General features: G+C 40.4%; 10 protein-coding genes and 1 long non-coding RNA gene across 16 annotated transcripts; 2 read left to right on the top strand and 9 right to left on the bottom strand.

The window, feature by feature from the left end:
* Window positions 1–964: 964 nt before the first annotated feature.
* LOC106931903 (uncharacterized) lies at window positions 965–21763 on the bottom strand. Of its 2 annotated transcripts, none has more exons than XM_088013069.1 (8): window positions 21055–21763; window positions 13252–14057; window positions 7565–7726; window positions 6467–6620; window positions 4834–4961; window positions 4047–4168; window positions 2157–2252; window positions 965–1501 (listed from the first exon to the last, which is right to left on the bottom strand). In XM_088013069.1, coding segments are annotated over exons 1-8 (1548 nt in total). In that variant the 5' UTR covers window positions 21134–21763; the 3' UTR covers window positions 965–1500. The 2 variants fall into 2 exon arrangements, with proteins under 2 accessions (XP_087869195.1, XP_014865767.2); XM_015010281.2 differs by having other exon boundaries at window positions 2145–2252; window positions 21055–21760.
* A 5036-nt stretch (window positions 21764–26799) lies between these two features.
* Window positions 26800–43870, bottom strand: ncapd3 (non-SMC condensin II complex, subunit D3). Of its 2 annotated transcripts, none has more exons than XM_015010278.2 (35): window positions 43766–43870; window positions 42217–42389; window positions 41911–42079; window positions 40253–40419; window positions 39834–39995; window positions 39677–39738; window positions 39502–39589; window positions 38763–38896; window positions 38480–38552; window positions 38247–38372; window positions 36820–37072; window positions 36681–36719; window positions 36132–36215; window positions 35965–36038; window positions 35730–35864; window positions 35415–35635; window positions 34765–34956; window positions 34268–34365; window positions 34076–34185; window positions 32750–32857; window positions 32263–32377; window positions 31478–31573; window positions 31159–31397; window positions 31003–31082; window positions 30756–30893; window positions 29664–29797; window positions 29347–29555; window positions 29139–29249; window positions 28835–29002; window positions 28571–28680; window positions 28373–28437; window positions 28228–28275; window positions 28032–28094; window positions 27845–27893; window positions 26800–27000 (listed from the first exon to the last, which is right to left on the bottom strand). In XM_015010278.2, exons 1-35 carry the CDS (start codon window positions 43815–43817, stop codon window positions 26931–26933), a joined length of 4215 nt encoding a protein of 1404 aa, XP_014865764.2. In that variant the 5' UTR covers window positions 43818–43870; the 3' UTR covers window positions 26800–26930. The 2 variants fall into 2 exon arrangements, with proteins under 2 accessions (XP_014865764.2, XP_014865765.2); XM_015010279.2 differs by having other exon boundaries at window positions 41911–42073.
* Window positions 43871–45227: 1357 nt separating this feature from the next.
* calhm3 (calcium homeostasis modulator 3) lies at window positions 45228–50391 on the bottom strand. The gene is made up of 5 exons (XM_088013199.1): window positions 50290–50391; window positions 49893–50202; window positions 47951–48078; window positions 47740–47867; window positions 45228–46516 (listed from the first exon to the last, which is right to left on the bottom strand). Exons 2-5 carry the CDS (start codon window positions 50177–50179, stop codon window positions 46070–46072), a joined length of 990 nt encoding a protein of 329 aa, XP_087869325.1. The 5' UTR covers window positions 50180–50202; window positions 50290–50391; the 3' UTR covers window positions 45228–46069.
* Window positions 50392–58330: 7939 nt separating this feature from the next.
* Window positions 58331–63489, bottom strand: LOC148155278 (E3 ubiquitin-protein ligase TRIM21-like). 2 transcript variants are annotated; one of them, XM_088013165.1, is made up of 2 exons: window positions 62867–63489; window positions 58331–60649 (listed from the first exon to the last, which is right to left on the bottom strand). In XM_088013165.1, exons 1-2 carry the CDS (start codon window positions 62874–62876, stop codon window positions 59016–59018), a joined length of 1644 nt encoding a protein of 547 aa, XP_087869291.1. In that variant the 5' UTR covers window positions 62877–63489; the 3' UTR covers window positions 58331–59015. The 2 variants fall into 2 exon arrangements, with proteins under 2 accessions (XP_087869291.1, XP_087869292.1); XM_088013166.1 differs by lacking the exon at window positions 62867–63489 and adding an exon at window positions 61905–61965.
* A 3564-nt stretch (window positions 63490–67053) lies between these two features.
* On the top strand, window positions 67054–68187 carry LOC148155277 (uncharacterized). The gene has a single exon (XM_088013432.1). It carries the CDS (start codon window positions 67054–67056, stop codon window positions 68185–68187), a length of 1134 nt encoding a protein of 377 aa, XP_087869558.1.
* A 5301-nt stretch (window positions 68188–73488) lies between these two features.
* LOC148155276 (uncharacterized) lies at window positions 73489–77060 on the top strand. The gene is made up of 2 exons (XR_015765526.1): window positions 73489–75789; window positions 76674–77060. It is a non-coding gene; the product is annotated as an uncharacterized LOC148155276 (long non-coding RNA).
* An 8178-nt stretch (window positions 77061–85238) lies between these two features.
* Window positions 85239–93698, bottom strand: hells (helicase, lymphoid specific). 2 transcript variants are annotated; one of them, XM_014984894.2, is made up of 23 exons: window positions 93307–93698; window positions 92189–92289; window positions 91965–92080; window positions 91735–91857; window positions 91603–91644; window positions 91495–91522; window positions 91347–91411; window positions 91211–91252; window positions 90414–90644; window positions 90133–90315; window positions 89899–90042; window positions 89617–89813; window positions 89438–89531; window positions 89199–89360; window positions 88977–89119; window positions 88080–88227; window positions 87909–87992; window positions 87633–87752; window positions 86685–86801; window positions 86387–86546; window positions 86213–86309; window positions 85593–85669; window positions 85239–85485 (listed from the first exon to the last, which is right to left on the bottom strand). In XM_014984894.2, exons 1-23 carry the CDS (start codon window positions 93312–93314, stop codon window positions 85403–85405), a joined length of 2565 nt encoding a protein of 854 aa, XP_014840380.2. In that variant the 5' UTR covers window positions 93315–93698; the 3' UTR covers window positions 85239–85402. The 2 variants fall into 2 exon arrangements, with proteins under 2 accessions (XP_014840380.2, XP_014840381.2); XM_014984895.2 differs by having other exon boundaries at window positions 90414–90641.
* A 2882-nt stretch (window positions 93699–96580) lies between these two features.
* Window positions 96581–107705, bottom strand: LOC106916538 (ras-related protein ORAB-1). Its single transcript, XM_014984896.2, has 6 exons — window positions 107188–107705; window positions 103663–103735; window positions 103469–103564; window positions 100370–100465; window positions 99065–99196; window positions 96581–97523 (listed from the first exon to the last, which is right to left on the bottom strand). The coding sequence occupies exons 1-6, from the start codon at window positions 107199–107201 to the stop codon at window positions 97323–97325; spliced, it is 612 nt and encodes a 203-aa protein (XP_014840382.1). The 5' UTR covers window positions 107202–107705; the 3' UTR covers window positions 96581–97322.
* A 1259-nt stretch (window positions 107706–108964) lies between these two features.
* On the bottom strand, window positions 108965–116066 carry cep68 (centrosomal protein 68). Of its 2 annotated transcripts, none has more exons than XM_014984890.2 (8): window positions 115737–116066; window positions 113557–113817; window positions 112318–113307; window positions 111114–111285; window positions 110888–111033; window positions 110669–110791; window positions 110236–110332; window positions 108965–110137 (listed from the first exon to the last, which is right to left on the bottom strand). In XM_014984890.2, exons 2-8 carry the CDS (start codon window positions 113767–113769, stop codon window positions 109974–109976), a joined length of 1905 nt encoding a protein of 634 aa, XP_014840376.2. In that variant the 5' UTR covers window positions 113770–113817; window positions 115737–116066; the 3' UTR covers window positions 108965–109973. The 2 variants fall into 2 exon arrangements, with proteins under 2 accessions (XP_014840376.2, XP_014840378.2); XM_014984892.2 differs by having other exon boundaries at window positions 110888–111030; window positions 115737–116065.
* Window positions 116067–116701: 635 nt separating this feature from the next.
* Window positions 116702–118264, bottom strand: sdhaf4 (succinate dehydrogenase complex assembly factor 4). The gene is made up of 3 exons (XM_014984893.2): window positions 118096–118264; window positions 117861–117971; window positions 116702–117004 (listed from the first exon to the last, which is right to left on the bottom strand). Exons 1-3 carry the CDS (start codon window positions 118172–118174, stop codon window positions 116895–116897), a joined length of 300 nt encoding a protein of 99 aa, XP_014840379.1. The 5' UTR covers window positions 118175–118264; the 3' UTR covers window positions 116702–116894.
* A 5580-nt stretch (window positions 118265–123844) lies between these two features.
* On the bottom strand, window positions 123845–129652 carry tlx1 (T cell leukemia homeobox 1). The gene is made up of 3 exons (XM_088012975.1): window positions 129071–129652; window positions 127394–127631; window positions 123845–125735 (listed from the first exon to the last, which is right to left on the bottom strand). The coding sequence occupies exons 1-3, from the start codon at window positions 129531–129533 to the stop codon at window positions 125525–125527; spliced, it is 912 nt and encodes a 303-aa protein (XP_087869101.1). The 5' UTR covers window positions 129534–129652; the 3' UTR covers window positions 123845–125524.
* Window positions 129653–137855: the final 8203 nt, after the last annotated feature.

Below are 137855 nucleotides of genomic sequence, written 5' to 3'. Positions count from 1 at the left end.
GACCAACAACTTGCTGGTTGGTCAAACAATGCTTTCAGGCTAGATGCCTTCATACCAGATGAATGGAAGGCCACATGAATGCCTTCCATTCATCGAGTCTGATGAATGGAAGGCTAGAGATTGACCTGTAACTTTGCAATGATGATTTATCCAGATTGTTCGTTTTTAGTAATGATTTGATAGCGGCTGTTTTCAAAGCTTGGGGAGAAACACCTAAAATGAGAGATTAGTTCTTATTTGTAGTAGATCAGATACTGCGGGTGAGATATCAGACAATGCCACATTTCCAAAATTGTGTGAACAATGTCCGGTGGCTTTAAGCACAGGACATTTTTTCTATTTTCAATCTAAAAACAGCTTACCTCCCAAACACACTTGTACGTGAGCTGACTGACTTTACGGAGGCATTTAAAATGCGATTCCCCACTTTGACCACTAGAGGGTACTGTGTTGTTTTTGTTGTTTGATTTTTGTTTTTTTTTATCTTGGAAAGCGTTTCAATTTCATTCTGCAGATTAAGGCAATAAACCATTTACTCTCCACATTCTCATCATTGCTTTCTTTCATATTTCATTCTGTAATGTCACTGAAAGTTTTTCTCGTTTATCCCTAAAATTTTATGACATCATTACCATTTTTATGTCACCTTTTACACCATGGTGTGAAATTCATTTTTAATCAGTTTCCCTTTGTCATATTTGAAGACCAAAAAAAAAAAAAAGCAGCATAAATTTTAATTGTACAGTGTCTGTGTCGTAAAACGCTATAAGACCTGACTGTCATAAAAGTTCCTTGAGCTATGAAAGAGTTCATGTTATTATTATAACAAGAATAATAACATGTCACTATTCTTATTAAAATCTTAGGATTATTTGACCAACTCTTGGCATGTGAGTCTGGAATAAAATCAGGTGTGGCTCTTCTTCACTGAATCCAGGTTATGAAAAGAATACTGAAGCAGGTGCATCGTGGAATAAGCTTTAAAAATGTATTTGCTGACATTTTGAAAATGTTACATAAGGAAAAAAAATAGCAGCTGGTTGTTTTCTGACACGTTTTTGAACTCTTCCCGACCTGTTTGAGAACAGAAAACCCGATTCCCACATCCTTTAATAATGCTTCACTTGCACGCGCTGTATACAAAAACAGCTGCCATTTGTCTGTAATGCATTTACCATATACCAAATGTAAAGATTATAAAGATATTTAAGCTTAGATTTGATAATAGAGTGTAAAAACTGTACATTCTGCAGAAAATATATTATGACACAATGCAGTGGTACCGTCCGACTCTTCTTTGGACAGAGTAAAACACATAGAAAGTAAACCCCCTCACTCTGATGTCATTGTTACACACTGTCCCAGAGTCATCTCTTTCAACATTCTCCTCTGTCTTCTGTTTTCACACTCCTCTTCTCTTTTTTTCCTGTTTCCTTTAAGGTCTCAGAGTTTCTTGGTAGAACCTCCTGATATCTTCTTCTCAGCGTGAGCCCATTTGGATCTGATGTTAACAGAAGACAAAGAAGAAGAATAACAACATACATTTATGTCAAACTGAAATGTAATTCGATTGTTAGTTGTGCGTGCGCGCGTGTGTGTGTGTGAGGGGGAGGGCGTATAGGATACAGGTTGTACAAGATCGATGAAAACATCTCATCATGTGTCACGGTGTCTGTTTGAACAATGGGTTTGACAAAGAACCCATGACTGGAAATCTTTCCACATTGTTTTATTTCAACTATTCTGTCACCAAAGTGGTAAATATGTAAATATGTAAATACATATTCAATAGGGCTGAGGTCGAGGCGGTTCTCAGAACATAATCTTGTCATGCTTGTCTGTTTCAAAAGTTCTGATGTGTGCTTGGGAAGTCACACCTCCAGTCACAGAATTAAGGTTGACTGACAGGTTTGACTGTGTGCCTTGTTAAAATGAATATTGTGTTCCTTTGCATAAGATCTAGGTGAATAAAATATGTTCTAAAAAGAATAGGAACAAGGCCCAATCCTAAGGGAACACCACTGGTAATTATGGATGTCTATTCTGAATAGATTCTCCAACACACAGCCAGTGACTATGGCTTATTGCTGTTTTCTTCAGACATGACAAGAAATGGAAAAGTCAAAAAATAAATGTGTAACTACCTGGATGCTTACTAAAGCCAAGAGATGTCTTCTTGTTTGTTCTGGCAGCCCAAGGCAATCATGGAGTTCCTGTTTCTGGTAAGACATTTCGCTTGTTCTTCATCAGGCCTGCAAGGAAAATGTTCGGGGTTAACAGCAAAATCATAACAAAAGCTATCTGTTGCTGTTCATCCTCATATCACCAACCTTTAAAAAACAAATTTCACTTGAACTCTTATCATCTGCACAAGAACTCGGCTGAAAGCTGCTAATGAATTTGTTGTATAAATGCCCAACTAAAATGTAGTGAACTGCTCTTTGATTTGGCATCCCTCCTGCTGTGATGCATGACTTAGCAGGCGGATGCTGCCCTTTCTAATGAATCCTGCACTGCAGCTATGTCTCACCAGGCTGAAATACTCCTCTGAGCATACCTAAAGTCTGACTCGCTGACCCCGTCCTTTGGTTCTCTGAGTTTGGACTGAATTCCAGGCAGGAGAGAGAGTGGCAGCAGCCCTCCCACCCTCTATGAGACTTCTTTGCTGTACAAGCTTTAAAGTAAAGTTCACATTTACTGCAACTTCTGGCCTCGCAAGGAAAAATTAAGCTAATAGCTTCTTTTATCTCCACCTGCCAGGAAGTTGTCAATCTCTGTTCGCAGCCCACAAGTAGCTGAATGCCTTTCGTCCTCCCATGCCTTCTTCCATTAACTGCGGTCAAATGACACACATTCCTCCTGCTTTTTTTTAAACTGTTTTTCTTTTAGCAAACAAAGGAAATAAGCACATTTTTTAAGGGGATTTCAGCAGCTGCTAGTCATGTCGGAGAAATATTGAATTCAAAATAAAAAAATACTAAGGCAAAATTATGTGGACTTTTGTTGTGGGAAAAAAAAACACACAGTTGTAGCTGCATTATCACTTTCTTTTAGAATGTTTGAAGGTACAGCAGTTAGCATTTCAGTGTCCGATGGTAAAATGAACAGCAGGACAGCCATCTTCACAGGTTACTCAGAACAGAATGCAGAAAGTCGTCATATTCTGCACAATAAACACATTTATTTCAAAGCAATAGCTAATTTATCTGGTGCTTATGGTATAGTTATTTCTAATTCAGTTTGAAAAATACTTGATGATCCCAAAGAGAAATGATCGGTTTCTGTAATGCAAAGAGTTGTTGTAGATGTTAGTGGTTGTGGGCAGGAAGGGCGTCCTGTAGCAGTCAGTATACAGTCAAAAGTCTCTGACTGAAGACGTTTGAATGAAGAAAGTGGTCAAAGTCGTCTGTAATGTTCTTCGTTTCATCAAGAATTCTTCTTTGCATCATAATCTCTAGAGTTTCTAGAGCAGTCTCCCAGAACCAGAATCGGTGTTTGTTGAGCGTTTTTTAGTACCTGGCTCTGGTGCTGCTGTCCCAACAGATGATGGTAGAACAGATTACACTCTCCACAACCATTTCATAGAGGATACAATCACTGAGGGACTGAAGTTTTGGTAACACCTTATTTGACGGGGTGTGCATAAGACTGTCATGACACTGTCATAAACATGAAGGAGTCTTTATGAATGTTTATGACTGTTGTCATGAAGTGTCATTCAGTAAATAATGACACTTTTAATGCAAAGTTGCTTTAAAAGTTGCATTGAAAGTCCATTAAAAGTGCCAACTCTGCATTAAAGTGTCATTATTTTTAAAAATCATGCAAAGTGCTACTTGTGTTTTAATGTCTCCATCCATCCATTATCTTACACGCTTATCCTTTGTAGGGTAGGGAGGGCTATTACTTCACAGTTTGGACAGAACAATGTGTTGTTTTAATGTCTCATATACAGTTACAATCAGAGGACAAATCAGAGTTTTAGGTACATATAAGCAGGTCACAGAGACACAACAGCCATAAAGAGTGCAGTAAATATTCCTCACCTGAAGAGCTGAGGACAAGACAACTTTAGTGAAGCAGATGTCAGTCCCAGCCCGCTATGGTTCTTCCCTTTACTTTTTCTCACAAGGTCCTTGACTCGGCCCCACATGTAGTTTTCACTGAGCTGTACATTAAGACACACAACAGAAGGACAGCTGACTTTAAATGTGCTTTAGCTAACCACTGGCCATACAGCTGCAGCTTGTTTCTAGTCCTAATTCTTCATTAAAATAGACTTTTTCAGCTTTATATCATGCTATAATGTTATTCCTTCATCAACAACAAGAAGCAGGAATGTTGCCTTGATTCTTTCATACATGTTTTAGAAATCCTTTAATTTCCAAAGGCAACCATTCATCTGATTTCCACCTTTGATAATGAAGCTCCTACTCAGAGCTGAGGTTACTAAGTGTCCAAGCTTCCTCACAGAGCAACCCTCCCCCGCGACTCCCCCACTCAGCTCCTTCAGACTAGCCAGCAGCAATTAGCAAACACCTGGTGGAACTGTGTGCCTGCTGACTAAGCACGTTATACAAGCTACTTCTCAGTTAAACATAGGTAAAAACGTTGTTAAAGGGTCAATAGAGGCATCATGTTATGATGACTTCCTGAAGGCGGAGTTTGAGAAGGAGCAGGTGGTTTTAAAGAGACAGAGGCCCCATTTTATTTTGAAGTCATATGTCTTAAGTCATAACTGACAATACACCCTGTGTATATATATATATATATATCAAACATCAAAAACAACATCAAGAGTTGCGTCTGTGATCTGTTTACATGCACACTCACGCGGCCCGTCGGAGGACTCCTCCTTTCTGTGCTGTCTCCATGGAGATGGGGCTCCCTCTCGGCGTAGCTCCTTCGGTTTTGGCTTCTCCTCCATTCTGGGGTGGCTGGCAAATCGTCACTACTCATGCCTGAAGTATTAATCACAGATAAGACACTTCTGTTACTGACTCTTCTAATTGTCATCCCACGCCATCAGGGAAACACTGCAACAAAAAAAAATTAACAGTCTAACAAATAATAATAACAATAGCAATAATAATACTTTATTTGTACAGCACTTTTAAAGTTTTAGACAAATGTTCAAATATTAAAGCCTTTTGATAAAAGTAAGTAACCTGAGTCAAGTTCCAGAGGTCATTAAGGTCAACCAGCCCCCCCCCACCACCACCTTCTTCAAATCAAATAAAACTGATGTCAATCAACTTGTCTATGTTTTTGCTGCTTTGGCTTTGAAAATATTAATGAAATTTTAAAGGTAATTTTGATTTTGTAAAAGTGTGTGTGTGGAGGGAGCTGGGGGGGCTGGTTGATCTTTTGACCTTCAAACTTTCATTAATATTTTCAAAGCTAAAGCAGCACAACAAACATAATTGCTGCACAAACGTAGTCGAGTTGATTGACATCAATTTTGTCTGATTTGAAGAAGGTGGGGGCTGGGCCTGGTTGACCTTTAATGACCTCTGGAACCATTTCTTAATATCTTTCAAATGAAACAAACAAAAACTTTTGCTGCACAAACGTTTGACACCATTTTTATCTGATTTGAAAAAGGTGGGGGAGGCGACTTCACTCAGTCAGGTAAGTAAGTGTTAACTAATGATTTTAACAGAAGACAATGAAGAGGCCTGTGTAATATTTAGAGGAACAGCATTCCTTCCTCCGCCTGTCACACATCGAGCTCTGGGAGAGCAAAGTGGTAGCTAGAGTCATGAATTATGAGCTCTTTTTTTATGTGATACCTGGCCATGCATCCTCTGAGCGGCTTCGCCCTCAGATGACTCCACTCTGAGATAATCAGGGTGGACTGCAGAAACAGCTGTCTGGGTTTTGTTAGAAGCTGCTTTGTGTGAGTTGAGAAGGAAGGGATCAGTGTGAAGGATAGAGGCTAAAGGATACCTGCAGACATATTCTCCCCCACATCCATGTAGACACAGCTACTCCTAAATCAGTTTCAGTCAAACATGGCATTGGCTGAGATAAAGTAATGGAATCATTGTGCAACAACAGCTTGCAGCGCTCTGCTTATGGCTTTTCATAAGGAGACTCGTAACATAACTGGAATCTAGCCAAGAAAAAAATAAAATAAAATTACACCTTCACTTAAGAATCTCAAAAAGATTCATTATAAAGCAAGCAGGTAAAATTCAGTCCAGTCTGCTACATTTGGACTCAGTAGATTATAAAATTTGTAATTAATTAGCAAAAAAAAAGAGTTTAACTGAACTGCTTTATAATTTGAAATTGTACTGTAATTATTATTTATTTTTTATTTTATTTTATTTTATTTGCATGTTGCCTTGAGATGATATTTGTTGTGAATTGGCGCTATTAAATTATTTGGTGTAAGGTTTATTCCACTAATTCGCTGTTTTTACTGACATCAGTTCCTGACCAGGATGTGTTCTCAGGTTACCTTTCCTGGCTGACAGCAGCGGGTGCCGGCTGACCTCCGGGATGGTGGACAGATCAGAGGAAGTACCACTCGGAGACAGAAAGTCACTTTTCGACTGCCAATTCTGGAAGGCCAACATGGCAGAGCCACAGCTGCAATACCGCTGGAAACACTCCTGTATAAACACAACACACACACACACACACACACACACACACACACACACACACACACACACACACACACACACACACACACACACACACACACACACACACACAAACATACACATAGTGAGATAGGAAGAATAACTTAGAATAACTGAGCTTCTCTTCCCTCAGAGCTTGGTAGGTCTCATATGCAAAATAGAACTACTTTGTCCATTTAAGTTTAAAAACTAGAGGAGCACCGATTTATCAAAAGATCGGTCAGTACTTACATGTGAAGCTAATCTTATCCACTGATCTTATCTACCTCAACAAAGGTCTAAATATCAACCACTGTCCTGAGAGGTTTGACCGGTAGACTGGCCCACCAGGTCATGTCTGCAGGTTTGTAGTTAACAATAGTCACCCAACTCAACAACTTTCCTTGCTGTATATCAGGATGACGACATTTCAGAGGAAAAAGAAATTGGTATCAGCTAAGGTCGGAATCGATTAGGCTTTTTAAATATCGGTAAAAGGCGATAGGCCAGAAAACTGCAATCAGTACACCTCTAATCAAAGCTATATGCATATTTTCATTTACATGTGATTTAGCATATAGGGAGTGTTGAAAAAACTGTTTAAAGCTCAACATATTTAGATTTAAATTTTTATAAAAACATGGGACTAAAAGAAAAATTTTGTCCAAATCAAAACACTTTGATTGCCCAAAACAATCAAAGTAGGCTCAGTAGTTTTCTTTCCAAACACCATGAAAAACTTAGACGTTATTGAAGTTTATCTTTTATTGAGAATCACTGAAACAAATTAATACTGTTTTTCTTTTTCTTCTACTAAAGGCTAAGTACCGTAAAATTCATCCATTCATTATTCAACATGCAAACTTCATGCATGGAGACCCTGGACCGGGATTCAAACCCAGCCTGAGAGGAATCAGAGAACATTCACACACCTCCTTGGTCTTTGTCATCCTGCTGTCCCTCTGCAGGCTGCAGACCTGCCTTCGCAGACGAAGGTTTACCTCCTGCAGACGAGCGATTTTTTCGAGCAGCTGGCAGATGTGCTCCAGGTAAACCAAACCCGAGCCCAGAGGACTGGGTCTCTGTTGTTGGGCCTGCAGAAACAGAATGTGTGCACATCAGACGAGATCACAGACAACCACAAGAAGACATGAAAGGAGGGGATTGGAAATGGATCGACTGCTCCCAGCCACAGAGAAGTAAACATAGAAGAAGACAGAGCATTTATGGTTTTACAGCACACAGGACCATTTCGCTCCATCCATCTTCACATCAAATGTAAAAGGAAAGAAAGGAGTTTTAAGTCTTGTCTTATCAGCTCTTTTTTTATGGCCCGGGCCCGGAAGGGAAAGTAACATTTTTCACACCACCAGTTACAGTGCAGCGGAGTGCAGAAAGTTACAAATTGTTTATATCACTATAAATCTGGTTCCACAAGTTTTCAAAATTGTTTTTAGGTGAGAAATTAGACCTTTGTTTACCTTCCTTAAGCCTTGTCGTTCTGTTTATGTAACTTGTTGTACATATTATTGCAAAAATAGATAAATAAATAATAAAACAAAAAATAAACCAAATTCATGATTCCCGGTTAATTGGTTTTGTGAGTCCGCCATTTTTTTTCTCGTTGTAGTTTTGTTTCGTTATGCCAAAGTTGGAAGTTGACAAGTCAGAGTGTTCGATTCTAGAGTGTATTAACGCCCTTGATTCGTCACATCGCCCCCTGGTGTCAGAGCCTCTTAGAAGTGTCTGGTTAAATGTTGTTTTTCTCTGGAAGGCGCCCACAAAGTCCAGTTAAGGACGAGTGTGCTTCAGCAACCTCCGCCAGTAATTAAACAAAGCATTTTGACATTTTGTATTCCAGTGCAAAATGTCTAAATCTGCATAGAAATATGAAGAGAGAACACTAAACAACCTGTTTAGACAGTTTATCAGCAAAATCGCTGCTCTGGGAGTGAGTTTCACTTTAAATTAAAAAGTAAATTCCTTTTCTCTCAACTTTAAAAAATCTTCTCTTCATGGTGGTCGCACCAGCTGAACACAGGCACTCCAGGCGATAAGAGGAAATCATGAGCAAATATTTATCCAATTATCAACATTCCTAAATTTGACCCAACAAAAGCAGGATATGAGTTCAGGCTTCCTATGCTGATGGTGCTGAAGCTGGAGTTGTGTTGGGGTGACGTCACTCTTTTCTTTTGACCTACAAATACTTCCTGGATCACAAAGTTCTTAAACAAGAACATCTGCACATGTTGTGTTTTACAACGATGGGGCGCCTTCAAAAACATTTAAATGTTTGCAAAGGAAGCAGCCCTTCTGTTAAAAGCACTTTATCACACAGGATCTCATGTCTGATGACAGCCCAGAACCTCTTCTCTGTTCACAGACAAGTCTGTTTCTCAAGTGAATTTTCCCTAATAAACACAAGGTTGAAATAATACATTAGATTCAGATATATGAATCCATCCATCCATCCATCCATCCATCCATCCATCCATCCATCCATCCATCCATCCATCCATCCATCCATCCATCCATCCATCCATCCATCCATCCATCCATCCATCCATCCATCCATCCATCCATCCATCCATCCATCCATCTTCTTTCGCTTATCTGAGGTCGAGTCACGGGGGTATGAGCCTAAGTAAGGAGGCCCAGACTTCCTTCTTCTCAGCCACTTGTTCCAGCTCCTCCGAGAGAATCCCATGACGTTCCCAGGCCAGCAAAGAGACTTAGTCCCTCCAACATGTCCCGGGTCTTCCCCGGGGCCTTCTCCCAGTGGGACGTGCCTGGAACACCTCACCAGGGAGGCATCCAGGAGGCATCCTAACCAGATGCCCGAGCCACCTCAACTGGCTCCTCTCGACATGAAGGAGCAGCAGCTCTACTCTGAGTCCCTCCTGGATGACCGAGCTTCTCACCCTGTCTCTAAGAGAGAGCCCAGCCACCCTACGGAGAAAACTCATTTCAGCCGCTTGGATCTGTGACCTCTTTCTTTCAATCATGACCCAAAGCTCATGACCGTAAAGGAGGGTCGGAACGTAGATCGACCGGTAAATAAAGAGCTTCTCTTCACCACGACAGATTGGTGCATGGATATGAACACATTCTGCTGGTATCAAAGTTGTAGAGAAGATACAAACCTCTTGTGGTTATTGACAAACAAGCTCTGGCTTAATTCTGACTGGACACTGACTAGAATTAGTCCAGTTCACTTACATTGCTAGGGATTCTGTCATGGACCAGGTTTTATGATATTTTAAAACCATTCAGAAGGGTTTAGAAGTTTAGTAACACTAAGAATGAACATGATGAGTGTATAGTAACTTCTGACAAGGACTGTTTTTCCTGCCAGAAGATAAGGCAAAGTGAATGCGTGTGGGTCCGTAATTTGAGGAGTGTTGGGTCTCCCACCGGTCCTACTCATACTTCCTCAGAGACCACTGAGGGACCCACTGCTTGGAAGGAGAAATGGCATTAAGGAGGAGCGCCTTTTCTGTGCAAAATTAGCAATCCCACTGCAAACAAACAGACACACCCTGCTCTGCTTCCTCAAGCCTCCAGTTAATTGCGTTGAGTCATGGGGTAGTCGTTGACAGAACCTCTGAGGGGACCACCAGACCCAAAGCTGCAGCTCAGAGATTAGACAGGAAACAACCAGGATGAAGTAGGACACTTCACAATAAGTGCTTATCTTAATAAGTAAGATGTTATTCAAAATGACGAAAACACGCGTAGCACTGGGATTGCTGAAGATCACAGTACAGACACGCTGTATGCTGAAGCGCCAGTTAGACAACAACGAGGTAATACTATTACAATATTTTCTCACACTTTGTACCGTAAAGGAAATGCAGTCACAACACAGCTACTTGGTCAAGGTTTTAAACGTAAGCAACATGTGCAAAAGTTCAGTGGTAGTGCAGTCGTTTTCAACACATCTGAGGGATTATTTGCTTTTACTTACAGGCAGAAGTTTTGAAACTAGGAATGTTAAATTCTCACATTATATCAGCAACGTTATCTTTGGTAGACACACCAGTAACTCCTGTTTAATAACTATTCCAAATAATCTGAGTGAATTTATTTTTTGGTCCTTCTTCTTCTCTGAAGGCATTTTTTCTTAAAATATCTGCTTTAATCAGAAACATTGGTGTCCAAACTTTTGCAACTCGGGCCAGAATGCCAAAGTTGAAAATAATCAGGGGGCCATGTTGCTTTTCTGACTTGAAACGCAAAACAATTCCTTTTTTAAATACTCGTTAATTGATTAAACATGCAATATTTTAATGAAGCAAAGTGACAAATGTTTTGTCTTAATAAAAGGCAGACAGTGTCCAAACTTTATGGGTAATGTTTTTTAGTTTGTATGGTCTAGAAAATCTCTTATTTTGTTCCCAGCCACAAAAAGGAAAACTTTCTTAAAATAAAAATTATTAATAGAATAAATGTAGTCTTGTTTTAAGTAAAAAGTTGCTGGTTATAATGAAAATATTTGAACATAATTAAAATACTTTGTGCCTTCTGCTTCCCATTAAAGAAGAAATTAAATTGGTAAAGAATGAAATTCTTGTGCTAAAAATGTTAAAAAGTTCCTGGAGGGTGAAATTTGGAGCATTCTCATTTCTGATTTTTAAGAAATCCAAAGCAGTCGTTAAACATTAATTATGCTGCGAAACAAAACAGGCAGAATTTTTTACACACATGGATTCATTTAAATCTGTGGGACTCCTAAATTAATTACTAAATTATTTATACTTTATATGCGAACTGTTCTGTAAACAGTTCTTTATTATGCTTTTCCAATCTGTTCATAGGGCATAACTGTGTTTCAAAAATACAGACATGGAGAGAGAAGCCCTATTTTAAGCTTCATGTGTCAGCTAATTGAACCAAACCACATCTGGGCTTTATGTAGGCTCAGTTTGGGGAAGCTAGCAGAATCACTGACAGTATTGCTGCAAGTCAGAACGGAGCCCCGCTTGCTCAGGGCCCCCATTTCACAGCTTCTAACCCACTGTGTGATCTGCAGATCAGAGACGAAATAGTTAACGCCAACACCCTCAATCTATTTCAGTTGTTCCAAAACACACTCAGGAGTATAAAGAACATCTGTGGATCCCAGCTGGAAAGTGTCTTCTTAATTTGTTAAGCCTGGGAGGTCAATAAGTCAATAAAAGAAACAAACAAAAAAAACAGCCCTTAAACTAAGTTCAAACTAACCACATTGAAAATGAATGCCAAGACTGAGATAAACAAGTCCATATGACCACTGTTGCTGCCTGGCAGTGAGAAAAATATGCACTCAGTAATGCATCCAGATTTTGAGTTATGAAGCTTTCTGTGGTTTTATAATCTATTTATTCCCATTCTAAGAAATTCTATATGACTGAACACACAGTGGAAAGTGCAGTAACACTTTATTTGAAGGGGTGTTCATAAGACTGACATGACACTGTCATAAACATGACACCCGTTATGAGTCTTCATTCGATAAATAATGACACTTTTATTGCAAAGTTGCTTTACAGGTTGGATTAAAAGTCCATTAAAAGTGCTAACTTTGCATTATTTCATAAATTTATACACTTTAATGCAAAGTTGGCACTTTTAATGGACTTTTAATCCAACATGTAAAGCAACTTTGCATTAAAAGTGTCATTATTTACTGAATGACACTTCATGACAACAGTCATAGACATTCATAAAGGCTCCTTCATGTTCGTGACAGCGTCATGTCTTATGCACACCCCATCACATAAAGCGTTACCAAAAGTGCTTGAGTTTCTATTTTACTTTTAATTATCTGATGATGGGGGCCACTAAACATTCTGTACTAATCATTTTTTTCATAAGCCCCTCACCCCAACAGCAGCTGTCCCAGGGAGTTGCCTCTCTGGTGCCTCCTGGAAGCTATCAAAGAATTCTTATCTCTGTAAATATGTGAGTAATTTGAGATATTCAACACCTACTGGATACACCAGGATTGGCTGCCAACCTCAGGGCTCGGAAAATAAGGAGGGTTGAGAGAGGGAAAGGCCTACCGGTCATCAACAGTATCACTTGTCAAATCTCCAGTACCTCAACAAACTCAGTAAAGTGCTGCATCATACTCAGCTAACTGGCTCTGTCCGAGGGACCGATAGGTTCTCGTGTTTCACTTCGATCGATGTGAAGAAAGGCCTTCAAACTCGGCATTGTTTCAACTGCCTTCGCGACTCAGATGTTCTGTACCTTCTGTTAATAATCCTTCTCCAATCTGTCCCTCTCTGTGAAACAACAACGGGGATTCATGCGGAACGTTTGCTCACATTCTTCCCTGTAATAGCTGCTGGTAATGAAAGACGTCCTCACAGCCTTGCTGGGATGTTTTCAGGAACATCAAACAGTTGAACGTGACTGTGCAACTTCGACAGCTGCCAGGTGCTCTCCCACAGACCCATCCAGAGAGAGCCAGAGAACAGGCATCCCACAGAAAAACATGACATGATGACTCTGAGACCTCTGAATAAGAAGAGTTGGGCTGTTGTCACATAAGCAGTTCATCCACTTTAGAATATGAAGAGTTCCCATGACCTGGATAGATGGATGGATAAACAAATGAGGGTTTTCTTACCTCACTGAGCTTACAGCATGCGTCCATGTAGTCCTCCAGACTGTCCCTGGTGTCACTTCTCCTTAGAGACTCAACTTTTATATCCTCGTCTGTCTCATCCTTACATTGTGCTGATAAGAATTCGTCTGCAAGTTGTACGCTCTCTGAGCTGTTTTTATCATCTGACGAGATTTTATCATCACGTTGTTCTGATTTTTCACGAACATCTTCAGAGGTAAGTCCTGTAGCATCACTTTGGTCCATTTCCTCACATATGTACAGTTTCACTCTCACAACTGAAGGGTCAAAGTCCTCTCTGTCGGTGAACACGTCGTCTTGGGTGTCCACTGTTGAATTCGTGCTAGTCTTTAAGCAGTTTGCCTTCTTGGAGTTTTGGTACTTTGCAACTAGTGCATCGGGGGAGGAGGTAGAGTCGGAGTCCAGGTTACAGGAGTGACAGGAGGACTCTCGGCTGTGGACCGCAAAGCTCTTTTCTGAGCCTGTGGGGGTAGACGGAGAGTTGGCTCCGCTGGGCAGTTCCACTCCAGAGTCCTCGGATTCAAACTTGTACAGCCTGGAGAGATGAGAGTCCGAGAAAATGCCCGGTAGGTATCCGGTGCCAGAATCTGTCCGAGGCTTGTCTTCAGGATGGGAGTTTACTTCCGAGGCCTCGCCTGGGTCTGGAGTGTTGTGTTCAGAAACTGATGCTGCAGAGAGAGTGGAGACAGAGTCTTCTGCCGTCCGGAACTTTTCATTGAAGTTGTTTAAGAGCTTCATTTTAGTCAGCACAACGTCACTGTCCAGAACTGTGTTCCTGTCTCCTTTCCCTGGTAGGCAGAGACAGCAAAAAACATTATTTCTGCTACAGCTGAACAAAACCTCTTCAAATGTGTTCTCTGTTCTTATTTGTTCATTGAAATAACTAAAAAACACACACACAAAAATCACAGCAACCAAACATTTATTTGGAGAGCGACATGACTGTGTTCCAGTTTGAAAAACTATTGGAATTATTTAACTCTCATCAAGTAATTTAACTACTTCTACAAACTGATACTATGGCATTTCTCTGCACTTTATGAAATAACCACTACAAAAACATATCTACCACAAGTCTTAAGTCATATCAAGACATTTAAGTCCCTCGTCGAGTCCCAATCATCCCAGTCATTTGACTAAATATGTAATTTAATTTAATAATCATTTTAAATGTGTTTTTGTTGCCAGAACAAGCAGCAGAGATAAGGAACATGAAAAACATCAGGAAATGGTGCGCCGGTTTTGCTTTTTTACTGTAAATATTAACAAATCATTCATTGTGAACAGAGAAAATACTGGGAATGTTACCATGAGTCATTTTGGAAAGAAAATAAGAACCTCCGATGTGATTTTAGAGAAGACGTTTCATTGTTGGAATCTCTCTCGATATGTTTGTTATAAAAAGAGCCACTTCTGAGTAGTCGCGTTCATAGCAGTTGTTGGGCATTTGGGTTTTTCTTGCTCAAATCTTGTTCTGCTCACAGGAACCTACTCTGACTTTAACAACTACAAGCTATTTATACAAGATGCAGCAAAAACATCGAGATTTCTGCTTTTCACTAAAGCAGAAATACTCACAAATCCACTCCAGCCTGAAACTAAAACTTTCTTTACTGTTGTTGTCATTTATTCAGCAACCATCAATGGACGTCCGTGGATACCCGAGGGCACACCGAGGCGAATTATCAGTAAAAGTGACGTATGAACGCGTAGAAAATACATCCCACAATCCACAGAATTCAAGAGTGTTTATATTAAGACAGACATAGTGAACAGAAACTGCCTCCAAGTTTTGGCCTGCAGTGTACGGCAGCATGCAGGGATGGTATGGGGATAGTTTGGACTGTGGAAATAAGAGAATGACAATCTAATTCACTTTCATTCCCAGGATGTTTCCAGCAGAATTAATAAAATTAAGCACTAAAAAAAAAACAAAAACTCTAATCTTGTCTTCTGTTCTCTCCCGTCACACTTCCAATCACTGTTAGCCAATCAGCCCAGGTGCATTGTTCCACATTCCTTCTCCCAAACCCTTCTGCTGCTCTCACTATTTGCTGGTTCCTCCTGTTATTGTTGCTTCCCCGAAGATCCCCTGCTGTTCTTTTACCACAAATTCCCATTTTCATTTGGCCCTGGCTCCTTGTGTTTCCCGTGTTTTTGTAACTTTGTTTTTTCATCCATTTTTAATTATTTTTTTTTATTAAATACCAACAGTTACTCGATGCCTCTGCCTGCCACACATCATGACATTCCTGCCCAAAGCCATCACTTCACCCTCAATAATGATTCAATAAAGTGAGCAACAACATTTCATTTCCCTTTTGGGTTCAATGAATCATTCTCAATTTTAAGTGAGGTGATGAAAAACAGAAAACAATGATGGAATCTTCCCTGTTTTTGCAACGTGCGTGTTCGTACAGGACAAGAGTGTGGCGTTGACCGGACAGAACGTCTGAGCCAAGACGAATGACCGCCATGCAGAGAAAATATAGCTTTGAGCTCACCATCAGACGCAGAGCCATCTATTATCTGTTTTTATAATAGACGGCTCTGCCTCTTGTACTCGATGCTGAATTCAAAACTATATTTTCTTTGGATCCTCATAACATAAACTCATAACATAATCTCATTCAGACACTAGAAAAGGTGCAGTCTGAACTAAGTTTTTTTTCTTTCTCTCTCTCTTGCTTTGTCTGCCACATGTTGCTCCACAAAACTCCTGTTTCCTGTTTTTGCCCGATGATAGGAACAAAAACAAAAAAACAGCTGAATGATTGTATGTTTTTTAGGTTGGTACTTTAGCAGCTGGATTGTTGTTTTTCTTTTTCTTTTTCCAATGACCTCACTGGTCACATTGTGTGAAGTATCCAACATGTGTTTGTCTGTACTGTGGCAGAAATTAGTGTTTACCATCTGCTGATGGCCAAGCCGTAATGTACAGAGATTAACACGCAACAAAGATAGCTGCAGATACAAGACTCCAGCGTTAGAGAGACGTTGCCGTAAAGCTTTCTTTACTCTGGAACAAAAATTGATGTCAGTGCCTTGAAAAAAGGATTCACACTCGTTAAAATTGTCGGATATAAGAATGAGTTACTCTTGAAGCCAGACAAAGACTTTTGGAGCTTTTTCTGTCTTTCTGACATGAGATATCAAGACATGTCTGTTCTTGTGAAACCCCAGCAGACTGAGAAGGGGAGCAGGTTGCCTTTAATTACACGTTGAAGTCATCCGACCAGCCGGTCTGTGTAATCTGACTTCTCGTTATTGTGACACAATCCTCGTGTGTCCCTTCAATCCTTTTCGTGCGATCATCACCTGCTGCGCAGGTGTTCCCCTGATCTGGTCATGCTCATCCCTCACAAACGGCACACCAGGAGATATTCTGTCCTGTAATCGTGAGCACATGCTGACTCAGCTGAGTTCCAGTCATGCGTGTTTGACTGAGCTCCACACAACGTATATCATCAGAGACGGTCCGCCTGTCCCCCCTCCCAACCTGTCACCCCGACCCATCCTAAAGCCTGGCTTCTGCCTGAGAACATCAGTCTGCCGTTTCCCCCCTCAGATTCATTTCACATTCCAGACCGAAACTGGTGGATTCGGCACGGTTTAAGGAGCGGGTGGATTGACCTGTTGTCTTCTGCTGATGCCTCAGGTTCATACTTCATGAGAAAAACACTTCAATGATGCCTCCAGGGCTGGAGGTAAAACACACCCTTCGTAAAGGGGCTAAAAGGGGTCAGGAGGAGCTGGGAAAGAACCTGGCACTCAGGCTGGGAAAGTTAACTAAGCTCTAAGATAAATACCACAAGTCAAAACAGCATTAAATTAAACTAGTTAATATATATATATATATATATATATATATATATATATATATATATATATATATATATATATATATATATATATATATATATATATATATATATATATATATATATATATATATATATATATATATATTCAGTAGCAAAGTTAATGTACAATCATTCAAATACCCCAAAGTTAAAGGAATAAAGGTAAGAGGCAAAATAACCAATGTTTCTGGATGATTAATCGTCCCAGAAGTTATCGGGATTACCGATAATATTGTTGTTTTGAGACAATTTGCCACTAATATAATGACATAAATAAGTAATTCCACTAATTATACCTTTTAACAATATTCTCATACATGTCTGACAAACATGTATAAGAATACGTGTTTGTATTCCTCTGAGATTTAATGGAGATGACGATAAAAGTTATGGTTAATAAAAAGTGTCGGTCACTAATCAACAGCTGGTTGCTACAACACATCTGTTCAGCTAGGCTATTAAACTGAACCCAAGAATGTATTAGAATCATGTTCTAATACATCACAGCGGCACTCAGCATTAAATCAGCAGTAGTGGAGGTAGCAGTCTAAACCACGCTGTCAGCCACAGCTGCACCCCGACATGAGGTGTAGCTGGGATCATGAGAGTAATGTCATCAGCACTGAGGATGATAGCCAGACTCCCTCCCACTTATCAAAGTAAATGCACGACCCCAGCACTGCTCTGTCCTGCCAGACACCACTATGATAAGACAGGAATGTGCAGGAGCATTGTAGCTTCAGTCAAACACTCCTTGGGAATAATTCCCTCTAACAGCTCAAGAGGGAAGTAGCTCATCCCTCAAAGTAAAGGCCGAGACAATGCTGCCGCTGTTCTGCCAGCCACTAAATGTTTTTGGAGGACGCTCTTAGAGAAATTCTTGAAAACTAAACTTGTCATAGAACAGAAGCGCCGTCACAGGCGATTGTGTCAGGTTACAGTTTGGAAAAGGCCTCGACCGGCTTCTTCCTGTGTCCTGTTTGATTAGTGGTGGTTGATGGTGGGTCCAAATGCAGAACAGCAGAGGCACTGAGTAGATCGAGATATTTAATGAAAATCTTTTTAAAAAAACAAGACATACGGAAACCACAGGGAGCCAGGGCAGAACAAAAACCATAAATCCAAGAGAGAAAGCCAGCAAGGAGACAAGGAGAGAAATAGGAGCTACCAGCCAGGAGTGAATGAAGGAGGTGTGATTAAATACTGGGAGAGTAAATGATGGAACAATGGATCTGGGCTGATGAGTTAACGGGCTGCAGAAGGAAGGCTGACCAGAGGGAGAGAGGGAAAGAGGAAGAGGAAGTGACACAGGCGGTGAGGGAAAGAATAATGGGGACTAGGAAATGAATCTAACAAAAATAATGACAGAAAAACATTTAATAAAACTAAAGAACCTAAGAAAGGACGAGACACAAGAAACAAACAGAACTAGAATCACTAGCAAGAAACTGAAGTAACAAGGCAGAACTAATAGAGACAAGAAGCTAAGGAGCATAAATGATCACAAAACCAAATAAACCTGAGATCCTAACACCCTGAATGTGATCTGCGATGAAAACAACGATGGAGACACAGGAGTTGTCCTCACAGCTGCACCGTACGCAGCCGTCCGCACAATAGCCCTTTCTTCTTGCTCTAAGAAACACGGCAAACAATGTGTCTGCTGTGGAGCAGAGCAAAGGGGCTCCCGATCGGCGGAAACAATGAGCAGATTTACTACGCCTCCCACTGCAAGGCATCTGTGGGATTTGCTCTGCAGCAGGTGTGGGGGGGCTCCTACTGTAAATAAGCTGACAGTGATATCTGAGTGGGGCTCAGCTGCGGAATGCAGAGCAACCTGACGCCGTGATAAGAAACCTCGGTGTGCTGCTGCTCACTTTTCACACAAACCACGGCTGCTTTGATTTTGTTGGATCTTTAGTTGCCCAGGTGAGACGATGAAGAGCTACCTCTAAGTTACAGCACCGACCCAGGCAACAGGCAGCAGTAAAAATAAGTCAGTACAAATCTCATAAATTACTAGGTCACAGAAGGAAACAGGTGCACTGATCAGAATCTGTCGTTTGCAATGAATTGTTGGAAGTAAACATTGGGATGAAAATATGAAGATTTCAAGATTTCAAGCTCAAACTGCTTCTAGCAATGGAAAACCATGAAAGGTTCTGTTTTATGAATGCAACCTGGTTTTATAACACGCCCCACAAATTCGCCTTCGACATAAAACTGAAACTGAACTAAAGTTTTGCAAATGAAGCCTCAAGTCTGAGCTGCAGCCTTGTGTGTGTGTGTGTGTGTGTGTGTGGGTGTGTGTGTGTGTGTGTGTGAGAAAGAAGTTAGCGGTTTGTCGGTACTCTACAGCCTCGAAGCAGCAAAAGTCTACGCTGCCTTTCAATGGTTAAAGCATGAAATGCTAAATCAGCTTATCAGTAGAATTTCATCTGGAAGAACTTGAGTGCAGACTAATTGGTTTTCGACTTCCTTACACTTAACACTTCAAACTGGGACTTGGTCGTTCTCTGGCCTCTCTGTGTGATTTCTGAAAGGACACAAATTCAACCCACTGCTGCTCCTGTTTGGAGCTGCTAAGTGAGGTCGATATGAACGGGGGGAAAATTGATACGCCTTAATATCAGGCGTATCAATTTTCTGAATTTTGGGAGATCGGTGATCGGCCGATACTTACACGTGAAGCCAAACTTATCTACCGTGGCAAAAGTCTAAACATCGACTGCAGAAAACTGCGATCAGTGCATCCCTTCTGGATACCATCCTGTAAACAACCATTTCTATGCATAGAGGACAATATTGGCCCAGCTTGAGTTCTAACCCTCCTCATGTCCCGCTTCACTCCACATCCAGGTGGCTTAATTTCTTAAAGCTCAAACCAGTTCAGAACAGGATTTTCAGTCATTCTGTTGAGTATCTGCTGCTGTTGGTCACTGATGACTCAGTTTGGACCAAAACCTCAGCTGTTGGACTCACAGTTGGAGGGAATTCACGGTCTAATTAAAGCCTTGGAAGGTGTCAAACCAGCCCAGATCATCTCCCTCCACCGCCGTACTTGATATGTGTTTGTGCTGACATGCTATATTTGGTTTTTGTTAACTGAACATGTTTACCAAAGACTGTAGAGTCTAAGTTGGGTCCCTTTACTGGGACATCTGCTTACTGGGATGATTTCCAGCTGTGTTAAATATGAGTAATCTTCAACTTATGTGTGTGGGGTAACCTGTACGCAGCAACAAACTCCTACTGTCATCCAGGAGTTAACATGTACCAATGAGTCAATAGTGGCTGCTACCTGCCCCCTGATAAATCAGACAGTATGACAGAAAACATCTGGCTGCAGGTTGTTAAAGCTCTGACAGACTCGGGTGAATCTCTGTCTTCCCTGCATACTTTTTGTCTGTGACGTTTGATGCCGTCGTCCTCCAGATCGTCCGTCCCTTCCTGTCCCACTAAGGAGGAGGAATCCACATCTGTTTTTCTTTTTTGTTATATTGTGGCAACCACCTCACAAACTGTGCTTGCAGCTCACAGTTTTCATGGGAGTAGGAATAAAAAAAGAGGAGGCAAGAGAAGTTTTTATGACCGCCAATCTGCTTTTAAAGGATTTCCGTGGAAACAATAGGAGCGAAAATCCCGAGACTCTCTTCAGACTGCGTCTTATGAATAAAAGAAAAGCTGCTGATCTCAGTCGACTACATCACTGAGTCCACATAAGTTCTTAGTCATCTTTAAAAACAAGAGCAACAAAGGCACCGCAGGGTGCTAATCGTGTTTACTGAGACATTACAGAGCTCAGAGAGGATGAGTCTGCAGGTAGTTTAGGATCATGACGAAAGAAATAAAATGAACTCCCTTTAAGGAATTATGACTGTAAAGACATATCTCTGAGGAAGGAATCGAAAGATTATTTTACCTTTTCTCCAAGGAGCCAGAATTGAGAAAGATCTCTGCCAGCTGATGACCAGCCCAGCCTTTTTCCTTTTCATACTCATGTTGCTAAAGGACTTGCTTTTGTAAAAAAAAAAAAAAAAAAAAAAGAAATACAATAAATAAATAAATAATCAAATTTTAGATGGAAAAAAAAAAAAGAAAAAAAGATGAAATTTTCTCAGATATTCCTCATTGGGCTTCAGCTGTGGAAGAAAGGCGTCTCCTTCAGTGAGGAGGCTGGTTGCTGGAATGCCAGGAGCGGCTCGGTGATCTGTGGCTGGGAGTGGGAGCAGCCCTTCAGCTGAGCTGCACAGAGGGGGGCAGGACTCCGGCAGCCGGCAGGAGGAGGGAACATCTCTGAACAGCACCGACTTCTCTTCAGCCCAAAAGAGGAACGGAAGAAATCAAAAATAAATCTTTTCACTTGAGTTGCTGTTGTGAGGGCATCCAGGCACCTCTGGCACATTTTTGGAGGCTTTCTAGCTCCGTAAACACGTAGAAGATAATAGAGCACAACAGGAAACATGTCTAACCCACTAAATAGGTTTATTACTTTAGCTGTCAGAGGAATTTCATCCTTTTATTACTCTTGGAAGGATTCTACCACAAGCCCTTCCTCTTCTCCTCTACCTCCTCTCTCAGCCTCCATAGCGCCCTCCTCTGTCACGTCAATCCTCTTCACCATGGCCCTGTCCCGATAGTTCTCATGTCACACTTCCGTCAACTTTGTAACTGGCAGCCATCTTGGTAGGCAGTTGATATGGAGTTGCTGTGACAACAACAAAGCCACAAGCTTAGAACTAGCTCTTGCCTCCCTCATTCCTAATCTACAAACAGCGTACGTATTCTTCGTGTTCTCTAGGTAGTTAACTACATTGTAGTGGGAGATCGGCAGCAGTTTGTCCACATCGTCTGACGTGTTTTTCGTTGCCGTCTGATACGAATCAATCCTGACAGTTTTGTTCATGCATCTTTATCTTTCACAACGGTGAAGAGTGTCTTTCTGCTCTCGCCTTCTAAAGGTGCCGCAGATCACTTCTGCTTCAGACTTGTGGGAACTATATGTTCTAAGTTCTGGTCTTTTGCCCCGCCCCCTTTGCGTCCTCGTCCCCACTTCAGCTGAAGTCCGCTTCAGCTTCAGCAAAGTGTTTTACCCACAATTCATCGATTCATTTGATATTTTGAATTAAAAGCATCAGAATATATCAATATTCACAGAGCTAGCTGTATCTGTTGCAACAAAAAAAAATCAGCTTTCAAATGTAAAGTATTGAAATTATTTTTGTTTTAATACTGTGCGTGTGAATATCAGATGTTGCTTTCCTCTAAATGAATTCCTTGTAACATTTATTACTGTTGTTTCACATACAGACACTTGCTGACTAAACCAACATAGCAATGTGACCTTTTCAACATTTTGTTGCAATACAATCTCTCACAGCAGTGTGTGTATTTTACTTATCAGTTTTCCAACACAAAGTAGAATGGAAGATAATACGCAGGTCTCATTGTTATTTTAGCTATAAAACTCTGACAAGAGTGACGTCCATTTTCTTTTCTTTTCTTCTCTTTTTTCTACGTGACAAACCGCCTGTATGGCACTACAAGACAACACTGGAAATCTGCTTAGAGACATGTGACGTCTGAATGCTATTGGCTAAGCTGAATTTTATTGAGAAGTAATAAAAGGGTCTGAATGCATATGCTCAGATTTTCACTTTTGTATTTGATTTTTTTTTTCTAAAAATCACAATTTTCCTTTGTAGTTACTACTTTTGCTGGCCTGTCGCATGAATAAATAAAATGTTCTAAAGTTTGTGGTGAAAACAACAAGTTTAAGGGGTGCAAATACTTTTGCGAGGCTCTGTATTGTCAGCTGCATCCTTCAGGCCTAATTTTGTATTTTTGTAGCTCAGTTGGGATAAATCCTGATGTTACCTACAGGTTAAGCCATGTGCTTTTCTTTCTGTCCACACCCAGTTAGTGTGTCTCTGAGCAACTGATGTGAAATATTTGAACAGCAGCGGGGGGAGAGCGAGCAGCAGTGCTGTCTTTAATTACCAGCCATGGGGCAACACTGAACTATACAGCTCAGATATTGTGATAAAGACTTCATCACAATAGTATTTCTTTCAGTTCCACTTTCAGTTCCACACACACACAGGTTGCACTTTTTTTCACCCCTGCATTGTTATAATACTTGGCTTGATGTTATCTAAATATCAGATTTCTTCAAAAATATTAACTCTATAATGGAGGTCAAACCTTTTGGTAACTTTTTTTCCCTACACAGCGTTCATCTTCTTCCTGGAACACGAACACTAAACGGAGTAATGAATTTGAGACACTTCCACATTCTCCGTCCAACATCACTCTGATACGGCCTCCTGAATCCACGTCCTTCAACCCTTTTACTTTTCACAACTATTTTCTGAAGAACCTTCTAGGTTCTGAGACCAAAACTTTCCAACGAAGGCCGCGGGCGGTAGGTACAGGTAACCACCTGTTACTGTTTGCATGCACTTCTGACTTGATTGTATGAAAAAATATATTATTCCTTATAAAAATATAGACTAAATAGTTAGTAAAAATCTCATACAACTTAACTGAAAACAAAAGTTAACTTAAACTGATGTTTCAAGTTCAAAAAGTGGTAAAAAGTTTTTTTTTTTTTTTTACAAAAAAGAAGGTGCTCTGCTCAGCTGAAACCAGAACTAAACAGACCCATAAACCTACGTATAAATTACCTATGACCTATAAATTAAGTGGCTCAAAACCAACACTGCACATCACCCTGAACGCATCATTCCCATCTTGTTTGGATCCTTTGGTTGTTTTGAGGCTCATTTGTTATTCTGTGTTCTTGCTCAGGGATGGTCTAGGGAAATGAATGACAATCTCATTCACTTTCAGTCACAGGATGTTTTCAACAGAATTAATGAAATTAGGCTCTACCAGTTGTAAAAAAAAAAAAATCTAATTTTGTCTTCTACTCTCTCCCCTCACACCTGCAATCAGTCAGCCAATCAGCCCAAGTCCATTGTTTCACATTTCCTCTCCCATGACTTAAGCACTTCTGCTTCTGTCACTCTTTGCTGGATCCTCCTGTTAAATCCCATTATCTCCCCATCGTTATTTTTGGATTTCTGTATTTTTTTTCTTACTAAAATATTCTTCACTTGCAAGCTGCCTCTTGGCATTTGGGTCCACACTGACACATCTTCAAACATAGTGGAGGCAGCACCATGCTGTAGGGATGGGGTTTTTTATTCATTATGGGCAGGGATACTGGTCAGAGTTGATGGAAGAAAACCTACTGGAGGTGGTTCGCCCTCCAGCAGGACCACCACACCATGAACATTAAGCAAGAGACACAACTGGGTGGTTTGGATCAAAGTCCAGACAAAATTCCAACTGGAAATCAGTGGAAACACTGAAGTTTGCAGCTGTTCCTCATCCAGTCTGACTGAACTTAAGGCTACTTTAGGAAGAAGAATGAGAAGAAATGCATCTGGAGTCTTCAGTCAGGAATGAGTGCTAGAGGCATTACCTCTAAAGGCATTTATTACCTCTAATGCCGCCAAAACAATTTTGGAGAAATTTTGTTGAATTTAAATTTGTGGATTTTTATGATGCTGATTTTATCCTTAATTTAGTTGCACTGTGTAGCACTTTGAGATTTTTGCTAATGAAAAGTGCGGTACAATTTAAATTGATCATAATTTTTTTCTTCTTTCTTTGCTGGCATCCACTGAGTCCATGGAGAACTGGCTTGGAGAAAATTCACAATAACTTTATCCCGACCTTTGTTTCCAATAATCACTCAGGTTTTATGCAGTGCAATCATTCCATCTTGGAAATAGAAATCTTCAAAATAATAGTTAACAGTTAAGTTCTGACCGTAGTGTAATGATGGGCTGCTCATCTTGGTAATCCTTCCACTCAAAACTGTTTCTTGTACACAATTTGGCTTAGATGATCCTCTTTACATGTTGTAGCACAACACAAACCGTTTCTCACATGAAGGTTTAGAGCATAAACTAAAACCTGTGAGAGTTCACTGTGGAGATATTGTGAGAGCAACAATAAAAACCACCGAAAATATGAAACAAACCTGACTTCACTGCTTGAGCACACAGTCTGTTGTTAATGTCAGGTAAACATGTGGTGACTGTTCCAGTCACCACATGTTAAAAAACAGTCTTTTAAAATCCTAAAAGACATTATGGAACATTTCAGGATTCATCCAGGTAGCTGATAACGAGGGTTTTCTGAGAAATAGAATTATGAGAGTTTGTTTCAGTAGAGCCGGTTAAAGCAACAAAAACCCCTGATGTGAAATCTGCCAAAGTTCAAACAGCAGAGGCTTCAGTTTCTAGACTAATAAACCCGAGACAGGAGAAATGTTTTACTAAGATTCATTTCATCACCGTTATGTAAGGAATGAGGCAGACTGCAATCTCTTGGAACACCACAGCAGGTTCTAGTTTTCTAAAGTCTTCTTGACTGACGGAAAGGCAGAATTCACCTCTTTTTCTGCCATATTTGAGCAATTAACAAGGAATTTGACTTTGGTTCCACTCTGATCTGCATGAAGATATCTAACTATACAGACATTTGAAGAGGAGCAGCAAAAGCAAATAAGGGGGATTTGCACTGATGCATACCCTGTCTAAGACATGCTACTGTGGAACTGTTAGCATGTCATGAAAGTCTTCAGTCAGAGATGCCGTCAGATTCTTTGCAAGACTGACTTCTAGTGGAGACCCTTTTTGCCCACAGTGTTACCATCCATGACTGAAGAAACTTGGGTGATGAGTTACGACAGCGACTGATTTCCCTTTGCCATAAAGTATTTTTGAATTAAAATAAATGTCTTCAACATGTAGTCTGCCTCCCGTCAGGAATTTTTACAAAGAGTAAGACACACACAGGAATTGTCTTGAGGGAAAGCTTCCAGTTTCTAAGAGAAAACAACCTTCTCCACAGCACTACAGTCAAACTTCTGGAAGAAGCTCCAAATTAAAGACAAAAATAAAGACGGTGGACTGTCAGATTCAAATATTTAAGCAAGCTCCTCTCTTCAGTTCCATTTGGCTAAATTGCTCCAGATGGATGTATGTTCTCAAGCCATTCGTCTCTCGGATCCTTTTAAGTCCATGAAGTAATTGCGAGCACTCCAGAGGAAATCCCTGTTATTCTAAGCAGATAGGATCACGGATGTTGCATCTTTCCTTTTGCTCTCAAAAACCATGAGAAGGAAAAGCGTTTCGGTGACGCTGACCGAGACAAAACCTTACAGTGCGAGTGGGAGGTACCAGTATGAAGGCCAACTGTAGGCCCTCAGGGTATGGTAGACTAAAACTACTCAGAAAGAGTTTTTATTTGTGCAGCACATAAACTGAGGATTCAAAAACATGAGAAGTTTATAATCATGAGTTTAGTTAGGCTTTGAAACACCCCTGATCCTAAATGTTTCCCGATATATTAAGCCCTGTTTTAATATTTGGTACAGACATCCAGAGGTTATATTTCTTGTAGGTCTTTAAACACTGTAGCAGAGATTTTGGCCCCCTCCTCCATTCAGATCCTCTCCAGGGGCTTCACGTATAGTGTGTGTACGCACAAAAAAAATTGTGCGGCACCATCTTTTAACACACAAGTAAATCTACGCAAACTTTTTACTTGCCGTGAAAACGTGATACGGAGAGAAAGTACATTAAACACCTTGTTTTAGACCTCCTTTATTAGCAAACATATAAAATAAAACAGTGACAGAAACATCAAAGCTTGGATAGACTGGAAACAGGAAGAGATTAAGTATTAAAGACAGGATGTAATATGGAGAAGCTGGAACATCTAAACTCTAGATGATGTTTTCCTCTGCTGGAGAGGGGACTGCACGTTCCACCGCCTCGGCCCCGGAGCCCTGAAAGACAACGAACGGCAACTCTTCACAGGAATCACACTGGAGCATTAAAAACGGTGATTCATTCACCTTTAATAAATGAAATAAATCATTAAAGTCGTTTTATAGACTGAATGAAGAGAGATGACAACAGTATACTTGTGTCTGAGAAAACCACCTTCGTCATCAACATATTTTAAAAAAAATTAAATAAAGGATCTGAAAAACAGCGTTCATAGAAAAAAAGAAGTATTTGCATTATAGTATATTGGTCTGAAAGTGAGTGTTGTGTACCTTCATGCTCCTCTGAGTACAGTTTTATCATCAGCTTCAGTGCTCAACCTTTTGAACTTTTGCGTTGTTCAAACACGTTTTTCCCACAATACGATTATAGTACCAACAACTGAGAAGAATTCTTTTCTTCAGCCCCAAGGCTTGATGGAAAATAAGTCATGCTTGACCACAACTGTTTTTTGTTTTTTGCCAGAAAAAGTTTGATCCCATGTGAGCAGCTGTGAGCCTCAACTGTGTTTGGAGACTTGATTTTGAAGCAGGAGCATCTTTCTTTCTCAACACCATGCTGCAAATCGCTGAATTAAAACAATTCTGCTAAGCCAAGTGTGTCAAAATGACTTCTAGTGGATCACTTTGTCATAGAATGAGCTTGGATCTTTTTTTTTTTCTTTAACATTGTATCCATTCAAATTTTTGTCTTAACAGTTTGAGATCTGAAACATTCAAGTACGAGGAAAAAGGCATGAACAGAAGAAATCTGTGAGGGGGCAAATATTTTTGTTCGGGGTACCTGAGAGAAACCCTGGGAAAATCTCTGTGTACGGGGTTTAGAGGGTAAAGTTAGACTTACGTCTGTTCATTTGGTCTCACATGCAGAATGCTGGACTCTTCACTAGAACCTGGAAAGACAGAACAAACAGCTTACTACCACAAACTGGGACATGTGGAACCCTGGGGGGGACAGAGTGCCCTTCTAAAACATAGAAAGTCTTATTTACAGAGGCACATTAAAAAAAAAAAAACGGGGAAAATCTTACTTGTTCCTTGGTCACTGAAGATTGCACTGAGTCCTTCGTTAAAAGTGAGGCTGGCGCTGAAACCTGTGGGAGACGCAAATATTCAGCTCCCATGTTTCCACAAAGAACAGTACTAAAAGGTTAACCCTTCAATGTAAAAGTTGAACATTTGAACAGACGCACAAACGACTGAGGTGAAAGGAGGAAGGACTCTTACTTTTTGGGGTGCTGAAGGCTCTGTTGCCGACACCTCCTTTAATTATCGCTGTAGGAAAACATCAAGCAAAAAAAAAAAAAAAAAAAAAGTAATGTTTCCCCAATTGTAGAAAGAAGCCGATGTGATCGTGAAGGACGGTTCTCACCTGTTCTTCTCAGAGTCAGAGACTTGGACTGACTCTGCTCCTCCTGCCTGGATGATCCTGCTCGCCTGATAGAGAACGACAAACACAGTCGCATACTGTTCCCTTAAAATTTCCTGCCTGCGTGCGGACCTACGGGTGGATTCTGTTGGCCGTATATCTGTGCTGCCTCAGGGTGAGATCTAGAACAGTAGAAGCTACCTGTCAGTCAGGGTCAGTCTGGACGAGGCGGTGCTTGGACGAGGCGGCTGTGGTGTGGCGAAGTTAAAGGGCAGGAGGGCTCTCTTGGCGGGAGACCTTGGATCCGAACTCTGAGGAGTAGAGGAGAGAGCGATGACGCCTTCAGCGTCAGTCAGAAACTCACAGCGTTTTGGAACTTGGTAAGACATTCTATGGCGATCATCTGGATGTTAAACTAGGGTAAATGAAAGAGTTTGCTGTGACGTTTGTTCTCTGCTCGATAACCTTTGCAGTGGCCGTCTGGGCGCCAGGCGTCAAGCTGCAGTTTTCCATCTGCTCCTCCATCTCTCTTTCCTTTTCGGCCGTCTTCAGAGCAAACTCCACTTCCGCTGCCAGCTGCTCGTCTCCAGCGAAAAACTCCTTCACCTCGTTACGGTAGTCCTGCATCGTCACCTGATGGAGAACGTGGAACGCAATTGATGAATAAAACTGCACTTAGATTTTTTTTTTTTTTTTTGTGGAGCTTAGTTTGAAATTCTTCTTTAGATGAGTGACAAAAAAAAATATGAAACGAGTACAAAACCTGTACCTTAAGGTAGCCCATGAGGTCTTTGAGGACAGGAGATCGTTTCTGCTCCAGAAGGTTCTTTAAGCTGATGATCAGAGGAACTGTGTTTTCTATGAAGGCCTTCTTCTGAACCTGTGGACAACAGCAGCGGAGCGACGCTTTCAGTCTCTGCACAGCTGGAATTTGTAGCAGCAGAAAGTTGCAAAGTTCTGATGGGAAGGGCTCCTACCTGCGACACCACCTTCTTCTGCACCACCTGCAGGACGGCTTTCGTCATGGTGGCCATGTTCTCCTCCTCCGGCTCCTCACTCCCAGCACCCCCTGCTGGCGCTGAAAATGACTGCAGCTTCAATTCTTTGAGACTCAACACGTTGAAGGTCTCTGACAAAATCTCAGCACCGTCTGCATCCAGAGGCAGCTCCTCGTCCGCAAAGCATGCTGGGACAGAAACAAAAGAGGAAAGCTATTACAAAAAGGTCCAATTCTCACGTCTGATCCAAACTCCAGGCTATAATTTGTGAGGTCGGTGAGTGGCCGTGTGGCTACCTAAGACGGTCTGGTTGATCTTGATGGTGGTGTTAAAGCGCTGGGCGTCTGTGAAGTGTTCCAACAGGAAGCGATAGATGCGAAAGCGCTTCTCACGGTGCTGAGCGCCCTTCAGGGAGAACAAGACCTTTTCTCTTCACAAAAGAAAAAAAAAAAAAAAAACTATTAAACGCATCAAATAAAGATGGGCTTTCAGTGTGTGAGCAGAGATAAAGCAGGTCAGGTCAGCAATGATTACTATAAGAGAAGTCTGCTGGTGACCAGAAGGTTTTCAGACTGAAACCAATTTGCACCAAACCTAGTAGGAGTCACACATGTCGGATGACCGACGATGCCATGTGGTCAACAGTTACTTATTTTTGGAAAGCTGCATCTCAGACTCTCTTGGCCTAATCAACCTGATCTAATGTCAGTTGACAGATAAGTTTGTGCCACCAGGAACATTAATCAGAATTAACTTTTATATGTGCGACATTCACTGAAACACGTCCCATTTCAACTGAACTCAAAAAACGTTTGACGAGTTCATATAAAAGGTTCTCGCCGGTTTGTATGAAAGGGCTTCAATATGGAAGCTATTCATTAGCTTATATGAAAGCTTCTCACTAGTGTACAAGCCTCGCCAGTCAAATCTGTTTTTCTGTGTATTGCATATTCAGACAACATTATGATGCAAATGGTTAAAACAAGATTCATTTTGTGTTAATGACTAAATTGGCTTTAGATTTAATTGACTAAAATTTTACTGTAGTCAACTAAGACTAGACTAAAACAATTCTGATGAATAAATTATGACTAAAATTAAATTACATTTAAGTCAGAAGGCTAAAACTAACTAATTTTTTTTTTTCAGAAATGCAAGTAAAACCCTTATTTTCCATCTCTAACACACACAGTGTGACATCACCTCTGCTACAACAATAAATTAATGACAAAGCACAACCAAACGTCAAGGGCAAAAAAAAATAAAAATTGTTGTCAGTGCTCTCCCTACACATTCTTATTGAAGGGACAGCAATATCAGCTAAAATTGGTATTTTTAAACTTTACCAAAAGCTGCAGATTTATGATGTTGCATCTTTAATCAGGTACCTTTCACTCTGAGGGAACTTGTTGTACGACGTGTGTTTGTTGTACGAGTTAAACTGGAAGATGCACTCGATGAAGTGCTGGCTGAACATCTCAGGGTTCTTCTTGAGCAGCCGATGAAGCAGGCAGTATTCACACAGACTGCAACAGGGGAGAAGCAGACATGACGTCGGCTGCGTTTTTTTACATACAACACTCCTTTGCTTTGTTGTCAAAGACAAACTCCAGTGGACTTCCTTTGGTAATTTACCTGGCAATGGCAGGAACTGGATCAACCAGGGCCATCATAAAGCGGAAGAAGAGAGAGCCTTTCCATTTCACAAACTCCTCCTGGGAACAGAGAGTCAGGACGGAGGGTCAGACCCACAGCTGGAAGGCCGTGGCAGCGGCAGTAGCTCATACTTACCTGGAGCAGGTTGGTCAGCATGATGAGCGTCTGCTCCCTGATGACGGCTTCGTCGTCTCGGAGACAGGCCGAGATGTTGGGGATGTAGTGATCCACGATGTTGGTGTAGCGAACACACAGGTCGCACATTATCACCACAATGTTGTTGCGCACCGCGACCTCTGTGCCGACCTCCAGCTCTCTGGCAAACACCGGCAGGTATTTCTGGACCAGTTCTTCGTGTTGCAGACACAGCTTCCCTGATGCCACAGAGAGAGGACGGAGTGATTAAAACAGGCTTGACAGAACGTGTGAGAGATCGAGCAGTAGCAGAGCTCACCTAATGTGATCACGCCGTGGGCTTTGATCCTGGTGGGCAGAGAGTTTTCTCTGAACTGAGACAGAGGCAGTGATGCTGGCAGCTCCTCCTGACAGGCTGTTGGTCACCAGCAGCAGAAAACAGAATGGGTCAGTCAGGAGCAGATGTTTTTCTTACAACACTGTTCTCAGACCATAAAATAAAGGCAAAAACAAACAAAAGATTTTGTTTGGATATCTACAAAGAAGTTAGCTAAATAAATAATGGTTATATTTAGTGGTGCACCGATTGCAGTTTTCTGGCTGATCGCCGATTACCGATATTTTTAAAAGCTTAACCTGCTGATTCCGATTTTAGCTGATACCAATCTTTTTGGTCTGAAATGTTGCTCATTATAGCAATAAAGTTTTTGAGTTGGCAACAGTGGGGTCACTATTGTAAATTGTAAACGTGCAGACAGAACTTAGTGGGCTGGTCTGTCAGTCAAACCTTTCTCACCAGAGAGCAAGAGAGGACAGAAGTTGGTTCTTAGACCTTTGCCAAGCTAGATAAGACCAGTGGATAAGATCGGCTTCACATGTAAAAACCGGCCGATCACTGATCTCCCAAAATTAAGGAAATCTGCACCAATAAATCGACTGGCCGATAAATCTGTGCACCCCTAGTGATATTGCCCAGCTTTGTCGTTTTTCGGCTGCAAACAGCTGCCTCTCTTTTGAGGAGTGTAGGCAAAATTGGCTCATGGAGTCAACAGGTCAGCCGTGATCCGCGCTGACGTCTCAGTGGGATACAGAATGCTTTCGTACCCGCCAGCTTCTCGGAATGTGACGTCAGGACAGATTCCACCAGCAGCACCGTCCTCTTGCCAACCTTTGCTGGACAGTGAAGCGAAGCCACGCCCAGAGTGTGGAGGTGCTTTATCTGGAACACAGAACATCTGCAATCAGAGGAGCAACGTCCCAACGAGGCACATAGACCACTGAAGAACAGCTGTTCTTTCTTCTAAAGAGTTAAATTACTATTAAGAAATGTACTTAAATAATTTGTGCCTCAGAGCCATGGGACCTGAAATCTTTCATTTATGTCGGCACTCTTCAAAATAGAGATTTCTGTCACAATTACAGCAGTGATGATTTTCTCCTGATTATGTAGATAACTTCTAATGTCACATTATGGATTTTACTATAAACAACGATGAAGTGTGTATTCTCGCTGACTGTAACAGCTTTGGTCCTGACAGGTAATTGTTAACTTCCGCTCTGAGGGGGGTGGTGAGGACTGAAGGGGTCTCACCATCAGATCCTCGTTGAGGTTCTGGGTTCCGTTCTCACTGAGGAGGACGCTGGCTAAATGAGTCTCACAGATGGACACCAGCTCACCACAGTGTTGGTTCAGGAAAGCCTGGTGAAAAAGAAGGAAATCAACCATCAATCACATTCTTCATTTTTCCTGAATTAATGAAAGATAATAAAATAAATTATTTTTTTATTATTTTCTTAATGCCACAGTGTACAACCTTTACAAAAAAGCCATGATCTTTTTTTTAAACACATATTTGTTAATATCCTTAAGTCATGACAGTGTAAGACGTTTAATCTGAAAAGAAGAAAAAAAAAATCGTCACGCTCCTCTTGATTCTCCCAGTGCTAACCGCAGAAATACACCACTTAATCAGAAACAACCAATCAGAGCCAGGAGGAGGGTTTTAACGCTGCCAATCACTCTAGTGCTACCCCCGCTTTCTTCTATGCTAACTGCTAGTGCTAGTTATTATATTTGGTTAACATAGCCACTGATGACAGCAGATAAATAAAAAGTTCTTTGTCCGCCATTAGCACATTCAGCAAAAGACCCTCCCCCTCGCTCTGATTGGTTGATTTGGACTGTGAGGGGTGCCTCTCTTTGGATGGCAACAGCAGTCAGTGATGGAGCTCGATTTTTTCACAGATCATATTATTATGTCTGTGACAACATGGCGACAGGTTGAACAAATATTAAAACACATTTTTGTGAAAGGTACATACTGCAGCTTTAAGCTGTCAGAGTTTAGGAATCAAGGGAGTGAAATTCAGTGTTCTGCTGCGTCACTTGTAAATGGTCTGGATTTTTATAGCACTGTATCAAGTCCAGAGGACCCCAAAGAGTTTCACACTACATTCAGACCATCAATCAATCAATCAATCAATCATTCACTCATTCACATGCTAATGGTGGCAAGTTACTGGATTGTAGCCACAGCTGATTGAAGTACCACCGGGACGTCTGATCATCACGGGTGAAGCGTCTTACCCAAAAACACAACAATGGAGAAGCCTTCTTGTTATTTACTATTGCTTAAATATATTTAAGGAATTGGAATTTTATTTATTGCTCTATGAATGAGGCAGTCAGATAATTAGGAGCAAATCATCAATTTCGCTAAACTATAAACTAAAAGTTTTAGTTTATAAACTATGTATATAAATGTAGCTTTGAGTTCTGAGCATGTTTAAATTAAAAGTAAAATAAGCCAGTTCCTAATCACGCAATTCTGAAGCGCTGTAGTGATTTACAAAGACAGAAATTAAGAGTCTAAACATTTTTATACGAAAGAGCAGTAAATGTTTCTGATTTTCCAACCTGTGTGAGTTTGATGTCTTCACTACAGCCAAGTTGGTAAAGCGTCTGCATGGCTGCACTGATCACCTCCAGAGACAGACTGAAAGTCTTGAGCCACGACATCAGATCAGCTAGTCGGAGAGGACAGAGCGAAGGAGAGACATTAGGACGGCTGATGGGTCCTCCAGGACAGATTCACGTCCAGCTCCTCACCAGCTATCCTGGCCTTGGTGTCCTCGTTTAAATGAGCAGCAATGTCTCCGACAACAGAAAGGATGTGACAGCAGTTAGTCACGTCCACATCATGTGATCTATGAAAAAAGAACAAAGTCAACATTAAAATATAAAATGCAGGGTTTCCCCAGTGTATTATAAGCCTGGCGGGTCACCAGGCTTTACCTGTGCCCCCACCAGGCTAAGCATTGGTTATTTATTTCAGACTTTTTAAAATGTCTGCATTTTTATTTTTTACAGACTTTATAGTTGGTGTTCAGGTATTATTATTCCAAACCTTCCAATAACACATAATTACAAGTGATATTTTAACATTTTCTGTCAACTTTAAAAAAATATTTTAACCCAAAAATCCAACAAGCCGCTGGATGAATGACTGCTCTAGCGCCACCAGGCTTAGCGAGTTTTCTGGGGGAAACCTTATGAATGTACAGGGATTTCATGTTCACACTGTAAATAAAAGCCGATGTCCTCACCTGACCATGCTGTCCCAGGCCTCCAGGATCTTGCTGCATGGTATTGTGGACACTGAGGGGACGACCTTGGAGAGCAGCAGCCAGGCCCCTGCAGCGTGCTCCGTTTCCGTGTGGGAGATCAGGTTAGAGATGAATGTTGGGGTGAACTTGTTCTGTTTGGACCAGATGGTGAAGGCCCTGCTGAAGTACCGGCTGTGGAGGGAAAATGTCGTCTGTGACTTCAACAACCAAACGCCTTTATCTCATTATTGTAAATGACTTACTCTTCTACTTCTGGGCATTAAAACACAAACAACTACACATGTAACGCACATTCAAACATTCACGTTTAACATTTCTCCCAGCTTTTATAGAGGCGGCCCATGTTTGCTAACCATTGACGAGTCAAGTATGTGGAAAACATTAATAAGCCATATATTGTTTATCTGAGGCCTGTTAGGAAGCAGTTCATTTTTAATAATTTTAGGAATCTGATTAATCTAAACTCTGAATGCACCAAACATTTGTCTGATATAATAAAAATCTACCAAATTCAAATTTCTCTCCAAACTGGCAGACTGCTCAGCTGACTGACTATGAGCTCAATTTGCTCGTCTCTGCAGGAGTTCAGAAAAGAGATAAATAAGGTTTGTGAGGAACAACATGCTGACCTGAGGTTCCGACACTCGTTACACAGCAGGTCAAGCAGGTCCCAGGTCAGCCTCTCGCTGTTGTCCAGGTGGCGCCTCTCAGAGTGGGGCTTCACCTGACTGAGCAGAACCTGGTCCAGAACCTCCAAAGCCTTATCCTGGACAGAGTTCTCAGAGTCCACCACAGCTGGGACCACACCCAGCAGCCACGCCTTCTGGACTTCCATGCAACCTGGTTTAGCCTGGCGGCGACATCAAGCAGTCGTTTGGTGATTCCTAATCGTCACATTTTTAGCTCACCTCTGAAGACAAAGACAGTGAAGAATCCAGTCTCACGGTGAGCAGTTCTCCCAGGCATTGTAAGGCCTTCTTCTTCACAGACACAGCCGGGTCTCTGCTGCGCTCCGCCAGGGTTTCTAGGTTCTCCCGGGTTGTGGGAATTACGCCGTGTTTCAGGAGACCCACCAAAGCCTGAGCAACGGACATCAGAACAGATGGATGAAGCAGAACGAGGTGAAACACAAACAGCTGGAAAACGTGAAGCCGTGCCACGACGGTTTGATCGGAGTACCTGCAGAGCCGCTTTCCTCACGTTGGTTTTAGAGTCTCTGACGCGGCGCAGGAGAAGGGCCAGGTTCTCTTTAGCTGGAGCGAAAATACAACATGACATTTGACGTTCACTTTGTCAGCGTGTAAATACGCTGACTAAACCGGGACATATGTGGAACAAAAGCTCACCATCGCAGCTGGAGCTGTCAGCACTGCTGAGCTCCACCGTCCTGAAGGGAAGAGTTTGGTAGGTTTTCTGGGAACTAGAAGATCCTACAACACAGAGGCATCTATCAACATGCAATACTTTGGTCCACTTTTAAAAAAAATAAAAACTAGTGGATCTATCTGCTCTGTATACCCGCAGGACAAATCTGCTGAAAAATGTCAACCATCACCCAGGCCAACTTCCTCACACCCATCTATCATCTAAACCCGCTTATTTGGACATAAAAACAAAAAAATTAAGACAATAACATTCTTCTTGAAGATTTTAGAGTTTAAAAGCCAGCTTAGGTTTGGAGTGGAATGCTTCACATAAATCCTCCACATGTCGTCTGCTGTGGAACTTTAAGCAATAAGCACACGGATGTAATCGCTGTCTGATCTGGTCAGTGATGCGTCTTCACAAATACAGACTTCCAGCTAACACCTTTATTAACAGTGAGCACGTTTCCTGCTGCGAGTTATCTTTCCAGCACAACAACAAGCTCTCAGCCAGGGACGGTCAGGCTGTACCTGCGGTGAGCTCCTCTTCCAGCACCGTCTGTGTCCCAGCTAAAACAGAAAATGTAGGTATATTAATGTTGCTGTTTGCTGTAGAGATTATTATTATTTGTCCATATCGCCCAGCCCTGGAGTCTAGGTGCTTTCTCACTGGCAGAGAAGAGTGTGTGGACGGCCCGGGTGACGTTGAGCGATGGCAGCTCCAGACACTGAGCCAGGCAGGAAAGGGCGTGGCCCTGGACGGTGGGAGACTCGTCCATTCGTCGAGCGAACAACAGGTCCTGGATCAGGAACTTGTGTGACATGAACCTGGTGAGGTCCGGATCCTGACATTCCTCAGAGCTTCTCTCCGGCTGAGTCAACAAAACCATAACCACGTCCACGGAGAACAGGCGGTGCACCATCTGCAGAGAAAGCAGCACCTTGTGCAGTCAGACTGGAAAGACTCCAGTTTTAGCAACACCAGTTACAAGAAAGTTAGCCTCCAGTTCTTTCCTTCAGCATGACAGAAGACTGAAACATTTTAACATCTCGGATATTTTTGGATTGAGGTTTTCCCCAAGCCAGCAGGCTCAGCTGCCTGATCTAGGTTTTCACCTAACAGTGGTAATTCCTTATTCTGGGATGCTGCCATACAATGTTTGACCAACTAACTCACTCAACACTGGAACCAGGAAGAAGCCGAGGAGAAATCCTTCAACTAAATATCTAAGCACAGTCTGTAGCAACTCCAGACGAGACACAATACTGAGATTTTAACATTACTTTAAGGAAAACTTCAAATATCACAATTATGCTCCATAAAAATTCTTTATTCTCCATCTTAATGTGGTTTTTCTGTCTTATGTAAAGCACAGGAACAATGGCATTGTCACACTATGAGAAGCAGGGATGTCAATAACAATGCTTTTTTTATTGATCCATTGTCTAATTCTTCAATTAATCAGTTATTCTAAACAATTATCATACATTTTTTTATTTTTACATAAACATTTTCTTTAATGCATCCAACAAAATAAAATGTAATCACTTTCAAAGTATGAATTACATGTATGAAGTGTCACCTACAGCCTGCTTGATGTCAAACATGCAGAAAAAAAATATTAAAACATGACAGACAGATAATGAACTGCTTTTAAAGACAAAGGAATTCCTGTAGATTTTTCACACTCAGTCGCTGCAGCTTCTCCTCTGTTTCAAAACAAGTGTCCTTGTTTATCATCTTTTAAATCCAAGTACTTCCACACTTCAGACAAATTGAGCCATTGAAAACTTTCTTTTACTGTGGTTCATTAGAGATTAGTCACTCTCCGTTCACCATATTTGTTTGGAAATCGTAACAAATACAGAAGCAGCCAATCGCACGTTTCAGATCGTCCTTCTTTGCTGTGATCTACGCATGTTTATCACGCCGTGGCTCACCTCAAATGTCCCGAGTCCGACACAAGATAAGGTTTATATGGAGCCACTAACATTACACCACACCGTGAGAACAGGTAAGAACTTTTTTTTACACTTTTACAAACTTACTCAAGTCTACGCGTCATGAGGAAGCACACAAAAAAAGTCTTTTGTTACCTTTGAATGACCAGAGAAGATGAAAAGCCACTTTATGAAGCGGGCGTAGTCCATACCAGCCATCTGAGATGTTAGCATACCCACAGCCTGGGCTCCATGGTTACGATACTCGCTTTTCTCCACCATCTACACAGCAGCACAACAGAACCGTGACTGAGTGATCAGGCAGTGATGGAAATATTTGCTGCCACTGCTAGACCTTTCTCCCATCACCATGGAAGAAATAGATTCACCTGGAAGCAGATGTGCTGCAGGAGGATTTGAAGGAAAGGTGAAGCCAGCTCTTTCAGCTCATCCACCAGATGACTGGAGTCACAAAAACAGAACAAGCATGAACAATGTAGCATGTCAAAAGACCTGGAAGCTCTATAAAGACGCCCGCTCAACAATATGTTGATGGTGTAATCTAAAAAAAAAAAAAAACACTCAATGTCACCATAAAATGTGACGTTAAGTTCATTAGGTTCAGTCATGTTTACCACTTACAAAAACTTAATCTTAAGCGTAGCTGCTTACCAAACAAAGTGGATGGCCTGGTCGCGGGTGGTGAGGACGGCCTGGTTCGGGACAAGGAGGGACGGCTTCCCACTGTGGCCTTTACTCATCATCAGGATGACGTAGAGCAGACGATGGAAAACCCTCCGCAGGGACTGAAGGATGCAGAGTTGACAATCACTACACGTATGGGGAACCAGCCATGTTTATCAGTGGAGGAAGTGAACCAAACCGTTTAGTCCACGTTGGTGACAATTCCAAATATTGAACTAAACTGAACACGCCACCTTTTCTCCCTTTGCAGTGGAGGACTGTTGTTTACGGCTCAGGCAATTTCAGGTCAAATTGGCGCATTAAATACATCACAAGCAAATGTTAGCAACGGAGTAAAATTTAAAAAAAAAAAAAAAAAAAAAAGAGTCCACGCCTCCGGAAGCAATCGTTTCTCAAACGCCAAAAGTCCAGTTCTGGTTTTTAAACCAGTCTAGATTGACCCCTGGACACAAAAACACTGTGGCTTTGTCAAAGGATGAGAACGGGTCTGTCTGGTGGGAAGCTAACTGTCCAGTCCAATTCTTTAAAAAAAAAAACACTGCTGATCAAAACCTATAGCACAGAGACAAAGTTTCAAGTATTTGCATGTTTGGTTCTGTTGGATCAGAACCAGGTGGTTTCCGTTTTAAAGTTCTATTATTTACACCCTGGTTCTGATCCAGTCGTGTGTAACATGTGTTCATCTGTAAAATAACTTGGATCCTACCTCTTTCTGTTCTCCGTGTCTCGGTGAGCAGAGCAGCTTCAGGCCGTGGAAGGCCATCTCCGGGACACTCTGCAGCTCACACAGATCCCTGTGAAGAAATGATAACCGGTTTCGCTTTCATCTCCAGGATCGATGGACCTTTCTTCAATGTGGCAGCGGCAGAAAGAAAACTCACCGTGGAACAGCAAAGGTTAGCTCCCTCAACACAGGTTCCAAGTAAAGCAACTTGGTGAGGATCTGTGGAGAAGAAAAGAATGTTCTACATGCTCACAGGCTGACAGGGTGCAGCGTGGCACAGGGCGTGTATGTGTGTGTGTGGGGAGGGGGCTTACCTGCGTGCAGTTGCTGGCCATCTGTGGTCTGTCTTTAAGTGAGAACGTTTGCAGGAGACGGAGGAGACTTTGAACCAAGACAGCAATAGCATCTCTGATCTTCGTCAGCTCCTGGCCAGAAAAATGCAGCTCATCTTCCTCTTCTTCCTCCTCCATTTCCATCTGAAAGCAGAAAAAAAAAAGAAAAAAGAATGCAATGTGGTGCCTTGTATCTCTGGGAGTCTGCGCTATTAAATCTGAATCTGAAAGCTTGAGAGAAGGACAGTAAAGCATGTCTTTGTAAAACCATCTCCCAAAGGTTTAACAGATGCTCCACTGAACCTGCGTGTGTTTGGAGCGACATGCTGCAATAATCCAGTGGACTGAGCAGATCTAGATGATCTGTTGGGCTGCGACTGATTTATGATTTGGTGCTGCACCTCTGGAGCGTCTCTCCGCTGCGGTTTGGAGCGTTTGCTGTCAGCCTGGGAGCTTTTCAGGCCGTCCTTCTTGCGCTTCCTCCCAGAGTCCTGGGGCCAGCAGTGGAAGGTCAGGTCAAGACACGTGTCCAATAAAACCTCGTGGAAAACCTTGTTGGCGATGCTTCCTGGAAGAAACGGATATTTATAAAGTAAAGAAAATGTAGATTTTAGCTAAGAGTAGAGTTGGAGGTCAGTGTACCCTAACCCCTAAACATGGTGGGTGAGAGCAGCAACCATAGTCAAATATTTGCTAGGGGCCAGAATAGGAACCTGAAACTGCTGGCTAAGGATAAGTGTAAATACAGTAAAGATTGTTATTCACCCTGGCAGTAATGACACCCGGTTATGCCAATCCGAGGTCATTAAAGTTAGTGTTGCTTCTATGTGGAACTTTGACAAAACAAAGTCGGACTCAGTAGTTTTCTCTGGTTCCGCAGCCTGATTGGACAGGTGGCGACATGTTTAACTGCAGAGTCGCAGTCCGACATGCATCTCTGCAGCTTCCGTACAGTTACCAACCCATTACCCTGTTAAGACAGTTTCTTGCCCACAGCCAATATCTAATGGGTTAATGATTAACCCAGGGTTTCCCCCAGAATATTATAAGCCTGGCAGGCCACCAGGCTTTACTTGTGCCTCCACCAGGCTAAGCCCTGCTTATTTATTTAAGTCTGTTTAAAATGTTTGCATTTTTTAAGACTTTATAGTTGGTGTTCAGATATTAATCTTCCAATCTTTCAATAATAGATAATTATCAAGTGATGTTTTAAAATTTCTTGTCAATTTTAAATATTTTCTAACTCAAAAACACAGGCTGCTGGATGAATGACTGCTTCACGTACCAACCACCAGGCTTAGTAAGTTTTTTGGGATAAACCTTGATTAACCTTGAAAAAAATAAAAGCAAACCAGGAAAATCTAATAAAGATAACTAACTGAAGAGGAAAATAAAACAATCAAATGTGGTTTATTGAAGCTCTGATCTGTCTTCTTCAAAGACTTTCTAAGTTAGTGGCTTCATTTTAACTCTGTTCAGTTTATTTATGTAGGGGGGTATATGTGATTTTTTTTTTTCTTAGCAACATGTCAAGCAAAACTAATTTTTAGTCCACCACTGCAACCCAGCTCTGTTACGATGGTGGACTAATACGTAAATCATTGTTTCCACAGTGATGGGATAATAAGTGTCTCAATTCTGTATCTTCAGTTCAGTGGACATTTTAGGAAGAAAAACTGAAGACATTCCCTCAGTGATCGATGTCTGGCTGACAGGTGTGCCTCCCTGTAGTGAGTTCAATCTGTACCAGAACCCAATAGAACCCACAGGACAGAGATTCACATCCAGTGTCACCATAACTTCCTCTATGGAGTGCAGTTTGTACAGATTTACTAAAACAGTAGCTACAAAACCATTGCAGTTGATTTTTATTTATATCAAAACCATTCGTTCTTTTTCTGTGACTCTATCGCAGCTAAAGAGTTGTTGTATCAGACTGATTTTCTAAAAATAAATCATACAGCTTACACATTTTGAGATCAAAGACAAAACAAGCAGGTTGCAAATTCAAATTCTGGCATTTCAGAAGCTCTAACAAATAGTTTCCAGATACACTCACCTGGGATTCCCAGCAGCAGCAGGTAGACAGAAGCTGCATACAGTCCGCAAAACCTCTGCTGAACGTTGGCCCCTTTGGTCTTTGCTGCCAGGACGAAGGAGGACAGAACAGCCACCAGAGTCTTCACCGACACCTTGTTTTCTCCGAAGATCACCCAGACACCCTGCAGCTTTGGAAACAAGCAGGGCTGGAGGATCAGCATACTGATTTTTGCAGGAAGCAAAAACAAGCTCCAGAGCATTCCCCAGATATACATTACACTCAGTAATCAGAGTGAACTGTTAGGAAAGTGGTATGAGAGCTGACCTGTGATGCTCCGTCCCTGCCTGCAGGCTGCTGCTGATCTGCAGCATGTTCCAGCAGACAATGGATTAGGCTTCTGAAGGACTTCTCTCCACCGGCGCACACTTCGTCCTCTATGATGTGATCCAGCGGTTTCCTCTCCATGAACTCCAAGTCCCACACGGCATCCACCCAGTCTAGAAATCACAATGCAAGTCAGACACTTGCTATGTATTAATTACTGCTAGAGAAACTAAGTTTGGGAACCATCTCAAACTTTCCTGTAAAAATGTAAACAGGCACCAGTCCCACTCCCAGGAGCCATCTTGAACCGGTCCAATGTTTAGAAAAATTTATACGAGAAGCGAATCAATGTAGCAACCAAGTCGGTTCAAGGTTTCCCCCAGCTAAGCCCGGTGTTTGGGTGCTAGGTCAGTCATTCATGCAGCGGCCCATCGTGTTTTTGAGTTCAAAAAAATGTTTAAAGTTGACAGGAAATTTGTAAATATCACTTGATAATTATGTCTTATTATGTATTATTAATTGCATTCTGAACCACACTCTGTTTATTGATCTGAAATGGTTGAAGTCTACAGAAGATGAATGTGATCAGAATTTTAAAAAAATATCAACATTGAAAAATTCTGCTGAGTAATAAGAAATAATAAGGATCATCTTCTACTGAAGCACTTGTCTCCTAAACAGGGAATAAATGCTACATTCTAAGATTAGACTTTTTTTGCTCCATCACATTTATTGTAAATGACAAGAGAAAATAATTAGACAAAACCAAGAAAACATTCTTGGATTCAGGTAACAGTGTAGGTGAAAATTTGATTCAAATGGACTACAGTAACACGATGATAATGCTCATTTATTACTCTCCACAAAACAGAAGAGGAAGATACTTAGGTAACTGTTTGTTCAAGGATAACTTTTTGTTAAGTGTGTATATTTACGAATAAGTTCGACACGTATTTAAAAGTTTAAAACTATAGTCTGTTTTACCGGAAGACCTGAAAATGACTGAGCGGATTGGAACGTTTTAAACTGAAGACATGTTTTTGTTTAGCACGTTTACGTCATTTTATGGTAATAATTCGGCACTTGTTGCGCTAAAGTCATTAATAAGCCTTCTTTTGTCGTCTTTAAAACTAGCTTTAATTTGGAGTTTAAGAATATTGGACTATTTTCCATTATTTCTACATAAACGACACAAGTAGTCTTTTATGTAGACTATTTACATTGCTTTTATTTCCTTCCACAAATCTGTATTTTTACACATTTTATTCACATGCATGTTTTTGTGCTACATCGTTTTATATATTTGCGCTAAAATAAAACTGCCTCGCAGCCCCCTGAGAAACAGAAAATGCATTTGTTGGCTTTTTCGTTTGTTTTTTAATAAATCTGATCTCGTCGACCCCGGTGTCAGAATCTGACAGTTTTGCCATCCTGACCGAACCCGGGAAACTGCGACAAGAGCCGCAGCCAAATGAACCGGTAAGAAGCCAAATATCCCGACATTCTCCTAAGCTCTCGTAATGAATACAATAAAATAATTTAGTGTTACCTTGTGGAACTTGGTTCAGGTTCAGAAATTGCAGCGTAGCGATCAAATCCATCTTGTTTATTTTAAAATCATCCCGCCCGGAAGCGCGAGCGCTGCGTTTCTTCCTTTATCCGGTTCATTCTTTAAAGTCACAGCGCCATCTGTTGCTCAGGAGCGCCTTGCCTTGGACGAGTAGCTCAAACCATTTTCAGAAGGCTGGGCCGCCTCTGCATGGTAAAGTTTTCCAAGTACCACCGAATTGACAAACATTTAAAAGAACTTGTTTCTACCAAACTCAGAAATAGTGACAGAAATCCAAGAAATCGACTGAAATCAAGTATTTCTGCTGCTCTGTGCAAATTGAGATCAGCTTCTTTAATATTGACTGATAGAGAAAACAAAAAGGTTTCTCATTATCAAAGTATTGCATGTATGATTAAGCAAAGAGACCTTTATCCTATTGTTACAAAACTGCTGACGATGGATATTGCAGTTTTAAATTTCTGTTTCAAGTATCACACCGCTGGAGCCATAATCTGGAAGTGAAAGAACATAATTGCATCGTTGTAACATTTCAGACAGAGTAGCCAAAAGTTTATGAATAGCATCAAAAACTTCAATATTATTTCACCAAAAAACCTCAAAAAACATAAAGAACTTTTTTTTTATTAACAACTGAATGTGCTAAAACACTTAAAAAGCGAGTGAGAGACAAGCACAATTACAAACATTCATTCTGTAAAAACAATTACATGACTACTTTGAAAAACAAACCTATGGTCTCTGTTTAAAAGCAGAAAATGAAATAAAGTTTCAATATGTTGTTTAGAAGTAGAGTCAGAGTTGATGACTGTCATAGTTACAATCAGAAAGACACTGAGTAATCACGAAAAACCAACTCAACAAAAAACAAACAACAAATCAGTGCAAGTATGTGAAGTCAGTTTGGTCCAGAGTTCGTTTGCATACACTCATCATTCTGTGTTTGTGAGAAAACCTCCATGCAAAGCTCGTCTGTCCACACCCACAAACATATTCAAATGACAATTGTTGACATGGTTCAAGCTCAGAACAGAACAGGTTGAGGACATTGGTTTGTTGAGTGTAAGAACTGTATGTTGCAGACCTTATGGTTGCTGTTTCCATTGAATTATTCGTTTACTTCCATTTCAATATGTGATTGGAAGATATTGGGGTTAGACCAGCTCTGTGGGATTCTATGACATCTCTTCAAAGTTAGCTTGACCGAGAGACAGAGGAGGGACACAGAATCATGATATCCATAACAGCGATCAAATACAGTCATTTAACCACCATTATTTGGCATATCAGACTCCTATTATATGTTTCTCTCATTTGTGAGTTGAGGTCCTCAGGCTGCTTTCTTGGGGAGCTGTTCCAGGCCCAGTTCCCCAGCAGCAGACTCAGAGCACAAAGAACGAGGTCTTACAAACACAACGTAGTGAAAAGAATCAGGAAAAGGTTCTAAAATTGAAGACTTTTTTTATTATTCTATCACTGATGAAGCCTGTTCAGAAACAGATTACGTACAAAGTGCTATAGATTTATTCAGACACAAACGATCAGCAGTGCAATTAAATATATTATCGGCATGTTGTGACAGACATATTGGATTTCTAAGTCAGGATTGATGACAATTAATTGATTTAAATGTCCTACATAGAAGTCAGGGTTTCTCCAGTTGATGTTTCCAACCTGGTCCATTATAAGTAGGGCTGTAGCAATACACTAATCTCACGATACGATGCGATACAATATTCTGCTCACAACACGATATATATCATGATATTCAGTAAATGGTACGATTCAATACATTTTTGCAATTTTCTGAAAGATTTTAGAGGGCCAGGGTGATTTTGCTGACATTTTGTGATTGTTCCATAGTCTTGGATTGAATTAATTGAACTGATCGTGTAATACTGGTGAAATAAATGTTGTTTTTGTTATACATTTGTTTTGTTTAAATGTTAATTGGTTGGCTTTGTGTATTTGCCACCCAAATACAGAAAAGGAACATATTTTGTCTTATTCACTTATACTAGATAATGCAATTTAATTGTAACAGGTTGTTTGGTTACATGTCATTTTTAATGTACATGTGCAAGTGGGAACACAAGGGATTTGAGTAGGATTTAACGTATTGATACTCACAGATGGAAAATCAATACTTTACGAGGAAAAAAAGAATATTGATAAATATCGCAGAATCGATAAAATCACCCAGCCCTAATTGTAAGGTCGTACTTCCATGGACAAAATGCAACAAAGCAATAAACAGCAGCCACCAAAACACAGCAGTACGTCTTAAACATCCGAGTATAAAGTCCTCCCTCCTGGGTCCTGCCAGGTCACACACGGCCTGGGTCTGTGAGCAATCCTGGTTACATCCAGTTCAGGTTTACCATAGTACCACTTGTTGAGCAGCTGGTCCATCTGCTCCTGCCTCGTCACCCCATGAAGTCTCTCCTCTTCTTCCTCCCACCTCTCGCTGACATTCGATATGAAGGGCGGATGTGGGAGATGAAGTATCGAGTCCTCCGTCATGTCCTCGAAGAACTGCACCACACATTTCCGGGCGAAGTCACGCGCGTGCAGAACACAGGTTTCGTCAAAAAGCTTCTGCTCCACGTCCAGGTAGTTGCTCCAGTACCGTGTCTGTAAGAAGGCGGCGTGGTCTTCAAAACAGGGTTTGATAAGGCGTCCCATCGCTCCCAGTATGATCAGGAACAGGAGGATGGACCAGCCAACTGCCTACAGATGTTGTGGAAAGCAAGCGACACAAAACCATCGTCAACGTGGATGTAGATGGACAAACCTGCTCCACTCTCAGTTTCTCTAAAGGCTTTGGAAGCTCTTGCGAATCATTATCTCTGCCGTATTCTCGTTAATGACAGGATTGATACCAGATTTTACTTCACTGAATCACCTGACCTACAGAGTTGTGAAAGAGTACCTTCCAGATTTATTCTGTTTGCTTGTTTTGTCCCGTTAAAATGTTTCAGATCATCAAACAAATACAAAATCCTTTCACTGCCACACAAGCTCATATGGATGTTGGTGTCATCATGTCAGTTAAGGGGTTAGATGATCATTTTATCTATTTTATTTATTAAATACAGACTTTGGAAGAACTATTTCCAAAGTTGAGATCAGTTTCTCAACTGATCTTGAATTTCTTCACATATGGGAATCATATATTGGTTTTTTTCCAGATCTGTCAACCTACTTCATGCCATCAGAAATGTTCAGTTAAGGGAATTTCTTGATTGTACAAGTTGGGCAGTACTTGTGGAATCAAGAAAAACTCAAGTAGCTAGGCATGAGCTTCCAAAATATGTGGTTAATCAAAGCTGTGACATAGGTCAGGTGAGGTTGGACAGAATTTTTTTTTTTCCTTAGCTGAAATCATCTCTTAAAACCATATACCCATCCATTGTCTATACCCAGCTGTCCTTGAAGGAACGTGGGAGGACTGATCACTGTCCACCCTAGACAGGTCACCAGTCCATCACACGGCAACACAGACACAGGACAAACAACTGTGCACACACTCACATGAGGTGACAACTCAGAGAGAGATCAATTAATCTAACAATCATATTTTTGGACTGTCGGTGGGAGGAAACCAGAGTGAACCTGAATATGTGCTGGGAGAACATGCAACCTGTATGCAGAAAGAGCCGAGGCTGGGATTCAAACCCAGAACCTTCTGCAAGGCAACAGTGCAACCCACAGTGAAGCTAATCATTTACAACCAGCGTTTTGCTTTCACCCAGGTTATCTCTGCCTGATATTAACATTTGTTTGATGAACTGAAGCATTTAAATGGGACAACAATAAAAGAATATAACAAAATGTCAGGGGTAGCATACTTTTTCACAGCCCCGAATGCTAAATAACAAATATGTTTACAACCCGCCCAAGGCAACATCTAAATGTTGAAATAATGTGTTCAGTTTTTTAACAGAGCTCACTTGAGAATAACAGCGGACATATCGGGAGACCGCTTTACGGAACGAGCTGTTCTGGAAAATAACGTCCTCTTTGCAGGGCACCTTGGCCATGATCCTAATCACATCCAGACCTGTGTTGTTGGGCACACCTAAAGAGACATCATATAATCAGCAAAGCATCCAAATGATTGCGCAACTTGTTGGAAAAAGAGTCATTCTGCTTCATGTTTACCTGAGAAAAGGCCCGGATCGACACTCACGCTGAAAGCACAGATGAAGATCTTGCCATCCAACAAAGTGACCAGGATCCAGACCATGGGAGCCAGCAGGGCCCTCTGGAGCATGGCAGAGAACAGGTATCTGACAGAAGACATAGGACGGACATCAGGTACAGATGAACTATTCTGGAAGTTAATTCATTTGAAACCCCAACATTCAGTTTATCTAAAATGAGAGTGTTCCATTCAGACTGGACCTCCAGCAGCTTTGGACTCTGGTACTCTGGTCTCTCTTAACGCCAAACTCTGTAAACCCTGATTTCCAAATGAAATGGAAACTTTACTTCCATCTTGGAATAAATTGGACCAGGTTAAGAAGATGCAGGTCTGTAGCAGTGGTGGAGAAAGTACTCAAAAAATGTACTTAAGTAAAAGTACAAATACACAGACAAAAATGTACTCAAGTAAAAGTAAAAGTACCACATTAAAATTTTACTTAAGTAAAAGTAAAAAAGTACTGGCTTTTAAACATACTTAAGTATTAAAAGTAAAAGTACTTGCTGAACGCATTACCTAATCCCTAATACAATATCATTAAGTGAACCGATCTTATCCAATTTTAATACATCATAAATGTGCCATTTTAATGAACAATACCACAGATAAAGCATGTTTTTATTGTGTTTACTCTCTGTAACATAGTTTAGACTTACTGATTCTATGCATCATAATTTCAGGGATGGAAACATCTTGTCTCCTGTCCTAACACAGCATAAACTTCACTTTTTTGCCACTAGTGGCTTTTATTTCTAAAGAAATCTAACAGAAAGGGGATGGAAAGAAAGTGGGTGGGGAAGAACATGCAACCAAGGAGCCAGTAGCAGAGTTGTAGTCAAGACCACCTACCCAAGACCAAGTCAAGACCAGTACCCGGCGCTACGTGACACAAAAACATTAAGTTTTACCTATCAAAATTGCTTCTCAAATTGATCTAGATCCACATTTCCATAAAACACCTAGACATTAAATACTTAGAGCTGAAATAAATTTAATCAGTAAAGGTCCGTCCAGAAGAATCGGATCGTTCCTGAATGTCATATCAATGCAGACTTTGGTCACAACGCTGTCCCATATTTGCACACCTCAGTCAACACCTCCACACAATAATTCAGCGCATGAGTGACAACTTTTTTTTCATCGCAGATGCAACATGTCTCTGTACAGCTAGCTTTGCTAGCATCACGTCCACAGATCTTACCTTTCTTTGAGCTTTCCTTCGAAGTGACGCTAAAAGTTGGACTATGTCCCCACCGTCTGTGAAAGCAAAGTGCTGCTTATTTTACATGTCGCCATATCTTATGCTTTATGCAGCGCTATTATATTACTGACGATTAGAGGAAACCACTGCGCATGTCTGGAGCTCCGCGTGCGAGTAAAGGGGGAGGCGATGGGTGACAACAGACACTAAGTCACGTTATTGCTTGGATTTTACGGCGCGACTTTAAGAACCTGAACTACACATTTTAACGGGAAAAAAGAGCAACGCGACTTGGATGTAACGAGTAACGCGACAGTTTTGTAGAAATGTAGTGAAGTAGAAAGTACAGATACTTACTGTAAAATGTAGTGGAGTAAAAGTAGAAAGTACCCATTATTAAATCTACTTAAGTAAAGTACAGATACACGATAGTTGTACTTAAGTACAGTAACGAAGTATTTGTACTTCGTTACTTCCCACCACAGGTCTGTAGTAGTTGTAGTCAATTACCATGGATCCGTCTGTGCGGTAGACTTCTAACGTCAGTTGTTGTCCACTTTGTGAATCTGCCCCAACTTCTTGAAGAGCTCTGCTTCATCACTTCAAGGCTGCAGTTATTTCTGCTACTGTTCTCCCCTTTTTTTTTTTTTTTTTGTCTTTTCTACAAAACCTTTGCAGTTAGGAAATCTTTTACTTACTTCACCACCGCAGGATTTTTGGAACGATTCCCAACCGGCCTCATCCACTCGTCCATCATAACACCCGTATGCCGATTGACTAGGACCCCCAGGAAGAAAAAGATGATGGGCGGGACCGTCATCACTCCCAGAGAGTAGAGCTTGTTGTACTGAGGCAGGCACGGGCAGTTAAAGTCAAAGCTGGTGTAGAGCTTGACGCTGACCAGAGCCAGGACGATGCAGATCCCGTTAGAGATGGACTCAGAGTTGGACTGGAAATACTGCAGGACTAACTTAAGACGCTCCATGAGTCAAACGAACTTGCCTGAAGCTTTGGGTTGGAAACAAAAATGATTTTCAGTTACAAAGCAACAAATTCACTTAGACTTTATTTGAGAAAAAAAGGCAGATTCCCTACCTGATGTAACTTTTGTGATTCAAGTAAAAAAAAAATCCACAGATGATCCGCTCCTACAAACAACCTCGGTGTTTGTGTTGAGGTAATACACAGGGTGTGTCTTTTCAGGATGAATACACCTCAGCAGGTGACATGGACACACCCTATCCTGCTCTTAAAGCACCAAGCCATATTTTCAAATAGCCTGAAACTGGAAAACAATACATCAAGGTATCTTACAGAATGGGACTGTAATGAACTGGAGTAGGAACATTTAAACAATTATTTATTTTTTCTTTTGCCTCTTGGCAATAAAATGTCACACTGCTGAAGAGTCAATTTATCTCAATTCATTATTCAAATCCATTTTAAAAGTTGACTTGCAGCATTCACTCCTCTCAGTTGACCATGTAGCAACAGTAGACAATCATTGGGTTGTGTTATTGACTTTACTGCAACCCCCACCCCCCAAATACTGGGAATGCATGGGGCGACACTGGAGAGGAAAAACTAAATTTTAACAGAACGAAACCTCAATCAGAACCAGAACTTAGATCGGTAAAAGCAGCCGTCTGCCACGACTGACTGGGGTTTGAGAAGACGGACGCACAAAAGAAGCAGAGCTGCTGTAGGATTACTTTCTGTGTTAACAAAGATGTTAATAGTAGGAGAGTGAGAATGTTTAGTTGATGGGACCCAATTTCAAGGCTTCAAGTTCTGAAGTCAAATTTCTTTTAAATTATGTTTGATATTTACAGGATTTTTATAGCAACTGAAGGCGGCATAATTGCTTGATTGTGCTAGAATATGATACGGAGTCTGGAACACATAACACTTCCCCTTTAAGATGCTTTACTTTTAAATTAAAAAAAGATGCAGCAGCTTTATGGATCAGTTCATACTTATACATACTTCCCTTATACATATTATGGTAACACTTTGTTTGAAGGGGTGTGCATAAGACTGACATGACACTGTCATAAACATGACATAACACCTGTCATGACCATAAAGAAGTCTTTATGAATGTCTATGACTGAAGTGTCATTCGGTAAATAATGACACTTTAAATGCAAAGAGGCTCTAAAAGTTGCATTGAAAGTCCATTAAAAATGCCAACGTTGCATTAAATTGTCATTATTTACAAAATCATACAAAGTTGGCACTTTTAATGCCAACTTTACATGATATGTATATATATATATATATATATATATATATATATATATATATATATATATATAAAAAATTCCCCTCTCACCCTCCGTGGGTGGTCTCTTTCATCCTCTGAGCTCGGGTCCTCTACCAGAGGTTCTGCGCAGTATCTTGGCTGTGCCTAGAACTGCACATTTCTGGACTGAGATGTCTGATGTTGTTCCTGGGATCTGTTTGAGCCACTGCTCCAGTTTGGGGGTGACTGCCCCGAGGGCCCCGATGACCACAGGCACCACTGTGGTCTTCACCTTCCAGGCCTTCTCCAGTTCCTCTCTGAGGCCCTGGTATTTCTCATGCTCCTTTTTCCTGATGTTGTGGTCACTTGGTATTGCTACATCCACCACAACGGCTTTCCTCTGTTCTTTATCCACCACCACAATGTCCGGTTGGTTCGACATTACCATCTTGTCTGTCTGGATCTGGAAGTCCCACAGGATCTTAGCTCGGTCATTCTCCACCACCTTTGGGGGTGTCCCCCATTTTGACCTCGGGGCTTCCAGTCCATATTCTGCACAGATGTTCCTGTACACTATGCCCGCCACTTGGTTATGTCGTTCCATGTACGCTTTCCCTGCCAGCATCTTGCACCCTGCTGTTATGTGCTGGACTGTCTCAGAGGCCTCCTTGCACAACCTACACCTTGGGTCTTGTCTGGTGTGGTAGATCTGAGCTTCTATTGCTCTGGTGTTTAGGGCCTGTTCCTGGGCGGCCAGGATGAGGGCCTCCGTGCTGTCCTTGAGTCCAGCTTTCTCCAGCCATTGGTAGGATTTCCTGATATCAGCCACTTCAGTTATTTGTCGGTGGTACATCCCATGTAGGGGCTTGTCTTCCCATGATGGTTCCTCCAGCACCTCGTCCTCTGTTCCCCATTGCCTGAGACATTCGCTGAGCACATCGTCCGTTGAGGCTTTGTCCTTGATGTATTTATGGATCTTAGATGTTTCATCCTGGACAGTGGCTCTCACACTCACTAGTCCTCTGCCTCCTTCCTTACGGCTCGTGTACAGTCTCAGGGTGCTGGATTTGGGGTGGAACCCTCCATGCATGGTTAGTAGCTTCCGAGTCTTAACATCCGTGGCCTTCATCTCTTCCATTGGCCAGCTAATTATTCCGGCAGGGTATCTGATTACTGGTAAGGCATAGCTGTTTATTGCACGGATCTTGTTCTTGCCATTGAGCTGGCTTCTCAGGACTTGCCTTATTCGTTGGAGGTATTTGGCTGTGGCTCCTTTCCTTGTGACCTCATCGAGGTTGCCATTTGCTTGTGGTATTCCCAGGTACTTGTAGCTGTGCTCTATGTCTGCTATCGTTCCCTCTGGGAGTGAGACCCCTTCTGTGCGGACGACCTTCCCTCTCTTTGTAACCATCCGGCCACACTTCTCTAGTCCGAATGACATCCCAATGTCAGTGCTGTAGATCCTGGTGGTGTGGATCAGTGAGTCGATGTCTCGCTCGCTCTTGGCGTACAGCTTGATGTCATCCATGTAGAGGAGGTGACTGATTGTGGCCCCATTCTTAAGTCGGTATCCGTAGCCAGTCTTGTTGATGATTTGGCTGAGGGGGTTCAGGCCTATGCAGAACAGCAGTGGGGACAGAGCATCTCCTTGGTATATGCCACATTTGATGGACACTTGTGCAAGCGGTTTGCAGTTGGCTTCAAGGGTGGTTTTCCACAGCCCCATCGAGTTTGCAATGAAGGCTCTTAGAGTCCTATTGATGTTGTACATCTCTAAGCATTCAATGATCCAGGTGTGTGGCATTGAGTTATAGGCTTTCTTGTAATCAATCCAAGCGGTGCACAGGTTGCATGGCTATGATGCCTGACATGAGCTTCCATGTTGTAGAGAGACAGGTTATTGGCCGATAGTTGGATGGGACTGAACCCTTTGAGGGATCCTTCTGGATCAGGATTGTGCGCCCTTCAGTTAACCATTCAGGGTGAGTCCCATTCTGTAGCAGCTGGTTCAGTTGAGCTGCCAGTCGCTCATGGAGGGCAGTGAGTTTCTTTAGCCAGTAGGCATGGATCATGCCAGTTTTTCATACCCGAGACTCTTTCTTGGACATCTGCCACAGTGATGGTTACCGGGGCTTGTTCAGGGAGGTTGCTGTGGTCCTCTCGTAGAGAGGTTAGCCACTGTGCCTTGCTGTTGTGGGACGCCTCCCTTTCCCATATGCCTTTCCAGTATTGTTCAGTCTCCAGCCTTGGTGGGTCTGCTCTGTTGTTAGTACCCTGCCATTGAGAGTACACTTTAGCTGGTTGGGTGGAGAAGAGCCGGTTGATCCTCCTGGCTTCATTCTCTCTTGTGTATCTCTTTAGGCGGCTGGCCAAGGCTTGGAGCCTTTGTTTGGCAGTTTCGAGTGCTTCAGGTATGGGCATCTGGCTGTATTTCTTGGGTACTGATCTTTTCATTGCACCCCTTAGGAGCTCTGACAGCTGGCTCACTTCCCTCCTTGTTATCTTGATCTTAGCCTCTAACCGTCTTTTCCATGATGGATATTGGGTCTCATGGTTGCTCTTATAGCCGAGCATTTCAAAGATCACTGATGCTGAGTTGTATATCAGCTCATTGGTTTCTGTTATGGTGTTGGTAGGGATTGTTCTCAATGCTGCATTCACATCTTCAATGAGACTTTCTGATGGTACTTCACTCAGCCGTTGTAATTGGCGTCGGGGTTGCCTGGTGTTCATTCGGGCCACGATTCTCTCAGGTCAGTTGCTGTCTCGTTCAGCTTTGATAGTTCGTTCATTACTGGGGCTGCATACCCAGTCTCGGGGTGGGGAGTAGTTAACTCCCCCCTGACCTTACCTTTGGGCTCCTCCCTTATGCCGTAGCATTTGTGTTGTACCTCGTCAATCTCAAGTTGTGATAGCAGTTGCCGTTTGCGGATGTTGGAGCACTGAGCTACTAGTTGTTTGGCAGTCATTGTAGACTGTGGGTGTCGAAGTAACCATTCCACCCTCAGTCTTTGCATGTAACCCCTCTGACTAGGGTTACTTGAGTAGTAGCATTCCAACAGATCCATGTTTTCGTCTCTCGCCCATTTCCGTCTTGTTCCAGTAGCCCATTTTTCATCAAGGTGCTCTGGTTCCCCAGCACCTGACGCAGACCTTGTTTGGCCGGGCGACGTCTGAGCCGGCATGTCATGCTTATCAGTGTCTCTCATTGTATGAGGTAGGCTATATAGCTCCAAGGGTCTTGCCTAGGGACCCACACTGCATAGCTCAATTGCACTGTTGTAACTTGCCCCAACCTGGATTCGAACCCCGGTCTCCCAGGTGGTAGACTGGTGTCTTACCCACTGAGCTATACAGTCAGCTATGACATCTCTAAAAAAAATAATCGATCTCCTCCCTGATCTGCATAATTACTCCGCTCAGTCAGAAACAGCCAATCAGAGCTAGCAGTAACCAGCTAGCCGCCATGCTATCAGGAAGCTTTCATTCAGTAACTCTGGATTGTTTATTGTAATGGATCCTGTTTTTGCATTTGAATGTCAGGTTTTATACTTGAACTTCTTGGCAATGTTGAGAGGTTTTATTTTGGCTCTTTGTATTATTTAGCCTCTTCAGAGCCTTCATATGTTATCAGTCTGTTAAAGGTAGTATTATCAATAGCAGTACAATTTGCACAATGCCTGTTTTGTTTTGTTCTTGGAAAAAGTTATTAAAAACCAGTTTTTGTCTAAATTAAGGTGAATTCATGGTTCCTTTTTCCACATAATGTAACCAGTAGTGTTTATGATAATAATAATTATGTGATCGGTATCGGTGATCGGTATCGGTGTATCGGCCCTCATGGGTGATCGGTATCGGTATCGGGAGGAAAAAACCTGATCGGCACATCCCTAATATATACATACATACATATATACTGTATATAGTGACGTGCAGTCAGGGGAGGCAGGTGAGGCAGAGCCTCACCTGTCATCATGGAAAAATAATATATAATAATAAAACCATTTATATTGCTATTTTCACCCTGTGGTTTGTACTATAAAGTATCTATTTTTTACTTAGCTTAACCAATTCTGATTATTTTTGTCTTCAAAATCGCTGGATTTTCGCATTTTCCCATTCAAATGCTCAGAAGCGAAGCCGGTGAGGCAGCAGCGAGCTGAGCCTCACCTTGGATTGCGCAACCTCTGGCTAACTCTGCTGTCTGCAATTCTATGGGAGCATGTTCCTCCTGTCTGTACACCAGCAATAAGATGGCTAAAAAACATTTAATATATGGACTGATTTTCCATAATTTCGCTTATATTGTACAGTGGTTTTTTTTTTTTTTGTCACCAACTGTGTTTGTATCGTGTTTTGTGTGCGGAGGAGCGATCAGAAAAGGCAGAGAACAGACTCGAGGCAGGCAGTTCTCTTGCCTCATGTCAGGGGGCGCTCATGATCCCAGATATTGTGACTGCACAACTGTAGAGTAAGACACAGTGAGCTAGCCATGGAGCTAGCCACACAGTAAATAAGTAAAGTACAGCGATATATTTGTTTTCTCCTCTTTTCCGCAGTAAACATGAAAGACTACATTTCTACACTTAAACAGTTTTCTAAAGTGGATTTTCAATTGAAGCAGGAGATAATAACTAAAGGAAGACCAACACCAGAGCTGAAAGTTTTGCTTCGAGACAGTTTGATGATTCTCAGACGGAGTAGAAAAGACATGCCGAGGATAGACTTGGCTTTGGATGAACGGATATTTTTGTGCAGAATTAGCGGATACATAAAGGTAAGACAGCATTAAGATGTTTTTTTAATGAAATGTGCGTTTTGTGGGCAGTTTGTATGTCTAAATAATTCAGTTAAGTAGAAGCGGTAGCTAATCTACCACAGCAATTATTTATTAATTAAACATTAAGCCTAAAACCTACTACAACAACAGACTAAATGTTCTGTTCTGTGTGCAAAATAAATTCTTGAATGTTTTTTGGTGTTAAATCCTAAAGCATGAAGTGGTATTGTTGTCAGTTGCTATGGCAACGAGTCTGCGTAGCTTGCCGAATACAAATCACTTTGCTGTGTAGATCATAGTACGAAATTAATACCTACATTTCTAAGTTTCACTGAGTTGACGCGGCTATGGATGACATGTAAAAGGTTAGTCTTTTTGCCCTCTAGCGTTGTATGCATGCGCGAAATTTCCGTAGGTCCATTAGAACCCCTCATTTTTTCATGTCCTATGTTCCATTACCACATCAACACAGTGGTTTCTGGAACATAAGTAGTAATATAATTAACCTTCAAGATGTTTCAAAAAATATGACACATTCAAATGTATATTCAAATATAATAACACTAAAACATTTGAAAAACCATGTGATAGAATCTCTGACCATCTATATTTTGAAAGTTAGACTAAGATAATTTCACTGCATGTAAAAATCACAAAATGAAACCAATAGGATGTATGATGACTGATGATCAATGTATCGATTCAGAACATGAGAGCATCGGACAGTTCAACAGCACATTACTGCTACACTAAAGTTCAGTGTTATATTTATTATTCTGTTTATCTTCACAGCTATTGTGGGAGAGTTCTCATCATTCATCGTACCAGGATCCTCTGATATGTTTATGATATTCTGTCTGATGAACACATTTACTAAGAGTAAGAATTTACACAAACTAAAGATGAAGATGGTGGAGCTCGGTGACTTTACAACCAGGAAGAGGTCACTGGTACACTGTAAAAACTGACAACCCCCTTAGGATAAATCCCATTATTTTTACCTCATGGCTTATGAAACCTATTTATGGTTCTTTAATAGAACTTTGACGGCATTCATGATCTTGATGAATCCCAAAATGAAAATGAGTGTGATACCACTGTAGCAGTTTGTGCAAAAAGAGGCCCGACCAGGTATTGAGTGCATAGAAATAAAGTGACATTTGTGTTTAAAAGATCAATTAATGAAAAATGTTCACTTTTATTGACCCTATCTCATAGTATAACTTTTGGAGACACTGAATTGAGGTTTTATTTATTTGTAACCCATAATCATTAAAATTGCACAAAAAAAGATTTAAAATATTTACTCTGTGTGGAATGAATCTACGTAATATATGAGTTTTACTTTCAGAAATGAGTGACAAAAAGTCTATTTTTTCCACAATATTCCAATTTTTTCACATGCATTAAAATGTAACTTATATTTAACTTACTAACATTTTACCTGTAACGTTAGTAAGATCAAGGCCCTCTGGTGACACCTAGTGTTTAGAGTTTGAAATTGTAATTACCTTTAAACCACATTTAGAAATCTCTCATAGCAGTATCATTTTGTTGTTATAAAATTATCCTCATAATAACATATATTTCTTTGTCAAAACCATTACAACCATGCAATACAAACCAGAGTTAAGTCATCCTACACTCTTAATATTTTAGTCTTTGTTAACAGTTTTTCTTTATTTTTTTAAAGATTTTGATGACTTATTTTATTCATATGTTAATTTTGAACTATAATTACATCCTTTCAGATCTTTTGTGTGGAATCTGCTGTGGAGGAACAAAGGGAAGTAGGAAACCCCATCCATCCGAGAAAAAAACTGGAAATTCATGTGAACATAGGAGACAAATAACTGATGACAAACAAGTATTGTCGTCTGCTAGCTAGACTGCACTGAAGTAGTAAGTAAAGCAAAATATTATTGGCTAACTAAGTTGTCCATTTGAAGCAATGCTATCAATGAGATCAAGGCATTCTGGGCAGATAAAATCCAACCAGTTACAGTAAGCAAGATTATCTGACTGGCAGGTATTTTTTGTAACTAAAGTAAAGAGGCGTAAAGGAAATCAGACAGATGCACATCTACAAGTGTTACATAGAGACACATCAATCCTGAATATTTTCCTTTATTAAAAGAAATCAAACTCTTTCCTTTTGTCATACACGGGTTTTGAATGTGTCATAAAGATCTATAAATAATTTTCCTCTTTTACAAAGATTTAAAAAAATTATAACAGGTTAGACTGTATCTAATACAAGCAACTCAACAGAAAGGACACTCAAGGTCAGTTTATGGAAGACAGGAAAATAAATCGCCGTGGTCAAACACAATGGTCAAAATATTACAGAAACAACTACAGAGTACAACATAGAGGTCTTTTCAAACCCAAGGCTGAGATGAATATGCCTGTTCAAAGCTGAAGGAACTAGATCCAATGATACAGACTGGCAATGCTATATGCATAATGATATATGATATAAATCATACATAACTTACAAATAGATTTCCTACGGGACAGGGATAAGATGATGGAGAGGGTTCTGGAAATAATGTGGGCAGCAGAGTTTTAGGACCAGTTGCAATCTGTGGGAGGATTTGTCAGGTAAACCAAAACAAAGGGAGGGTTGTGACTAAAGAATGGATCAGAATGCCAGTAGAGAGGCAGGTATGGATGTATGATACATAAATCATGAGGATGACACCCAGACTTTCAACCTGGAAGAAAGGTGAAATAAGGATCTGTCACCAGAAATGGAGAACATACACTGAAGCTATTCAGAAATAGTTTCATTATTCATGGAACATTATCTCCAAAATCTAAAAAATCAACAGTTGTAGGATTGACAGGACAGATGACCAGAGGTCCAGAATTTTTACCACCGTCATTCTTACAGGGACTGAAGAAAGGATAGAGTTTCTCTGTAAAGCAACATCCAGTAAAGGAGTAGATGAGGACTCTAGGCTCTACATTATAAAAGGAGACCAGACCCTGATCGTAATCCACAAACACCGCAACCCTCTCTGGACCAGGCTGAGGACAGAGACGGACAGAAGGTACACTACCAGCTGTATACTCATTTCCATTTCTCAAACTTATTGTGTAGTAGCCATGTTGAGGACAAGCTATTAGATCTCCCTTCCTGTTGACCGACTCCCGGGCCACTCCAAAGTCCCAGTCAGTTTTTCCTTTAACCCGAACCTCAAAGTAAAATCTACCTGAAGAGAAACTCTGCTTTCCTAAAATGCAAACACAGTAAGAGAATCTATCTGGGTTGTCCGGAAGATTCTTCTTCAAATAACCGTGACTCTCTCGTTTTCCATCATTTGACAGGGTGAGTCTAGGATGTGCTGTGTCCGGATCAAGAGTCACGTCCACAGCGTACTGTTGGACCCACTTCAACTGAAACGTAATCATCTTCGTCCTAAGAGTGCCCTGTGCCACCGCGTTCACAACAGTCCTGTCATATGATAGCGGTTTGACGTCGGCATGCTCCCACTCTCTAGTGGGTGGTGCAAAGTTTAGGGAGGAGAACCTTTGAATAAACTGGAGGTGGTCCTCATAGCACAAGAGCTGCTTTACCTCAGAGCTCCTCTGCATCAGATCAGAGATTTGCCGTTTCAGATCCTTGATCACAACTTCAGCCAGCTTCTCTGCAGAGTTCTGTTTGTCTTCAATTTCCGTTACGAGCTTTTCAAGGCCTTTTTCAACAGACCTCTTGAGGGCAGTGAAAATCCGAACACCTTCTGCTTTCTCTCTGTCTGCTGCCTCCTTACTTATCCTCACAGACTTTTCAATTTCCTGAATCTTCTCTTGCTTAGTCTGGATCAAATGCTGAATTTCAGCTTCCGTCTTCCCCAGCTCCGCTTTCTTTTTGTCACATTCCTCACCTAGAGGAATGAACTCATGAGACTTGTGGTCTAAAATTGAGCAGAGAGAACAGATGCATGTGTTGTCCATCAGACAGAAGAGCTCCAGCAGTTTACTGTGCTGTGCGCATATCCTTTCTTCCAAGTCCTCCACAGGTTCCATGAGCTGATGCCTTTTCAGACGTGATGCCGTCAAATAGGGCTCCCAATGAGTCTCACAGTAAGAAGCCAAGCACACAAGGCAGGACTTCGCCGCCTTTAGCTTGGTTTCAGTGCAGACATCGCAGGGAACGTCTCCTGGCTGTATAGCTTGTTGCTCAGATCTGCTGATCTGAGCAATCAGATTCTGGATAAAGGTGTTGATGCTCAGTCGAGGTCTGGTGGGAAAATGCTCCTTGCACACCGGGCAGTTGAACAGAATGCTACTGTCCCAATGTCTGTCGATACATTGTTTGCAAAAGTTGTGTCCACATGGTGTGCTGACTGGATGGATGAACACATCCAGACAGATGGAGCACTGAAACTGATCCATAAGTTGAGAGGTTTGGCCAGCGAACATGTCTGCAGTGTGTAAAAAAAAAAAAAAAAATTAAAGATTAGTAAAGATCTACTGTATATAGCCTGAAATTCAGTTTTATTACACTTAAACAGTTGATTTGGTTTTATTGATTTAAGGTTCTGTGGAGGGTGATTATTTTATTAAATGTGGTAGAAAGAAGTCATACCGCCTTCAGTTTGTTCGACAATCAGATACATCCATCCGTCAAGGTGTTGAATGCTAAACAAGCTAACTAGATGTACACTAAAATTACACCTGTCAGCTAATATGGAGTTTGCGTGACTAATTGTCAAACACCTTTAAGACTTTGAACATTTACAACTAACATAAAATCCAAATATTTTCTCACTCTACATGGAGCTGAAGGGTACTGATGAGTCACAGTAGACATGGAGGGTTGATACAAACAGGCTCAATCCACATGACTTTACGTAGAAACACAGACACTGTCCAGCTAAACAAAGCAGCACTAAATACAACAGCATCCATTATGAAATTGTAGATTTTTTATTTCTACTAAGAGAGATTAATCCCACTCATATAAATGTTTTTAGCTTGAGTTATCTGAAAGTCAGCTAAAAGAAACACATATTTTAAGACTTAGCCATTAAATACTCAGATTAATCATTTAACTTCCTATTAGCTAATGATGTGACATCTGTCTACTACAGGTAAGGGAAATATTAATGGAAGTAACTTCATGATCACAGTATTTTGAAACAATAGGTGTCAGGAGACCCTGATGAAACTAAACTCCTGTTAGCAGGTGTTGGCCTAGGAATTTCAGACTTACTGTCAAAGAGATGCAAAACATGTTTTGAACTATTAGTTTAGATGAATCTGTATCATAGTTTGTGAGCCATAAGTTTGTTGATAGCAGCTAAAACATTCATCAGTTAAATCTTACATTGTTAGAGCAGTTTCTGCTTCTGGAGAAAAAAATGCAATAGCCAATATGCTAAAGTTAGCATAACTGCTGAGCATCAAAACAAAAGAGCAGAGTTTATTAAAGACTGTATGTACGGTGTAATGATAAAGCTTTACATGTTTCAGGTGAGACATTGACAGAATATCACAGTTGCTTTCTTAACTGATTTAATGCATGTAGAAGAAGCCTACTGACAGTCAAATTAGTCAGATGAATTTAAAGTACAATCCTGATTGGAAGACCTCTAGTTTTAGTCTAAAAGTAAGACAACAAACCTTTGTGTTGATGCTGGTTGTTCCAAAACAGTGAATAATGTTAGTTGTACTTACCAGTTTTAAAGTGAGTTTTTAACAAAGAAGAGATTAACTTGAAACTTATTCTTCTTGACGACTAAAATGACAGAGTGACTGTTTTGTCGTCACTCAGTCATTTCAGAAAGGTTACTCTTAAACTTGCCCTTCAACTTTTGCTCCTCCTGTACTTTAATGGTTTATTTTTAGCTCTCATGGTTATTGCATTACATTAAAAACATGATCCGACAGAATATTATCTTCAACTTAATGGAGATCGATATTCTTAGTTGGTGTTAATGATTTTGATGATGGCATTCGACAAAATGTAATGTCTATTACTAGTTTCTAAGATGGTAAGTGTTGTTTTTATGAGGTTTTATGTTTGTGTTTCATCAGGTATAGCACTTTGAACTGCTTTGTTGCTGAAATGTGCTATACAAATAAATCAAGATTTAAGAGATTACCACAAGCAATTCACAAAAAAGTTCAAGTTAATGCATAACCTAATATAACCACAGAACCCTTCAGATATATATTTTTTAATTCAGGATTTTTAAGAATGCATGTTCTGTTCTCATGTCATCTTTACAGCATAACTTCATTTTGAATAAATCACAGCAATGTCTTGTCCAAATAATTTAAGTCTGCTGCTGGACACAGGTACAAACTCAACAGAAATGTCCTGCATAATGTACCTGGTTTGTCAGTCTTTTTCCTCTATTTGTTCAATTTATAAAAAATTTTTACGTTGATTTGTATTGTAAGAGCCATAAAATATTCGGTGTGTTATGGTGTGGCCACTGGGCGTCGCTGTGGTTCAACAAATATATAGAAGAACCGTAGATCTTTCCTCACAAAATCCTCTGGTTTGTCCAGCAGATGGCAGCAAGAGACCACAAATAAACCACATATCATAATCTTAAGTCTTTAAATTGTCATATATATGCATTTAAGTTGCACATATATACAAATCCTGTTTAAATACTAACAAAACTTACATTTATTCATTTGCACGCCCCCAGTCTCTTGAACAAAGAGCTCTGAACGGTCTCCAACGATTACTTCGTCAACTTTCTGTTCATCTAACACTGAACATGTGCTCTTACAGCAACGACGGCTATTGGCAGCTTGAAATTAGATTGAACCAATCACAGCAAACATTACTCAGACGACTTCCTGAGCTCTTAAAGTGATACACGGTTATAGTCCATTTTCAATAATAATAAAACAAAAGATTTTTGTTGAAAAGTTAACAAAACAATTTCCTTGATAGATGAATCCTGCACCTAAACTACAGCAAGAGAACTGAAAAAAAAAAAAAAAGCCAGGGTAAAGACAGAAAAGGTACAAAAAACATAGTGAAATAAAATTACGCATTTTCTTATAAACTGTTGATAGTTTTCTTTTCGACAACAGTGAACTCAGCTTTGAAAAAGAAACAAAAACCCAAAAGTTATTTTAGTGCACTTCTCTCTAAGTTATACATAAACGTTCTTCAAATTAAAACGTTAAAACAACTAGACCCAAGGAAGTGCAGCATGTCACAATGCACACGTATAACAATATACCATTCTTCAAAATAAGAGCATAAAATTCTAACCACCATACAACTCTTAGCCATTTACAGGTGCTGGTCATAAAATTAGAATATTGTGATAAAGTTCATTATTTTCCATAATGTCATGATAAAAATTAAATTGTCATATATTTTAGATTCATTGCACACCAACTGAAATATTTCAGGTCTTTTATTGTTTTAATTTTGATGATTTTGGCAAACAGCTCATGAAAACCCAAAATCCCTGTCTCAAAAAATTAGAATATTATGAAAAGGTTCTCTGAACGAGCAATAAAAATAATCATCTGAATCAACAAAGTAACTCTAAACACCTGAAAAAGATTCCTGAGGCCTTTAAAAACTCCCAGCCTGGTTCATTACTCAAAACCGCAATCATGGGTCAGACTGCTGACCTGACTGCTGTCCAGAAGGCCATCACTGACATCCTCAAGCAAGAGGGTGAGAAACAGAAAGAAATTTCTGAACGAATCGGCTGTTTGCAGAGTGTTATATCAAGGCACCTCAGTGGGAAGTCAGTAGGAAGGAAAAAGTGTGGCAGAAAACGCTGCACAACGAGAAGAGGTGACCGGACCCTGAGGAAGATTGTGGAGAAGGGCCGATTCCAGACCAAATTAAATTTTCATCTCCATAAAACTTTTCAGCAGATGGAAGCATGAAGTGCTCCAAAATCTTCTGATAGCTGCTGCATTGATCCTGCCCTTGATAAAACCCAGTGGACCAACACCAGCAGCTGACATGGCACCCAGACCATCACTGACTGTGGGTACTTGACACTGGACTTCTGGCATTTTGGCATTTCCTTCTCCCCAGTCTTCCTCCAGAGTCTGGCACTTTGATTTCCGAATGACATGCAAAGTTTGCTTTCATCCGAAAAAAGTACTTTGGACCACTGAACAACAGTGGTCCAAAGTGCTGCTTCTCTGTAGCCCAGGTCAGGCGCTTCTGCCGCTGTTTCTGGTTCAAAAGTGGCTTGACCTTTGACCTGGGGAATGCGGCACCTGTAGCCCATTTCCTGCACACGCCTGTGCACAGTGGCTCTGGATGTTTCTACTCCAGACTCAGTCCACTGCTTCCCCCAAGGTCTGGAATCGGCCCTTCTCCACAATCTTCCTCAGGGTCCGGTCACCTCTTCTCGTTGTGCAGCGTTTTCTGCCACACTTTTTCCTTCCTACTGACTTCCCACTGAGGTGCCTTGATATAACACTCTGCAAACAGCTGATTCGTTCAGAAATTTCTTTCCGTTTCTCACCCTCTTGCTTGAGGATGTCAGTGATGGCCTTCTGGACAGCAGTCAGGTCAGCAGTCTGACCCATGATTGCGGTTTTGAGTAATGAACCAGGCTGGGAGTTTTTAAAGGCCTCAGGAATCTTTTTCAGGTGTTTAGAGTTACTTTGTTGATTCAGATGATTATTTTTATTGCTCGTTCAGAGAACCTTTTCATAATATTCTAATTTTTTGAGACAGGGATTTTGGGTTTTCATGAGCTGTTTGCCAAAATCATCAAAATTAAAACAATAAAAGACCTGAAATATTTCAGTTGGTGTGCAATGAATCTAAAATATATGACAATTTAATTTTTATCATGACATTATGGAAAATAATGAACTTTATCACAATATTCTAATTTTATGACCAGGACCTGTATAGTATCCCGTTCATTAATGTCAAATTGGTAGTGGTCTTATTTTATCACTCAATTTTAAACAGTCATAGTAGCCCAGGCTAGCTACGCTTACAACATGCTAGCCAACGTCAAAACAACAAGGTAATGGTTTGTAACTATGGAAACCAGTGACAGTTTAAAAGCTCGCTGGCTCTTTCTACAGTCAGGTTGCGCGCGCATCCGTTGTGTTAGTAAAACATCCATAAGACATGCCCGCTCTGAATTTCAAATGAAACTGTGACATCACAATATAACTTCAAAGGCAGAATTCTGACATCACCAGCGATTATAAAAGCTCCGCACAGTGATCTACTTTCATCACAACCTGTTAGCAGCTGTTGTTGATAGTTTCTATTGAGAATTTGCTTAGCAGTTTAAAGTTAGATTTTCAACTTGTTTGGTGCACATTTCTTTTGAAACTTAACGTGACATCTTTACCGAGTTTCTAGACAAGTGATTTATTGTAGAACCGGAAACAAGCAAAAGCCACAATGCAGTCTGATCAGCCTGGAGTAGAAGAGGTTACATTCGAGGACATTGAAAGGGAATTACAGATTCCCCAGCAACCCAAGCACAAGAAGAAGATCCCATTTGCAGTCTGGTTGGAGTTGCAAGCTCCTAAGGACCTAAAGATACCTGATGAAAATATCGAACAGCAGGACTCTTCACTGACCACCACTAGAGTGCAGGAGACAAGCAATACAGCAGAGAAGGAACAGCTCTCTAAGTCTGACGAACAGCCACCAAAGACAAGGCGCAACAAAAAGAAAAAGATACCGTTTCAAGTCTGGATGGAGAAACATGCCCCTGCTGATCTAAGGACTTCAGCTGAAGGAGGTACTGGAACGGAAGACGATTCACCAGTTACCGAAAAAGTACCGATCTCTGGACTGCAGGAAACTATCAATATAGCACAGAAGTCCTTTAAGTCTTGTGGTGAAAACGTTAATAAGCAAGACATTTCTCTGCCTCAAGAAGAAGGTAATCTGGAAGATTCCTTAAAGGAGATTTGCAAAGAGGAACCTGTAATTTCCACAAAACAGCTGGTCACTGAAAAGAAATCCATCTCCAAACCACAACAGAGAGAGGATCAAAAAGTGGAGAAACAGATTTCAAAAACTAAGCGCATCAAGAAGCCATTGCTTTGGAAATCTTTCCCAGAGTCAGACGCTTCTATAGATCTTACATTTTTCACTGAAAATAGTCATCAGGCAGCTTTGCCCAGCAGAAAAAAGTCATTTTGGAAAGTGCTCCCCAAATCTGAACCTCACATGGATATAAGTTTTATTGCTGAGAATATTGAAACTCAAAAAGTGTCAAAGCCAGCACAAGAACAAAATCAAACATCAGAAAATGTTAAAGGAGAGTGTTTAAGAGAAATTCAAAATTTGCCCCACTCCTCTGAAAAGACAAGTCAAGGAAAATGTACATGTGAAGCCAAATTTAAAGCCTCTGAATTGGAATATATAAAAGTACAGAAATATTTAATGAGACAACTTGATGAGCTGTTCGATATAAACCGTAAACTGAGTGCTAAACTCAGACAGCAGAAAGAGCTGACGAGGAAAGGACTCTCAGAGAGAAGCCAAAGCAAGACTTCTGTTCAAATTCAGGAAGATTCCCAAGACCGCTCATGGCAGAAAACCGTCCATTATGGATCTGGTTCAGTACAAATAGCGAGGGATATACGGGAAACGAGCTACCAGTTAAAACCAGTCAGTCGGACGACTTCAACTCAAACAGAAATGGATGTGCTGGAAACCAAATGTCAAGTGAAACCAGTCAGTCGGACGACTTCAACTCAAACAGAAATGGATGTGCTGGAAACCAAATGTCAAGTGAAACCAGTCAGTCGGACGACTTCAACTCAAACAGAAATGGATGTGCTGGAAACCAAATGTCAAGTGAAACCAATCAGTCGGACGACTTCAACTCAAACAGAAATGGATGTGCTGGAAACCGGCTATCGGTTTCCAGTCCATCGAATGATTGAATTAGAAACCATCAGTAAAGAAAAGCTTTCTGAATCAAACGGTGAAGAACAAAACATTTCAGCAGCAGAAACGGTTGGGGATCAGACAGGCACCATCGAAAATGAGATTCATGCAAAAGGAACGGTGATCGTTAAAGAACAGCAGATCACTGAGGAGGAAAAAACCATCTCTGAAAACCAACCAAATGGGGACGAGCAAAATAACAAAAAGCCATCAAGGAAAGCTAAATGGAGGATCAAGAGAAAGGCTGCAATGAAAGCTGCATCTGATTTGGAAAACCCCAACAAGGACAACGTTTCTGGAAAAAACTGTGAAAAAGAAGCTTCTGTACCAGAAACAGGTGGGGATCAGACAGCCACAGTCAAAAACACTCATATGATTGAAACAACAATCTACAGTCCCCAGCAAATCTCGGAAGAGGACATGATCTATGAAAGACAACAAAATGGAGTTAATGAAATGAAGAAACAATCAAAAAATTCTAAGAAGAAGAAGAAGAGAAAGGCAGCATTGAAAGCTGCCTCTGAACGGGAAACAACCAATAATGATCAAGTTTTTGGAGAAAACATGGAAGAAGAAGTTTCAATACCGGAAATAGTCAAGGATCAGAGAGCCACCATCATAATTGAGATTTGTGAAAACAAAACAGTGATTGACAAACCACAGCAGCCGACTGAAGACGAAATGGGAATACAACAAAATGGGGACCAGCAGGATGAGACAAACATTGAGACACCAAAAACTGATTTTGAGATCCCTCAGACAGTTTGTGAAAAAATAGTCACAAACCTTTGCACAACTTCAGAAGATGTAACAAGTGAAGTTCATGCAGTGTCCACAGAAGGGGAGAATGGCCTAACGGAGGAACAAAGAACATCTCCTCCACAGATGAAGGTCACGTTAAAGGAAGACATAATCCAAACAACACCTGAGGAATCAGAACTTCAAGGAGCTGAAGAGTCAGCTGAACAGAAGAATGTGTCTAAACAAGAAGAGCGCCCCAGGAAGAATATCTCGCTGTGGAGGAGAATCAAAAAGGCTTTGACTCCAACATGTCTGCGCCAATTCAAAGACAGACGTTAAGTCAAAACAGCACAGATCAACTTACGTCTCAGTACAATAGATTTAAAAGGGGGGTGGGGCCACGTGTGTTTTCGGTAATTGGCGGGAATTGAAAAAAGAGCTGCTGTTGTTGTAAATTGGATATTTAATATTAAAAAGACAGGACTGCACGGTGGGAATGTCTCCCCGTGTAGGTGTGGGTTCACTCCGGGTGCTCCGGCTTCCCCCACGTTCAACAGCATCAGAACTCAAGTTCATCCACTGTAAGATTTTTCAATGGATGGAAAATCCATTGAAAACCCTGAAGATGTAACAGGTCAGCAACTCTTTTTCCAGTTCCTGTAGTTTCCAATTCTGTAGAAACTACAGGAACTGGAAAAAGAGCTGCTGCTGTTATTAATTGGACATTTTAATATTAAAAAGACAGGACTGCACGGTGGGAATGTCTCCCCGTGTAGGTGTGGGTTCACTCCGGGTGCTCCAGCTTCCCCCACGTTCAATAACATGTTCATCCACTGTAAGATTTGTATTTCTAATTCTAAACAGAAAATAAGACAACCACATTTATTGATTAAAGGCAGATTTAGGGAAAAAATGTAAACAAAGTGGAACAAAAAGAGCATTTTAGAAGTCTAACCAATAAAAATTGGAAAAAATGTGGAAAACTATCTTTCTTGGCAAGATATTTATATCCATATCTAAATTGTTCTATATATCTATAAACATATCTCTATAGATATACAGGTGCTGGTCATAAAATTAGAATATTGTGATAAAGTTCATTATTTTCCATAATGTCATGATAAAAATTAAATTGTCATATATTTTAGATTCATTGCACACCAACTGAAATATTTCAGGTCTTTTATTGTTTTAATTTTGATGATTTTGGCAAACAGCTCATGAAAACCCAAAATCCCTGTCTCAAAAAATTAGAATATTATGAAAAGGTTCTCTGAACGAGCAATAAAAATAATCATCTGAATCAACAAAGTAACTCTAAACACCTGAAAAAGATTCCTGAGGCCTTTAAAAACTCCCAGCCTGGTTCATTACTCAAAACCGCAGTCATGGGTCAGACTGCTGACCTGACTGCTGTCCAGAAGGCCATCACTGATATCCTCAAGCAAGAGGGTGAGAAACGGAAAGAAATTTCTGAACGAATCGGCTGTTTGCAGAGTGTTATATCAAGGCACCTCAGTAGGAAGTCAGTAGGAAGGAAAAAGTGTGGCAGAAAACGCTGCACAACGAGAAGAGGTGACCGGACCCTGAGGAAGATTGTGGAGAAGGGCCGATTCCAGACCTTGGGGGAAGCAGTGGACTGAGTCTGGAGTAGAAACATCCAGAGCCACTGTGCACAGGCGTGTGCAGGAAATGGGCTACAGGTGCCGCATTCCCCAGGTCAAAGGTCAAGCCACTTTTGAACCAGAAACAGCGGCAGAAGCGCCTGACCTGGGCTACAGAGAAGCAGCACTTTGGACCACTGTTGTTCAGTGGTCCAAAGTACTTTTTTCGGATGAAAGCAAACTTTGCATGTCATTCGGAAATCAAAGTGCCAGACTCTGGAGGAAGACTGGGGAGAAGGAAATGCCAAAATGCCAGAAGTCCAGTGTCAAGTACCCACAGTCAGTGATGGTCTGGGTGCCATGTCAGCTGCTGGTGTTGGTCCACTGGGTTTTATCAAGGGCAGGATCAATGCAGCAGCTATCAGAAGATTTTGGAGCACTTCATGCTTCCATCTGCTGAAAAGTTTTATGGAGATGAAAATTTAATTTGGTCTGGAATCGGCCCTTCTCCACAATCTTCCTCAGGGTCCGGTCACCTCTTCTCGTTGTGTAGCGTTTTCTGCCACACTTTTTCCTTCCTACTGACTTCCCACTGAGGTGCCTTGATATAACACTCTGCAAACAGCCGATTCGTTCAGAAATTTCTTTCTGTTTCTCACCCTCTTGCTTGAGGATGTCAGTGATGGCCTTCTGGACAGCAGTCAGGTCAGCAGTCTGACCCATGATTCCGGTTTTGAGTAATGAACCAGGCTGGGAGTTTTTAAAGGCCTCAGGAATCTTTTTCAGGTGTTTAGAGTTACTTTGTTGATTCAGATGATTATTTTTATTGCTCGTTCAGAGAACCTTTTCATAATATTCTAATTTTTTGAGACAGGGATTTTGGGTTTTCATGAGCTGTTTGCCAAAATCATCAAAATTAAAACAATAAAAGACCTGAAATATTTCAGTTGGTGTGCAATGAATCTAAAATATATGACAGTTTAATTTTTATCATGACATTATGGAAAATAATGAACTTTATCACAATATTCTAATTTTATGACCAGCACCTGTAGATATCTATATCTAAATCTATCAATCTGTCTCTCTATAAATACATATAAATCTATATATATATATCTACATATCAATATCAATCTATCTATACATCTACCTCTCTATACATATATAGAGAGAAGTAGATATATAGATATATAGATGTAGAAATGTAGACATGCATATAGATATCTATCTATATATATAAATATATTGATATATATTCATATATCTATATCTCTATCTATCTATCCATCTATCCATCCATTCATCCATCTATCCATCCATATATATATATATATATATATATATATATATATATATATATATATATATATATATATATATATATATATATATATATATATATATATATATATATATATATATATATATATAAGCCCCTCTGTCATTTGACAGGTTATAATTAACACCCTTGACTGGAGCACATGGCGACATTATAGACTTTACGCAAAGAGTTCATCGCAGAGGCAACTAAAATCAATCAATTAAAAAATCCTTTCTGAATATCATCTCATGGACGCTGAACTAAATACGTCTTTCTGACCGGGAGCTGACAGCGTTATGGACCAGACACCTTGGAGCGTCTGGTTAGGAAGCTCATTGCAAACCTTTAGTTGAAATGGCGCCTTTAACTCCAGTCTCCAGTACAGAACAGAGAAAACTAAAGAGAATGCAACATTGTTTTAATCCATTTATAGTCTAAACAGAGGAGCCACCAGTTTATTTTGAGGAAATAAATAAAAGTGCAAAAGTTAATTAGATCCATGCGCAGTGTGCTGCGCAACCATTGCGGTCGCGGCTCCGCCGCTGCGAAGAATTAAGCTTAACTCGCCCTGCAGTTTTAACAAATGGAGGTGACGACGTTACCTCAGAAGTAGAGCGATGCTCAGAAGGAACGCGGCAGACATAACATCTGTCCGTTTTGGAGAAGCGAAACCATGCAAAAAATAAAAATAAAAAATCCTGGCAAAAACGCACGCCCGAACTGCGCACAGGGTTAAAAAAAAAAGAAAAAGAAAAAAAAATCTCGCAGAGTTCAATTGTTCGGTTTGGTTCAGACAGATCCAACTGTAGATGAACCAGCGCAGATTTCTCTGCAGATGCGACCAGGAAGAATTTGTGAAGCTGTGCGTTCAGACGCAGCGGGTGAATTAATGGTAATTTAAGTGGAGTCGCTTAATTTAATAAGTTATAAATATTGGAGCCACAGTCAGTGGTTTGTGTCACTACGGAGAAAAAGTTAGATGCATTTATCTGCTTTATGTGTGATGGGATCTGGATTCAATTAGGCGAATATTAACTAAACCGCATAAAAATGCGGCTAAATAGTCTGTTAATATGTTTTGATAGGTAATTTGACAGGTAAAAATAGTTCGGGTCGGACCAGAATTATTTGCCTGATGGTGCTCAGGTGCATCAGATGATAGGGGGGGCACTGCCCCCCCCCAACCCCCCTCTGGCTCCGCCACTGGTCGCTCTGTATCCACCAAGTTACACGCAGACTCGTTGTCATAGCAACTGACAATTGACAAAGAATTGGTTAAGCTAAGTAAAAAAATAATTGCTTTATAGTACAAACCAGAGTGAAAATAGCAATAGAAATGATTTTATTATTCTATATTATTTTCCCCTTACCGCACGTCACTGGTTTTGACAATAATAATAGTTCAGAAACCAATAAAAATATTGGACGTATTCATCATAATACAATGTTACAAAAAAATATAATTATCCCTAATTAACTTACCTTTACCAATAATAATCCTTATTTTTTACACATTCAATTTTTTGATAGTTGGACTTATCTGATATCCTCATTCAGATTTTTCCATAGCCTAACACCGGAAATAGACAGATTTTCAAAGTTGCTAGTATGTTTAAGATTTTGAATTTATATTCCCTTCTTTCCATTTTCAGACAATGGAACAGAGTTTTTTTGGGGCACTCAAAGCTTGTTTTTGCAGCTTCTTTTGCACCACACACTGGAATGTTTTCTGTCAGCATAGCTCAAATATCATAATGGATATATATATTGTGTGTGTTTTGTGTCTATGAGAACAATGCTGTAATCACCTTACTCCCTTGTTTTTCCAGTGTGGATGCCTTTCTCATCATCAATGCCTCCAGCGTCAACTGTCAAACTCACAGTCAGTCGGTGTGTGATGACCTCCTCAGTTAAGTGAACAGTTTATGAAACGAAATGCGAGTCTGGATAATCAGTAAAGTAAGGATTTTGACCAGCAGAGGGCAGCAGGCTACCAACCAAACCACATAAATCATCCCGGAAGTCTCCAGTGAGTAGCAAACGTCCCAATAATTTGGCCTAAATTCAGTGTATGGGATATACACTGATATACATTTGAAACGAGAACAGTACCAAAATATCTGCGTGACCATTTTAAAACTAAAATTTTCAAAAAAGAAAATTTTGTTTTCCTTTTTGGAATCTTTGGGTAAATGAATGCAGTGACAGCACCAAACGTCATTGTAACTTAAAACGCTTTATGATGGAGCAACTCTCACTATCTAAATTTTATTAGAGTCATTATAAAAGGTTATAATGTGTGGGAATAAAGGATCTTGGCGTTTTTAATTTATTTGCTGCATTTGTTGTGTTCAGATTTAGTACATTTTAACCTATACAGCACTGTCTGAGTTTTTTTCTAAGACACGTGCCGTATAAATACACTTTAGCTTTTCACTTTATCACCTTGTCTTTTTTTAACTAACATGCTCTGATATTGCAACCTCATCAGAGAGCTGCAGATGAAGTTGAACTCTCCTCTATGTGACCCCCACAAAGTGTGGTCACATTTGTTGGATTAAATTGTGATTTTAGTTGTTTTGAAGTTTTGGAGCAATGTCACGCAGTAACACGGGTGCGCCGCTAGATGGCAGAAGCGGGCTCTTGTGGGACTGACGGTGCATCATTGCGGGTTCGAGGAAGCTCCCTTCCATTCGGATGAGAGCTACCAGCACAGCGACACCGTCTCCTGTGGCTCATTTGTTCTTTTCCTGTTAAAACAGGTTGGTTCGGGTCTAAACTGAAAACTGTTATGTAATAAACATGGTCGTTCTATTAAGTGTCGTGACATTGGTCCCCTGTGTATTTGGTTTGTGTTATTTTATGTCGTCATTATGCGGTTTGCTAATAAGCTCTCGGTTAGCTGCTCGGAGGATTTCCTCAGATGGTACGCGAAGAATGCGTATGTTTTACATAGCCGTCTGTAATGTGCATTTATTTACAATTCATGATATAGTAATAAGCTGGTGTTGTGTTATAGAGGAACTAGTGGAAGTGTGAATGTATAGTCACAATTTTCTGGGTTGTATGATGACTTTATTGTTATAATCTGGAATAAATTCGGATGAGAGCTACCAGCACAGCAACACCGTCTCCTGTGGCTCATTTGTTTTTTTCCTGTTAAAACAGGTTATTTGCATCCGTTTGCCTGTACCCCCACCTGAGACCTGCAACATCTACAGAATGTCTCCCGTCACACTGAAACCTTGTTCTGGGTCAGGTTGTGGTTGGAAAGGGGGGCACGAGGCGCACTGTTAGAGCCTCATGTCAGCATCAAACTTTGACATTTCAGACGCTTCCTTCAGATTTGCTGCCTCAGAAAAAGGACAGAGAAGAATTTACTCTCTGCAGCTGACTAATATAGAAAACAAAGAAACAAAAACAAAAAAAAGGTTGCTGCAGCCGAGTTCCCGCTCCGGCCGATCACGTCGACCTCTGCCCCAGCGGTTCAGTCAGCGCCACCCCTCCGCCCTGACAGGATGTGTATGTGGTCATAGCTCTGATGTAGAAACAACAGCTCCTCTGATAGGGTTAGCTAGAGAAGGCCTGCTTTTAATTTAACGGTTTTGGATTTTAACCTTTATATTCCAGTCTTTTTACACTAAATTTTATTCATGCATTTAGAAAGAAAGCTATATACAGAAAAAAAACTTGCAAATGCATCAAAAAGGAGCCAAAAAGTTCTTATTTTAATTGTTTAAGTTTTCAGAGCAAACTAGGAACTTTTCTGGCCAATGCAGACCTGATTCTGTTTCTCTCAAACTACCATGACCATGTAGCAAAAATCTATTTATTTGTCTGCCTGTAAGCACAGAGTTGCATCTTAAGGTGCTTTGCAAGCCTTGTTTTTCTCAATATGTTGAATACTTTTTGAGCTGTAGAGCGTTTTATAGATTTTGTGAGAATATTTTGTTCTGCCTATTTTAAAAATTAATTTACTATTTACAGTAATGTTTTTCCTGAGGTCTGCCATCACAAGAAATAATAATAAGGCTACATAAAATGTTAAAGTTTTATCAAGCTATGAAAAGTCACTTTTTCATGTGAAATGATTTGCCAAAACATTGTTGGGAAGCGAGGCCAGTATTTCTTTATGGAGGACCAGAAATAAAGAATGAAACAAAACAAAACAAAGAACAGGGAAATATTTCATGGATTAATAAGTGAACCTCAGAGTCCAGCAGATGAAAACGGTGATCTCATTTCAATACGACTGAACATCTTCATTTTTTATTCTTTGCCGAAGCAAAAGTGTAAAAATGAAATTGGTCCATGGGATCAATTGGCTTCAGTCTCTGTGTCAGTGAGTATCGTGATTCAGTATCATCTCTTCAGTACTTAGTTGTAGCAGGTCTGGAACCGCCCATGCTGAAAGAGCCAATCAGAAAGCAGAGAGCAGAGGCCAGGTTGTTCTCTGCTTCAGGATTTTCCAATTACGTATTTCAGGCACGTGCAGAGGGGAGGGGGGGGGCTGGGGGTGCTTGAGCACCTGCACTTTTTGCTCCTTGCCCCAAAGTGCCCTTTTGGTCAAATTTTTGTTTTTTTTGCATTATTATTTTCAAAGCCCTCTTCTGACACATAATAACATGTACTAAAGTTATTTTCTTTTCTTTTATTTTTTTTGTACAACATAAAAAGCCTTCCGGTCACCTTGTTGCCTTTGACCTTTTGCCCGTGACGCATGACGCAGTTGCCTCTCGCGCAGTGACATAAGGCGGCTAACTGGAGCTCAACGTAGCTAACGTTCCAGATTACAGATCAGTTTTTGGTGAATTATATATATTAAAAAAAACGTTTTTGGTGAATAAAGTGGAGTGACTTGCTACTTGTCAGATGACGGAAAACGTTGAAGTATCGTTTCTGCTTCAGCACGGAGTCGCGGTTTAAGCAGAGAGATAATGAAATACAACAGACACTGACAGGCCTCTGCGTCTGGCTTACTCTGAAGAACTACTGAGGGGAGGAGACAGCCAGGTGAGGAAAAACTGTTCTTATCTATCGATTCAGTATTTTTATCATACAGACTGTTGTTGTTGTGCTATTAGCTAGCTGCTAGCTACGACTTTGCTATCAAAGCTATATAACTGAAAAGCTTCTTCCCTGTGTACGAGGCACATCGCCCGTCCAAAACGTATCATCTCCATAATGAATATATGTCCGATCTTCTAATTTCCTTTGCTGCATAATGTACATCGCATTTATTCTGGCGTTAGATAAACATAGCACTTAAATAATAGTCCAACAAGGATATTAATTTAGAATTAAAAATAACTCACCCTGAATTACCATGATATATATAATGTGTGTCATTAATGAAGGGGAAAAAACTCAACCCAGACTTTAAGTTTAGGGTCTGGTTCGCAGAGTATGTAGTTAAATTTTTTCCCCAATTATTCAATGGGAAAAAATAAACTAACCTCAGTTAAGTAAAATAAAATTGTAATAAAAACTTTTGGAATTGTAATGATTTATTTTTTTAAAAACAAATTCTTTTGTTTAAAAAAAACTTTTTAAAAATTAAATAACTAATTTTTGTCTTGTGAACTTAAAAAGTTATTTGCCAAACATAAACTTTTATTTGCACACATCAGAAATCTTTTGTTGTGATTTTGGCTCCTGCCCATGATGTCATGTGAGAATCACAAGCAAAACTTTGAGTCAAACAAAAACTTAGAATATCAAGAAAAGATTTCTGACATGCACAAATAAGTTTGTTTTGCAAAAAAAATTCACTTCATGAGACAAATGTGTGATTTAAATGTTTAAAAAAGTTTTAAGCAAAACTCAGTAGGCTTTTCCCATAGTGACATGCATTAACAATTACATTTTTGCTTTTGTTTTTTTCTTTTTTTCTGCAGTTCCACCTTAAAGTTTGATGCAGCTCTGCTTTCCTGAATGGACCATCTTCATCTCCACTGCAGCAAACAGGCAGATCTTTTTTATAGATTACAGTCACTAAGAGGTTGCATTGTGCCCTTGTTTATATTTTTAATAGTGTCATTCTGTAAAGACAAAATATGTAAATCGAAGTTAAACCACCAGCTCTGATTTACATATCTTGCTGAATTGTGGGTTTGAATATTGCAATACTTTCCTATAACAAAATAGACCTGCAGAAAGAAATTACTAATAAAATATCTTACATATGCATAGTTGTATGCTCTGTATAGAGATTTACCTTAGCTTTGATTGTATATTTCACAATTTTGTAATTTATCATTGTTTATTAAACTCTGAAAGCTGTGTGGCTTTGTTAATATTCTGTCCTAGAATGCGGTAAGATGTGCCCTTTTTTCTTTTTTGAGCACCTGCCCCTTTAGTGGTCTCTGCACGGCCCTGTCCAATAACGTGTGGTGTCTAAGTCATAAGTCAGTGCCTCACCGGGAGGGTTGCTGGCGCCTATCTCCAACTATAACGTTCCGGGCGAGAGGCGGGGTACACCCTGGACAGGTCGCCAGTCTGTCGCAGGGCAACACAGAGACACATAACCATGCACAGACGCACGCTCAAACCTGACAATCATGTTTTTGGACTGTGGGAGGAAACTGGAGTACCCGGAGAAAACCCACGCATGCACAGGGAGAACATGCAAACTCCATGCAGAAAGGAGTTTCTGCATGTAGTTGCATGCAAAAACTCCATGCAACTCCATGCGTACCCCAGCTAAAAGATTTAGCTGGGGTACGCAGTACCTGTAAGTGAGGGGAGCGGCTGTTTGCTGTAAAAAATCATTGGGTCCTCTGTGCAGCCGTGAGTGCATCCACTAATCAGCCGTGACTGATTAGTTTTTCAAGAACAATACAAAACACGACTTAATCAGTTAATAAATAACTTTTTTCCCATTTCATATTGTTTCTGAACTGTTCGTGCTTTGCTAGAGTAGGGCTGCAACACGTGGATCGCGGAAGGTTTTGAATCGATCTCGGCATTAGGTGACAACTGAACGCCGCCAGGAGGCTGAGACCATCACGTCCTCCTCTGCCTCATCAAAACGTTCGTAACTTTATTAAAGAACAACAACAACAAAAATCAACAAAACGTATTCAAATGAATGACCCAACAACAACAATAATCTCAGTGATTATTGTTTCTACAAGGTGTTGCGCAATTCTGTGCGTTTCGGTTCCATTATCAAAATAACGAGCAGAGCAGGAGTTTTAAATTAACTAATCAACCACCGCTGTGTTCAGGGAGGCTTATTAATGATTGCAAAATAGATATCAAGCCTGAAAACCTGATATTGTGACGGACTGAATGTTATGTTTTTAACGTAATCTCTGGACATTCAATAAAAGACAAAATTAGACTAATTACCTCGTTCTTTGTGAGTATACGTCATTTACAACAAACATCAAACACGGTATGTTTCATTAAGTATTTAAAAAACAAATGTCTTCTACCGCGATAATTATGTTAAATTAGATTAATTGTCTAATATAAAAAATAGTTTGGTTCAGAGTGTGAGAGGTTTTTCGTTTATCTTTTTTTTTTTGCCTCTTATTTAGTGGAAATATTGATGTTGATGAGACTTTCTCTAAAAATGATAACCTTTTTCAACTTTTACAGCTCCACTCTTGAAAATGGGGAGCTAACATTCATAAATGACAATGAAATAAAATCCAGTCCAACGTCTGGTTTGAGGTGATTCCTCTGGAACCTGTTGAAGGAAAAATATCCCAACTTCAGAAGATGAGCTTTAACTTAACAGAGCTCTGTGGTTCCTCCTATCAGTATGATAGTCAGGGTGAGGAGGCGCCATGTCAGGAAGATGAAGTGGAAGCTGCAGGATCTTCAGAACAAACAGGTCATGATGCTAAGCTACTGATCAATATAACCAGTTTAAAAGCTAAAATGAATGGTTATATGCCAGACATGGAAAACTGGGATGCACTGCTCAAAAAAATAAAAGGAACACTCAAATAACACATCCTAGATCTGAATGAATGAAATATTCTCATTGAATACTTTGTTCTGTACAAAGTTGAATGTGCTGACAACAAAATCACACAAAAATCATCAATGGAAATCAAATTTATTAACCAATGGAGGCCTGGATTTGGAGCCACACACAAAATTAAAGTGAAATGTTCCCTTTATTTTTTTGAGCAGTGTGTATATATATATATATATATATAATACTGATATAGTATATTATATTTGTATTAATATACTAATTATATATATATATATATATATATATATATATATATATATAAAATACTGATATAGTATATTATATTTGTATTAATATACTAATTATATTAGTAAAGTATTACTAATATAATTAGTAATAATTATATTACTATATGTAATATAGTAATATAATTACTTTTTAACTAAGTATCATTATATATTGTATAATTAATTGTGTATTGATTAATATACTAATATATTGATATTCATATTATTATTGCTATTATTATTATTAATTAATGTATTAATTATGATTTTATAATAATTAATTGTTATATTAATTATTATAAAATTTTCGTCCATCATCTACACAAAATCTTTTTGTACTGTGGGAGGAAGCCGGAGCACCCGGAGAGAACCCACTCATGCACATGGAGAACATGTAAACCCCATGCATAAAGAACCCAGGCCGGGATTCAAACCCAAGACAACAGACTGGACTGGAGACGCAATAGTGAAGCGTCTATAAGAAGGGACAGAGGAGACTGGAGGAAGCTAATATCTTTCAAGGTTCGCAGCAAGATGCTGCAGATCTGTTGTTGAGAGCGTCATCTCTTCTGCCGTCATCTGTTGGGGCAGCAGCATCAGAGTCAGGGACCTTAAAAGGCTTTGTTAATGCCAAAGGGAAATTACATGCTGTAACTCATCAAGATTCTTCAAAGAGCCATTGAAGATGGTGATGGCTGTCGGCAGGAAAGATCTCCTGAAGCGGTCTGTACCACACTGAACCTGATAAAGCCTCAAACAGAAGATGCTCCGGCTTCCCAAGACAGTCTCGTCAAGAGGATGGTCTGTAGATAGATATCCTTCTCTAGATACATAAAGAAGGTTGGTACTGTTCTGGGAACGACTGTGCAACCTCTGGAGATGTTGATGCAAAGAAGGATTCTTCGTTGGATCAAGAAAATTAGGGACAATCCTGACCATCCTCTTGACGAGACTGTCTTGGGAAGGCGGAGCATCTTCAGTCTGAGGTGGGAAATGTAATTACCACTGGTAAATACGTTTTACCAGCGGTAATTACATCTGCTATTCTAAATATCAGGAGGAGAGCAGCAGATGTGACATACTGTCAGTCAAAATGGCCAACAAGAATTTTTTACAGCTTGATGTCTGGGCTTAACAGCCGGGGAAGTCCGCTTTTTTGGACTTTTGGCAAAGTCATTCATAAGGAGACATCTCGCTTCATAAGTCCAATCTTCTAATGCTGCTTTCGGCAAATTAATAATTAAGTTTTTAGACTCAACTGTGTTATTTTCACTGTAAAATTCTCCAGCCAGGGAAGTGTGTTCTTTGAGATCATAGGAATCTTCATGGCTGTAGTCATCTAATGTCTCTTTTTTCACAGCAGGGCCAAAAAAGTCTTCGTCGTCTTCATCGTATTCAATTCCTGCCCACGTGAGCATTGGCCGTGAACGTTTACCGCGAACTTCCCCAGCCTGGGATGTTTGTTCTTTGAGATCAGAGAACTTGTTCTCTAGGACAGGTCTCTTTTCTTGGGTCGAGTCTTCTGATGCCTCTTTCATCGGAGCAGGAGTTGAGTCTTCATGCTCTTCATTATACTCAACTCCTGCCCACGTGAGCACTGGCCGTGAACGTTTACCGCAAACTTCCCCAGCCGGGGAAGTTTGTTCTTTGGGATCAGAGAACTTGTTGTCTAGGACAGATGTCTTTTCTTGGGTCCAGTCTTCTGATGCCTCTTTCATTGGAGCAGGAGTTGAGTCTTTATGCTCTTCATTATACTCAACTACTGCCCACGTGAACATTGGGGGCGAACGTTCTCTGAGATAAGAGCAATCTTTCTCCTGGACAGATGTCTTTTCTTGGGTCCAGTCTTCTAAATCCGCTTTCGTCAGAGCAGGAGTTGATTTTTTAGGCTCAGCTGTCTTCTTTTCACAGCTAAATTCTGCAGCCAGGGAAGTGTGTTTTTTGACATTGGAGAAATCATTCCCTAGGTCAGATCTCTCTTCATGGCTCGTCTTCGGATGCTGCTTTTTCCCCACCCGAGGAAGTTTGTTCCTCTTCTTGGGAACGATTGGAGAAATCGCTCCCTGCGACAGCCGTCTTTTCAAGGGTGTTGTCTTCACCAGTCAGTGACGTTTGCTTCCCAGCTGGGGAAGGCTTGAAAAGATAAGCATCAAACACGTCATATTCACAGTCAGTGCACTCGTCCTGAGAGCTAAATTTTTTCTCAGGGCAAACTTCCCCCCCCAGCCGGGGAAGGATTGAAAAGGTACGAGTCGAAAACATCGTACTCTGTGTCATCCTGAGACGTACTTCTTTCAAAAGTTATATTGGGAAGTAGTTTGTTAAAAACTTTCTTTACTCCCTTTGTAATCACATATCCAACGCCAAAACTGATGGGAAAAAACATTGTGACTAAAGTCTTTTCCATCCTAAAAATCTTGGTAAAACAGCGGTAAGGTCAAAGAGTAAGGTCAAAGAGTAAGCCTTAACCCTTTGCAATTGCGTCACTTAAACATTCGAGGCGCCATGATGAATGTCGGGAGAGAAGGATGGGAGTATTGAACAGAGAGACTTAAGTTATTTTCCCAAGTTGTTTTTACCAATTTATTCATGGCTTCTTCTTGTTCGAGTGGAGATAACTTGTCTGTGAACGTAACAAACCTGATTGGGGCTCATACGGTGGTACTTAAAAAAGTTGGAAATATTTAGCTTCCAAACTGACCAATACTTCCTCACTCATGATGAAGTAACAAGCGTTCATCAAGGAAGTCAAATTATTGACTTTGCCTGAATTCACACCAGATGATTTAAATCACTATGTCATAAATAAGAGTTTCCCCTTGCACCGGAGCAAAATTAAAAATGTGCAAAAAATGAGATGCTAATCAGTTTTTTCCATACATGCTAGGCTACATGATGGTGGGGCATTGTCTCCATGATTACGAATAGTTACACGCTTACCTTCTCCATGACCACTTTTTAAATTGAAATCAACTAAATAGAAGCAATTTTAGACAGGCTGTTTTTTTGACATGCTTCAAAGGAGCGCAGTGGTTGTTTTGATGTCCATCATGACGGGGCGGTCAGACTTCCGAAGAGCCAGATGTCACGTGCTAAGGGGTGACGCATAGTTCCCTACAGTCTGAACAGGAAGTGATCGGCGCCAGTTTAGCAGACAAGCGTATGTACAAAGAATAGTGGGCTCATGGCTCCGAGACCAATAAAAAGAAAATATGTGGACACTTTTGACCAATGTGCGAGAAAAAGATACAAGAACAAAATGGCTGCGTCGGGATCGACCCGTATGTTGAGACTGAGTAGGAAAATATGTCAGACAAGCTGCCTCTGATCTCCTACATCAATATAGTTAACTGCCAAGTGAACACGAAGAGTACGTTATGTACACCATGGAGAAGCTTTGGCGCCTGAAATCCAGAGACGGATACAATCAATGTTGAAACGGATTTGTAAAGGACATACAAACTCTAACGTGCCCTGGTGGTAAGTTTTCCACACTTTCCAGACTTTCCAGTTGCACCAATCTTTAAGCTTCTTGGTATAATTTAGCATCAGGTGTCAAATAAACAATTTCAAAACTTTTCCCAAGTGCGATTCAATCCACTTAAGACCATATTGTGCAAGTAACAATTATCCCAAGTTATTTCCTGGGAATGTCAATGAAGGCAGCATTTTTTTTAAGACAGCGATGGGTCAGAATGGCTCGTCAATCTGTCTTCATGGAGTCAGAGCTACATTAACAATTAGCCTTAAATAAATTATGTTGGTGTCTGTAATTATTTATGTCTTAAAAATTACAATTTTACCAACAGTCTACTTGTGTAGTCCCTATTCAAAGCGGAGATGTTTGAAACAAAACATTTAGTCTGATCTTGTTGAAAAACCTTTGGTAACTTTATTTGAGGGGGTGTGAATAAGACTGACATGACACCGTCATAAACATAACATAACACCTGTCGTGAACATAAAGAAGTCTTTATGAATGTCTATGACTGAAGTGTTATTCGGTAAATGACACTTTTAATGCAAAGTTGCTCTAAAAGGTGCATTGAAAATCCATTAAAAATGCTAACTTTGCATTAAATTATCAATTTACAAAATCATGCAAAGTTGGCACTTTTAATGGACTTTCAGTGCAACTTTTACAGCAACTTTGCAGTAAAGGTGTCATTATTTACCGAAGTATGGCAATGGTTTTATGCCATATTAGATTCGTGGTGTTGATGCATTTTGACGTGCTTCAACTGGTTAGAGCCCCAGTTAAACATTTAACTGAAGTCCTAAAAGGGGTGCACATTTTAATGTTTTTGTCTTTTTAAAATCTTTCAAAATCTCTTTCTCTTTCTCACTGTTTATTCAATGTCACATGCTGTTTTTATTTTAATTATGTAAAGCACTTTGAAATGCCTTCCTGCTGAAATGTGCTATACAAATAAAATTTGATTGATTCCCTCAACACGCAAACTTCCCCATTCCCTCATTACGTTGTAGTTCCACATCACATTGCTTAGGATTTGTTGTTGCGTGCTTGTGCAGAGTGAAGGAAAGATGAGACCAGTTGCACAGGCAGGCTGCGAAATGAGAAGCTGGTGATCAGTTTGGCCGATTATGATTGGTGGCCGATCGATCGGAACACCTCTAACATATATATATCAGTGATTCTTGAGAATAGGGACAAAATGGGTTTTAATTTTCCCATATTTTTTTTAAATTATTTCTCAACCTTATGTATGCAAATATGAGAAATAATGTTTAGAAAATATGAAGATGCTAAGGTACAGGCTCCCAGTTGCGAATTTTTAAAAAAAAATTACATTTTTAATCGACCTGACCCAGAACTTTGTCATCACCATCTGACAAAAATAAATCTAAAATGATTTTTAAAATACCCCATTAGTGATATTTTTACTCAATTTACAGACAAATGCTTCTCAAGAAATAAAATAAATATTATTTAAAACAAAAAACAAGAAAAAGTCCATCTGATGGAGTTGACAGTGCATGACGGAGTTGACACAGAACTGAAGGTGGTGACAAACTAGTGAGTAAAATGAAAAACTTGGTACATGTGAAGTAATGCAATTCATGTAAAATACATTAAAATGAATTAGTTGCACAATTAAGTGAGATTTGACAACAATTTCACTGAAAGAGTCAGAAAAACTCTGACGGAGTTGACATCTGACGGAGTTGACGAAATGCCAAACTACCTCAATTTATATGATGTTATTCTGAAGGAGGCCATATTGTAGCTCGTCAGGTCCATGAAATCTTTACATTATACCAAAATTAAGCTTTTATTTCGCAAAATTTCATCAAAGTTTTGTAAATTGTCAGTTATGGAGTTGACACATCATGGTTGTGACAAACAACTTAGGAATAAAACAGAAGAAAAAACTAAAGAATAACTTAAGCTAACCGGAGCTAACTAGCCCTCCTAGCAAAGGAAGAGAAAAGACAACGTCATGGGGTCCTCAGAAGTTCTGGTGCCCCCCAATAATGCCTGATTTTTTTTACATTCTTTTAATTTCTGACGGTGTTGACAAAAACTAAGGACAAATTTCAACAGAGTTGGAAAATATCTAAAAATTATTTTTAATTCAATTTATCGATACTTTTATAATTATTTATATGACTACTTATACTTAATTGTCATAATATATAATTTTAGTATTTCTTTAATTGTTTTAAACTATAAGAATGTATTGAGTTCTGCTCCTGGACAAGGGCTTTTACAGGCATCATCCACCGACTACAATGTTTAAAATAAAAAAATATTCAGCAAAAAAAAGAAAAATATACATTGTTGTGCTCACATGACCCAGGTTAGTTTAGTTAGATATTTGAAAAAAATATATTTTGTGTATATTTTATTCAAATTTCATGCTTTATCCATAGGACCTGTTTTGTCCCTATTCTCAAGAATCACTGATATATATTTATATATATATATACACACACACACACATACAAATAATGAATGAACAATAGAAATATTTCACTTTTTCCAAGATATTCTAATTTCTTTCACTGAACCACTAGATTGAATCATTGGAATCATTCTGATCCAAGGGACACCCTTTGACCATTGACCTCTGACCCTGCAGCATCTGGTTACCATGTGGCTGATTATTGACGGTGGGGAAGCAGGTACTTTCTGCTTTTGTTAAATTTCCACATTAGGGATCACCAACAGGGTCACAACATGAAAATGGAACAAACAAAAACAAACATGAGAGAATTCCTTTAAATGTCCCCTTACATTTTTAATATCACAATCTCTTTATAACATTTTACTGACAAGCATTCTTACAGCAACTCGACAGAACAAAACAGCAGCTTCCAGATCATCTGAGAATGTCGTGGTGGTCTTTGTCAAAGTGGCAGCGCCCTCGACGTCGAATGGCCCTCAGGTCAGTGTGATCTCTGATGACTCTTTGGCGTCGATCACTCTGAAGACTCCCACTTTCTCCTTCATGCTCCTCCCGTTACCTGGAAACGACAAGTTACGGTTAAAAAAAAACAGGTCTGTGTCTGATGTAGATGTCAGGAGGTGTGCAGAAATTTATCCTGAAAACCACAGCGAGGTTGATCCTCACCCAGCAAGTCGCTGCGATCCAGCAGGATCTCCAGATCCTTGTCACTGATCACCTTTCCCTTTGAGGATTTCACCTCCCTAATTTGAACAAACACACACCAAGGTTTCCCAGGTTAAAGAGCTACTTGTTGTAGTGACTGCATGCCGGACGCTGCACTGTGTTGCGCCATGCCATGCTGCGTTGCACTTAGGCCTGTCACAATAATCAATAAATCAATCGCATGATAAATTAAAACAAACTCAGTCATTTTCACCTGCATAATTTATCATTTTTCGTTTTCTACCAAAAACTGGATGATAAAAGTCTTCAGTCTGGTGCTTTGGTCTCGTCTAGCTCTTATTTTGAAAGACAGTTTTATTTACAGAGACTTCATGATTCATTTTATTTTATTTATTTATTTTTTGTGGATATTTAAAATGTCTTCCAGTTCCAGTGTAAAATGTTAATCAGAATTTGAAGTTTATTGATCTGCAAGAATGTGTTCTTGGGTTATTATTAATTGAAAATGGTTTCAAAACAACATTATTGTTTGTCGCAATAACTTCTGGGATAATTTATCATCCAGGAATATTTGTTACAGTGACAGGCCTAGTTGTGTTGCGTTGCTGCGGTCGTCTTACTTCTCAGGACCTCTGGCCTGCAGCAGGTCCCGCAGCTCGTCCAGATCGATGCTGCTCTTGCTTTGATTCAGCTCCGCCTTCCCACCTTTGAACTTTTCTGTGAAAAAGAGCAGCACCAAGGTGAGGTCAGGGAAGGTCAGCAATGAGCGGAAAGGTATCCGTGACGATGCTTACTCTTGTGAATAACCATCTGTTCCAGCTTCCTCTTGGCCGTCGCTCGCTCCAGAATCCTCTGGTCGATGGTGTTGGCCGTCACTAGCCGGTACACCACCACGGGTTTGGTTTGTCCGATGCGGTGGCAGCGGTCCTGAGCCTGCAGGTCCACCTGAGGGTTCTAAAGCAGGAAGGGAAAGGGAATCAGTAGGCAGCCTGTGGGTTCTGGCCTTTTGGTTTGCTCCCAAATTAAAAGGAAACAAGATGAGGAGACAAAAAACTAGAGTACAAGAGATTTTAGCTCGTTCTTCCAACCTACCCAATCACTGTCAAAGATGATAACTGTGTCAGCTGCGGTCAAGTTGATTCCAAGTCCTCCTGCCCTGGTACTCAGCAGGAAGATGAACACCTCTGGGTCATTGAAAAACTTTTGGATCTGGAAGAGAAAAGGAGATCATGTTAGAAAGCAAATATCATCGCCTGATTTTAAAAGACCTGATGGAGAGCAGCAGCACACATTCCATTTAATGCCATAATTCAATTCACAGCTCTCTGCCACATTGCAACCTTAATTTTATTGGGATTTCATGAGACTGATCCACACAAAGTGACAGAAGTCGCAAGATATTAAAAATAATAAAGAGATACGCGTCAACCTGAAGCGACACTCTGGGCAAAGAGCATTAATTAGAGAACCGAGGGAACTCTAGAGGAGCTGCAGAGATTCATCACACATGCACTCCTAAGTGACATCTGGCTTATATTTCCTTTGACACACTGCATGTTTTATATATAAATATTAAAAAAAACTTGTTTTCAAGTTACATACTTGTTTGAACAAATAAAAAAAGCACATAAAATCTGTAATAACATCTGTGATATCATTACAGTTCTATCTAAACAAAAACATATTGTGATCAGATTTTTTTAATCACCCGCCCCGAATTCTGGCCAAATTTATTAGCCCAAAAAGCATGTAATTATGTACTGAAGAAAAAGATTCAGAATTTGTGTTATTCAGGTTTCACAAATAACAGCGCTGTGGTTCAACTTTTCTTAAAAACTGTATTATTTGAGAAATGTTTTATCTAGAAATATTCAAGTCGGTCACATTAACAATAAAAAAATAACAGGGTGTGAATAGTTTTGAGAAGCACTGCATTGTAGCTCCAGTCAGTCCTAAAATCACTCCGTTTCTGCGAGAGGAAACCTTGTTGCCTTATAGAACAATAATAAAATCAATGGTTCTCCATCATTTCAAACCTACGTTCTCGTCTCTTTCGGTGTACGGCATGCTGCCATCTAACCGGCTGTATCGGAAATCTCGGAGGTAGCAATAGTCCATCAGAATATCCAAGATGGACGTCATCTGGCTGAAGATCAGAACCTAACAGTGGGGCAAGCACAACGATCAGAACTGAATGAAGATCAGAGACTAAACATGAGATTCTGTTGCCTCCACAGAAGGCTGGGACAACGTGGGAGGAGAACTGACAGGCAGAACAAGCTGTTGACATTTGACGTTTTCTAGAAACATGACTACCTTGTGTCCTCTGATCTTCAGAGCAGGCAGTAGCCTGTCCAGTATGAGAAACTTTCCTGAGGACTGAACCAGCTGCTCATCAATCTGCAGAGAAAGTTAAAACCGTCTTTAATCTCTCCAAACTTTGGTCTGCGGCTCTGCGGGCTACAAGAGAAATCCCAGTGAGGTCACCTTAAACTGCTGTGTGACCGGGTCCAGGGGGTACTCCACCAGGTACGGGTGGTTACAGCATCTCTTCAGCACCATCAGCACGTTCTGCAACTTCAACGTGATGTCAGCGTCCGGCGGGGTGGAAATGTCCAGCACCGGTGGCGAGGGGCTGAGGAGGTTCAGAGAAATTAAACCCAGAGCTCAGGTTCAGCTTATGTTGTACGCAATGAATCTGGAACATTCTGCAGATCGCCTCGACAACAGCTGATGATGTCATCAAAAACTTCTGCTGTCAGGGTACGGCAGATCGGCGGGTTAGGAACCACAGCCGCCTGCCAACATTTTAATTAGAATGAAATAACTGAATTGTGAAAATGTTACATCTATTTTAATTGTATAATTTTTATTTTGGACTTTTGTAAGACTATAGTTGGTGTTTAGGCATTGTTAATATCTAATGTTTTCTCAGTCTTCCCTATCACCACTCTTAGGGGTTCAGCCAATCAGCACCACGGAAAATGCTGCTCCTGGATTGGTAGAATCAGCAGTCAGTAGCTGTCAGGTAGCATTGTGCATGTTGACGTTTTAGATATGTTCTATAATAACATCATAAACCATAAACAACATCCATTGTTTATGGTTTGACAAAGTCAAACTGATACATAGTGACCCTTCCATCCATACTTCAACCAATATTTCTAGTTTCCATTCCAAATTAAACCATGACTAATAATTTTAAAATATCACTTGATAATTATGTATTACTGAAAGATGGGAAGATAAATACCTGAACACCAACCACAAAGTCTTAAAAAATGTAAACATTTTAAAAAGACTTAAATAAATAAGTAATGCTAAGCCTGGCGACCCACCAGGCTTATATTACTCTGGGGGAAACCCTGTCAGACAGTTCCTGACCTGTTCTCAGCCTCCTTACGGACTCTCTCCAGGTACTTCATCAGGGCCGCCTGTGTGTCGCTCTCCGTCTCACTGTAGTCCACCGACCTACGGGTGCGACGTTTTGGTCTGCCATCTGGTGTCACCGGCACAGGAGCCTCTTTCTGACAGGAAAAACCAGAGAATTCCTGACACTGGAAGCTTTTATCGGTGGAGAAATCCAGAGCTGTCAGCAGCCCTTACCTTCTCCTTTCCCAGAACCTTCTCTATGGTCTTGTTGACAACTGCGCTGTAAAGGGTCTCCTGCTTGGTGGTCAGGGGGGCATACACTATGATCTCCTTCTTGGGAGGAACCTCAAGAGTCACATCTGTCTTCAGCCTCCTCAGGAGGAATGGAGTCAGAATCTGAGACAGAAAACATGGAAACGATGAAGGATGCTCCTTCCTCTGCCTCTCTCTTCTTCTCTCTCTCCCCGTCTCACCTGGTGCAGCATGCTCAGGATGTTCTGCTCCCGTTCTGCCACTATCACGTCATCACCCTCACCAAGGGAGTTGATGTCAAACCAGGACTCAAAGCTGGTCAAAAACAGGACAGAAAAACAAGCTGCTCACGCTGAGAGGAACTCTACACCCAGCTCTAGACATCCAGATCTATAATCACCTCTTCAGGTCATCGAAGACCTCTGGGAGGAGGAAGTTGAGGAGGGACCAGAGCTCAGCCAGGTTGTTCTGCAGCGGTGTGCCCGTCAGCAGCAGCTTGTTGTCGGTGGGCAGCATCTTCAGCTCGCGCACCAGCCGACAGTTGAGGTTCTTGATCCTGTGGCCCTCGTCCACTATCAGGTACTTCCACTGAAGATGCTGAGGCAGAAAGCAGAGATTCTCAAATTCTGTCTTCACTAATGCTTCCAACATCCAGCAGGTGATTCTAGCGTGAAGGTCTTACCTGCAGAAACTTTCTGTCAATCATGGAGATCTCGAAGGAAGTGATGACAACAGGAAACATGTTGAGGGGCCCCTGAGACCTGCGGACCTGCTTCAGCAGCTTGGACCTCTCTGGCGGAGTGCCGTGATAAAGCATCACTGATATCTTGGGAAAAACACGCAACACAGATCAGACTGCTGCTCTACGTCTGGCACCAGCTGACCCAGAGAGGCTTCCCGTCGTTCGTCCCGTTACCTCTGGTGCAAAGCGCTTAAACTCGCTGATCCAGTTTGGTACTGTGGAGAGAGGAGCCACCACCAGGAAGGGGCCCATCACCTTCTTCTCTACCATCATAGCGATGTGGGCAATGCACTGGATGGTCTTCCCCAGCCCCATCTCGTCAGCCAGGATGCCATTGATGCCGTTCTCCCACAGCATCTGAAGCACAGAGGGAACAGAGACTGCTGGGTAACCGCGTGGCACCAGGAGCGATTCCAAACCCACCCCCACCACATCCGGACCCGCACCCCACTCACCCTCAGCCACTCCACGCCTTCAATCTGGTACCACCTCATCACTCCGCCTGTGAACAGCTGGGGCTGCTGGACGGGGACGGGCTGCCCGTTCACCTTCCTGTCGGGGTCCAGGAGATGCTTGGCATTCTCTCGAACCGTCTCCGACAGCCGGCTCTTGATTTCCTCGTTGGAATCGCTCATTTTTTCAATATCCTCGGCGTCGAGTTTCTTCTGAGCCGGAGCATCATTCTTCTGGAAAAAAGCGGTGAGGTGATGGAACTGATGGACACAGACTGAACGCCGAGAGAAGATTCTTTTGTTTTTTGTCTTCCTGCACGTCATCAGAACAGTTCGACATGTCCCAGTTTCATGAATTTTGGGAGATCAGTGATCGGCCGATGCTGACAGACACCATGTCTGCAGGTTTACAGTTATCAATAGTCACCTCACTGCTGCCAACTCAGTGACTTTCTTGCTACATTTCGCAACATTTCAGACAAAGAATAAAAATGCCAACGTTCAAATCAGAAGCGGCAGGTCAGGCTTTTTAAAGCTTAGTGGTCAGCCAGAAAACTGGAATCAGTGGACCCGTGCATGTAAGAATCGGCCAATCAACAAGATCCCAAATTTAAGGAAATGGGGGCTGATTTATCAGATTTAAGACTCGTGGATGCATGAAGGATCTGGCCTTAACCAGTCATGGAAAAGACTGATGAAGTCTTTTCCATGTAGGTATTTAGGCTTTTGTAGGATTAAAGCCTGAATACATATCGTTTGAATCATAGAAGATGGAGCAGTCAAAGTAAAAGCAGCTTTACCCCTTTCTCCACTTTTGATCTCTTCGCTTGAGACATGATTTCCTGCAAAACGAGAAGAAAAAGAAAGAAACACATGAAGCAGACGATGAGTCAAGAGGAAAACAGGGCAAAACAAGGAATAAGAAAATGGACATACTTCTTTTGTCATAACATCAGCTATTTTAAAGTCTTCATCCCTCCTCCTTTTCTTCTTCTTCGCATCTGGAAGGACAGGAACAAATTTGACAGTCGGGATCCTCAACATCTTCTAATGATGTCTCTGAAGGAACAAAAGATCAGCTCACCTGTCCGGGTCTCTGCGCCACTGCCAGCCTAAACAAACAAACAAACAGTGTGGGATGAGATATTTTGGTCACCGCTAAGCTGAATATTCCCAGTCGCCAGTTGCTCACCTTCATGGCCTTTTTCTCCAGCCTCTCCTTCTTGAGTTTCTCCTGAAACACAGAGTCAGGCGTTAGCATCCAGTGATCGTAATAATAGAGGACTTTCACACACACACACACACGCGCGCACACACACGTTACCTCATTCTGCTGCTGCTCCATCTTTGTCAGCAGGAATTTAGAGTAGATGTTGCTCTTCTGGAGCAGATGCTGGAGTCTCTTGAAGCGCACATCCTGCGAGTCCCTCTTAAATGATTCCTGTGCCTTTAAACATTTTTTTTTAAAACAATTTCAAGCAGCTGCTCAACTCTCCTCAGCACCCACATGCAGAGTAACAGCAGATGTGTTGTATTGCGGAGGAAGTCATGCACCTTCTTCATCATTTCCTTCTCTTTTCGCTCCCCTTCCTCCATCAGCTGGTTCTCTTCCTCCTCCATTTCCTTGGTAATGACCACCTCGGGAATGTTCTCCGACTTCACGCTCCCGTCTGGAGACAGGAAAACAGAACATCCTCTGGTGGTGAATTTCTTCAGAGTTAAATCGACCTGCTGAGTCCATCAAACTTTATATTTCACAAAACAACACAATGATTTACCTGCCTGACCCCCAGCGGTCTCCATGGCCGTACCGTGGGGCTCCTCAGATTCATCTGGTTTGGGGCACTGAGGGGACACACTTCGAGTTTCCTCCTTGATACTGAACAGATAAACACACAAGATGTGTAATGAGTGAGGGGGCGAGGTTCAACAATGCAGTGGTTAAATGTTTGGTAAATATAGGCTTTCAGCTGCATAATGGTTCTGTGGAACCAAATGCATAATGTCATTCTTGGATCAAAATTGGGTTTAAAACATCCATCACACTCCAATTTCCTTTAGTGCTGGAAGTTTTTAATAGAGCAGAGTTGTGCCAGGGGGAAACATCGGTATCAGGTCGGCACGCACCGATAAACCAACTTTCTTAACTCTGGCTGATCAGACAATAATTCCATGTGAAATTGATCTTATCTACCACCACAAGGTCTGAATTTCAGCCACTGGCCCAAGGTAGTTGATACTGGACAGCGTTTTTAGAAATAAACTTTACTTACTTACATTCTTTAAAGCCCATAATGTTCAACCATGATTAAACTAGCATGCAACAGTTAATTGCAATCCTTGTTAATACTGCAGCAATGTGAGCATAGAATAACTGTTGGGGTGGGGACAATGAAGCTGTTATAAAACCAGAGCTCCTTCAGTGACACACTACTGCATCCTATGTGCACAAAGGAGCGTCATCACAGATCCTTCCTCCCGTTGACAGACTTTATAACAAACTTTATAAGTGTTCACATCCCTGCAGATCTTTTTTCTTTTCATTTCTCCTAAATAGTCTCTTGTTGTTTGAGCACAAAAACATATTTTGTACATTAAAGATCCTTCAGAGTAGCATCTTTTCTTGAAACAGCGTATCCTATTTTTAGATCATAAATTTGCCCTTTCTGTACAGTATATTATTCTTGTGTTTTTATGTTATTTTCCTTAGTTTGAATATGCATTTAACTTGCTGTTGGTACCCTTGAATTAAAATAGACGATGTTTCCATTTAACTGACTCAGTGAACGATAAGCATGTTTTAATTATGAACAACTATTAGTAGGTAAATTTCTTTTCAACGTATAAGAAACAAAAATTACACTTTGAAGAAGACGCCGACACTTTATACACTTACCTGCTCATTGTTGTCCACGACGAAGAAAGACGGCTCGGTTATATAAAAATATTTTTAAAAGGGCTAATTTCAGCTTTCAGACAACTTTACGAACGGTTTCTGCCCAGCAAACGTAGTTACATACACAGGTTATTCAAACAGCCATGCTGTCCAGGTCGCAAGCTGCCGAATGGTTAAGCTAACTGTATCTTACAGATAACCCTGCTTCCACAATACACATGTACAATTTTGCTCAAATAGAGCGACTCTGAAGCACAAAAATAGCTAAATAAACTTTGACTGGTTTCGAACACTCCGCTGGTCCGAAAGAAATGCCGTCCGCCAAACAATGCAGCGACAAACATTTGCTGCGCATCCGTTCACTGCATTTCAAAATAAAATTATTCGCCCAAACCACCACATTGAAGAACAAGCTGTTATACTGACATTGGCTTTTATAGTGAAAGGCAAGGAATTATGTTTTCCTGTAAAACTTGTCTCCCTTGGTGGAGATGTGGAACATTCGGAAGGGCGGGGCTTCTACATTTCCCGCCAGTTGAGACCAAACCATTATCCCTAAAACCAGGGCAAGAGGACGACTTCACGTGGTGGATAATGTCGGAGGTCTACCAAACAATACTTGCATATAATTAAACACAAATATGCATATGCACTTAATAGACACTAATTCACATCCATATAATTTTAGACAAAATATAATCTAATGGTAAAATATTTTGTAGCCTGAGATAAGAGTCTCCCCTCTTTCTGGAAAATGCAAGACCCCAGCCAGATGTTTTCCCGCGAAAGCATCATGTCGAAAATGATTTATTGATATGCTTGCAGGACAGGAAGATGCCAAAATACTAGACAACTCTGAAAATATTATTTTGTGTTAGTAAAATTTGTGGTTATAGAGCTCTGTGCCAAATCTATGGAGTAATACCGATTTATTTCTATGAAGACTGAAGGATGAAGGTAAGAAACAATAAGAAAAAAAGCCAGGACATATGCAGCTGGCTGAGAAATAAACTGAGTGTTTTTGGCTTGGACCTGTTTCAATTTGTTTTTAACCTGTGTTTTTGTAATAAACTGAAGAAAAAATAATACTAAAGTGTTTAAATAAATAAATAAGCTTTTATTTGCGATGTTCCAAATAAAAGCTTAGCCAGACATTAATGGAAATCTGCTTTTCCATGGATGTCACCCTCTGGGAGCAAATCCTTGTCCTGTGAGTTCCTGGATGGGATTCCTAAACACAGGCCCAAAATATTTATTTCTGATGCACTTTATCAGTTTCCATTGTATCGCGCTTGACTTCTCATTAATTGTTGGAAGAAATCGACCCTGTGGGACCGGGCCGGTCCAAGCCATTTTGGGGCAGCTTTTTCTGGGGGACCCACACCAGATGATTTACAATTCCTAAGCTACTCTATGAGTGTAACATACCTGCTATCATTAGGATCATTTGTAATTAGCATACATTATACAAGTACTATTATGACTATTTATTTCAACCTTACAGGAGTAACAGATAAAAATTAAAAACATTTGGATTTTAGAAGGCAGAATGATATTTAAGTGTGCCATTTCATTTTAACTATTTGAAAGTAACATCGACTGATAAACACTAAATTTAATATCTTAAATTTCCTCAACGGAGGCAGCAGCCTTCAACAGGAAGAGAATCATTATTATCTGTAAAAAAAAAAAACAATATAGTAATAGCATTTAGTTTGCATTATTCAATGTAAAAAAAAAAAAAAAATTCTATCATGCTAGTTTAATTCTTTTGGGAGGCCCCTGGTGGTTTGGGGGCCCTAAGCAGCCGTTTACCTCGCATCGCCTTGTGCCAGCTCTGCTTCGGGATGTTTTGACCGCACTCTGTATTCATGGAAGCCTTATTTGGCAGAATAGAAGGAAGCTCACTTCTATGGATATGAAACAACTCTACATGGACAGGATCAGGATTCTTTGGCTCTCCATGCCTCATGGTGATGCTCATCTTCAATGTTCCTTTCTGTCTTTTTGAAACAATGAGAACGATTCATGGGAGAAAAGACCATTAGCCCCTCTTCTGCTGCCCCATCCTTGTTCCTCCAGCAGAGTGTATTTCAGTCTGTACTTGATGTTTTCCATGGAAGTTCCCCCTGTGCTTCCATTCTTGTTCAGTCAAGCCTCATTTCTCCCAACAAGCTTCTTCGATGTGCTGCTGCGGTTTCCATTAAACGCCTGCAGAGGTCACTAAAGACCGGTTAAATCCGAACACCCAACAGTTCAGTCCAAAATGACTTTCATTTATCCTCTTCATTTAATTTCATATGTTTAAAATCTTTTTTTTTTTTGGTTAACAATGTGTCTTCTGCTCCACATACCTGTCAAGTCTCCCGTTTTTAAACTACCGTTTTTCTCCCCCTTTCCCGTATTATTTCACATAAATATTCCGGACTGTGCCGCCTGCTCTCATGTTAGTCCCCCGGTCTTATGTTACCCTGTGTTCAGCAACAAGCTGGAGTTTTTCTTGAACTGGAAACAAACTGTAGCACTCTCAGTTTGAGGTTGGCTATTGTGCTGAACAATGGAGCACTGTTCTAACATTCTTATCCACATATGGCATACCAAATGTGTTCATCTCATTGTAACTCAGGGAGTAGGCAAGTCTGGGGAGTAAATATACATTTCCCCAAATCATCATCCTTTTTAAATAGGGGTGCACCGATTGCAGTTTTCCGGCTGATCCTCGATCTTTAAAAGGGCCCGATTGATACCAATTTGTTTCTTAAGTCGAGACATTGACAAAGTAGGTTTTTTTTTGAGACCTTTGCTGATCACAGATTCCCCAAAATTAAGGAAATTGGGGTAAATTTATTGCTGCAACCCTACATTTTAAACATATACTTTCTGTGAATAAATCAATTATTTACTATTAACACATGGTTGAGCTTTCTACCAGTGGTCAGGCCTTAAATATGGAACCTGTGGAAAAGCCAGACTCAGTGTTTGGTTATGAACCAAACAGAAGAACCGATGATGGACAGACAGATGGACAAAGTGATGGATAAACAAAAAGGCAACATGATGTGACTCGGAGATGGGTGGACAAACAAGAGGCTGGACAAACAGATAAACAAACGGGCGAATAACTGAACTATTTAATGGGATAGTGAATAATGTGTGAAAGTACAACTCAGCTGGTTGTCCTTAGTACGTGGAAAACCCGTAAACTCCATATTGGTCCAGAATGAATGTGTGCATCAAGAAAAAGAAAAAAAAAAAAAAAGATCAACCCATGTGGTACAGTATGGTAGTACAATATTTATTTTCCGTTTAAGTGTTACATATTGAGCAAGAAACTTACAGTTGTCTTCAGCCACAAATTGAATGCAGAGATAAAGACCAATTCAGGAATGTGTCAGACACAAGAGAACTGGCTAACTCAATTGTACATATATATACATAATGTTTATGTACATATACGGATGTTGCACTAGACTTTAGAAGAGCTGAGATGATGATGAGCAGAAGTTGGTATGAAAAAAAAATTAAAACACCTTCAGATGGGGACAGAGAGACAGGTGCTGAGGAAAAAAAAAAAAAAAGATGACAGTAAGACAAGAAACGATCACAGAAAGAGAGGAAGGAAACAGAAACCTTAATGAACCCAATTGGTTTACCAACCCTGCTGCAGGAATGAAAACACACACACACACACACCCACCCACACGCACATGCACACAGTGTTCTCATGAAGCTGTATTCACAGGGCCGAATGAAAGTCTCTGACCGGTCTGAGAAGGGGCGTCGGTCGAATCATCGCCTATCAACCTAATTAGTCAACAGCAGGACAGTAAGACAAGAAAGATTCTTCTGTTGGTTTTGGTAGAGCGGCTACAGTATGTACAGTACAAACTTCATCTTGTTCTCACACACATGAATCGAGACTTCGCTGTCTTGTCTGCTGTGGGGGTTTGTGTGGGACACAGTGGAGCTTGGGAAGGGGCCTGCAGAGTAAAGAGAGGGGAGTGGTGCTTCGTGTCTCAGCAGCAGCCTCCTGATGAAGGCTTAACAGTAGTGCCTGGAGTCAGCTTCACGTTGGGCTTCTCTCCTCCTCCGGCCGTGGCCCCGGGGCCCATCCTCTTCTTGATTTCGGCGGCCATGGTCATGAAGGCCTGCTCCACGTTGGTGGCGTTTTTGGCGCTGGTTTCCAAAAAGGGGATTCCCAGAGAGTCCGCGAACTCCTGCAAACAGAACGCTGGGTTTAGCAAAGTGGCAAATCGGGAGAGGAGGAGAGAAACAGGTGGCTTTCATTTAATAGAAATCTGCTGTTGTAAAAAGGACTCCACATCTAAACACAGTAGATTAAAATCTCCTTCATGTGGCTCGCTGTAAACTGGTCCAACACAGAAAATGTTCTCCATTCGTCTCTTCCTTTCTGCACAGCATTCCCATAACGTGCAAGGCGGAGAGAAAGGGGCTGATCACAGCTCTCTCTGGAAACTTTCAGCCATTTTTTAAACTTTTACAGCAACACAACCTGATGGATTATTGACATTTCCATCTTATTCGAGACCTGGCAAACATGTAAACCAGATTCCAAACTTCTCCACCCTTTTCCAGACAGTCCAGGAAGCCTCCCCGTTTCTCCACCACTTATCTCTTCTGCTGCTTCCTTCTAGACATTCCAGCTCCTGGCTAACTCAATCATTTCTATTCACATCAATAGCCTGCATGTGGATGACTAAATTCCATCTGCATCACACTGTTCCTTCTGTATGTTCAATTTTGTATGTCAGACAGTACTGACCCTGACGTTACGCTCTTCAGAACTCGGCCCTCCACGCCATGACGGAGGTCAAAACATCTAATGAGCTCTTGTAAAGCCCGTCAAAAAAAAAAAAAAACACACACCAGGTAGTCTGACATCGCTTTTACTTAGTGGACTTCACTTTAAAAATGGTCGTAGGATGCTGCAAGGTCGGCGACATAAACATACAAAACCAAACTTGTCATTTTATTGTATAACTTTTAATGAGGAAAGATACGGTGGCAATAGCAGCAGTCAATCATAATGACTGGCATGTTTGCAGTGAAGGTAGAGCAAAGAGGAAGCATGGGTCAGTTTCTAAACAAGCCATTTCAAACTTATGTAAATACCGTCTATGAGCCCCAACCAAGTGCGCTACATTGACAGACAAATTAGCTTCACTTGAACAAGTATAATTTATGGTTAAACTGGCAAAAACTACTTGGGAAAACAATTTCCCTCTCTGCGTTACACCCGTCCCTCATTTCTGACATCCATTATGGCCCCTACAGTGACGCAGTTGCATAGGGTCAATACAAAGGACCTTACAGACTTCTGGTTTCATGGCAACACATCATATTGACAACACTCCGGTATCGTTTATCCAGTTGAGAAGAACAGAAGTGATGGAAATGTCGCCACTCGTTGCATGTCAGGCCTCCCACAGTAGTACTGTTTATGCTGACGGTCAACAAAACGACACCAGACGCCCACTTAGTTTTAACTGAACAACAACCAGATGTTTGACCTGCTCTAAACCATGACAGTCATTCAGATTTGAAATGGTGCCATAACATATTTTGGAGATGCTACCATTTTCTGTCAACACAACATTTTGCCACAAAAATATAAATAAAGCCAGAAACGAGTTTAGCGGAAGACGTCCTTCTCTAAGAGGCTCTGCATCTTGAACTCTTGCACAAAGTTTCCAAATCTATGCGCAGATCTGGGAAGCACTAGTACTGAGGTACCTACCTTTGCTGTTGTATAATCCACCACTTTCTTTGTTGTCAGGTCACACTTGTTCCCAACCAATAACTTGTTGACATTTTCACTGGCATAGCGGTCAATCTCCTGTAGCCACTGTTTGACATTGTTGAAGGACTCCTGAGACACAAAGCAGATCAACGTTAGGCCACTCCAGCAGTGGAGGCTGGTTTAGCTCAACACTGCTCAGAAACTGCTTTAGTTCAACATGAGGCCAGGTAGCTCCCAATACATTCTCATATGAATGACAGACTGTAGTCCGAGCAGCTTCCATGTTCTAAAAGATGGTCAAGATGCTGTGGGGATGGATTTCTACTACAACTGCACAGCATTACGCTGCCACCACCCTGTTTCACAGTAGAGAAGGCAAGTTATGTTGGGTTTGCAGTGATAGCTGTCCACCTTTAATAGTGTTATTTAGGTCTCCTCTGACCACTGGAGGTGGCCTCTCCATGGGAATGTGCAAACAAGACATCTGATGGCTTTTGTTTTTTTTACCAACAATGGCTGGTATTGTGTTTTATGTGTTTCCCTGCTTTTCTACACCTAATTCAGCTGATTGCAGTTCAGCAAACACCTGTCAACTGAAATCACCTGTGCTGAAGCAAGGAAACATCCAAAACATGCAGGGCAGTGTGCCTTGAGGACCAGGGTTAGGAAACAGTGCTCTAACAAACCTCGACAGAAAATGTGTCATTAGCCTCAGATTAAATCACTCACCGGTGAACTCTCCTTACTAATTAGGGGATTCTGAGCCAGTTGGTTGCACTCAGTGCTTAATTTGAGTCAGTTATACTGGATTGCATTCAATGGTATCACAATGAACGGGGCTCAACAAAAATGAAAGCACGTTACACTTTAAAATAGAATGATATCTGAAAACCACATCTCTTTTCCCTTCCAAGATAAGTTTTAGATGACATTACGATGGCTTGATAATTCTATTCAGCTTTATGGTTGGTGCAGAACGAAAACTGGTTTAAGAGCTACGAAAACTTTTACAAACCATCATCCGGATGTTTTATGATCAACCCGTTGTCTATCATAAGAAGCAATGTTACCAATAAGTGCTTACAAGAAAATATCTCTGGGACTTCAGAAGGAACTTTGGAACTTCCACAAATAAAAACATGACTTCTCACAGCAATCCTCCATTTAGCAATAGAGGATTGTTAAATTGCAATAGAATTAACAATGTATTAGCTTGTTAAGATCAGCTATCAAAAATGGAGTAGCTGCCATTTGAGCTACATCCATCCACGTAGTGAAATGTCAGTGTAAAGCAGGACCAACCTGATCTGTGACATCGTAGACTACAATGATACCATGAGCACCTCTGTAGTAGCTGGATGTGATTGTACGAAACCTCTCCTGTCCCGCTGTATCCCACTGTTGAAGAAAAACAAACAGATGAACACTGGGAACAGAAATACTTGTTGATTTTATTTGAAAATGTACAAAGCCATTAAACTACACAATTATACAAGAACATAAAAATGATTGCCATAAACTTAGGTAACATTTGTCCAGAGCTTCCTTTGAGTCCTTCAAACCGCCTCGGATCATTTGTGGTTTCGCCACTGTAAATTGGAACTGAAGCGGCGGTCTTGCTTGTTTGACATTGTTGCTACTCTTTACTTATACATTGGTTTCTGATTCAAACAGACATCAAACCAGTCTTAATATGTCAGGCGTTAAACCTGACTTTTTCAGCTGCTGACCCCTAGGCAGGGCGTCCCCAAGCGAATGAAAATGATATGGAAAATTATGAATCAAAATTTTATATGTGCAAATTTAACTAGGTTATTTATGTGTGTGTGTGTGTGTTTTTAAAGTGCAATTAGAGCTGCTTCAAACTAAAGCACGAATTGACTGCATTATCTAGTTTCAGTGGTTTAATGTTATTTTTATTAATTTTGATCTTTTTATTTCATTAAACTTTCTAACCACAAATGATGGTCTGCAACACAAATGCATATCTCAGTGAAATTAAATAATAATAATTTAAAAAATCCACATAATAAGAGTTCTGCATGAGTTTTTACTGCTGAGAAACTCTACAGGGAGTTTTAAATCTGCTGCATTTTATCTGACAACCTTCTGCTTTTACAAGCAAGCTTGACTCTGCTTTAAATTGCAGGATTTGAAGTCCAACACTCAGTCTATGTTTGTTGGTTTTATTGTGCCGCAGCTCCTCTGCTGTAACAGACACCGTCGACCAGGCCCAAGCTCACACCATTAAATATACAAACAAATAAATAAGTAAACGGGCGTCGTCGTATGCTGCAGTACATTTGGACTTGGGGTGCCAGATGAAATTATTGGTCAATTCAGAGTAAAAAAAAAAAGAAGTTATATTTTAAAATGCTTTTTAATTTTTACTATTTTACCATAGAGGCAACTATGCTCTTACTTGGTATTTGGCACCCTGACAGAAGTGAGGTTGTCGTTTCACGCCATCGGCCCTTCTGACTAAGCCTGTTACGATAACAAATACTGCAGCCTCTGTAAGTGAACATGGCTTTTAAGCATTGAAAGAACAGAAATGGATTGCTGATGTTAGCTTGCATTGATAACTGCAGTTAGCCTGGTCACTTATGGTTCTTTTCCACTACAACCAGAGGCGGCTCAACTCTACATAGTTTAACTTAGGTTTTTTTTCCATTACAATTAAGTAAGAGGTCTAAGTGGGTGGGATGGTCATGCAGTTGGGTGGTCATGGAGTCTGGAGCGCTATGTGATCTGTACAGGACACAGCTAGGGACATAAAGCCATGTTGAACATTCTACTCAGACAGAATTTTTTTGTCAGATTATTGTCACTTTATTATGAGTTTTTCTGAATGGCAGCTCGAGTTATTGTAAGAGAGTTGCTCTTGTGATGCAACTAGTTAATTCACCTCTTAGCCAATCAGTGACCAACAGTCTTCTGAGTAGGGCTGCACGATTTTATCAGTTCTATGATATTTATCAATATTTTTTTTCTCCCTCAGAAAGTATAGATTTTTCATCCGCGAGTATCAATACATTAAGTTCTAATTTGAGTTCTATGTCAAATCCACATGAATTAAATGACAGCTATCACACATGACATTTTTACCCAGCTGCACATGTATGAATGAAACAACCAGTTACAAATTAAATAATGAAATTAAATTACATTATCTAATATAAGGGAATAAGACAAAAAAGGTTCCTTTTCTGCATAACCAAATACACAAAGCCACACAATTACCATTTAAACAAAGTAAATGTTTAACAAAAACATTTATTACACCAGTATTACACCATCAGTTCAATTAACTCAATCCAAGTCTAAGGAACAGTCACAAAATGCCACCAAAATCACTCTGTCCCTCTAAAATCTTTCAGAAAATCTTAAAAATGTATCAAATTTATACCTTACTGTGAGCAGAATATTATGTATTGTATCGTATAGTGAGATTACTGTATCGCTACAACCCCACTTCTGACATCATGTTTCAGCCAGACTCACTATGCATGCGAGTGAAGTGGGTTCCAAAAAAACCATGTAATGGTTTACTAGTGGAAAATCCTTCTAATCGTGGAGAGCAGAATCCAGCAGCTCTGAGTAGGTGCTGGCCCAAAAGGACAAAATGTGATTACAGACAGTAAAGCCTGAAAATGGTAATGAGATAGAGATACTGTACACTGGTCATAGTGGAAACACCGTGTGGCATAAACATGGGGACGTTCCTGACAATCTGTGCATAAAAGTGTGCATTCACACCAGATTTCTTTAGTCCACTTTAATCAAACTCGAGTTCAATCAGTTCTAGAAAGTCCGATTCAGTTGGGGAGTTGTGAATGCATAATCGAACTCTGATGCGGACTAAAAAAAGCGAACCCTGGTCTGCCTACAAAACCCAGGTATGTGTTCGGTTGAAGTGGACCATGGTGAGCTTCTAATGAATATGTGAACACCAAGCGGACTGGAAACTGCTCCAAAAGCAGGAAGTTGACTACAGCGCAGGGCATTCTGGGTAAATATAAACAAAACAAATGCCATTGCTAACAGGAGAAATGGCTCATGGTCTTTTGCCAAAGACAGAAGAGACTACCAAATCTCACACCACTACATTTTTGTTTGTATCCTTGAAGAAGGGACCTTCAACGGTTGTTGGTGCAGGGCCACCATAAGCGAGGGGATCGATTTTTAAATTAGTTTAGTTTGTTTGACAACAGTGTGAAAAAGAACTGCAGCAGCTGAAAATTTAACAAATGTTGCAACTTTGCCCCCAATCGCAGTCTACCGGGGCTATCAGGTGTGAAAACACATCATAACTGCTTCCAGCAATACAAATTAAATAATGAACAACAGATATTCACCAAGAAAAATCTACAAACTAGAAAGAACCTGTGGGATGCTTACAATCTGAAGTTTAATGGTCTTTCCATCAAGTTCTATGGTTCGTATTTTGAAGTCCACACCAATAGTGCTAATGTAACTTTCTGTGTATGTGTCATCCTAGAGGGAGAGAGAAAGAGAAAAAGAGCTGGTCAGACGGTTCACATATCCTGTTCACTTCCTTCCATGTTCTGAATGTGCTTTTCTGGAAAACTCACCGCAAACCGGAGAAGAAGGCAAGACTTTCCAACACCAGAGTCACCAATCAGGAGCAGTTTGAATAAATAGTCACTGTGAAGGAGGGGATAAAAACATGGTTAGAAGTGCTAACTAAGCAAGTTACACATTATTCACAGTTAACGGCAGCCACAAAGGAATGATTCTAGATGCCCGGGTTCTTCTTGATCTCTCAGATCAACCGTTTTGTTTCTATGAGTTTGCAGAGTAAACTCCAGTTGAGACTGGATTTTACTTTTACCGGGAAACATAACATTCATGGCAGTGAAACTGTAGGGAGCTCTAGCACATCTCCAGAGGAAGTTCGGTAAGGCTGACTGGTCCCTGATCATGTGACTGGACCCGTGAAGTCAACAGAAAAATCTTGGGAGGGCCAAGAAGACAGAAGCAGCACACATTGGTCATATGTTGCAACAGGGACTGCAGCCCCTGTTTACTGGGATCATGTAACAGTTGTGTCAACTATTCCCAAAGTATCAAGCAAATGAAGGGGGTACTTTCCAAAGCCTGGTTACTGATACAACCTGTGCTGCTGACTATGGATCAGTGCTGCTCACAGGATGCATCCCTGAACTTTTTATGCTGACTCAAAGAACGCAAGTTCAGTTCCTCAGTCTGTAGGCTGGAAACGGTGATATAGGATGGCACAATGTAGCAAACTGTAATCTGTGTTGCAACATTAACATGGGCACTATCACAATCCAGGGTTTCCCCCAGTGTATTACAAGCCTGGCGGGCCACCAGGCTTTACTTGTGCCCCCACCAGGCTAAGTATTGTTTATTTATTTGGTTTCTTTTGAAATGTTTGGATTTTTTAAGACTTTATTGTTGGTGTTCAGATATTAATCTTCCAATAACACATAATTATCAAGTGATATTTTCAAAATGTCTGTCAACTTTAAGCATTGTTTAACTCAAAAACATGGCAGGCCGCTGGATGAATGACTGCCGAGCGCCGCAACCACCGGGCTTAGCCCTGTGGGGAAAGCTTGCAATCTCAAAGGACTGTTTGGATGCAATGTGAGGTATGTTATAATATGTCAATAAGACACTTGAAAATGTCCTGCAGGACAGTAAAAGTCCTTGGGATGGACTTTTAATGACCTACATGGTAAAGCTAAAGATGAACCCATCACAGATTTCCAATCTTATCTCAGAAGTTAGAAGAAAAATATGGGTTAAAAGCAAAGTTGTCATGACAAATTCTGAATTTCTACCTTGCCAACTAAGGCATAGGGCAGGGCCTGCTGTTATTATACCCAGATTAGCCCATTTGGTGAGGAACACCCTGCAACAAGGTGGCAGACAGCCAACAGTCAAGTCTAAACCAACTCCTGCTCTTCTAGCAGTAACCACAGGAAACTGCTCTTTCCTAATAATTACTTTATGGCAACTGTTTAACCTGTTAGTTTCATTACTTTGTTTTACTGAGCAGCTGGAGAGAAATGAAAACAATATGCCCCCATCCGTCTGAGTAATATCTCATCTTCCCAAAGAGGATCCACTCTCCAGTGTCATTGTAAAGAATCCCAGTCATTCCCTCTTCATTAGGCGTCTCACTGGGAACAATGGTTTTTCATATAGGAGTTTAGGAGTTTAGGAACATGCAGACCAAAACCAGCCGAATGAAGAAAAGCTGTGCTTTCTTGTTTTATTGTTCTCAGCTGAATCTCAGTTCTTCAACTAATCTAAACTTCCCGAATCATGTCTGAGGAATATTTAACTGAGTGGAACAGGGAGCCGACGTAAACAAGCTATAGAACAATCTTGGATCACATCCAAGATCAGATTGTTCCCAAACTTCTCCGTTCCACTTTTATGAATGGAAACCTAAAGAGACAGGAAGCTCAACTGCCTGATTACTCAACACTGCTGTGAGGAAATCCAGGGCCCGTCCTGTGACATGTGACCCACACATGACTGAGAGGCTGTGGAGAGCTGTTAGAGCATATGACTGAAAACTGAGTCATTTACAACACCAGAACCAGCTTTAAAAAAAAACTGTTATCCTGACATAAACAATGGACAACTCCTGCTGCAAACCTGCTTAGCTGCTTCACATTGATACACTGTAATAATCATCATCCATCCACAACTAGCTTAGGCATCTAGAACAACAACCAGAAGTTGGCTTCTGATTCAGCACTACAGTAAAAAGCTATTCTACTGCTTATATTTTATCTTCTTGTTCAGCACTTTGTTTGAAGTTATTATCATTATGAGGAATTTGGACAACATTTGTTCTAACCTGGTTCAAATTCCAAAACAGACTGGTTGAACCTGTACTGGATTATTCGACAATAATTGGGAGTTTCTTGAAAGAATGGCACATTAGTTCAATAGTAATTCAGTACAGGTTGGACTGGTCCAAGTGCTGTGGATTTTAAAGAAGACTCATTGATCAGAATAATGATAATAATAAAAAAAACACAGTTTAAACATATAATTTAAAGAATCTGTAAGCAGAAATACAGCCTGGCCCAGTTTGACCAGAATAAGTAGGTTTTCAATCCTGCCTTGTTGGGAAAACATTAAAATGGTTATTTGGGTTTTCACAAGACATTCACTGATCTTTTTTTTTTTCTTTTTCGATTTCCAGTTTTCCTTCTCAGGAAAGAGAAAACTACAATGAAAAGGAAGTAATTCTTTTTATTATCCATCAAAACTGTATCTTTAACCACAGTTTTACTAAACTCACACAAGTGCAGTAGAGTACTTGCTGCTAACTGGTGCTAGTAAACACCACAAATTGGTGGAAGTTCTTGGTTTTGATCTGTTTAATGAAAAAGAGAAATAAAAATCCCACAGTTTCAGTGACTGGTTGATCGGAAGGAATCAATGGAAAATAAGTCAATACCCATTTCTAGACGACTTACTGATGAATAATTAAGATTTCACAAATAGAACAAAAAACAGTTTTAGAAATCACAAGCTTTGTTTCTAAGAATCATGAGAATCAGTCCAAGTCAGGTTTGATCGTAATAACTGTTCTAGATTTTGAGGTAGACCTGATCAAAGTTGGCCCAGATTCACCAAAAGCAGCTGCTTATGCCCTTTGTAGTCGAGTCAGAAGCACCAAATTGGTTGCTAACTTCCTAACAAGCTTTTTATTTCAACTTTATAAAATCCGTAGATGATAGCCGGATCTTTTAAGCTTGTGAGACCAGCCGTCCAGCCAACAGGAGTTAACGTTCAAGCTAACTCTTCAATATGGCACCTTTGTCCCGTATTTACAACTTAAGAGTGAAATCTGGCCAGCCAACACAGCTGTCAGTGAAGCCCACCAGCCGTCGCCCAACAGCTGCTTAATAAGCCATTAGTGGATAGCCGACACAATGTTACATAAAGCAGTGCAATGTTCTGTATGCACACAGGTGTACATGAAGGCCACAAGTCAGCTGATGTTCCACGTTCACTCCGCTCTTCACATATTTTCCAGTGCTGACTTGTTAGCACAGAGCTAACCTTAACTAGCAGTCCTCAGCATTTTAACTCGGGATACTTACTATTCGGGATTCATTGTCGACTCGTAGTGTCACCGTCCGCAGATAAGCAGGGCTGTCTTGAGGAAAAACGGGGACGACGACCAGCTTGTACCGCTCCCCGAAGCGCGACCCGGCTGCCTGTTTTCTCAGTAAAAATCCAAAATGGCTGCAACTTCAACCAGGAAACGGCTAACATCAGCCAGCTGCTAGGACGGAAGGGGGAAATAACACCACAAAATGCGTGGTTAGGCTTCAGTTGGGTTGAACAGACGCGTCGGTCGTTGTTTAATAAAACGGCTGAACGAACAGGCGGCTGGTGGTAGATGTGTCACAAACTGGCTGGTTAGTATGCGGCTACTGCAGCAGGGAACTGTCGAGCCCTAACCGAAGAGATTACATCATTTAGTGAAACGTGGCAGAGCTGAGTCAAACTACACATCTTACACTACTTCCGGCCATGGACTTCAACCTAAAAAACCTCGACAAGCTGTCGGTGCTAATGTTCACACCTGATAAAAATGGAATAGGATTATAAGGAGAAAACTCAAAAGAGTTCACCCCTCGGTCAAACTCCACTGACATCTAGTCACAGTGACTGACGGTCCTTTTATGTGTTTCCGTGGTTTCGTCGAAACATCTGCTTTTATTACAGTTTTTCTCACATCGCCTTGGTGCGAACAAAATTGAAATTCTCAAAACTCCTTGTTCAATCTTCAAAATCATGTTGCCACTTATGCACATCAAAAAAGCTTTTTCCAAGTTGCAAATGCTTTTCATCGAGTGATGAAGCACTTTTTTTTGCCTTTTCCTACATTTTCAATTGCTTTTGTTATGTAGACCAAAATGTATTATACGAGTCTCTATTTAAAAGTGTACACCGTTGTATTGACAGATGTCAATGACAGATGTACACGTTTAATTTTGAGAGATAAACCAAGGAGAAAGAAACTGGGTGTTGCAGGTAATCCATGGTGTTCTGCTGTTTGTACGAATTGTTTTGAGAAATGAACTTAAAATGTTGAAAATGATTTGAGAAATGCACCAAGGCGACTGAGAAAAAACTGTAAAAGTTCATTAACACACTTGTACCGACTCTCGTAGTTCCATTTGTGTTATTTAGATAAGTTGGACAGAGCAGAGAAAATGTTTCCCCCCATCCCCCTTACTTAAATGTTTTAGACAGACTGATTATCTCAAAAATAACTAAAGTACATACAAAAAATACCATCCAAAGTGACATGGAACTGTTTCTTTTTACCTGCTCATGAATGAATATGCAATATTTTTAATGAAAGTAGAAAAAAACAAATTATTGAAGGTCAAAAAAATGCATCCCAGTCTTATGAGTGCAAATATGTATGTACAAGTATGCATATATGTGTAGACATGTACAAGTGTAGGTATGTGGATATAACTATATGGAGGAGGGTGTGTGTCTGCATTTATATGTACCTACCGCATATAGCAGGTCAGCATGCCCACTGTTATGTCTTGTTGGTAGAAGAAAGTACAACAGTATCAACAGCAGTTCTGCAACTCATTACCTAAAAACATTCCTCCTGCCCCCAACATCTGACTAAAATAAATCTGATTAAAAGTTCCTGAACTTTCGAGGTTGAGATTGCACTGCTGAAGTACATAATGAATTTATTTTAAGACTCTACACACACCTTACCAGGGGATGTGGGAGGGTGGTGAGTATGACTGGAAGTGTTGAAACTCATCATTCAGAGCATCTAAACACATCATTCATACGTCAGACAGGTCAAAATGGAAATTATAAACCCTGGCACTTGACTTGGTTTATAAATAAAATCACAATCCTAAAAATGTTTTATTTATTAACATATCTTCCAGTACCATGTGACAATATGACACAATGAAAATGCAGTAACCTTGGAGCTGTTTAATGAGACAAGAAGCTTCAGGATTATTTGATTAAGTTCATCTGGAGGCGTGTCTCACAAGGAGGAGACGATACTAGGTCAAACTGGACCGACTGTTCAGTGATGTTCAATAAATAAGAAAGGTGCATTCTGATGAGTTTGTCAGATTAGAAGTACCTTTTAAGCAACCTTTAAGCAGGTATTATTCTTCATTAAGATGTGATCTTTTAATCTTAAATGTTGTGTATTTATTAGCTGTAAGCAAGCACGAAATCTCAACTAACAGAAACAAAGGCTTGAAAAGTAATTCAGGGATTCCCCTAGTGTATTCTAAGCCTGGCGGGCCACCAGGCTTTACTTGTCCCCCCACCAGGCTAAGCATTGCTTATTTATTTAGGTCTTTTTTAAAATGTTTGCATTTTTAAAACTTTATAGTTGGTGTTCAGGTATTAATCTTTCAATAACACATAATTATCAAGTGATATTTTAATTTTTTCTGTCAACTTTAAACATATTTTAACTCAAAAACACAGCAGGCTGCTGGATGAATGACTGACCTAGAGCCCAACCACTAGGCTTAGCAAGTTTTCTAGCAGAAACCTTGAAACTTTTTTGTGCATTGAGTAACTGAAGCCCATGAGCTTTTCAATAATATTCTCATTCATTGAATATGACCTTATATGATTTCTGAAACATACTGGATACACTATGAGAAGCTTGAGAGCAACTCTTGCAGTGTCTTCAACCTGACTGGGAAACCTGGAAAACAGCCGATGGATGTCTGGAGCTGAAGTTGCTTTAAACAGCTGACCAGGGAAACAGTCAGTGGTTGGTCTGAACTGGAGGCAGTCATGAGGCTAAGAATGTCACTTTAAATACTAGTGTCAGAACTTCTCGTGGTCCGTCCACAAACTGGACTTATTAGGTTCCAGCAGAGTTCTTCTCTTCCCTCAGCTGAGTAGGACTGTGGTGAGTGGGCAGAGCCAGGGAGTCCATAGCGGACAGAATGGAGGAGAAAACGTGGTCCGAGTGATTCTGTAGAGCTCCGGTCTGTTTCTCGATAAGCAGCAGAGTGTCTTTTAAAACTGAAAACAAAAAGATGGGACATACTAGGGTCAGACTCTGGAGGAACATTTAATATTAGTCACTTTTTTCATATACATCTATCATGTACATCACTGACATGGAGAGGTGCTGTTGATGCAGCTCAGAAGATGCTGTCCAGCACGGAGGACGCAAGATGTCAGAGGTTGATGGCTGCTCAACTCCTTCTGAAAGCTCTAAAAATAAATCAGAGTGTAGATCGCATGAAGCTGTAACTTATGGTTTGGGTTCTTACTACAGATGGGACACTCGGAGCAGATTTTCAATTGCTGTTGTTTGTAAAGCTTTGACCAGCTGATACCAATTTTGGCTCATTGCCATTGCACCAGACTTTTTAACAAGCTTTTCCCTTGCGCTTCAATTAAAAGATTAAGAATAGGCATCAAATTTTAACTGCTTCTTCTGTTCTCTACAGACAGCTCTGAATCCTGAGAAAACCAAAGCTATGAGGAATTTTTATTTATTTTTTTTTGATTAACCATTGTGAACATTTTGGGAGGTTTATTTGTTACCTGATAATCGGCCAGTGATGACTTCACGCTGACGAAGTCCCCTGCAGGAGCAGCAATCCTCTCCATGCTTTGTGACAGGCAATACAGCTGCTGGATGAGCAGCTCTAGCTGTGAACAGAACAGCTGGGGGAAAAAAAACAAAAAAACACACACACACCATTCACCGTTTACCGTCTGCCATCAATGCACTGATTGGCATCCAGCTCAGCTTGTTCCTACCTGGATGTGTTCGATCAGAGAGTCGCTCTGCTCCTGGCCGTCACACAGCTGCTTCAGCAAACATTCCCTGACCCCCGTCACACTCAGCTGCCCCCTCACACCGCCGCTGCTCCTCAAAGCCTCAGATTCCCTGCCGCCGCTGGCTGCTGAGAAACAACACAAGTGAGAACAGGTGGGTGATGAAAAGAAGAATGTGTGTAGCGAGATATGGAAAGGAAATAAATACCTGTCTCTGCTGCACAGTGCTGCGTTCCTTCACATCCATCCTGTTTGTCCTTTGCAGTCTCTGGGGTTTTCTGTGAAGAGGTGATGGAGGGCAGCGTGGAGGTGGCTTCCCGGTCAAGAGATGCACAGGGGGCTGTCGCAGGCGGACTTATCTGGGCCGCCACCTCCCGCACCTTCTCCAAAAGACAAAAACCACAACATGTACCCAACTTTATGCTCCGTCACTTACTTTAAAAATGACAACTGTGTTTACTGTCTTTTAATCATCTGATGTACTCTTCTTCTTCTGCTTTCACAAAAGTATAATTTTCCTTTTCTGTTTTTAAATAGACCATGTAGGGACGGAAATAGCTCACGACATCACCTGGCGTTACCTAGGAAGGCTGACAAAAATCAGTAACATTAACTGTTAACACCTACAAGTACAATATGTCATGATCTTCTTGGGTTTGGATAATGGTATGGGAAACGCTGCTGCATCATGTTGCCAGAAAGGTTCGACTTAAATGGTTTCTTGATTTTGCAAGTCTGATTGTGATAGGCCTGGGTGTGGTAAAAAGGTGTGGCTAATCAAAGTTAATGACTTCAAGGTTTCCTCCAGAAAAATTGCTAAGCCCGGTGGTTGGGCTCTAGGTCAGTCATTCATCCAGCAGCCCGTTGTGTTTTTGACTTAAAAACTGTTTAAAGTTGACAGGAAACATGAAAATATCACTTGATAATCAGTTATTCAATGATTGGAAAATGTATATCTGAACACAAACTATAAAGTTTTAAAAACTGCAAACATTTTAAAAAGACTTAAATAAATAAGCAATGCTTAGCCTGGTGGGGGCACAAGGAAAGCCTGGGTGCCCGCCAGGCTTATAATGCACTGGGGGAAACTAAGATTGGGCAATTGGACAAATTTATTAGCCATCCATGATAGACTGCGCCTTTCCATGGTTGTTGCTTTTTTAAGAACAAATGTTTTCTGTTATACTAAAAAAAAAAAAAAAAAGTCCAAATCTCACTTGTGTAAATATATCACCCATGCCATTTTTTACACTGACAAATATCAGCTGGGAGAAGTTTGCATATCGCCCAACCTTGGAAGGCTGTGGACTTCTGTGATAATATTGATACGGTTTCCGCTGTGTGTATGATTGCATATTTAGGGAAATTTGTCGTTTTAGATTAAACCCTACACATGAAGCAGCTGGACTGACCTGTCTGGACAGCTGCTGCAGCTCCTTCAGCTGCTCTGGTAGAGGCCAGAACTCCTCGTCCACCTCTTCACCAATCCACCTGGACCGTGGGAGAACATTAGCGGAACGGATGAAAGCAGTGGACGAGGAGGCGGCTTCTGCATGGTGTTGATAGTCGTCGCCATTCCTGCTTTGATCGCTTCCAGCTCTGTCCCTGGTGCAGTCCAAACTGTCCACAGACAAACTGGTGAGATTGGCAATGGAGAGCGGTGTACTGCAGGGGGGAACATCCGAGGATGCGAGGAACACCTGCGGGTCAGGTGACCTGCTTCTGTCTCGGCTCCTTCCTCCTCCACTCTCAGAGGGTTCAAACCCTGACAGGCTGGCTGAGCTGCACAAGTGGTCCAACTCGATTCCTGAGTCCTTCATGTTGGGCTCAGTTCTTAGAAGATAGTCTTCTTGCAGCTCAGTGGAGTTCCATTCCCTGCTGACATGTCCTGGTCTCAAAGGGTAGGTGTAGTCCAGCAGCGCCTCATATTCTTTGTTTGGGTTCCAGGCAGCAGACTTTCTGTCTGGAGAAGGAGGCAAAGCTTTTGGAATGGCACAGGCCCAATAGTCCACCTGATACCAACACTCAGAGTTCACCGCTGAAGAACTCGTCTTCGTCCCTTCTACGCCACTCCCTTCCTTCGATCTCAAGTGGGCTTGGCTTATTCTGGGGTGGCGTGAGCGTGGCATGTAGGTTGGGTTGAGAACTGTGGAGGTCAGCTGTGGCCTCAGAGGAGGATTTATGCTCTGAACCTCTAGAATTGAGCTGGAGAAGCTTCGCTGAGCTGATCTGCCATGGAACGTTAATCCTGAAGTGGGTTCTCTGTGGCACCGTTCTGGAACAATCGAGGTTGAACTGGGTTTTTCTCCAGAGGCTGTGGGAAGTGAGAGGTCCCTTAGAGAGAGGCCATGCGTCTGTGGTGGGTTGACCCACTGCTTCATGGTGAGTCCAGAAGGCTCCTCCTGAAAGACGTCAAAGTATAAGTTTGAGGGTATGGTATTATATTTAGTTATATATATATATATATATATATATATATATATATATATATATATATATACATACACACTTTGGATAAAGGAAACAGCATTTTAATGATTTATCTCAAATTAATACATGCATATTTACCTTAATAGTGAGCTATACTTCATACAATAAACACTGAACTTAGAATGAAATGTAGAGTAATGAAAATATTTTCCCCAACTCACCATTTCTGGGAGTTTCTTTAAGATGGACACACGATGCTCTTCAGTGAACAGGGGCTTTCTCTGCACATAATGTCTGTCTGTCATATAGTGGGTCTTGGGTGCTATGGTCACACTTTTATGGTGCTCCCCGTTGACTGTTGCCTCAGCTTCTTCTCTACCACCATCTTGTGCAGCTAAGAATGCGTTGCTGCGCTTAAGTGTTGAGAGATGCATCCTCCATCACTGTCTGCTTTCACCTGAGAACAGAAATGCTGAGGGTTCCTGTAATGAGAACAAAAGCAAATTTGGAAATGAAATTAAATCTAAGCCAGATTAAAGTATGGATTTTTCCAGATTCCTAACAATACTGAATCAGGGTTTAAAAAAAATGCTTCAATAATTACAAGATCTGATCAGAAAAAATACACTGACCAGCCACTAGAGTCTCTCTGAGGCTCAGCTGGAAAACATGAAGGATTGTGATGTGGAGCCTTTCAAATATAGCTGGGATACAAACTGCAAGTTACAAGAACTTCTGTGAGTCTTTGTGTTTCTGTGGAGTCACTAAGCAGCAGGCCGGTTGAACCTCCTGATGGGTCCAGACGCTGTAATGATATGTTGTTACTCACCTAACTGGCCTCATTAAAACTGCATGTTCACTGCACCAACCAGGAAGAATCCTGATTGCCCAATGGATCCACTAACACGATCACGGACTCAATGTGTTCAGACATGGAGAACAGGGATAACAGCTACAAAGACTTGCGTGGATTTCCCACTAATACATAGTGTGATGCATAAATGAGAAAAATCGAGTAAGCACGAAATGTATGAAACTGTCATCAGAGCGTGTTTTCTTTGTACATCTCTGTCAACATGGAACTGAATACATGAGGGAATAACAAACTCATCTCTAGACACGTGCCGACTTTTCAATTCTTTCAAACCATGAAGCAAAATGGTCTTAACTACACCAGAGGCAAAGAACAAAACAGTCAAAAAACACTGAAATTTCTACAATTTTTATTGTGAAATTTCTATTATCTGTGGTGCCTGAGTTCGATGTTGGGCTTATTGTGAAGTTCTGATTTTCTAAATTTGACTTTTACTGGCTTTGAACTTGAAATTTCCAACATCTGATAAATGCAACATTTATCCTGACTGCTGAAGATGCAGGTCAAGTCTGAGTTTAAATGTCAAATTTGCCCTTTGGCTGGAATGCTCCTGTGATTCAAATGCCTGACTGGCTCGACAGTTTTAGTTTCATAAGCCCAGCGGTAACAGATAGGAAGGACTAATTACTAGAAACACTAGAAATTACTAGAAATTACGAGGATCTGCTCAGTAAACTTTATTCAATGACAGTAACAATTACAGAACTGTGAAAAGGTTTTGTCTGTGCTACACGTTTCAGATTATCAATCCTTGAATCTCACCTATAAGCCATTCTGGGTGCAAAAATCGAGTGGTTAACCAAATGCTTCCTTTTCGAAACTGCTCCCTGGAGCTGAGCTTCTGCTTCACAGAGCACTCACCAGTGACTCACCCACACCACTCCTTCAGACTAGCAGCAGCAGCAATTAGCAAATACCTGGTGGAACTGCACATCTGCTGAGCTCATCATGTGAACTACTTCTCAGTGACACTGGTAAAAACGTTAAACAATTAGTATCTTCTTCTGGTTTTTGTGTCTATTCAGGTTTGGTTTAAATTCTTGTTCTGTGTATTCTTGACGTTTTCCAATTGATTATTATTTTTGAATAATTCCACGGTCTCCGGCTGTATGCTCAAGGTCATGATTTTAGGATGTTGTTAGTTTACTGCAAACAGGACTTCCCACAGCTGTGTGTGTGTGTGTGTGTGTGTGTGTGTGTGTGTGTGTGTGTGTGTGTGTGTGTTTAGAACCATCTGTGGCTTTGTTCCTCCCCAGAAACTTGCACTGTGGACGACACCCCGGTACCAAGCGATGCCACTAACCCACACAAAGGGAACATTTGTCCGTTCTTTGGTCATAACAAATATCAATAATCTTCGTCACATCTGTTTTTAGAAGTTGTCTGACGCTTGATAATGTCCACAACGAGGCGTTTAGCGGAAGTCTCTCATAGAGACCACATCGAAAAGTGAACAAAGAAAGAGAGGAGAAAGTGAAGCTGTTGCAGCCATTTTTAACCACCCAGCACAGAGCTCAGGGATTTTACCTGTTGTGTCGTCCAGCTGCTGTGGCCTTCTTCTCGGTAGCTGTCGCCGCTATCAGCCTCCTTCCTCCGCAGCTCGTCTCCGAGCTTCCGTTTCTTTCTGTCTGCTACCGCTGTCCGCCACAAACACGCCTCATTCTCTCACAGCCTTCCCCTCACAACAGTACTAACGTGTTCATATAATGAAAAACTTATAAATTGACCAGATACGCTCGGTGAAACAATACTCTAACAATTACAGTCAGTAATTCTAACATTAGTGATGGAACCAGAAAATACACTTTCAATTTTTATCGGGAAACCGTTACTCTTTAGTCCCCCAAGTGGACAAAAGTACAAGTGCATGTATAACGGAGACCCGTCTCTTTTCTTTTTCACTCACACCAGCCCAGAATTATGTGACTTCAGACCCGTAGCAGTTCCATCCCTGGTTAGGCAAGTTTCTGAATAAGTTATAAAAGACATGGTGGTTCCAAACCTTTTCATCTCGGAAAAACAGAATTCACAGCATGCAGTGATTTTATTTGCCGTTTTTAAGTAATGCTGCCCCATGTTTTAATGAATTATCTTTTATCTCATTCTCATTTTTATTGTTGCTTTTCCTACACCTTCTAGGTTTGTATGTAAATGTCCAGCTTGTCCCTCTTTCTTTTTATAGCAGCAGAACATCTAAGAGACTAGTAGTTTAGTGAAGACACAACCCTCATGTCTCTTCTTCAGGGTTCAGATCAAGTCATGCGGATGCATCATCTTTGTTAGTGTCTTTATTACTTCCTGGAACTTAAAAATCTCAGAAATAAATTAGCATAAAACAAATGGATTGGAAGGCTACAAATGATTGTGACTAAGAAAGTTTTCTGAACCTGAATGTTGTCACTGAACTGCTGCGTTGTGGAGCATTCTGGGTACTGTCATTGTTGATCCAGTCCAACATGAGACAAAGAGTCAGAACAAACACTCGAGGCAGGTTAAGATCAGACCTTATCGTCCTTTAGTTACATTTCTGAGAATCAGGTTCACCAAGTCAGCATATTGTTCTGAATACACACATATACAGTAAATATTTACACGACCACATGGTCTCAGTCTCTTCTGCAAAGCAGGCTCTCTTCCCAGGTCCCTCTGAAAGTGCTGCATACGGCGGGAAACTGGAAGACTTCCCTAGAAGTCCACACAGCGGCCCTTCCTCTCCCAGTCTCCGTATCTGGTGGGCTCCGGACCCCGAGGGCCACCTTTCTCCTTGGTTTTAGGGTTTACGTCATCGGGAAACTCTGCAGAAACACAAGACACCAGTAAAGATCTCTTCTGTCCATGTCAGGTTTCTCTCTGGATGTTGGTAGCTTTTTGTCACTCGTTCTCCATTATTTGTTCTAAACTTTTATATTTCATGAGCTAAAGAAGTTTTTTTTCTTAATTTCTATAGCTGCTATTTAAATAAAGAAATGTAGAAAGCAAAATATTGTCCAAGCTAGTAAAAACTACAAATTGAGTTTCTAAGAAAATCAGACCATTACTTTGCTTTTCAATACAGAAAACTTATTCATGCAAAAGCCTAGATAATGTACAGTGCATAGACAGTAAAATTAATTTCTAGATTAAAATTCATTTTAAATGAATACTATCATGCAATATTTATTTAGCTGACAAATCTGTTTCGTTTTCACTATAAATATAGATCATAATATTCAAAAGTAGCAGAATAAAATTAGATCTAAGTAGTTTCCTCAGTAAAATAATCATAGTGAAAGTAAACAGAACAAATCTGATGATACTTATTATTGATTCACAAAATTTGGTCAAAGTTTATATCGATATTTTGACTGTTGAACAATTAAGTAAACAAAGAACAAAACGAGAGTGGAAAATAAGGAAGTAAATGCATCAGGAACAGATCGAGGAACATCAATAATGAAATGATTTAAAGTGAAAGGGAAAATTAAATAAAAAGGCACCTCTATAAGATTTACAATGCGTTGATATTGTTTTTCTTTTTGACTATTTTTTATAACTATTTAATTGAACCAATAATTAGATGCACATGTTAACAAAAACAAATTTAGAGGAGCTGGACATCATCTGCCTAAGACATTGAAAAGATGGGAACCAACCAAACAGGCTGTTTCTCACTTTCTAGAACATCTCCGCTCTTCTCCGGAGCATCGAAGCGACCCTGTGGGGTTTTGGCTTTCTTCAGCGGCTCTTGGTCCTTCAGGGCTCCGCTGGCTGACCGTGAAGAACCTTGACAAAGACGACATGCTAAAAACTACTGCACTTCATCAGCTTTCACATCAGAACCTGCAGTCTCCCCGAACTTCTATGAAAACTGACACAGCTCCCTGCCCGACAGACTTACTACACCTACCAGAAAACACCGAGCCCACAGCCTGGGTTCGAGACACGACCCGTCTGCTCGCTGACACACATAACCGTAAAAAAGACATGCTGGATGGTAATATAGAACAGAATCACACCGAAACTCCCTCCTAAGCTGCTCTGGGGACTGTTATACAACTGTCGGAGGAGCGCGGTATTTACGTAAAAACAACACAGTCATCAATGTGCGACAAGTTATTGTAATGTCACTGAGCGACCAGCAGGGGGCGAACAAAACAAAGTCTATGTTCTTATGAGAATAAATGGAAACAAATTATGGGCTAAATAAAATAATTGATGTTAAACAGAAATGTGCTGTTAGGTTGGTGTGAAAGATTGATGATGATTATGAGGAAGATGATTGAGAGTGTTAAAACTGAGATGCAAATAATGAATAAATTAAAAATAACCGCAAACTACAGAAATAAATATTAAACAAATGCACACTCATGCCTGAGGGCAATTTAAACAAGTCAATTAACCTCAGAATAGAATAGAACATACTTTATTGATTCCGAAGGAGAAATTTCTTATCCAAAGTGTTAAATATTAGTAAATATAATATAATATAAATTATATAAAATATATATGAAAACGAATAATATATGGATAAGTGTGATATTGTGATTTAAATATGACCTAAATATAAAAATAAATAACATAAGCTAATAACAAGCAAGCATATGGAAATATGTTGACCTATGAATAAATCTATAAATGAGTCCAGAGAAAACTTAGATTTAAAGAATGCTTGTGTCCTTTAATGACCACAATGATAATTAATGCTGAACCAGCTTTAACTTGGTAACCGGAAGTAGATCTTTTTTACACTTTCCGTGTCTGATCTGCAAGATCTTGATGTACGTGACCTCCGTCCCTCAATCAGATGTTGAGACGACTGAAAAGCTTCAATGCTTCATGTTTTACAGCTCAAATATTATTATTTCATATAATAAGTTATTTATATAAATGATGAATATTGTTCTGACTTTGTCATGGTGGTTTTGTAGCTTATGGATTATGGGGTGTTTTTCATTTTCTGTATTTTTGTTACTTTTTTTATTATTATTTTTCTTGCTTGTTTGGCTAAGTTTAAGAAAACCAGATAACCTTTCTTTATATACATTTTTTTTTTTTTTTTTTTTTTAAATAACGTTTGGCATTCAATCTCACTCTGTTAGGCAGGGTGTTTGTGTGCACTCGCATATAGAGGAACACTTTCAAAATACCAACAGAGGGAAGTCATTAATGGAAAGTGAGAACCTTTTCCTGGTTCCCGCTTCTTTTTGCAGTTCTACTGTGCTCTAGTTAGGTTTGGCAGTATGGTGAGAATTAGATTTTAATTGTAAAACTAGAACCGGTTAGGGTTATGTTATGGTTAGGGGGAAGGTTAAGGGCTAGGCTGTAGAAAATGAATGGTAGTCAGTGTAAACTACTCAGAAGACACGATAACACAACTGTATGTGACACACAGACACTGTGCGTGTCTGCGTGTGTGTTTGTGTAAGCAAGCTGACATTACACAGGCAGCTTTCTGAAAAGTTAAGGAGGAATTTAAAGGAGAGTTTCAACATCCACTCAGAACTATCAGCACTCTGAAACCTTCTGGATATCTTCACACACACACACACACACACACACACACACACACACACACACACACACACACACACACACACACACACACCCACACACACACACACACACACACACACACACACACCCACACACACACACACACACACACACGCACACACATGCACACACACACACACACCTACACACACACACACACACACACACACACACACACACACACACATGCACGGACACACGAGCACACGCACATATGTGCACATGAGTGACTGGCTACTTCCAGAAAAGAACAGCAATGCAAAATTGAAGAAGCAGAGGAATAAGAACATGGCTACTGTCTCAAGTTAGCAGTTGGGGAAAAAAAACAAGCTTTATTTCAAAAAATCTGGGGAAAACAGGCTTTAATCTCTGAATGTATTTTACTGTCAGGTTTGAAGTGAAAGACCAGAGTGATGTTTCCCTTTCCAAAATTGCAGTTTTTTTTTAAATAGCATGGGAGTAAAATATGAATTTCCAGTGCCGGACATCACCAAAATATTAATTTTTCATGAGTTCATCAAAAAACAACATCAGGAGACTAATAGCGTATAGGGTCATAATGAAGGACAGTAAAAAGCCAGATGAATTGGAAATAAGAGAAGGCACACATTTAAAAAAGCAACTTTAAGATAACTTGCTGGTTTTAGTAAACGCTGTACTGGACTTTTAACATATTCCAGGAATGATTCTGAAGCCTTTTCACTCAGTCAGCTGAAACTGTGACGGAGGAAGCAGTTCAGCCTTTAACAATCTGAGTTATATTCTGAGCCAGAATTTGACCATAATCTTGCCTCAGTTCACCTATTTCCTTCTGTAAGGTCATGGCCTTCTCAACAACGGATGCAATTCAAAAATAATTTATTGATCCCAAAGGGAAAGTAAATGTTGTTATAACTCATTTATTCAAAGTGTTATTGTAGACGGTGGTGGACAGGAAGGATCTCCTGTAACAGTCTGATTAAAAATTAATTAGAAGAAGCCCCTGACTAAAGACAGGTTGTTTTCCTACGACAGTTTCATAAGTAGGAAGGTCTGGGTTGTCCATAATTTACTTGATTTTATGAAGAATCCTTCTTTGCATCATCATCTCTACAGGTTCCACAGTCGGCCCCAGAACAGAACCAGAACATTCTTTATCAGGTTGTTGAGCCTTTTTAAGTTCCTGGTCCTGATGCTGCTGCCCCAACAGATGAGGGCAGAAGAGATGGCTGAAAGTCTCAACAACAGACTCATAGAAGCCTGCTCCATCCCTTCTTTTAGACGTTTCAATGCTGCATCTCCAGTCTAGTCTGTTGTCCAAATGAACACCAGGAATTTATATTCCTCAAACACCTCCTCTTCTTCTCCCATGACGGAAATAAAGTTTGATTTATACCTATTTCTCCTGGAAATCTACAATCATCTCCTTTGTTTTGTTCACATTCTAAATATGTGAGGGTGCGATTTGGCATCAGTTTTTAATTTTTTTCAGTGCTGCGCATAAATATATGAATTAGCAACATGGACAGAAAAGAAAGAGGTCAGACCTGCAGCCCCCTTAGAGGAATGGACAGCTCAAAGGTTGAAGACATTTGGCTCCATAAACAAATTATCTCTGATTTTTCTTTCTATATTTGTTCTTCTAAACAGCTTATTTATTAAAAACAAACAAACAAAAAAAAACCCCAAAAAAACCCCACTTGTTTGGGCTGCCATAGATTTTATCTGGAACATCTTAAAATAGTGATAATGATGAGTAATTAAGACAACAGTTTTTGTTTAGAGTTTTCTTTCCTTATTGAACACAAGTAGAGACAAAATGGAGAGAAAAAGGTTGAAGGACTCTGAGCCGTCCTGATGTGGAGACGACAGAGGATACTGACTATGGTTCATAGAGCTCTATAACTTTAGCTAATTCTATTTCAGAAGTCATCTTATCAGTAAACATTTTCCATTTGTGTGTTATTTAATTGAAATATAAATGCTATTGCATTAAGGAGACTAAGGGACAGAATAGATAGATTAGATCAAAGCAGGGCTGAAGTCTAAAACACAATCTCAAGCTTTGAACATCTCACAGAACGATTGTTCAGTCCATCATCTGAACATGAAGATGAACCAACTTCAGACATCTACAGGCTGGGCAAGGAGAGCATCCAAGAGAAGCTGTGGAGATCTATGGACCTGCCCAAATGTTAGCAGTGCACTCCATAAATCTAGTCTTCAGTGAAGAGCGGCAATGCAAAAGCCCTTGTTTTAAGAAAATCAGAGGAATTTACCATAAACCATGAGACGACAGAAAATGAGAGGAAAGATGCGATCTCAAGCATTTTTGTCCTACATGGAAAACACTGTGGCAAAAAGGAAAAAAAAAAAGTCCAACGCTCATTACACATCATAAACTCGTGGTGAAACATGAGAGTGGCAGGATGATGCTGTGGGGACGATGTTCTCAAGCAAAGACAAAGAAGCTGGTCGTAGTTGGTCAAAAACTGTAAAAGACTGGATTTGTTCTTTGCTAACCTCTCTACTCTCTCTTTCAAACCTCATATTCTTTTTATTTCTTTAAATAAATCATTTACCCTCCTGGCTTTTGTCTCCTTATTTCTTGCTCGCTTACTCCTACACTGCCTAACCTGAGAAAATGTGGAGAAGTTCACATCACATACCTTTGTGAGGCACAGCAACAGCTAGACAAACAAAAGCAAAAGGCAAAATGTTTCCACTGAAGGTTTACACGACGGGAAGGTGTCACTGTTCTTTATTTAAACATAACAATGCATTGGTCCACCTTAACCAGCCAAGTTTTTTTGATTACTGTGACAAACGACTTACTATGTGCCGTTTTTTTTTTTTTGCGCGTTTACGCAGTCGAGTCAGAAATAATGTCATGACGTGAATTTGCCTCGACTTGTCTGCTCATAATAAAACATGGTAGGTGCCACACAGAGCTGTGAAAAAAAGTATTTGCAACTTTTTAGATTTTTTTTTTCTGTTTTTGCTTTTTTTTTGTTGCAGTTACATATTTTGCATATATATGTACATATATACATATAAAAAAGTTAATATCAGACAACAGTAACCTGAGTTCATACAAAAAGTTGTTTTTAAAATGATTTCATTAAATGGAAAGAATCTATCCAAACTAACCCGACCCTGTGTGGAAAAAGTAACTCCACCCTAAGCCCAATAACTGAGTGTTACACTCTTGCAGTCAAATGTTGGTGGTAAACGAGTCTTTTACATTTGGATACATTTTGATCCGTTCTGCTTTGCAGAAATGTTGTGATGCAGACACAGTGGAGGACTTCGGAGCCTGTCTCAGGTGTGCTACCCACTGGACCATGTTTTCTCCATGTGTGGACAATGTGTGGTTCTCTGGAGTCACCAAAGACTTAGAAACGCCTTTGTAAACCCTTTCAGACTGGTAGTTGTTATTTTTCATCTCCTCTTGTAAAGTAGTTGAAGTTATTTGTGGTTCAACTTCTTTACATCCGGGCTCCATCTCTTGCTCTGACTTTAGATCTCTTGGCCTACTTCATGTCGTCAGACAGGTTCTATTTAAGTGATTTCTTCATCCTGCAATTCTAGCAGTAGTCAGGCTTGGGTCCAATATGTGCTTTTTGTTTTGTTCCCTCCTTTCTCACATTGTTGGTCTGGTAAAGTCTGGACGTTATCATCCAGGTTCTGATATCAAATTAGTTTGATGACTTGAGACATTTAAATGTGAGGAGCAAAAAGCGAAACCTAAATATTCTGCAAGGCGGAAATACGTTTTCACACAGCTCTGTATAGAAACAAGTATCCACCAAATAATGCAAATGAAAGGGAGTGTGTGCACATACATACACAGGCTGCACACACACATGCACACGTGCACGCACACACACACACACACACACACACACACACACACACACACACACACACACACACACACACACACACACACACACACGCACGCACATACCAGAATGCTAACAAGAAAAAAAAAACAGTAAAATGTGGTAATTTGCATTTAAATGCATCTTTTAGACAAAGTGCAATATATTACATTTCACTATTTAGGTCATATTTTGCCTCTTTATGGTGTGTCTTATTTGTACTGGGAAGTTTGGTCCATGATCCAGCCTCGAGATATCAATTAGAGTGACCACTGAAGCTGGTCATTTTGATGTGTAAATCTCAGGACTTCCTGTTGGAGTTGCAGTTACCGTGGAAGAAGAAACTCTTGTCAGGGAATGAGGTTGTATCCTGTATAAGTGTGCTCCTGTTGAAGGTCAGCGATTCGCTACTCGTTGTGCTCGGTGACCAAGCTAACTGCTGTTAGCAATACAAACTACTGATAATGTATTTCTACGCTTTCACTAAACTGAACCATTGCAGTAGCATACAGTGGAACTCTGCCTAGTTAAGCTTCATTATTTGTGAATTGTTGTGCGGAATGTAACTCCAGATAATTACTGAAAAAAATATTTTGTTGAACATATCTAACATTCATCCATCCATTATCTTAGATGTTTATCCCTAATGTGGGTGTGGCCAGGGGTGCTGGTGTCTATCTCTAGTGGTCAGCGGGCGAGAGGCGGGGTTCACCCTGGACAGGTCGCCAGTCCACTGCAGCATATTGAAAATATTCGATATACAACACAGAGAGAAAATGCATCTTTGGGAAGCTGAAATATCTATGTACATTTCTACTCGACATGCTATTGGCTGACATTTGCAAAACAAGTCAATCCAGGAGTGGCATTTACTTTTCTTGGGACCGACCCTCAACAGAGGAGACAAGGAAGGCTGCAGATATTACTGTCTGCTAAAATGGTTTCCGTTATGCATGTTAATACATGTTAAGATATAGTTGGTGTTACAATTATTAAAATAAACAGTTCTAAGTGTTTTTTGATGGGGTCTCAAGTATTAGTGGATTTCAGCTGTTAGGTACAAATAAACAACTTGGTTCTGCATCTATCACTGTGTTGCATAAGCACAGAATCCATGTTGGATTTTTAGATGGGGGGGGGGTTGACGGAAACCCCCAATTTTCCAAAACTTTATAATTTTTCAGCTGATTTTTCTGACAACGAAACATTTCAACACTCCAAAAATAAAGAGAGTGAAAAAAGAAGAATTCAAGCAGTCAGACACCAACCCATAAATCCAACATGGCTGCTGCACGCATAAAAGCTGGTGATAGCTCCAATGCCTGACTGTACGTGCTGAGAAAATTATTATTGTTAGTTTTTATTGCTAAGAGTCATCAGCCAGCCACCGGGTCACACAGCACAACTGTAAGTGAAGACTTTGATGGAACGTTTAAAGTTAACACAACGCCATTTCCAGGCTGCAGCTGTTGATTCGAAGGTAAATTAAACGCGCAGTTAATAAGATTTCATCCCTTCCTTTCTAAAAGATTGTTGAAACAAGTGCTTTGTTATTCTGCAGTCTGTTAAAAAGTCGATTAACGAGGCCGATAAATACTTGTGTCGCTCTAAGACAAAGCCCTATTCAGTCAGTCGTATAAACTTTTATAAAAATATTTTTTTTAAAGTCATGTAAAGAATATTAATAGCAATAATTGTAACACAACATGTCGTCGTGTGGGCCCCATTTGATGGGAGAAGTGCAGAGAGAGAGAGCCCATCGACAAACAGCACCGGCGTCCGTGAGACAGAAAGAGCAAAGGCCGTGAACCAGAGTCCAACGGCAGGACGTCCAACGGCAGGACGTCCTCAGCAGGCATCCGGCTGCTCCACCACACTGCAGCAGTCACTGAATCCCGAAGGAGAAGCCCAGGTGGAGGTTTACTCGCAGGCTGACACGCTGCTGATCTTTGCTGTGTTCTCGCTCCACGGCTGGAGGTTCTGCAGGGCGTACAGGGAGCTGTTCTGCAGGCACAGTGGGTCGGGGGCTACCGGCTGGTTGATGGTCTTCTGGAAGGCCTCCTGTTGCAGCTGCATGAGGATACGGTTGGCCTGCTGCCGCTCCGCTTCCCGCTCCTCCGCTGTCTGCCGTCTGCAAGGAGAGCAAATAGAGTCTGTGAGGGAGAGAGAGCCGACTGCGGTGTGGGGACACGGGGCCCGCACACTGGGAGGAGGGGGACGGGACCAGAGCTTTGACACCTTCAATCAATCATTCAATCAGTCAGCGGTATGACAGCTGGACATTCTCATCTTCTTTGTACTTGCAGTATAATTGTTTGTATAGATGAACAGAGTACTCTCTGGCATCTGGGAATTGCCAGATGCAGGATGAACCAGACTTATGCAAGTCCACAGTTTTCTTCCTGATATGTTGGAGGATTTCTTTCAACTTTCCCGTGCTGTTAACACAAGAAAGCAGGTGTGCCTTAAATTACACACACAGGTGAGTCTCAGATGCTACCAATAAAGCTGTCAGAAGCTTCCAAAGCCCCAAATTGTTAAAAGGCATAGTAATCTTAGCATGAAGTTGAAGAAAGTAATAAAAATTGCCTCAAAAATTTTTTCTCATTACTCTGGCAAGTAGCAAATAGAAAATATTTTGCTAATTCTAACTTGACTTAAAATGGGAAAAATGTATTCTGCTTTCACATCAGACAGTGTGAAAAATAAAAAAAAGTATGTGTCGTTTAATGTAGAGTATATAAACTCCTGGTTCAACTGTAAGTGTATCAGATACGTATTTTATCCACTGTATTAGAAAACATAAATGATCACATCTAAACTGTCTGCTTTGTTCAAGGATCAATCCAGACATTTGGAGCCATCATAGAGTTAAAAAATGTCTTATCAGTAATCCTTTTCACAAGTAACAAAAACAACTTTGTTTTAATCATAAATCATTTTTAATATATATATATATATATATATATATATATATATATATATATATATATATATATATATATATATATATATATATATATATATTATTACTTCCTTTGCACCACATTTAATGTAATGTAAAATTAAAAGCTGGGCACCAATAATGTAAAAATAATAGACTATATAGGCTTAATGCTAAACATAAATATGTAATTCTAAAGATAAATACAGACATTACCTTTTATTTTAATGTATTTTTTTTACCCTGAAACATTTGTATTTAATTCTACTTTCATGTATTTAGTTTCTGATCCAGGTTTTGGTCAATCAGGCTAAATCTTAGAAAATATAAGCGGCCTCCTCCTGCTGACAGACGACTATTATTTATTCGTCATATGACCACAGTTTATTACAGCAGATATTTTATAGCATCAATAATAAAATAAGATCTAATAAAATTCTATACAAATATAGAAAATAATTGAAAAAGCAGGGATCCGCTTACGAATAATGCATAAACAAAAAGACCTAAAGGGACCGCATACAGAAAAACAAAATGTCAGATTTTGACAGGGAAAAAAAAGAGAGATGAGAACGGCTTCTTAAAGGTGGACCGGCAAACCTGAAAAATTGGTCCTAGGCGATAAATGTGGGTGCTAATCTGTGATAACCCACGAAAACTAATTCTCCAGTTTGGTTTTACGTGGGTCCAGAACTGCTGGCACGGTTCTGGAAAAATCTAAATCTCTCCAGACTGTCGCACGTGGTTGGAAAGCCTTTTTACTAATACCGCACAAAACATCTCTGCTCCGGAAAAAAAGGTGTTTTGAGTCAAATAAGGGAAGAGAGAGTGAAGAGAGCAGTCACCTCCACTTGGTGCGTCTGTTCTGGAACCAGGTTTTGACCTGAGCGTCGGTCATCTTCAGGGCCTTGGCCAGCGCGGCGCGCTCGGCAGACGCCAGGTACTTCTGCCGGTGGAAGCGCTTCTCGAGCTCGCAGATCTGCAGCCGGCTGAACGACGTCCGCGGCTTCTTCTTCTTCGGCGGAGTGCGATTCTGGTACGGGTGACCTACACGGCGTGTGACAGTGAGGGGTGAGAGAGAGACTTGACGGGGACGGTGGTCAGGAAGGGACAGGAGAGCGGGACACGCAGGGTCAAAGACAGGAAGAAGACAGTGAGCGGAGAGAAGCGGTAGCTAAACACAGCTGCACAGCAAAAGGTGTAGCTGTTACAAGAGCATCAAATTTTAGCCATAAAAAAAAAAAGTAATCAACTTTGTAAAAGTATGGTCTAATCACATAGTTACAAATTCCAAAAAACATATATATTTTTAGAGATGTTTAATACTTTAATAAAATGGCTGCTGCCTATATTAACTATAAAATGACATAAAATATTCTATGATTTAATGGTTTAAGACATTTTCTCAGAACTTTCAAAAACGTGAGAGGTATTCACAGTTTACTGTATAATAAAAAAAATATGTATAGTTTGATTTGGGGTTCAGTGAGAGGAAAAAAAATGCAAATATGAATGAACAAATGAAGTATTTTAACTAAGCGGTATGTGCTGGATTGGAAATCAGCTTAAAATGTTTGTGTGACGAAGGAGAAAGAAGATTACATCTTAACCTTAAAGATTGAGCTACAGTCAAACTAACCAGCTGATAAACTAAAGGCATATCGCAGCTGGTTGTCAAGGAAACATTGTACTTGCCAACTTATATGTTTTTTTTAATCATCATTATTATTATTCTACATATCATGTCTCTTATCAATTTACGTTTACAGCTGACTTTTTATTACAGCCATAAACCAGCTCTTATTTTTTGCTATATAGGACAAACTATATATATAAACTTAAAAGACTTTCAAATAGAAAATATTATTTCTAATGAAAAATATCGATTAAAGTTCACGTAAGAACTTTAATCAAACCCTAAATGTTTGAAAACATTTAGGGTTTTCAGAGACTTTAACAGACTCTATCGGTTAAAGTCTGTTTTATTCGTGTTTTGTTTTGGTTGCAATGATTTTCTTTTCTCCTACTGATGTCTTTTTCTTACTTTGATACATTTACAAGACATTAAAAACCATGACAGCCTCAGCGCTGTTGATCCGGGAGCTCCACTGGTGCACAGAGAGAGCAGAACAAAAGCAGCAACAGGATGGCAGAAAGAGCAGTGGGACCAAAGAGACAGCTCCAAGAGGAAGCAGCGACCGCATCTTATGTGACCAATAATTAAAAATATTTACATCTGTAAATATTTCGTAGTATAAGATATTCTAAAAATGTGCGAGATTGCTTTAACATGATGAAAAAGTTATTATTTCACAAATTCTTATTTTGCTAAACGAAAAAACAAAACAAAACAAAACATAGTTGCTTTGCATGAGGGCCTGTAATGGCAACAGCCAGGCTTCAAATTGTCCTAAAGTCTACTTAATAATAATAATAATAATAATAATAATAATAATAATAATAATAATAATAATAATAATAATAACAATAATAATAATAATAATAATAATAATAATAAATACCTGTGAACCTGTCTTTGGTGTAGCGTCGGTTGCTCTCCATCCACGGGAAGGTGAGCGCGCTCAGGTTGCCGACACCGCCGCTAGCGGGAGGCGGCACCGCGGAGCCGCCGCTGAGAGGAGGCCGGTGCGCGGGGACGCGGATGACCCCGGAAGAGCTCATGTTAGTCCCGTTCATGTTCACGCTCATGTTCATGTGATAAGCTCCCCCGAGAGACGCCATCCCACAAGATCCGGCGGTGCTGTTGTATCCGCCGCCGCCGCCGCCGCCACCGCCGCACGCGAAGCCTCCCACTCCCCCGGCGCCGCCGTTGTACGCTGGGTGACCGTAGTCCGGCTCGGGCATCCTCGAGCCCAGCATGCAGCTCTGCTCCACGTTGCTCAGGATCTGGTCGATGCCGAAGCTGATGGGCTCCACGTGCGCGTGCTGCTGCAGATGCGCCCCCAGGATCCCGATGTGATCCATGGCGCTCGATGCGCTCCCGTCGGCTCCCGTGGCCCACGCGCTGCTTCTCACTGGACCTGCTGCTTGTTATCTGGCTGCGAGGAACGGCGCGCGCGTCTTTCTGTGGGCTCCCCTGTACCCCTTCCCTCCCTCCCCCAACCCTCTGCTGTGCAGGGCCATCAATCAAGTTGCCAAGGAGACAGCACGACGTCCTGCACGGCCTGCAAACTCTGAGAGCTTCTCAGCCTTAAGTCGATACACTCCCCAAGTCACCCCCACCCCCTCATACACAAGGCCCATTTTATTTTTTAATGCTACTATTTTCCTCCCATCTGTCGAGAATCTGACATTTTATTATCTTTTAAGATTTTCTTTTCTTTTCTTTTCTTTTCTTTTCTTTTCTTTTCTTTTCTTTTCTTTTCATCGGGTGGACAGTCTGTAAAGTTCATTTTCTAACATTTTTGCTCTTTCTAAGCACTTTCTGCTTCTGCAAATTCCAACCCTCAGACAAATGAACATGTACGGATTAGATTTTTATGGTTAGAGTATTTTAAGGTTAAGCTATATTTGGGCAGCATTAGCTGAAATATGCAGATCCCATTATTTCCCAAAACAAATGCCCCCTCCCTGCCCCACACGAACACATAAATAAACAAACAAACAAATAAATAAATAAATAAATAAATAGTTTATAAGATTTTACAAAACTGAATGGAAAAAAATATGCCGAATTAATCTCTGAGAGTAATTTTTTTTCTAAGCTGCGAATTTTTTTTGGTCATTTTCTAAAGAGACATGTTCCAATTTATAAAAGTAATAACATTTGCATACTGATTCACATTAATTGCAGCTTCAAAGTGTGTAATTAATAATTACAACGCAATGGTTAAGTTAAAACCAAAAACAGGAGCCTATACTGCCATTAAAGAAATAATAAAGCTAAATGCACTAAAACAGTGCATTTTAAGCAATTTTGACTTTGGTTCATATAAAAAAAATCTTTTACTTTATAATAAAACGGCCAATTTAGCTGAAATGTTCCAGACTGCGTACAGATGAAAAATGAGCGGCTCTTAATGCGCCTTATTGCTGGAGATGTAACGCTATTATTAATTCATGTTTAGAGGGATGACACGGCTGCAAACACCGATCTACTCCTCATGGATTTTCTTTGTTTTCGTCTTTTTTCCCTCTTCTCCTTCTATTTTCTCCGAACCCAAACCTCCCTGGGATCTGTTCAGAAAATAAATAAATAAATAAATAAATAAATAAATAAATAAATAAATAAATAAATAAAATGGTGAGATTTCAAACGCGTCACGGAATGCTGATCTGCGGTTGTTTTCGCAACTTCGTTATATCGAAGGAGATAATACTGTGAACAGTTGATCATAAATAACGTGCAGCAGCCCACTGAAAAGCCAAACAATTAAATGAAAAATTAAACCGAAAGCCTCATTGATTTTCTCTTGCCAATGAACGCCGCTGGGACTTCATTACTTAACGCTGGGGGTACTTACATATTAATATTTGATACAGTCTGAAACCTTCTCATTGGCCTACTGAGTAACATCAAATTTTAATGCCGCCGGTGGCCAATGGGTGCACGGAGCCCTCGGTTCAGACGTAGGACAGGAGGGATATGAAATGCAATCATGCAGTATAAGACAATCAGCTGGTGTTTACCATCTATCTTCTGCATAATCGATAACATTCATTTCAACGACGAACCGGTTTTATTCGTTTAAAACATGACGGTAATTCGATTTTACCGGGACGCTTTAAATCCTGTTGAGCTCCAAAGTTTGTCGGTCAGATTCAGCTCAGAATGACATGCATGGAGGTTTTTTTTTTTTTTTTTTTTGTTACAAACGTTGTGTAACTGTGAAGTTCAAGTTAGAGAGAAAAATCCAAGGGGATTTGTATGTAAGCTTTCACAAATACAACAAAGCAGTTACACCTCTTCCAATTTTTAAGTAAGCAAAAGTTGTATAATTTGAGTCACACTTAAAAAAAATCTTACACTTATAGTTTTGTCCAAATGACCCAAACCAAAATAGTGCAAACCAAATCTGTATACCTCTGTCCGAAAAAAAGTACTTGCGAATATTTCTTCGTCACTCACAGGCACCCCTTCACAGATTCCATACAAGTCACAAAATATAAAAGCTCTGCTCTAATATTTTAATATCTAATATCACTCAGTCCAGTATATTTGGAGCAAAACTAATTCCATCAGTAGACACACTTTTTTAAAAAAATATTATTTTTCCTTAGCACAGACACACAAGTCAGTAAACGCTACTACACGCGAATCTGCTGATGTCAGTCTCAAATCCTACTTTACGAGCCACATCAAATTCATTCACGCGTTGCGATTGTTACACCAGAAAGTCTGGCTGCACTTCCGGCGTGTATCACATATTAAATAGCCAAAGCACTCCACCAGCTCATAAAGATGCATAAATTAAAATCGTATGCTCTAAATATTGTTTTAAGGTTTACGTAGCCTCTTGGAACCGCCTAAATTGGGCGATGCCACGCTGAAATGACAAAATTATTCACATCTCAGCTTAAGTTCTGACTTAAGTTTGTTGTCTTTTACATTGCAAGTTACAGTTATATAAAACAACAAAAACAAATGAGATGTACTATCTCTCAATTTCAAGTTCGTATGTATCAAGCCATCATAAATATGCTCTGTTCTTAACCAATTTCAAGATTTGTTTAAAATCTGTCCTCAGGTGTGAAAAAGACATTCATGTCATTATGTAGAGAAATGAAGTGAAAACAACATAGCCTCTGTCCAAAACTAAGTACATCCTTTGTGTTTCCACAGGTTTAAAGTTTAGCATTCATAATTTTACAGAAAGAAAGATTATTCACAAGTGCAAAAGATTTTGCACAGTTGACAACCTTCCTAGTTGTGGTCCGAGCAACCTCATCTCAAACAAATGCAGCGTAAAAAACAACAACTCTAGGTCTCCATCTCTTATGGGTGTTAGTGGCTGAATGTTAAAATTCAATGCAGCAAATTCGGAAAATGCTGAACCAGTTTGACTGCTTGTAAGGATGGAAGGAGAAAGTCTCTTCTTTCTAAAACAATAAGGCAACAGGACTTACTGACCTGCAATCATCTCTGTCAGGTGTATTACAGCAGGGATGCATCTGGAACATGTGCTGTAATGTGCCTTGAGGACCAGGATTGGAAAACACTGCTCTAGACAGACAGATGAGACCAAAGTAAGAATGTTTGGAAAAGATGCAGACCTCCAATTCTGGAGAAGACACAACACGTCCTTTTGACAGAAGTGCCTTATCGACTTTCGAGCACATCGGTGGAGGGTTGATGATTTGGAATTGTTTTTCCATCTTTGACGAAGTGTCAGAAAATGAAAACAATGTGTTACAGTCAAAGTCCAAGACGTCAACTTGATTTGAAATGTTGTGGCGGGAAGCTGTGAGGGAATGAATGTCTGGAAGCCTCGATGAACTGGAGCAGCACCTGGAAGAAAATTGGGCCAAAGTTCTTCCACAACCTGCAGAGTATACTTCACATGACTTCAGGCTCTTACACATACCATTCCAGTTTGACTTCTTTTATGTTAAATCATGACAAAGTGGAATCAGTCGGGTTAATTGAGGTTAAACAATATTGGCATTTGGTTAACACTGATTCAGTCTGATCATGTCCTTATTCATTTACTTCATTTTACACTGAGTGGTCGTCACACTGTCAGGGAACTTGGCTGGATTGGTAGTTTGCTGCGGTCTGCCGCTCTGTTTGTCAGATGCTGACATCACAACTATTAAAACTCATGCATCACTCTGGTATATTAGTGTAATTCGCCTATTTTACCGGTTATGAGTTCTGTTTTGTGGAATATCCCATCACAATTACAATTAAATGTTATCTTTGAAGGACTTATTTTGGGTTTAGTTTATTCACGAATCCAGTTAGTTACAAATAAGTACAAGAATACTACATTGCCAGACACTTTTGCAGTGCATGTGCTGCTGTGGGATCAGATTTTCTGCGTAAAGCAGATGGAAATTTCCTTCTCAATAGCTGTCCAAAAATCTATAAATACAGAAATTATGTACTTCCGTCACAGTTTTTCACCAAAATAGTTTTTAGTAAAGGTGCTAAACTAAACCAGTATCTCTGCATAGTTAATATTCAGGTCACAGTGTCACACTGGGTCAAAAGAACGGTGAGTCTGGGGTGCTGATATGAAGAGCTGAACATCAGGATGATTTGTTGGCTAATGCCAAAGGTAGCATTTGGATTCTGATGGTTTTTTTGTCATCCAGTCAGATCATTTCTAACAAAAGTAGCAAAAGCATTGTTTGTAAAGACTCCACACAACTCTTTCTGCTCTCTTCGGACATTTAATTTTCCATTTGGGTTAAACCAAAACAGCGGTGAGGAAGCCTTCCCAGAACTGCACATAAGAGCTCTTCATCTCTCTGAATGTCACTCTAGACATGTCAAAGCACATAAAAAAGACAATCAGGGTTTAAAAACCCTGACTGTTCAGAGAATAGGAACAATAACAGAAATTATTTAGTCATTACAGGCCACTGAAGTATAAGATTTCTAAATAACTTGCACTCCTACAGTACTTTATCAAGTCCAGTTATTAAAGTCCATAATTAAACTGAATTATCTGTACATAAGTACACACACACACACACACACACACACACGCACACACACACACACACGCACACACACACACACACACACACACACACACACACACACACACACACACACACACACACACACACACACACACACAATACATAAGTATATATATATACACACACACACAAATATATTCTTTTCTTTTCTGCTCCAATACTAACATTGGATACTTGATATGTTTGGTCGCTATTTCATTTGGAAAACATCAGAACTGGGGTTGGGCTTTCCTCACCGAGACCGAGGGCTACTGTTTTCCTTCCCACTGTGTGACTGACAGCTCCCTATCAGAGCACTTATCAAGTGAAAGTCAAGGACTTCCAGAAGTCCCATTTTCAGGTGATTGATGGAAGCCAGTGAGTGAATAAGGAGGCAGAGTGAAAGAGGAGAAATTTACCAACACAAAGAGTGAAGTGAAAAGAAAATAAGCACAGATTTAAGGAAACTGGCATTAAATGGACTAAATTTGGTTGAAAAGAAACTGTAGATGTTTGGATGAGTATTATGACGCTCACATTTAATCGTACCCAACAGACAGGATGTGCCAGTTTCCCTTTTCAACAATTAATTACATTATCAGATTTTTCACAACGTGCTGAAAACATTGGGAAAATAATGCCCATTTTGTGATGACCAGCACGAGAGTGTTAGAGCTCAGTTCAGACAATGTAATTTTTACAAAGTCCCTGTGATTACCACTGATAGTTTATCAGAGCTGAATTTGGCACCTCCCTCGCCTGGTATAACCCAGTACCTTGTTCAACGCCGTTTGCTTCGTACAGAGGGTTGAGTAACTATTGCTTCCTAGAAATTTTACCGGAAGGAATCCAAGTGAAGTGAACAAAGCCCAGACTGAGCTGTAAGTGAAATTTTATTCAAGCGGAAATACTATGGACTTATGGGCTGGGTGTAAAGATCTCTTCAATCACCAAGGAGGACAAAGACAACATTAGTGGTATGGTAGACTGTGGTGGTAACAAATGTCTTTCTTACATTTGTTTGTGAGAAAGACAAATGGAGAGTCTCTTCTGACTATTGAGGGATTGCATTCTCTGCCTCTGTGGAAAAGCATACTCTAGGGCAGAGGTGTTCTGCAGGATTTAGATTTGCCTTTTATTCAACACACCTAAGTTAAATAATCAGGTTAGCAGTACTCTGGAAAGCTTGACTGCATAACTGAGGAAGTAATTCAGTCCTTTGATTGAGACGTGTGGAAGCAGGGACACATCAAAAAGTTGCAGGACATCAGCCCTAGAGACCTGGATTTGATCTAAGGTGTTACAGAAGCGATCCAAGTGGTTGTTGAATTTTTGATCCCTGGGTGTGGAATTACAGAGCAAAAAAAAAAAAAAAAAAACTCTGCAGAGACCATGAGGTCATGTCTACATGTGTTTTGCAGATTTGGAGAAGGTCGGCTACATATCAGTTAGCATCACTGATGCTGACCAGATACATATTGGCTTACTAAATTTATATATAACATTTTCAGTGGAGATGTTTAGAAACAGAAATGACACTCATTTATCAAGCACTGTCTAAAAATACATTATTTATTAGTATTAATCTAAAACATAATTACAGCTGTGTATTATTTAGCATCTGTTTCTCAGTGATACATCCAACCTTAAGCCTACAGTAGCACCAATTCATATAATGAACACATTAAATATAATTTGTTAAAACTAAAAGAAATAGTACAGTTTTCAAATCTTTGAAATAAAGTTTTCCTGTGTGTGTTTTGAAAAAAAAAGTTTACAATCTTCTGTTTTTTACAGTATTCATTGGCATACTGTTTGTTGTCGAATAAGTAATATAAGTTAATACAAGTAATAAGTAAAATGAACATAAACAGGTCCTGTAAAACAGGAGTGAAATAAAACATTTCTTTCATCATAAATTAGTCTTGACTGTGAATTCTGCATGACGAACAGGGAGCACCAAACGGTGTAGTATACCACACACACATACACACACACACACAGGTAAACCTGTAGTAAAACCAGTGAAACGTCTTTACCCATACATGGCCTCTAAAACACACACACTGACTCTGTAGTTTATACAGCTTTTCCATAAAAGGCCCTTTTTTTGTCAATTGGAGCTCAGCTCGTTGACGTCTTGAGGAGAATAGATGAGTGGTTGATGGGAGGAATTACTGGCTCTGTGGGAGGAAACTAAGAATGCTTGATTCTTGGCCTCAGCGCTCAGAACGGAAGCTTGAAGGTTTCAGTAATATGGAGAAAAATTTTCATCTTCTGATCTCTGACTTGACACGCTGTGTGAATTTCCACAGAGGAAGAGCCATGTTGGCATCGTTCAGTCAGACGGACTGAAAGCAGAAAGTAGATGTTGCGAAAGGGACAATGATAATAATAACGACAATGTTAACTTAGGTTCTCATTATTGTATGAATCAATACTATGATGGAGCTTCACTGGTTCAAAAAGTCAAGCCTCTACTTTCAACCCTTTATAATCGGACATACTGTGATCAAAACATTAATATTCAGAATAAAACTTTTGCCTTTCTAGTTCTAAGAAGGAAGGATTATAAAACATACCAAGGGCTCTAAAGAACATGGCTAGAGAGTATAAGTTTGAATTTATTTTTGGGTCAAAGTTAAAGACACAGACACATACAGTTAGCATTTCTAACTGTATGTGTTAGAAATGCCAACACAATTTTGGAAGCTTTCTTGTCTGATTCTGGATAACTGCTCACACTTTTTGTTTGCTTAAACTGATTCCCCTCTTGGCATACATGGCTTTTAAAAGGCTTTTAAAATAGCCAAAAGAAATTTAAAGTGTGGAGTTTAGGAAGGATATTCCAGAAGTTTGAAGTTAGTCTGCATTTTCCTTTTCGTACCAGGATTACACTGAAGGTACTATATTTCCCCCCTAACCCAAGGAATGCTTTGGGAGCCCACAGGATGAGCCGCACAGGGTAGCAGAGATATCTAGGTTTCCCTCCTGAACCTGTTACACCGGTAATGTAGTCGCTGATATAAATGGATGGATGTTTGATCCATTTGAAAACCAACTTTCATTGTGTTTTAGCTCTTCCTATAGATGATCAGAGTCAAATCAGGACTCTGACTGGGCCTCTCCAAAACGTAGATATGGTTGAAACCTACGATATTTACATACACAGAATAGAAAAGACAGAACCATGTTTGTTTCTCACTGTCTGAAGTTAAATCTGACCAACTCAACAGCCTGCCTCAGTGATGACACACTCAGAAATGATTCATGGCAGAGTTAAGTTTTAGGCATTTATACCTGTCTGGTTGTATTTAAAAACTCATATTGTATGCATATATGTCTTTAAATGAATTATTATCTATATAACCTAGTCAAATCTAGAATGTATTGAATGTAATTACTTAATATATACTAACAAAGTTTAAATAATTAAATCTGTAAAACAAACAAGATTCTGTTAAATTTTATGTGATTTTGGTTTTCATTCAAGTTATGAGAAGTGAAATGGGGAATCGGAAACAATGTCTTTCACCAGTAGGTGGCGGTAAAGTCCCTTTAAGCTGGCTCTCTTCCGCTTAAAGATGCTAAAAGAAGAAGAAGATGTACTTTCCCCAGCTCACAGGTCCTTGTGCTGGTTGTGGCTCTGTGGGTAGC

Source organism: Poecilia mexicana, unplaced genomic scaffold, assembly GCF_051168715.1.
Source record: "Poecilia mexicana isolate PSO_F unplaced genomic scaffold, ASM5116871v1 scaffold_15, whole genome shotgun sequence".
Classification (NCBI taxonomy): domain Eukaryota; kingdom Metazoa; phylum Chordata; class Actinopteri; order Cyprinodontiformes; family Poeciliidae; genus Poecilia; species Poecilia mexicana.
This window is presented reverse-complemented; position numbering and strand designations above follow the sequence as displayed.

Coding starts and splice junctions, on each gene's coding strand:
- LOC106931903 (XM_088013069.1), bottom strand. CDS start 21,133: ATGAGTATGAAAAGGAAAAAGGCTGGGCTGGTCATCAGCTGGCAGAGA. Junction 7,727..13,251: donor CATGCTGTAAGCTCAGTGAG/GTAAGAAAACCC, acceptor CTGTTTCTGCAG/GCCCAACAACAGAGACCCAG. Junction 4,169..4,833: donor GGAGTCCTCCGACGGGCCGC/GTGAGTGTGCAT, acceptor CTTAATGTACAG/CTCAGTGAAAACTACATGTG.
- ncapd3 (XM_015010278.2), bottom strand. CDS start 43,817: ATGGATTTGATCGCTACGCTGCAATTTCTGAACCTGAACCAAGTTCCA. Junction 34,366..34,764: donor GCCTGGGACAGCATGGTCAG/GTGAGGACATCG, acceptor CTTTTTTCATAG/ATCACATGATGTGGACGTGA. Junction 28,095..28,227: donor AGCCTTCAGCACCCCAAAAA/GTAAGAGTCCTT, acceptor CGTCTCCCACAG/GTTTCAGCGCCAGCCTCACT.
- calhm3 (XM_088013199.1), bottom strand. CDS start 50,179: ATGGAGCGTCTTAAGTTAGTCCTGCAGTATTTCCAGTCCAACTCTGAG. Junction 47,868..47,950: donor CGATCCGGGCCTTTTCTCAG/GTAAACATGAAG, acceptor ATGTCTCTTTAG/GTGTGCCCAACAACACAGGT. Junction 46,517..47,739: donor ATGTCCGCTGTTATTCTCAA/GTGAGCTCTGTT, acceptor CAACATCTGTAG/GCAGTTGGCTGGTCCATCCT.
- LOC148155277 (XM_088013432.1), top strand. CDS start 67,054: ATGGATGTGCTGGAAACCGGCTATCGGTTTCCAGTCCATCGAATGATT.
- hells (XM_014984894.2), bottom strand. Junction 86,802..87,632: donor ACACCGAAAGAGACGAGAAC/GTAGGTTTGAAA, acceptor TTTCTCTTCCAG/ATCCAAAAGTTTTTCAATGA. Junction 86,310..86,386: donor ACAGATGGTTATTCACAAGA/GTAAGCATCGTC, acceptor TCTTTTTCACAG/AAAAGTTCAAAGGTGGGAAG.
- LOC106916538 (XM_014984896.2), bottom strand. Junction 99,197..100,369: donor TCTACGATGTCACAGATCAG/GTTGGTCCTGCT, acceptor TTTGTGTCTCAG/GAGTCCTTCAACAATGTCAA. Junction 97,524..99,064: donor TGGATTATACAACAGCAAAG/GTAGGTACCTCA, acceptor TTCTGTTTGCAG/GAGTTCGCGGACTCTCTGGG.
- cep68 (XM_014984890.2), bottom strand. CDS start 113,769: ATGCATCTCTCAACACTTAAGCGCAGCAACGCATTCTTAGCTGCACAA. Junction 111,034..111,113: donor GCACTGTGCAGCAGAGACAG/GTATTTATTTCC, acceptor GTTGTTTCTCAG/CAGCCAGCGGCGGCAGGGAA. Junction 110,792..110,887: donor CTCTGATCGAACACATCCAG/GTAGGAACAAGC, acceptor TTTTTCCCCCAG/CTGTTCTGTTCACAGCTAGA.
- sdhaf4 (XM_014984893.2), bottom strand. CDS start 118,174: ATGTCTTTTTTACGGTTATGTGTGTCAGCGAGCAGACGGGTCGTGTCT. Junction 117,972..118,095: donor TGTGGGCTCGGTGTTTTCTG/GTAGGTGTAGTA, acceptor GTCTTTGTCAAG/GTTCTTCACGGTCAGCCAGC. Junction 117,005..117,860: donor GAGCGGAGATGTTCTAGAAA/GTGAGAAACAGC, acceptor GTGTTTCTGCAG/AGTTTCCCGATGACGTAAAC.
- tlx1 (XM_088012975.1), bottom strand. CDS start 129,533: ATGGATCACATCGGGATCCTGGGGGCGCATCTGCAGCAGCACGCGCAC. Junction 127,632..129,070: donor CACCAAAGACAGGTTCACAG/GTATTTATTATT, acceptor GTCCCCGTCAAG/TCTCTCTCTCACCCCTCACT. Junction 125,736..127,393: donor AACAGACGCACCAAGTGGAG/GTGACTGCTCTC, acceptor CTCTCCTTGCAG/ACGGCAGACAGCGGAGGAGC.